The 137,337-nt window shown below is 38.9% G+C and overlaps 2 protein-coding genes and 1 non-coding gene across 4 annotated transcripts; 2 read left to right on the forward strand and 1 right to left on the reverse strand.

Moving 5' to 3' along the window:
• Positions 1–41,197: 41,197 nt before the first annotated feature.
• EIF2S3 (eukaryotic translation initiation factor 2 subunit gamma) lies at positions 41,198–59,007 on the reverse strand. The gene is made up of 12 exons (XM_044234800.1): positions 58,901–59,007; positions 58,286–58,349; positions 57,211–57,338; positions 56,996–57,117; positions 55,237–55,331; positions 53,583–53,741; positions 51,523–51,657; positions 49,046–49,140; positions 48,373–48,517; positions 47,023–47,192; positions 46,576–46,748; positions 41,198–41,619 (listed from the first exon to the last, which is right to left on the reverse strand). Exons 1-12 carry the CDS (start codon positions 58,967–58,969, stop codon positions 41,556–41,558), a joined length of 1,419 nt encoding a protein of 472 aa, XP_044090735.1. The 5' UTR covers positions 58,970–59,007; the 3' UTR covers positions 41,198–41,555.
• A 13,080-nt stretch (positions 59,008–72,087) lies between these two features.
• KLHL15 (kelch like family member 15) lies at positions 72,088–104,335 on the forward strand. 2 transcript variants are annotated; one of them, XM_044235920.1, is made up of 4 exons: positions 72,088–72,396; positions 85,210–85,921; positions 101,629–102,720; positions 103,035–104,335. In XM_044235920.1, the coding sequence occupies exons 2-4, from the start codon at positions 85,217–85,219 to the stop codon at positions 103,044–103,046; spliced, it is 1,809 nt and encodes a 602-aa protein (XP_044091855.1). In that variant the 5' UTR covers positions 72,088–72,396; positions 85,210–85,216; the 3' UTR covers positions 103,047–104,335. The 2 variants fall into 2 exon arrangements, with proteins under 2 accessions (XP_044091855.1, XP_044091854.1); XM_044235919.1 differs by lacking the exon at positions 103,035–104,335 and having other exon boundaries at positions 101,629–102,845.
• Positions 104,336–120,546: 16,211 nt separating this feature from the next.
• On the forward strand, positions 120,547–120,653 carry LOC122897789. Its single transcript, XR_006382631.1, has one exon. It is a non-coding gene; the product is annotated as a U6 spliceosomal RNA (small nuclear RNA).
• Positions 120,654–137,337: the final 16,684 nt, after the last annotated feature.

Raw genomic sequence — 137,337 nt, forward strand, 5'->3', positions numbered from 1 at the left:
TACTCTTCTACGGTGAAACATTCATCCTTGTAGAATTTGAGTTTGATATTTCATCCACTTAGCATCTGGAGGCAACACTCAACAGAAGAAATTACTTCTCAATTTATGGATTCTTGTTCAATCCAACATACAAAAGTCTCTCACCCAGTTACCAAAGACTTGATGCCATTTCTGGCAATGTATACTTGTGAATTTAAATTTTCTGATTTTGTATAAATACAAAGTAAGAAAATAACTGAACATGAAGCTCAAACTTCACATGGAGCCAGATTAAAGTTTATAAATAACCACATTTCATATCACCTGATACTAAACTATAACTTTTTTTACTTTTAACTAATATATTTTAAGTAATACATCCACATTACATAAAAATATTAAATATAAAATATAAACAAAATATATATAAAATAAAATACATAAAAACAAAATATATTTAAAAATATAAACAAAAGTAAAGAATAAAAACATCACATTCTATAGTAGAATAATGGCTCCCCTCAGATATGTCCACAACTTGCTTTCCTGGAACCTGTGAATGTTAACTTACACTGCAAAGGGGACTTTGCAGATGTGACTAAGTGAAGGTTCTTGAAATGGGTAGATTATCCTGGATTATCCAAGTGGGCCCAATATAATCACAGGAGTCCTTAGGAAAGGGAAACAGAAGGGTCAGAAGACAGAGAGAGTGATGTGACAATAAGAACATATATTGGAGTAAACCAACCAGAGTCAAGGAATTAAGGCAGCCTCAGCTTCAAAAAACGGAAGACACAAGCAATGCATTCTCTCTTAGAACTTCCAAAAGGAACCAACCCTGAAGATGCCTTGATTTTAGTCCCATAAGCCTCTTCCTATTTCTGACCTTCAAAACTGTAAGAGAACAAATTGGTGGTGTTTTAGAGCACTACATTTGTCGTAATTTGTTACAACAACAAGAGGAAGCTCATAAACATTCCTACCCCTGCCCCCACTGAGATATCCACCATTGTTAACACCTTGGTACCTGCACGTCGGGATCTTTTCCTATACCATTATATGTGTCTGTGCATGTGTGTGTACTTCTTACAAAAATGAATTACAGTTGGATCACACGCTATTTTATAACCTGCTTTTTTTAAGTCTACAAACTCCTTATGTCCATTTCATCAAATCTCTAGACTACATTAAAAATTTCCCAAATGACACAAAATGCCCTGAACAGTTGTTTGGTCCATAACAGGATCTGTTTGAGGACCACACATAGCATCTGATTTTTAGGTCCCTTTTGTTACGATGTTGACTATTAAAGAGACAGTTCTACAGCTGCTTTGAAGAATGTGCCACCTTTTGGTTCATTTAGTTTCTACCTCTGGTGCTTTTTAGTTTGTCCTTTTATGCCTGTATTTGCTGTAACATTTTTCCTAAACATTTTTGGCTAGAATTCTCTGTAGGTGATGGGCATTCAGGCCAAATAATATCAGAAAACATGTAATATATGGTTAATCCATTAATGATGTTAAGACTGACCAAAGGATTAAGGTGATGATTGCCTATTCATTCCATTTTACAGTTATATTTTTTCCCTGAAACTAGAAGTGACCATTGTTCTTTTTGCATTTTAAAAATATCCAGTTCCAGGGTGCTTGGCTGGTTCAGTTGGTAGAGTATGTGACTTTTGATGTTGGGGATGTAAGTTCAAGTCCTACACTAGGTATAGAGATTACTTAAAAATAAAATCTGTTTTAAAAAAATCCAGTTCCCATTAATCATTTTAATACCTATAGGTATGATGTTATGATCATTATAAGTATCACGGTAATTTCATTCAAGATTGTGATACTTTTCAAAATCTATCATCTCTTCTGCATTTACTAATTAGCATTCACCTGTGAAGTAAATCTTTCCTTCATTTGGGGAGATATTTGGTTACATGAAATACAAATTCTACTGGAAAGGCAGGATAAAATGCTTTTGTTTTTTTACCATTAATTACCAATTTCCTTTTTTAAAAGATTTTATTTATTTATTTTGACAGAGAGAGCAAGAGAGGGAACATAAGCAGGGGGAGTGGAAGAATGAAAAGCAGGCTTCCCGTCGAGCAAGGAGCCCAATGCAGGGCTCGATCCCAGAACCCCAGGATCATGACCTGAGACCAAGGCAGACACTTAACAACTGAGCTACCAAGGTGCCCCATAATTACCAATTTTCATAGTAAGTAGTTGATTCAACAGCTTTCTCAAATGGTGCCTTTTCCAGTCCATCTGTTTGAACTCATTGTCACCATAGTCTTTATAATGCTCTAAATGTCATGACAATGGCCAGTGGAACAAAACCCCAGTAATCTTTAAAAACTTCATTTATTTCCAGCACAACAACATATTCCTGGCTTTCCTTGTATTTTCCCTGTTCCAGCCTTGGAATAAGCTATTTCTCCAAAAGGCCCAGTTGCACTTTAATGGGGAATGGTTTCCAGAGACCACAACCTGAGCACTCAGGGGCATTCATCATAACTGAAATGACACTGCTTTTAGGCCATTTCAATGGATAGAGCTATAAAAATATGCTTCTAGTCAGTAGTGTATAGCAAAGACAACAGGATGCATATGTATGTATGACTGATGCCAGTCTTAGGAGAGTATCTCCCTTGCTAGCTCTAAAGAAGCCAGCTGCCAGGCTGGGAACCACTTATGGAGAGAGCCACTTGAAAAAGAACTAAGGGCAGCCTCTGGCTAATAGCCAGCAAGAAACTGAGATCCTCAGTCCAGTAGCCTGCAAGGAATGAAAAACTGCCAATAACCACAGCGCTTGGGAACAGATGCGAGCACAGCCTTGAATGACACATTGATTGAACCTCTGTGAGTCCCTAAAGCAGAGCATTTAGTTAAGCCATGCCCAGACTCCCGACCCACAGAAAATGTGAAATAATAAATGTGTCCTGTATTAAGCCTCTAACTTTGTGCTAATATTATGTAGCAACAGATAACTAATACACTATTTAATCATGGGCATATATGAATTTTTAAATTCAGTTTTAACATTACAGTGTTTTTCTTAATTTCTCAGAATTTTATATTAATAATCTCATTAAAATAATGGGACTATTGATCCTAGCCCCTGGAGGACTGCACACCAAATGGTGAGCAAAAAACTGAAAATGAGGGATCTCTTCTTTGTTTTTCCATTCTTCCTCTCTTTGAAGGACAGCATTTATTCATTCATATTTTTTCATTTACAGTCTTGCTCATTTAAGTAAACGAAGTCTAGGAAATCACTTTATAATAATTTTAGCCCTAAAATTCCTTAAATTGTTATTGTGAAATATAACATTTCCTATTAATATAGTGTTCCATGGTTTAAAACTAATTTTTTTTCATGTCAAAGTTTCTCTAATAAATTTTGGAATGGAGTTCAATTAACAGAAGTTTAGACACAATTATCATACAAATTACTTGCTTTTCACTAACTATGCTTATTTCCCTGAACAAGGCACATCTATGCTTTTTAAATGTTTTTTTGAAAATAATACATAGTTTCCTTCATATTTTTAAGAAACATATGAAATAGAAATTCAAAGTCCAAGCTCTGGACAACCACTTATGGTGAACAAAGATGTCCCTAATTAAAATAACTACTTCTTTCTTTTAATATTTAGTAACAAACATTTATCTAGTTTTTTATTATTTATTTATTTATTTATTTGACAGACAGAGATTATAAGTAGACAGAGAGGCAGGCAGAGAGAGAGGAGGAAGCAGGCTCCCCGCTGAGCAGAAAGCCAGACATGGGGCTTGATCCCAGGACCCTGAGATCATGACCTGAGCTGAAGGCAGAGGTTTTAACCCACTGAGCCACCCAGGCGCCCCACAGTTTTTTAAATTATATAAATAAATCTATATTTCTATTATTTATGGTAAAAAGTTAAATGTTTTCAAATACCCACAGAGAGTAATGTCATTAATAATGATAAAAGAAAAAAATACTTAGATTCACTTTGAATACTAATCTATTACTTTCAGGTTTAGCACAAGATGTTATAAAACAAATAATTCAGCCAGACAAAAACCATTTCTCAAAAGTACTACTTCCAGTAACAATTTCTCTTTTGAATGGGACTTGACAATAAATATTGTAATGTTTCTTACAATCACCCTGCTCATGAGTCAACAAGTATACTGTAATGTATTTTATAGAAGGCAGCAATGCTGGCCTTACAGAAGCTTGAGGACAATGGGTAGGTTCTCTTGACCAAAATTATCATAACCACTAAAAAAGAAATTAAGTTACTTAATTCAAAGACTTTTCTGGCACAGCTTCACACATTCTTTAAAACTCTGTTCCATGTCATGAAACTCTTTTTTCTAGATTAGTAAAGTATTAAAGAGATTGAAGGAATCTTGAGAAATAGGTCTAGGTTTTATTTCTTTTTCTGTCCTCGGGTCTAGTCTAAAACCTGGCATATTAACTCAATTAATGTTAAATAAGTGAATGAGTAATTGGAGGAAGGAAGGAAAGGGTGTGAAGGATCCAGTGAGATGGCTTTAGTGCCTTTAAGTTACTGTGAAACATATTTAAATGCTTTTAAATGAATAAAGAAATATAAAATTATGAAAAACTGAAAAAAGTTAACCAAAGCCTTAGTGAAAGCTGCAGATTTCCATGAATCAATGAAAGAAATAGGTATTAATAGGAGGATCCCCAAAAGATGGGAGAGTAGGATTCTCAGCTCCCTCTTCCCACAGATACAACAAAGCCATAAATACATATAATGCAACTCACTCTGAAAATCACCTGAAGTTTGGAAGAACAGATCTTCCATAGCTAAAGACAAAAAAAGACCACATCAAGAAGAGTAGGAGGGGCAGAGACACAACTGAGAATCAGATATCCGACATGGTGACCCACAAGAGCAAGAGACATTACAGACACAGAAGTTATCTCTGAGGAGCAAGGGACCAAGCCCCACATTGGGCACCTCCAGCCCTGGGGACCTGCACTGGGAATATGAGCCCCCAGAATGTCTGACTTTGAAAATCAGCAGGGCTTACCTCTGTGAGAGTTAGAAGACTATAGGAAACTGAGCTCCACTCTTAAAAAGTCAGTACACTGTAACACTTGGTCAAGACCCAGCAAGGATGCAATGTGTGACAAGCACATGGGTTATACATAAAGATTTATTTTAGGGGATGTTTTCGAGGAGAAAGGATCTTTAGGAAATTTCTCTGGAAATGGAAGTTTTGGGAGGCACTATTTATCTTACCCTCCTTCAGTAGCTAGCAAGACGCTTTTGGGAGCCAGTTCTGATACTCTCCACCTACCTTGCAAGCACCTATTACCCCATGGTAATAGCACCATGGCATTCACCTGCAGACCTGCCATGACAGGGGCCTCTCCAAGGCAACTTCTGTCCTTCCATATCTGGTGGGCACCCCCAGCTGGGACTGGAATCCTCCCAAAGCAGCTATCAGCCAACTACACCTGGCAGTCAGCCCTGGTGGTACTCCACCCCTCCAAAATGACTCCTGCCATGAGAAATCAGAGAGGGAGTGTCAGTCCTGCCCACTAGCACAATCATAGCAGTTGTAGCCTGGTTCTGGTAACCAGGGGAGACTGGATTAGTGGGCCCTACAGGACAACTTCTAAATAAGGCCACTACCTTCAAGACTAGGAGACGTAGCTGACCTACTTACTTAATCCATAGAAACAAATACAAAGAGTGAGACAAAATGAGGAATCAGAGGAATATTTTCCAAACAAAAGAACAAGACAAAAATCTCAGAAAAAGAGCTAAACAAAATAGAGATAAGCAAGCTACCTTATAAAGTGTTCAAAGTGTTAATGGTCATAAAGATATTCACTGGGCTTGACAGAAGAGTGAGAACTTCAAAAAAGTGATAGGAAATATAAAATAGAACCAATCAAAACTGAAGAATACAGTAACTGAAATGAAAAACACAGTACAGGGAATCAACAGCAGATTATGGTATGCAGAGGAACAGATCAGTGCTCTGGAAGATAAGGCAATGGAAAGCATCCAAGCTGAATAGCAAAAACAAGAGGTAATTTTTAATAATGATGCCACCTGACTGGCTCAGTCAGTTAAGCATCTGACTTTGGCTCAAGTCACGATCTCAGGGTCCTGGGATCGATCCCCCTCCACCTTGAATCAGGGTCTGCTCTCAGCAGGGTGTTTGCTTGTCCTTCTCCTTCTGCCCTTTCCTCAGCTTGTGCTTGCAATCTCTCTGTCTCAAATAAAAAAGTAAAATCTTTTTTAAAAATGATGATAGATTAAGGGATCTCTACAACATGATCAAGTGGGCTAACATTCACATTACAGGGGCCCCAGAAGACGAGAGATACAGAGGTAAAAAAATTATTTGAAGAAATAATAGCTGAAAAATTCCCTAACCCGGGAAAGGAAACAGATCTCCAGGTCCAGGAAGCACAGAAAACCCCAAACAAGATGAACCAGAGGAGGTCCACACCAAGACACATAATTAATATCTCAAAAATTAAAGATAATCTCAAAAGCAGCAAGAAAAAAGCAAATAGTTATGTACAAGAAAAACCCTATAGGGTTATCAGCTGATTTTTTTTCAGCAGAAACTTTGTAGGCCAAAAGGGAGGGGCATGATATATCCAAAGTCCCAAAAGGCAAAAAACATACAACCAGCAAGGTTATCATTCAGAAATGAAGGAGAGATCAAGAGTTTCCTAGATAAATAAAAATTAGAGTTCATCACCATTCAACTGGCTTTACAAGAAACGTTAAAGCAGAAAAGGTCAGGGGTGCCTGAGTGGCTCAGTCGGTTAAGTGTCTATCCGCAGCTCAGGTCATGATCTTGGGGTCCTGGGAACAAGCCCTGCATTGGGCTCCCTGATCAATGGGGAGCCTGTTTCTTCCTCTCCCTCTGTCGCTCTCCTGCTTGTGCTCTCTCACTCACTCTCTCTCAAATAAATAAATATTTTAAAAACTTAAAAAAGAGAAGAAAAGAAAAGGCCATAAAACTAGAAGTGATAGACTAATGAAAGACCAAAATTTCACTGGTAAAAGCAAATATATAGTAAAGGTAGTAGATCAATCAGTTATAAAGGTAATGTAAAGTTTAAAAGACAAAATAAGTACAATCAATTCTATCTACAAAAATTGTTAAGAGATAGACAAAATATAAAGATGTGAAATATGACATTATATGCCTAAAATGTAGATGGGGGAGTAGAAATGCTGTGCTTTTAGAATGTGTTCACATTTAAGCAACCATCCACCTAATAGAGATTGCTATATACATTGGATGTTATATATGAATCTCATAGAGCCACAGATCAAAAACCTATAATACACAAAAAATAAAGAGAAAGAAAGCCAAGCATAATACTAAAGAAAGTTACATAGTCATAAGGGAAGTGAACAAGAGAAGAAGAACAGAGAACTACAAAACAACCAGAAAACAATTAACAAAAGGTCAGTAAGTACATTTCTATCAATAATTACTTTAGGGACGCCTAGGTGGCTCAGTTGGTTAAGCGGCTGCCTTCGGCTCAGGTCATGATCCCAGCGTCCTGGGATCGAGTCCCACATAGGGCTCCTTGCTCAGCAGGGAGTCTGTTTCTCCCTCTGCCTCTAGCCTGCCACTCTGTCTGCCTGTGCTTGCGCTCTGTAACCCTCTCTCTCTAAAAAATAAATAAAACCTTTAAAAAAATAATTACTTTAAATGTAAGTGGACTAAATGATGTCATAAGAAGACAGAGAGTGACTGAGTGGATAAAAATAACAACAACAAGACCCATATATTCCATGCAAATGAAGGCAAAAAAAAAAAGGCTGGGGCAGAAATACTTAAATAGGGCAAAATAGACATTAAAACAGAATGTAACAAGAGACAAAGAAGGTTATTACATACTGATAAAGGGATCAATCCAACAAGAGGCTAACAATTGTAAATATCTATACACTCAACACAGCACAACCTAAGTACATAAAAAAAATTAACAGATACAAAGGAAGAAACTGACAGTAATACGATAATAGTGGGGACTTTAACACTCCACTTACACCAATGGATAGATCATCCAGGGAGAAAATCGTAAGTAAACAGTGGCTTTGAATGACATATCAGACCAGATAGACTTAAGAAATATATTATAGAACATTCCATCCCAAAACAGCAGAATTCACATTCTTTTCAAGTGCACATAGAACATTTTCCAGGATAGATCGCATATTAGGCCACAAAATAAGTTTCAATAAATTTAAGAAAAATGAAATCATATCAAGCATCTTTTCCAACTACAATGCTATGAAACTAGAAATCAATTACAAGAAGAAAATTGGAAAAAATACAAACATATGGAGCCTAAACAACACAGTACTTAACAACCAATGGGTCAATGAAAGAAATATAAGAATACCTGGAGACAAATGAAAACAAAAGCACAATGGTTCAAAATCTTGGGACATAGCAAAAGCAGTTCTAACAGAATTTATAGCCATAAGCGAGAAACAAGAAAAACCTTAACTACACACTCTAACTTTACACCTAAAGGAATTAGAAAAAGAAGAACAAACAAAGCCTAAAGTTGATAGAAGAAAATAATAAAGATCAGAGTGGAAATAAATGAAATAGAAATTTTAAAAAAACAAATCAATGAAATTAAGACCTGGTTCTTTGAAAAGATAAACAAAATTGATAAACCATTAGCCAGACTCAAGAGAAAAGGGAGAGGACTCAAATAAATCAAACCAGAAAAGAAAAAGTTACAACTGATACTACAGAAATACAAAGGATTATAACAGACTAGTATGAAAAATTATATACTAACAAATTGAACAACCTGAATCAGGAAGAAATAGAAAAATCTAAACAGACTGATTATTAGTAATAAAATTGGGTTAATAATCAGAAAACTCCCAACAAACAAAAGTTCAGGACCAGATGGATTCACAGGTGAATTCTATAAAACGTTTAAAGAAGAATTAATATCTATCCTTCTCAAACTATTCTAAAAAACAGAAGAACGAATATTTCAAAATTCATTCTATGAGGCTACTATTATCCTGATAGCCTAACTGGACAAAGACAATACAAAAAGAAGAGAAAAATATTGAAGAATATCCACAATGAACACAGATGCAAAAATCCTCAACAAAATATTAGCAAATCAAATTCAACAATACACTAAAAGAATCATTCACCATGATCCAGTGGGGTTTATTCCAGGATGCAAGGTTGACTCAATATCTACAACTCAATCCACATGATATACCACATTTAAAAAAATTAAGGATAAAAATAATAACCATCTCAATAGATGTAGAAAAATCATTTGACAAAATTTAACATCTATGCCAATAAAAGCTTTCAACAAAGTAGGTATAGAGGGAACACACCTAAACAAAATAAAGGTCACATATGACAAACCCACAGCTAACATCATACTCTATGATGAAAAGCAAAAAGTTTTTCCTCTAAAATCAGGAAAAAGACAAGGTTGTCTACTCTCCCCATTTTTATTTAACATAATACTGGAAATTCTAGCCACAGAAATCAGACAAGAAAAAGAAAAGAGGGGTGCCTGGGTGGCTCAGTGGGTTAAAGCCTCTGCCTTCAGCTCAGGTCATGATCTCAGAGTCCTGGGACCGAGCCCCGCATTGGGTACTCTGCTCCACGGGGAGCCTGTCTCCCCCTCTCTCTGCCTGCCTCTCTGCCTACTTGTGATCTCTGCCTGTCAAATAAATAAATAAAATCTTACAAAAAGAAGAATAAAATGCCTAGGAATTAATTTAACCAAAGAGGCGGGAGACCACCATTACTATTTAACATAGTACTGGAAGTCTTAGCCTCACCAATCAGACAACAAAAAGAAATAAAAGGCATACATATTGGCAAGAAAGAACTCAAACTTTCACTCTTTGCAGACCACCTGTTACTCTATGTAGAAAACCCTAAAGACTCCACCAAAAAAAGCGGCAGAACTAATACATGAATTCAGCAAAGGCATGGGATATAAAATCAACATAGAGAAATCTGTTGCACTTCTAGACACCAATAATGAAGCAACTGAAAAAGAAATGAAGGAATCAGTCCCATTTACAACTGCACCAAAAACCGTAAGATACCTAGGAATAAACTTAACCAAAGAGGTAAATGATCTGTATCTTGTGAACTATAAAACACTTATGAAAGAAACTGAAGAGGACACAACGAAATGAAAAAACATTCCATGTTCATGGGTTGGAAGCACAAACATTGTTAAAACATCTATACTACCCAAAGCAATCTACATGTTTAATGCAATCCCTATCAAAAATATCAATAGCATTGTTCACAGAGCTAGAAAAAAAAATCCTAAAATTTGTATGGAACCACAAAATAGCCAAAACAACCCTAAAAAAGAAAAGCAAAGCTAGAGGCATCACTATTCCAGACTTTGAGCTGCATTACAAAGCTATAGTCATTAAGACAGTATGGTACAGGCACAAAAACAGACATAGAGATCAATGGAACAGAACAGAAAACCCAGAAATGGACCGAACTACATGGTCAACTAATCAACAAACCAGGAAAGAATATCCAATGGAAAAATGACAGTCTCTTCAACAAATGACGTTGGGAAAACTGGGCAGCAACATGCAGGAGAAGGAAATGACCATTTTCTTACACCATACACAAAAATAAATTCAAAATGGATGAAAGACCTAAATGTGAGACAGGAAACCATCAAAATCCTAGAGGAGAGCAGAGCCAGCAGCTTCTTTGACTTCAGCCATGGCAACTTCTTACTCAACATGGCTCTGGAGGCAAGGGAAACAAAAGCAAAAATGAACTATTGGGACTTCATCAAAATAAAAAGTGTCTGCACAGTGAAGGAAATAATCAACACAACTAAAAGGCAGCCTACGGAATGGGAGAAGATATTTGCAAATGACAGAACTGATAAAAGGTTAGTATCCAAAATTTACAAATAACTTATCAAACTCAACACCCAAAAAACAAATAATCCAGTTAAGGAATGGCAGAAGACATGAATCGACATTTTCCCAAAGAAGACTTCCAGATGGCTAACAGACACATGAAAGATAAGATCATTTATCATCAGGGAAATACAAATCAAAACCACAATGAGATACCACCTCACACCTGTCAGAACAGCTAAAAGTAACAACACAAGAAGCAACAGGTGTTTGCAAGTATATGACAAAAAGGGGAATGCAAACTGGTGCAGCCACTCTGAAAAATGATATGGAGGTTTCTCAAAAAGTTAAAAATGGAACTACCCTACAACCCAGCAATTGTACCACTAGGTATTTACCCAAAGGATACAAAAATATAGATTCGAAGTGGTACATGTATTCTGATGTTGATAGCAGCATTATGAACAACAGCCAAACTATGGAAAGAGCCCAAATGTCCACTGACTGATGAATGGATAAAGAAGATTTGGTATGTAGGTATGTATGTGTGTATATATATATATATATATATATTTATTTATTTATATTTATATTTATATAAATAAAATATTACTCAGCCATCAAAAAGAATGAAATCTTGCCATTTGCAATGATGTGGATGGAGCTAGAGCGTATTATGCTAAGTGAAATAAGTCAGTCAGAGAAGACAAATACCATAGGATTTCATTCATATGTGGAATTTAAGAAACAGAACAGATGAACATATGGTTAGTGGGGGGAGAGGGAAACAAACCATAAGAGACTTAAGGACAGATAACAAACTGAGGGTTGATGGAGGGAGAGGAGTGGGGGATGGGTTAGATGGGTGATGGGTAATAAGGAGGGCACTTGTTATGATGAGTACTGTGTGTTGTATGTAAGTGATGAACCACTGAATTCTACTCCTGAAATAAATATTGCACTGTATGTAAACTAACTAGAATTTATAATTTTTAAAAAAGATTTTATTTATTTATTTGACAGAGATCACAAGTAGGCAGAGAAGCAGGCAGAGAGAGAGGGGAAAGCAGCCTCCCCACCAAGCAGAGAGCCTGATGCAGGCTTCAATACCAGGACCCTGAGATCATGATCCAAGCCAAAGGCAAAGGCTTACCCCACTGAGCCACCCAGGTGCCCCTAGAATTTAAATAAAAATTGAAAACAAAAACAAAAACAGAGAGGTAGAAGACCTATACAGTGAAAACTATAAGATACTGATGAAAGGAATTGAAGATGATACAAACAAATGGAAAGATATATCATGCTCATGGGTTAGAAGAATTAATATGTCCATACTACCCAAAGCGATCTATAGATTCAGAGCAATCCCTAGCAAAATAACCACATTTTTCATAAAACTAGAACAAATAATCCTAAAATTAAAATGGAACCACCAAAGACTGTGGATAGCCAACAAAAGCTTGAGAAAGAATACCAAAGCAGGAGGTATCACAATCTCAGGATCAAACTACACTACAAAGCTATAGTAATCAAAATGGTATGGTATTGGCACAAAAAAAGACATATAGATCAATAGAAGAGGATAGAGAGCCCAAAAGTAAACTCACACTTATATAGTTAATTAATTTATGACAAAGGAAGCAAGCATATAAAATGGGGAAAAGACAACCTCTTTAATAAATGGTGTGGAAAACTGTATAGCTACTTGCAAAAGAATGAAAGTAGACCACTCTTTTATACCCTACACAAAATAGACTCAAAATGGATTAAAGACCTAAATTTGAGCTCTGAAACCATAAACTCCTGAAGAAAATATAGACAGTAAACTCTTCGATATTGGCCTTAGCAATAATTATTTTAAATCTATCTCTGCAAGTAAGGGAAACAACAGCAAAAATAAATCACTGGGACTACATCAACCAAAAAAAATTTTTTTTAAATATTTTTAATTGTTTTAAGTAATCTCTACACTCAATATGGAGCTCAAACTTAAAACCTCGAGATCAAGAGTCGAATGCTCTACCAACTGAGCCAGTCAGGCACCCCAAACTAAAAAAACTTTTGCACAGTGAAGGAAACTATCAACAAAATGGAAAGGCAACCTACTGAGTGGGATTAGATATTTATAAATGATATATCTGATAAGGGGTTAATAACCAAAATATATGAAGAACTTGTACAACTCAACATAAAAAAAAACCCCAAAAATCCAATAAAAAATGGACAGAGCAAGTGAATAGACACTTTCCCAAAGAATACATACAGAGGGACGCCTGGGTGGCTCAGTTGGTTAAGCAGCTGCCTTCGGCTTGGGTCATGATCCCAGCGTCCTGGGATTGAGTCCCGCATTGGGCTCCTTGCTCCGCAGGGAGCCTGCTTCTCCCTCTGCCTCTGCCTGTTACTGTGACTGCCTGTGCTCTCTCTCTCATTCTCTCTCTGTGTCAAATAAGTAAATAAATAAAATCTTAAAAAAAAAGAAGACATACAGAGAGCCAAAAGACACAAGAAAACATGTTCCAGATCACTAATCATCAGGGAAATGCAAATCAAAATGAAAATGAGATATCACCTCACACCACTCAGAATGGCTAGAATCAAAAAGAAAAGAATTAAGTGTTGGTGAAAATGTAGAGAAAAGGGGACCCTCATGCACTGTTGGTGGGAATGTAAATTGGTGCAACCACTGTGGCAACAGTATGGAGGTCCCTCAAAAAATTAAAAATAGAAATAACATACAATTCAGTATTTCCACTTGGGGGTATTTATGCAAAGAAAAAGAAAACATTAACCCAAAAAGATGTATGTACCCCTGTGTTTATTGCAGCATTAAAAAAATTTTTTCTTAAAGATTTTTATTTATTTATTTGACAGACAGAGATCACATGTAGGCAGAGAGGCAGGCAGAGAGAGAGGGGGAAGCAGGCCCCCTGCTGAGCAGAGAGCCCGATGCGGGGCTCAATCCCAGGACCCTGGGATCATGACCTGAGCTGAAGGCAGAGGTTTTAACCCACTGAGCCACCCAAGTGCCCTGCAGCATTATTTATAATAGTCAATATATTGACTAAAGCAACTTTAGTGTCCAACAATAGATGAATGGATCAAGAAGACATAGTATACATATGCAATGGATATGTATTATATCCATATTTATTACCCAGCCATGAAAAGGAATGAAAGCTTGCCACTCACCACAACATGAATGGACCTAGAAGGTATTATGCTAAGTGAAATGAGTCATACAGAGAAAGACAAATACTATGATTTCACCTATAACTGAAATCTAAAAAACAAAGCCAGAAAGAGATTCATAAATACAGAGAACAAACTCCTGGTTGCCAAAGGGGAGGGCTGGGAGGATGGATGAATTAGTGCAGGGGATTAAGAGGTATAAACTTACAATTATAAAATAAATAAGTCATGGAGATGAAAAGTACCGCCTGAATCGATAATAGTGTAATAACTTAGTATGGCAACAGACGATAACTATAGTTATTATGGTGAGCATTTTGAAATACTTATGTGTTAAATCAAGATATAGTACACTTGAAACATTAATATATTGTATGTCAACTTTACTTCTATTAAAAATAAAAATTAATAATAGTAATAATAATTTTTAAAAATCCTGTAAATGCATATTAATAGGCTATAAACCCAGAAATGAGGATTATGTGGATAGCAGGTACAATCCCTACTTTAAGTTTTGGAATCCATGTCATTTTGTCTAAAAAGGGGTTTAGGGGCACCTCGGTGGCTCAGTTGGTTAAGCATCTGCCTTCAGTTTAGGTCATGATCTTGGGGTTCTGGAATCGAGGCCCACACCAGGCTCCCTGCTCTGGGGAGTTTGCTTCTCCCTCTCCCTGTGCCCCTCCTCCCACTCATCCATACATGCAGGCTCTCTGTCTCTGTCTCTGTCTCTCTCTCTCAAATAAATAAAATCTTTTTACAAAAAGGGTAGGGGGCAGTGGAATTAGTCTGCCCTTAGAGAGCTATGGCACAGACTTCACAATCTGCTAGGCGTTGGCCAAAGGGCAACCTCAAGCCAAAATAGACAGCAATTGCCTTGAAGTAATAGGGACAAAATTGTCCTCTATGGAGTACTTTGGAAGTTTGTGCACTTTTTTGGACATGCTGGAGTGAAACTGCAAAAAACATCAATGATAAAGGGAGTCTTTAAGGCCACAAGAAAAAAAGGCACTACCACTAAAAAATGAAAATTAGACTGTCATCAGACTTTGCATCAACTGATACCAAAAGACAGTGGAATAATATTTTCCAGTAAAAAAGAGAAATTATTAGCAACATAGAATTTTATACCCAGGTTAAATTACCATTCTAGAGTAAAACAAAATAGGGACATTCACAGAAAGAAAAGTAGTTTCCCACTCACAGACCTTATGAAAAGAAATACTGTGTTTTAAATTTTTTAATTCCAGTATAGTTACTGGAATTATAGTTACATTAGTTTCAGGTGTACATTATAGTGATTCCACACTTCCATGCATTGCCCAGTGCTCATCATGATAAGTTTACTCTTAATCCCCATCACCTATTTCCCCCATTCCCCAACTGCCACTCCTCTGGTAACCATCAGTTTGTTCTTTATACTTAAGAGTCTGCTTTTGGGGTTGTCTTTTTGCTTTGTACCTTTGTATTGTTTCTTAAATTTGACATATGACTGAAATCATATAGTATTTTTCCCTCTCTGACTTACTTAACTTAGTGTTTTATGCTCTAGAAAAGAAATGTAACTATCAAGAAAGATATCACCCCTATTTCCCAGTCTCAGTGAAAGAGTTGAAGCCTAACTTTGATAAGCACCAATTAGCAAGTACAGCCAGCATCACATAGACCAACCTTCCTCTAATGTCCTCCAGTACTTTTTTTAAGATTTTATTTATTTATTTGACAGAGATCACAAATAGGCAGAGAGGCAGGCAGAGAGAGGGGGGAAGCAGGCTCCCTGCTGAGCAGAGACCCCCAATGCGGGGCTCTATCCCAGGACCCTGGGATCATGACCTGAGCCGAAGGCAGAGGCTTTAACCCACTGAGCCACCCAGGCGCCCCAGTTCTCCAGTACTTTTGCACTAGCTCACCTCAATGCTTAAATTTTAGAGGTGAGTTCAATCTCTCCCCCATTGCAATAGTTATTTTTTTAAAAGGATTATTTTAAGAAAAAAAAAGATTATTTATTTGTTTGAGAGAGAGCATGCAACCTAGTGGGGGGAGGGACAGAAGGAGAGGGAGAGAAAGACTCTCAAGCAGACTCCCTACTGAGCACAGAGTCTGATGCAGAGCTTAGTCTCACAGCCTTGAGTTCATGACCTGAGCCAAAATCAAGAGTCAGATATTCAACTGACTGAGCCACCCAGGTGCCCCTGCAGTAGTTTTGAATAGTTTTCCTTGACTTTTCAACTGGTCTGGTGCAATTTTTCTTTTACAAAAATCGTTCAAAATGTTGCTATTAGAATGAGTACATTTTAAAGAAGAGAACTGGAGAAGACGATCCTTTAATTCCGTGTATGAACCAGCACAAATCCCAAGCTCACCTGTGATGAACATGCATGGGACAAACCCAAAGCAATGTAGCAAACAAAGACTTTGAGAACTGAACAGTGATATAAAACACCATTCAAACTAGCCCCTGAGTAGACAGTATGTGGGATAAGCCCAAAGTATCAGAGCAAAGGCTTTGAAAAGGGAACTGATATTGGGACTAATGCATACAGAAGGTGAGCTGGGAATTTATAGTCTGAACCCAACCAGGTTGATGGCCTACCTGCTTTTTAAAAAATCACATCCGCCATTGGACTTTATGACAGGACTCAGATTCTTACAACATAAGATTTTAAATATCCAGTATAGAATCCAAAATTACTTGACATACAAAGAATCAAGAAAATGTGACTAATTCCCAAGGGAAAAGACATTCAACAGATGCCAAACCCAAGATGACTCAGCTACTGAAATTTATAGACAAAGACTTCAAGGCTGCTATAATTACACCCTGTGAGTTAAACATACGCTTTAAATAAGTGAAAAGATACTTCTCAGCAGAGTAAAAAGAAACTATAAAAAAATAACCAAATGGGAGATTTTAGAGGATAAAACTGTAATATATGAAATAAAAAATTCACTAGAGGAGCTCAATAGCAGACGTATACATGTAACATGTATGTATAATGTATCGAAAGCCATCATTTTATATGATATATAACCATATATGGTAGGTAAATATGAGGATTATGAGGACTGCAGTCACAACTCCTACTTCAAAACTTCGGAATCCATGTCATTTTGTCTCTAGAAAGGGGATTAGTCTAGCCTTGAAGATCATGAAAAGTTGGAGATCTACACCCCAGCTCTCACAACACAGCCGGTCTCTGGCCAAACACCAAGCTTACTCAAAAGAGATGGCAATAGTCTCTGAAGTGTTATGGTGTAAAAGAAACAACAGTGCCCTCTAGGGAGCATATTGGAAGTTCGTGTGTATACTTTTTTGGGACACATTGGAATGGAACTGCAAATTACCAATGATAAAGAGAATATACATACAAAGGAAGGCAGGGAGAATGGGAGAGAGCAAGGATTTGTCTAATGTGATTGTAGGGGATGGAAAATTTAAAATCCTCAGGGCAGGGCAGTGGGCTGGAAACCCAGGGAAAAACTGATGTTGCAGTCTTGAGTCTAAAGGCGGTCTGGAAGCAGAAATTTTTCTTCCTCACAGCAGGTCAATCTTTTTTCTTAAGCCCTGTAATGATTAAATAAGGCATACCCACATTATAGAAGATCCTCAAAGTCTACTGATTCACATGCTAATCACATCTAAAAAATACCTTCACAGCAATATATAGGCCACTGTTTGATGAAACACTAGGGATCATAACCTAAGCCAAGTTGACACAGAAAAGTAACCATCACAGATGACAGGGAAAGAAGACTGTAAGCTTGAAGACAGATCAATGGAAATTATCCAATCTAAAGAATAGAAAGAAAAGAGAGTGAATAAATTTAACAGAACCTCAGGTCTATGAAAAAATATGAAAACATCAACCATTTGTGCCATTAGAGTCCCAGGAAATCAGAGAGTAGTGCAGAAAAAAAAAATTTGAAGAAATCATGACTGCAAATTTTCCAAATTTGGAGAAAGTTATGTCTCTATAGTCAAGATCAGCAAACTCAAAACAAGATAAGCTCACCAACAAGAAAAATTTGTTCATTCTTCTCAATTACATATGATGCAATAATAAAAAATGACCAGACATAAGTGAGTTTCAATAAATATTAAAAAATCAGTATTAAACAGATATCAGTCTCTAATAGAAAAGAATAAAAATATTTTTTAAAAAATAAATGTTTAGGGGTGCCTGGGTGGCTCAGTGGGTTAAAGCCTCTGCCTTCAGCTCAGGTCATGATCCCAGGGTCCTGGGATCAAGTCCCGCATCGGGCTCTCTGCTCAGCAGGGAGCCTGCTTCCTCCTCTCTCTCTGCTTGCCTCTCTGCCTACTTGTGATCTCTGTCTGTCCAATAAATAATAAATAAAATCTTTAAAAAAAATAAAATAAATGTTTAGCCAATTATACTTCAGTAAAGCTGAAAAATGTTTAGAACAATAAAATGCAAGGCACCTGGGTGGCTCAGTTGGCTAAGCGTCTGCCTTTGCCTCAGGTCATGATCTTGGGGTCCTGGGATCAAGCTCTGCACTGGGCTCCCTGCTCGGTGGGGAGTCTGCTTCTCCATTTCCCTCTACCTCTGCATCTCCCCCCACCTCCACACACCCACTGCTCATGCGCTCTCTCACTCTCTCAAATAAATAAAATCTTTAATAAAAAAAAAAGAAAAAGAAAAGAACAGGGATGCCTGGGTGGCTCAGTCAGTTAAGCTGCTGCCTTCGGCTCAGGTCATGATCCCAGGGTCCTGGGATCAAGTCCCACATCAGGTTCCTTGTTCAGCAGGGAGCCTGATTCTCTCTGCCTCTGCCTGCCACTCTGCCTGCTTGCGCTCTCTTTCTCCCTCTCTCTCTCTCTCTGACAAATAAATAAATAAATAAATAAAATCTTAAACAATAAAAATGCTACTAAATAACTTATGGATTTAAGAGCAAATCATGATTTTTTTTTGCAAATCATGATTTTGCAAAGCATTCTTAAATATGATACCCAAAGCACCAGCAACAAAAGAAAACAGATATACTGGATTTCATCAAAATGAAAAACTCTTGGGCTTCAAAAGATACCACTGTTTTTCTGAAAATAAATAAATTGGAAAAAAATAAAATAAAATAAATTTAAAAAAAAACTAATGGTGTACTGTATGGTGACTAACATAACATAATAATAATAATAAAGAAAGTGTCATAAAAACAAAACAAAAAAAAAAAGACACCATCGAGAAAGTGCAGAGAAGACCCACAGAGTGGGAGAACACATTTGCCAACCATAAATCCAATAAGAGATTTGTATTTAGAATATACAAAAAATTCTTACACCACAATAATAGAAAGACAAACCAGCTATAAAAATGAGTAAAGGATCTGAATACACATTTCTCCAAGGAAGATGTACAAATAGCCAGTAAGCACATGAAACAATATTCAGCACCATTAGCCATCAGGAAAATGCAAATCAAAAGGATAATGAGACACCACACACACTAGGATGACTAGAATCAAAAAGTCATAATAAGCAACAGGAACTGTCACTCATTACTGATGAAAATGCAAAATGTACAGCCACTTTGGAAAACAGTTTGGTAGTTTCATACAAAACTAAATGTACTCTCTTACCATATGATCTTACAATCACTGTCCTTGGTATTTACTCGAATGAATTGAAAAGTTACGTCCACACAAAAATCTGCACACAGATGTTTATTACAGCTTTATTCTTAACCACCAGAATTAGAAACAATCAAACTAGTTTTTTTTTTTTTCTGAAAAGCAAACGGTGGTACATTCATAAATGGAATATTACTCAGTGGTAAAAATAAATGAGCTATCAAGCCAGAAAGACCCTGAGGGACTTTAAATGCATATCATTGAGTGAAAGAAGCCAACCTGAAAAAGCTACATAAAGTGCGATTCCAACGGCATGACATTTTGGGGAAGGCAAAACTATGGAGAAGTAAAAAAGAATAGTGGTTGTCAGGAGTTTAATGGTAGGAAGAAAGAAGGATATGAGTAGGTAGAGCAAGGGGACTTTTGGGGCATTTAAACTATTTTGTATGATAGCGTAATGGTGAATATATGTAATTATACAACTATGAAAACCTAGAAAAGAGTCAATCCTAATGTAAATCATGAACTCTAGTTTAAGAAAGAACACACACCTGTTGTAAACAATACCAGCTAAAAAAGAACATAGCCAAAGGAGAAAAAAAAAGCCATAGCAACAGGTGTTGGTGAGATGTGAAGAAACAGGACCCTAACATATTGCTGGTGGGAATTAAAATGATACAGCCACTTTGAAACACAGTCTGGCATTTCTTCAAATGATTAAATATAAAGTTAACATAAGATCCAGTGATTCTCCTCTTAGATATATACTGAAGAGAAATGAAACATATGCCCACACAAAAACTTGCACAAAAATGTTTATAACAGCATTATTCACAGTAACCAAAAGGTGGAAACATAAATGTCCATCAATGAACAAATGAATAAACAAAATGTGGTCTATTCATACAATATTTTTCAGCAATAAAGAGGAATGAAGTATTAATAGATGCTACAACATCAATGAACTTTGAAAGCATGCTAAATAAAAGAAGCCAAGTGCAAAAGGCCATATGTTGTATGATTCCATATCTATTAAATATTTAAAATAGGCAAATCCATAGAGACACGAAATCAGGTTAATGCTTGCCAGGGGCTGGGGCTGGAAATGACTGCTTAATGGGTATGGGGGGTTCAGGTTTTGGAATTAGATGGGGTGATGGTTGCACAACTTTATGAATATACTAAAACCCACTGAATCATGTATGTTAAATTGGTGAGCTTAACAATATATGAATTATACCTCAATAAAAAATAAACAACATCCTGAGCTCAAGAAACAGATGGGCCCAGCAGCTGCTTCTGGAAAAAGGGCTTGATTTAAAAAAATGTTGCAAAAACAAAAATAGGAAAGGTTGAAAATGAGTTACATATTCAGTTCAGGACCCTAAGGTGAAAAAGGTAAACCCAAAAGAGGTAGAAATACAGGTGTTAAAATAGAAAAGCACATAAATTAGTGACAGAAAACAAAACAAAACAATAATCAACAAAACCAAAATGGTGTTCCCTGACAAAACTATTAAAACAGAAAAAAACCTCCATCAATTCTGTTAGAAAAATAAAGGAAAAAAGAGAGAGCATGAGGGACGCCTGGGTGGCTCAGTTGGTTAAGCAGCTGCCTTCGGCCCAGGTCATGATCCCAGCGTCCTGGGATCGAGTCCCACATCGGGCTCCTTGCTTGGCGGGGAGCCTGCTTCTGCCTCTGCCTGCCATTCTGTCTGCCTGTGCTCGCTCGCTCTCCCTCTCTCTCTCTGACAAATAAATAAAAAATCTTTAAAAAAAAAAAAAAGAGAGAGCATGAGAGAGAGAGAGAGAGAGGAAGCAAGAGAGACCGAGAAAGAGGACATTAGAAACAGAAAAGGAAATATAATAAACAATAAGAGCAGAAATTTTTAATAACATGTGAGAATACTATGAATAACTTTATTCCAGGACATCTGAAAACTGAGAACACATGGAAAGATTTCAAGTGAAGTACAAATTACCAAAATAGGAACTGATAATCAAATGTTGCTCATGATAAAAAAAAAAGTCCATTGTCTACTAAAGAGTTTGATCAAGAGGCACCTGGGTGGCTCGGTGGATTAAGCCTCTGCCTTTGGCTCAGGTCATGATCTCAGGATCCTGGGATCGAGCCCCACATCAGGCTCTCTGCTCAGTGGGGAGCCTGCTTCCCCCTCTCTCTCTGCCTGCCTCTCTGCCTACTTGTGATTTCTCTCTCTCTGTCAAATAAATAAATAAAATCTTTTTTAAAAAAGAGTTTGATCAAGTCTTGCAAAGAAAGATAATCTTTCTTTATTAAACAATATCTTTCAAAAAACAGAAGAAGTGTAAAAGTTACTCAGCCCATTTTACGGGCTAATATAAACTTCAAAACAAACTCACTAAGTAGTAAAAGAAAGTAACATTTTAGATCAATCTCACTTATTAATATGCATGCAAATCTTCTAAATAAAATAATAACCCTAACTTAAGCAGGGTATGTAAAAAGAATAATGTGATACAACCAAGTAGGACTTTCTGAAGAATGCACCGAGTTCAACATTAGAAAATTTAGCAATCTAACATTTTATAGATTAAAGGAAAAAATATAATCATCACACAAGATACAGGAAAGATGATGATCATTTATTCATTATTTAAAACAAGACAAAAGAGTAAAACCCTTAAGATAATTAGACTTAAAGGGAAACTTCCTTAGCCTTGAAAAAAAGATTCATTAAAAAAAAACCACACTGAGGAGGCAAGACTTTCAGGGAAAATGGAAGACAAATTATGTCCCTAAAAAGTAATTATAAATTTGGATAAAAGTGACAAAAACAACCATATCGGTGTTCTAGAAATCAACTGAGGTGGGGAAAGAGAGAACACAAACTACCACTACCAGGAATGAAACAGGACATATCACTATAGACCCTATAGAAATAGTAAGGATAATAAAGGAATATTACAAACAACTCTACACATGAAAACTTGAAAACTAAGATGAATACACCAATTCTTTAAAAAACACAAACTCCCTTGGGGCGCCTGGGTGGCTCAGTGGGTTAAAGCCTCTGCCTTCGGCCACAAACTCCCACAATGCATCCAATATGAAATACATAATTCGAATAGCCCTCTAACTCTTAAGGAAATTGAATTTTTATTTTTAAAATTCTCCCAAAAAGAAATCTCCAGGTCCACAAGGCTTCCAGTGGAGAATTACAATCTTTTCCAGAAAAGAGAAGAGGGAACACTTCCCAATTCATTTTGAAGCTAGCATTTCCCTGACTAAAACCAAAGGCAATAGAAAAAAAATGAAAATCACAGCCAATATCCCTAGTGAATGTAAAATCTTAGCAAATAAAATTCAGCAGTATGTAAAAAGAATTATTAAAAAGAATTCCAGTAAAATTCAGTAAAAAGAATTCCAGTATTATTTACATATGTGTGTGTGTGTGTATTATAGTCTACAACTCAGTAACAAAAGGCAAACAACCCACTTTAAAAATGAGCAAAGACATGAATAGAACTTTCTGCAAAGAAGATCTATGGATGGCCAACAAGCACATGAAAAGATTCTCAACATCATCAATCATTATGGACTTGCAGATCAAAACCACAATGAGATACCACTTTACACCCATTTGGATGGCCATAACAACATCAACAAAATGTAAAATACAAGTATTGACGAAGATATGAAGAAACTGGTGGGAATGTAAAATAGCATAGCTACTTTGCAGTCAAATGCTCTTACCACTGAGCTATACCCACTGGCTTAGCTACTTTGGAAAAGAGTTTGGCAGTTCCTCACAAAGTTAAAACGCTGCGGGGCGCCTGCATGGCTCAGTAGGTTAAGCATCTGATTCTTAATTTTGGCTCAGGTTATGATCTCAGGGTTGTGAGACTGAGCCCCATGTCAGGCTCTGCACGGGGCATGGAGCCTGCTTATTTTCTTTCTCCCTCTCCCTCTTCCGCTCCCCATTCTCTCTCCACTTCCTCTCTTAAAAAAAATTTTTTTTAACGTTAAAACACTGAATTGCCGTATGACCCACTAATTCCACTTCTAGGTATATACACAAAAGAATTGAAAACAGGTGCTTAAACCAAAACTTGTATGTTCACAATCATGAAAAAAAGAGGAAACAACCCAAATGTCTAGCAACAGATGAATGCATAAACAAAATATGGCATATTATTTAGTCATAGAAAGGAAAGAAGCACTGACACATGCTATGACATGGATGAACCTTGAAAACATTATGCTAAGTGAAAGAAACCAGACACAAAAGGCCACACAGTGTATAATTCCATTTATATGAAATATGCAGAATTGGCAAATCCAAAGAAACAAAAAACAGATTAGTGGTTGACAGGGGCTGAAGGGAATGGGAATGTGGAATGATTGCTTAATGAGTATGAGGTTCCCTTCTGGGGTGATGAAAATGTTCTGGAATTAGTGGTTATGGTTGCACAACACTGTGAATGTACTTAGTGACAACTGTACATTTTCAAAAGGCTAAAGTGGTCAATTTTATGCTATGTGTATTTTACCACAATAAATTTTTCTTAAAAGAATCATACACCAGGGCCAAATGAGGTTTTTTCCTCTGGATAAAAATCTAGTTAAATATTCAAAACTCCCATCGACTAGCTAAAGAAGAAAAAAAATCACATAATCATATCAAACAGATGCAGATAAAGCATTTGATGAAATTCAACACCCATGCCCAATAAAAATTCTCAGAAAACTAGGGATAGAAGGTTACTTTAACTTGATTTTTTAAATCTGTAAGAAAAAGATGCCTGGGTGGTTCCGTCAGTAAAGCATCTGCCTCCTACTCGGGTCATGATCCTGGGGTCCTGAGATTGAACCTCACATCAGGCTCCTTGCTCAGCACGGAGTCTGCTTCTCCCTCTCCTCCCTCATTTGTGCTCTCTCTCACAAATAAATAAAATCTTTTTTTAAAAAAAGATTTTATTTATTTATTTATTTCACAGACAGAGATCACAAGGAGGCTGAGAAGCAGGCAGAGAGAAGGAAGGGGGGAAGCAGGCTCCCTGCGGAGCAGAGAGCCTGATGCGGGGTTCGATCCCAAGACCCCGGGATCATGACCCAAGCCAAAGGCAGAGGCTTTAACCCACTGAGCCACCTAGGCACCCCTAAAATAAAATCTTTAAAAAAAAATAAAAGGAAATAAAATCTACAGAAAAACTTTACAGCCAACATTATACTTATTGGTGAAAGACTACTTTCCTCCTAAAAACAGGAACAAGGCAATGATGTCTACTCTCATCACCTTATTAAATATAGTAGGGGAGAGGCACCTGGGTGGCTCAGTCATCAAGCGTCTGCCTTTGGCTCCGGTCATGATCCCAGAGTCCTGGGATCAAGCCCTGAATCAGGCTCCCTGCTCAGCAGGAAGCCTGTTCTCCCTCTCCCACTCACCCTACTTGTGTTCCCTTTCTTGCTGTGTCTCTGTCAAAAAATAAATAAATAAAATATTCAAAAAATAATAATAAACATGGTAGTGGATGTCATAGCCAGTGAAACAAGGCAAAAAAATAAAAAGGAAATAAAAGGTATCTTGACTGGAAAAAAAGAAATAAAACTGTTCCTATTTTTGGATGAAATGAATGTATATGTGAAAAATCCATAAAAGAACTAGAACTACTATGTTATTTCAGCAAGGCTGCAGGATATAAGATAAACATATGCAATCGACTGTGTGAACACAAGGACATCAAATTTTATCATTCAAATATTAGTATATGTGCTGCTGAAGCGAGCATAAGGACATCAAATTTTAAAATACAATACCATTTACTATCAGTCAAAAAAAGAGAAATACTTAAATGTAAATCTAACAAAACATGTATAGGACTTATTTGCTAGAAATTCCAAAACAATGATGAAAGAAATACAAGAATTTCTAAATAAATGGAGATATATTCTGGGCTCATTAACTAGAAGACTCAACATAAAAAGATATCAATTCTTCTCCAATTCAAATACAGGTTTAATCAAATTCCTATCAAAATCCCAGCAATATTTTTTACAGATATAGATAAGCTTATCCTAAAATTTATATGGAAAGAAAAAGGAACTAGATTTTCTAAAGTAATTTTGAAAAAAAGAATAAAGTGCAAAGAATCACTGCACCTGATTTCATGATTAATTATATAGCTATAGTAAATCAGATTATGTGATATTTGCAGGGAGATCTATATAGATTAATGAAGAGATTAGAAAACCCAGAAACAGTCTCACACAAATATGCCCAACTGACTTCTGACAAAGGTGCAAAAAGTAATTCAATGGAGGAAGGAGAGACTTTCTGTCAAATGGTGCTGGGTCAATTGAATATTCATAGGCCAAAAAATGATTCATTTATATAATATTCTTTTTTTTTTAGATTTAGTGCTATTTTTATTTTTTTTAAGATTTTACTTATTTATTTGACAGACAGAGATCACAAGTAGGCAGAGAAGCAGGCAGAGGGAGAGAAGGGGGAGGAAGCAGGCTCCCTGCTGAGGGGAGAGTCTGTTGCGGGGCTTGATCCCAGGACCCTGAGATCATGACCTGAGTTGAAGGCAGAGGTTTAACCCACTGAGCCACCCAGGTGCCCCATTTATATAATATTCTTGAAATGACACAATTATGGAAATGGAGAACAGATTGGCAGTTGCTAGGGGTTAAAGACTGAGGGGAAGCGAGGGTAAGGGGTGAGCAGGAGGAAAGCAGGTGTAGCTACATGAGGGCAACAAAAGGGATCCTTGGTGATGGGAAAGTCCTGTATCTTTTTTTTTTTCAATTTATTTATTTTCAGAAAAACAGTATTCATTATTTTTTCACCACACCCAGTGCTCCATGCAATCTGTGCCCTCTATAATACCCACCACCTGGTACCCCAACCTCCCACCCCCCCACCACTTCCAACCCCTCAGATTGTTTTTCAGAGTCCATAGTCTCTCGTGGTTCACCTCCCCTTCCAATTTCCCCCAACTCCCTTCTCCTCTCTAACACCCCTTGTCCTCCATGCTATATCTTGACTTAACAATGTCAGTATCTTGGTTGTGACATGCTACTATAGTTTTATAAGATATTACTAGTGGGGGACACTGCATAAAGGACACATGGGATTTCTGTGTGTCATTTCCTAGGAATGACAGCATGTGAATTCACAATTATCTCATAATAAAAGTTTAATTTTGCAGTGCCTGGGTGGTGAAGTTGGTTAAGCATTCGACTCTGGGTTTCAGCTCAGGTCATGATCTCAGGATTGAGATCAAGCCCCACACAGGGCTCTGTGCTCAGCACAGATCTGCTTGGGACTTTCTCTCTCTCTCCTCCTGCCACCCCCCCTTGCTTGTGCTCTCTGTAATAAATAAATAAGTCTTTTAAAAAAATTTTTAGAAGATTTTTATTTATTTATGTGACAGAGAGAGCGAGAGAGCACAAGCAGGCAGAGCAGCAGAGGGAGAGGGAGAAGCAGGCTCCCCACTGAGCAGGGAGACTGATGCGGGGCTCAATCCCAGGACCCTGGGATTATGACCTGAGCCAAAGGCAGTCACCCAACCAACTGAGCCACCCAGGCGCCCTTAAATAAATCTTTCTCAAAAAAGTTTAGTTTGGGGATGCTTTGGTGGGTCAGTTGGTTAAGTGTCTGCCTTTGCCTCAGGTTATGATCCCAGGGTCCTGGGATCAAGTCCTGCATTGGGCTCCTTGCTCAGCTGGGAGCCTGCTTCTCCCTCTGCCTGCTACTTCCCCTGCTTGTGCGCACTCTCTCTCTCTGACAAATAAATAAAATCTTAAAAAAACAATAAAATGAAAATTAAAAAGTTTAATTTTAAAAACAGGGTGGGACGGGCGCCTGGGTGGCTCAGCCAGTTAAGCATCTGACTCTCGCTTTGGCTCAAGCCATGATCCCAGGGTCACGAGAATGAGCCCCATTCAGGCTCAGCACAGAGTCCACTTGAAATTCTCTCTTTCCCTCCCTCTCTGCCCTTCCTTCTGTGCATGGGCGCACACTCTCTCTTTCCCAAATAAATCAGTAAGTAAAATCATTTAAAAATTTAAAAAAAAAACCAGGATGGGATACAGAGAAAATGGTGCATGGAGGGAAATTTGTAGCTTTAAATATTTATATAAGAAAAAAGATTGAAAAAAATCAATAACCTACACTTCTGCTTTAAGAAACTAGAAAAAGAAGAGAAAACTATACCCAAAGCAAGTAAAAGAAATAATAAAAATTAGAACTGAAATCAATGGAACAGAAAACAGAAAAACAATACAGAAAATCAAAGAAAGTAAAAGTTGGTTCTTTGAAAAGATCAATAAAACAGACAAGTCTTTAGCTGGATTGACCATAAAGAAAAAAAGAGAGAGAGATAGAGAGAGGGAGAGAGAGAGGGAGGTTACAAATAACCAAAATCAGAAATGAAAGAGAAGGCATTACTACCCATGCTACAGAAATTAAAAGGATTAGAAGGGATTATATTAACAATTTTATGCCCACACATTAGATAACTTAGACGGAAATGGACAAATTCCTGAAAAAACAGAAATTATAAAAATTAAGCCAATAAGCAACAAAAAATCTGAAGATATCTATAACAAGAAATTGAACTAGTATTTTAAAATCTTCCCCAAAAGAGGGACGCCTGGGTGGCGCAGTTGGTTAAACGACTGCCTCCGGCTCAGGGCGTGATCCTGGAGTCCCGGGATCGAGTCCCACATCAGGCTCCCAGCTCCATGGGGAGTCTGCTTCTCCCTCTGACCTTCTCCTCGCTCATGCTCTCTCTCACTGTCTCTCTCTCTCAAATAAATAAAATAAAATCTTAAAAAAAAAAAATAAAATCTTCCCCAAAAGAATAGCTCAGGTCCAGGTGGCTTCATTGGTAAACCGGTAAAGTCTATCAAACACTTAAAAAAATATTACCAATCCTTCACAAATCTTTCAGAAAATAAAGTAAGATAGAACACTGCCCAAATAATTCTTTGAGACTAGTATTATCTCATACCACTACCAGACAAAGCCAACACAAGAAAACTAAACATAAATATCCTTGGAATCCTTAGCAAAGTATAAACTAACTGAATTAAGTAATATATTAAAAAGGATCATATGCTATGATTTATCCTGGGAATACAGGGTTGATATAACATCCCCAAAATCAATTAATGTAATACACTGTGTTTATAAAGAATAAATAAAAAAAAACCATGTTCATTTCTATAGATGCAGGAAAAAAAAGTTTCACAAAATCCATCACTCACCCATGATAAAAACTCCCAACAAACAAGGAACTGAAGGGGACTTACTCAACCTAAAAATCCCAAAGTTAACATCATACTTCATAGTAATAGACTGAATGCTTTCTTAAAATTAGAAACAAAGCAAAGATGTCTGCTATTGCTACTTCTAGTCTCCACTGTTCTGGAGGTTTTTATCCAGTATAATAAAGAATAGAAAAGCTAGGGGCCCCTGGGTGGCTCAGTGGGTTAAGCCACAGCTTTCGGCTCAGGTTATGATCTCAGAGTCCTGGGATCGAGCCCCACATCGGGCTCTCTGCTTAGCGGGAAGCCTGCTTCCTTCTCTCTCTCTGCCTGCGTCTCTGCCTGCTTGTGATCTCTCTCTGTCAAATAAATAAATAAAATCTTAAAAAAAAAAGAATAGAAAAGTTAAAGGCAACCAAATTAGAAAGCCAAATGTAAAACCGTCTTTATTTGCAGGTGACATGATCTTTTTTTTTTTTTTTGAAAAAAAAGCATTTGATAAAATTCAAATTCCATTCATTATCTACATATAAACTGAGCACACTACAAATAGAAGGGAACTTCCCTAACTTCATAATGGGTAACATGTGTAAACATGCACATGCATATACACCTATGACTTAATACTTAAACATCATACTTAATGGTGAATGTTTAAATGCTTTCCCCCTAATATTGGGAACAAGGTAAGGATGTCTGCTCTCACGCTTCTCTCCAACATTACACTGGATGCCCTGGCCAACTCAAGTAGGCAAGAAAAAAATATATAAATAAAAAATATACTAACTGGAAAAACCGTCCATTCACAGATGATGTCTATGCAGAAAATCCCAGGGAACCTAAAATAAAGCAAAACTCACATAGTACGTGAGTTTAGCAAATTCACAGTATACAGGATCAATATACAAAATAAATCACATTTCTAAATACTAATAATGAACATTTGGAAATAAAAAATTTAAAGAAGAGTAACAAGCATAGTGGATATATCTGCCAAATAGAGGATACTCAATGGATAGTTTTTGAATAAACGTGCAATTTGGATTTCCAATGTGTCTACTTCTGGTTTTCAATAAAATTATATGTCAAAATGTGTTCTTCTGGGTGGTGTTAAGATGATCTGATACCTCAAAAGTATAACAATTTCTCATGGACAGTAACATCCGAGAATAAGCTAGATAGCTAGAAGCAGCCAGACAGGCTTAAAGCATATTAAATAATCCACTCTACGCATGGTAGATTCCTTTTAGCTGTGGTATTTAAGTGGGCATTGTATTCCTGCCAGGTAAGCTTCTAGTAGAATGTTAGCTTCTTTTTTTTTTTCCAATTTATTTATTTTCAGAAAAACAGTATTCATTATTTTTTCACCACACCCAGTGCTCCATGCAAGCCGTGCCCTCTATAATACCCACCACCTGGTACCCCAACCTCCCACCCCCCCGCCACTTCAAACCCTCAGATTGTTTTTCAGAGTCCATAGTCTCTCATGGTTCACCACCCCTTCCAATTTACCCAAAAGCACATACCCTCCCCAATGTCCATAACCCTACCCCCCTTCTCCCAACCCCCCTCTCCCCAGCAACCCACAGTTTGTTTCGTGAGATTAAGAGTCACTTATGGTTTGTCTCCCTCCCTATCCCATCTTGTTTCATGGATTCTTCTCCTACCCACTTAAGCCCCCATGTTGCATCACTACTTCCTCATATCAGGTGACATAATCTTATATATAGAAAATACCAAGGAATTCACACACAGAAAAATGACTAGAAGAAATAATTCAGTTTGTCACGGCCATATTACATAAGACCAATATATGAAAATCAACTACACTTTTACATAGGAGCAACAAACAATCCAAAACTAAAATTAAGAAAACAATTCTATACACAGTAGCATCAAAAATAACTAAATAATTAGAAAAAAATTAACAAAAAAGGGTAAGATTTATACACTGAAAACCAACATTACTGAAAGAAATTAAAGAAAGTCTAAATAAATGCAAAGACATTCCGTATTTATGAACTGGAAGCATCAATATTGTCAAAAAGTTATTTCCTCCACGCTGCATTTACAAATACAATTTCTATCAAAATTTCAGTAGGCTTTTTTGGGGAAATTGACAAGCTGAACCTAAAACTTTTATGGAAATTCAAAGGACTTTAGAATAGTCAAAACAATTTTGAGGAAAAAAAAAGTTGGAGTATTTTGTTTCCCTATTTAAAAGTACTGTAAAGCCACAGTAATCAAGACAGTGTGGCATAAAGATCAATAGAAAAGAATTCAATACATCAATTTTCACACTTGTGACAGCTGATTTTCAAGAAAAGTGCCAAGACAGGGGTGGTGCCTGGGTGGCCCAGTCACTTAGGCATCTGCCTTCAGCTCAGATCACGATCTCAAGGTCCTGGGATCAAGCCCCACGTCTGGATTCCTGCTTCCAGGAATCTTTTGGGGGAAGACTTTAAAATACTAGTTCAATTCTTTGTTATAGATATATTCCAGCCTACTTCTCCCTCTCTCTTTGCCCCCGCAACTCGTGCTCTTTCACTCTCTCTGTCAAATAAATAAAATTTTTTTTAATAAATGAAATTTTTTAAAAAAGTGCCAACACAATTCACTGGAAAAAGGATAGTCTTTTCAACAAATGGTTTGGACAAGTGGATATCGATAAAGGAAAAAAAATTAGGCCTTTACCTACACCATAAAAAATTAACTAAAAAAATACAACCCAAAAAACAAATAATCCAATTCAAAAACAGGCAGAAGACATGAATAGACATTTCTCCAAAGAAGATAAATGGCCAACAGATACATGAAAAGATGCTCAACATCATTCATCATCAGAGAAACGCAAATCAAAGCCACAATGAGCTATCACCTCACACTGGTCAGAAGAGGTAAATCAAAAACACAAGAAATAAGTTTTGGCGATAATGTGGAAAAAAAGGAACCCTCCTGCACCATTGGTGGGAAGGCAAAATTGTGCAGCCACTCTGGAAAACAGTATGGTGATTTCTTAAAAAGCTAAAAGGAGAACTACCCTACAACCCAGTAATCGTACTACTGGATACTTACCCCAAAATACAAAAACACTAATTTAAAGGGATACATGCATCATTATGTTTATTGCAGCATTACTTACAATAGCCAAATTATGGAAGCAGTCTAAGTGTCCACTGATAGATGAGTGGATAAAATGTGGTGTATATACAAAATGGAATATTATTCAGCCATAAAAAAGAATGAAATCTTACCATTTGCAACACCACAGACGGAGCTAGACAGTTTTATGCTACACGAAATAAGGTAAGGAAAGACAAATACCATATGATTTCACTCATATACGGAATAAGAAACAAAACAAATGAGCAAAGGGAAAGAGGGAGAGAGAGGAAAACCAAAAATGGTTTGAGAACAAACTGATGGCTATCAGAGGGGAGATGGGGGGGGGAAATGGGTGAAACAGGTGAAGAGGATTAAGGAGAGCACTTGTGATAAGCACCAGGTGATGTATGGAAGTGTCAAATCACTGTACTATATACCTGAAACTAATATTATACCATATGTTAACTATACTGGAATTAAACTTTAAAAAATAAAAGTTTCTGGAACAAAATTATTAACTCAAAATAGATCATAGGTCTAAATGTAGGAGCTAAAACTAAACAACTTCTAGAACAAAGGAGAAAATCTTTGTGACCCTGGAGTAGGCAGAGTTCTGAGACAGAACACCAAAGCATAATCCATAAACAAGAAAAAAGATAGATTGGACTTTACCATAAAGACTGCATTTCAAAAGATATCACTGAGAAAATAAAAACACAAGCCACATAACAGGAGAAAATATCTGCAAATCATATATCTGATAAGAGGCTTATACTGAAAATATATAAAGAACTCCTACAACTCAGTAATAGAACAAATAACCCAGTTAAAAAATGGGTAAAAAACTTGAATACTATTTCACCAAAGAAATATGGTTAATAAGCATGTGAAAAGATGCTCAACATCATTAGTCATTAGGAAAATGCAAATTAAAACCATATGAGATAGCCCTCTATATACACTAGAATGACTGTTATAAAAAGAGACAGTACCAAGTATTGAGAAGGATGTGGAAAAACTGGAATCCTCCCACATTGTTGATGGGAATATAAAATGGTACAGCCCCTTTGGAAAACAGGTAGAAGTTTCTTAAAAAGTGGAACATAGGCTTATCGTACAACCAAACATTCATTGCACTCCTAGGAATCTACTTGAGAGAAATGAAAATGTGTCTACACAAACCCAAATGCTAATGTTCACAGCACCATTATTCTTAATAGCCAAAAAGTGGAAACAATCCAAATGTCCATCAACTGGTGAATGGATAAACAAAACGTGGTGTACCTTTACAGATTATTATTCAGCAATAAAAACAAACCATTGATACATGTTACAACATGCATGAATCTCAAAACATCTTATGTGAAAGAATTCAGTTGGTGAAAGACTACGTATTATAGGGGCAAGAAGGACTTTTCTGGAGTGATGGGAATGTCCTATATCTTATTTGGGCTGATAGATACACGGTATACAGAATAATTACAACTCATCAAACTGAACACACAAGATTTGTGCATTTTGCTGAATGCAGATTATATCTAAATAAATGAGTAACCCCTTGTTTGATTCTGCTGTTAAAGTCCCAAGTGGGAGCCTTCAGTATTTATATTAGAAATGAGAAAGGCAGAAAGAAAATTAAGCACTTAGTAAAAACAAAACAAAACAAAAAAATAAAGCCAAAGAAAGTAAAGAAAATAATAAATGTACAAAATCAATGAAATAAAAACAAGAGACTCAGAAAGCCAAGAAATGGTCTTTTTTTTTTTTTTAAGGATTTTATTTATTTATTTGACAGACAGAGATCACAAGTAGGTAGAGAAGCAGGCAGAGAGAGAGGAGGAAGCAGGCTCCCCACTGAGCAGAGAGTCCGATGCGGGGCTCTATCCCAGGACCCTGGGATCATGACCTGAGCCGAAGGCAGAGGCTTTAACCCACTGAGCCACCCAGGCGCCCCAAGAAATGGTCTTTTGAAAAAAGAAAGAAAGAAAGGCTATGAATCACAACAGTAGTTGATGAGAAACTTTAAGACAAAAGACTGATAGTGCCAAAGACTATTGAATAAGTTGGAGAATACAAACCACTGGGCTAATGGGTTTTCTTGCAGTTTCACAATCCTTTTGGAGAAAGTTAAAGTTTATTCTCAAGGAATAAAGGTCTTGAGTTCCAGCTATATTCAGTATCTTGCCATCCCTAAAATGTGTTCCTGGTTCCTGGTTCCTGTCCGCTGTGACATTCTTGACATACATATTATCTACACAGGATTTATTGTTGACTCTTTTGGAGTATGATACTTAAACTTATGATTCCTGGTAAATTTTTATACATTTGTTGTGAGAATTACTCACTGTATGATTGAAATAGGAAATCATATTTATTAATATTTATTGTAGGAATATAGATAGTAATAAATATACCAGTACGACAGTGATCAAGTTGAATGTGTAATTTTACTACTGTGTAAGTGGCATGAATTCACTTGCTGGCCTTGGCTTTTTCCCCATAAACTTGTTAGAGAAAAAGACCCTGTGATTCTAAGAGTCAACGCTAACGCTGACATAGAGCTTATTCCTTTGACATTCATTCTTTCTGCTGAAGGGAACAACAACCAATAGTGCATTATGAATTCTTAAAGCACTTTAAGTCAAAGACATTACTTCCTCTCAAGGGTTTTCATGAAACATGTAGGACCAATAGTTTCACCTTTAATTTTAACCAGGGCTGAATCAAGGGTGGCTTATAGTTTTATTATAGTTTTCATAATAGAGTAAATGTACCACCAAATGTATTTAATCACTCCCTTCTAACATTTAGGTGTCTTACAACTGTTACCATAATAAACAGTGCTGGAATAAACATTCTATGTAGATCTTTGTGAACATGAGCAGATACTTGTTTAAGATGCATTCCCAAATAAGGAATTCTGGGTCAAAAGCTGAGATATTTTAAATCTGGATAGATATAGTCAAACTGTCCTCTTCAAAAAACATTCCAGTTTATACTTCCCACCGATAATGTATCCTCACCAACACTGACTGCTATAAATCTTTTCAATTTTTGCCAATTTTTTTGAGTATAGGTGACACAATTTTCGCAAATTTTAATCAGTGAAAATGAATCACATTGTTTACATGTTTCTTATTACTCGATGGGCTCAGCACTTTACAAACATGTATTGGGTATTATATTATTTCTTGTATATAAATTTAGCCCATACACATTTGCAAGATGGACTTCCCCTGTTGCCAAAAGCTTTAGTCAGACACACTGTTCAACAGCAGTGCTCTATCCCCCAGAATGCAGTTATTTCCCTGAAGCCCAGTATTTGTGAACATTCCCTTAAATGAAAGCATTAAGTATTTGTCTAAGTTCTTCCTCAACAGTGACACAATCCCAGAGTATAAAAGTACACTGGCCCAGGGAGCACCTGAGTAGCTCAGCCGGTTAAGCCTCTGACTTTTGGTTTTGGCTCAGGTCATGATCTTAGCGTCATGAGATTGAGGTCCACATCAAGGTCTGCACTGGGCTCCAAGCTCAACACGAAGTCTACTTCAGATTCTTTTTCCCTCTGCCCCTCCCTCCTGTACTCACATGCTTTAAAATAAACAAATCTTAAAAAGAAAAAAAAAAAACAGTACAATGGCTCAGGACAATACTCATTTTCTCTGATTCAGCAAGAACTGACCTTACAAGGAAGTCACTGGCAGCAGTACAGCCCCTCCCTGTTAAGTCTGAGGCATGGAGAAAACTCCATGGAGATGTCACATTCTGCTCCTGCCTGAGGGATCACTTGACTGCCACTAACAGAGGTCTTCGCCCAAGTCCAGTCAGCATGCTTCTGAGTCAACACCACCTCTCTTCCTGTCTTTACTTCACTGAAAGGGATGCAATAAATATTTTGTCCCATTTCTGTTTTTTATCTTATGGATTTGTTTTAGGAATATTAATCTTTCACATGTCATGTAAGTCTTAAGTATTTTCTCTCAATCTATCATCTTTTACATATGTGATATCTTCGGCCCTGTTCTGAACTTTCTAGATATTAGATCTGCCAACCTCTCCTTTATGGTTTTTGGGTTTGTTTTGCATTCCTCACCCAAATTATTAAACTAGTCTCTTTTTCTTTGTTCCAAATTTTGTCTCAATAAAATGAAACCTTAAATAAGACATTTTTTAAAAAAGATTTTATCTATTTACTTGAGACAGAGATCATGAGAGAGAGCAGGGGTGAGGAGGAGAGTGAGAAGCAGACTCCTCACTGAGCAAGGAATCCAACACACGACTAAATCCCAGGACCATGACCTGAGCCAAAGGCAGATGCTTAATCGACTGAGCCACCCAGGAACCCGTTAAATAAGACTTTAAATAAAAGATATTTTACCTCCAAATGGCTAGTCATTTGGACTAAAAAAGTCTTTCCTTTTCTTCACAGACATAAAATGCAGCCTGGGACGCCTGGGTGGCTCAGTGGGTTAAGCAGCTGCCTTCGGCTCGGGTCATGATCCCAGCGTCCTGGGATCGAGTCCCACATCGGGCTCCTTGCTCTGCAGGGAGCCTGCTTCTCCCTCTGCCTCTGCCTGCCTCTCTGTCTGCCTGTGCTCGCTCTCTCTCCCTCTCTCTCTGACAAATAAATAAATAAAATCTTTAAAACAAAACAAACAAATAAAATGCAGCCTATAGCATTTATTATTAAATTTTTATATATGGTTATAATGTTTGTTCCAATGATCTATTTTTGCATCAATACCATACTTCTTACACTGTGGCTCTCCATGATCTAAAACATGGTGAGTCGACTCTCCCATAACTCTTTTCCAAAAGTTTACTATTCTTGTGAATTTACTTTTCCAAATCTTTATCAGCTGGACAAGTTCTTTTAAGTTTTATTGAAACTTACTCAGATTGCACTGAATTTATAGCAAAAAAAAATGGCAAGGGCGCCTGCGTGGCTCAGTGGGTTAAAGCCTCTGCTTTCGGCTCAGGTCATGATCCCAGGATCCTGGGATTGAGCCCCACGTCAGGCTCTCTGCTCCATGGGGAGCCTGCTTCCTCCTCTCTCTCTGCCTGCCTCTCTACCTACTTATGGTCTGTGTCTGTCAAATAAATAAATAAAATCTTTTTTTAAAAAATGGCAGCCACCTATACAATATTGAGTATTCCCATATAAGAATATTGCCTGTTTTTTCATTTCTATCTCATTTTTTGACCTTCAATAAATGTTTTATTCATATAGATCTTGCATATTCCTATTAAATTTATACCTGGACAGTTTACAACTACTGCATTTTCTGATCTATAGGGGGGGCTGTAATCTAATTAATAAGTTATTTAATAAACTAATCATTTTTGCATGTTTACCTTGAATCCCTTCATCTCACTGAACACTCTTAGCAGTTCATGCTTTTCAGCTCCTGGGTGGTATTTTCTAGATAATCTTATATCTTGTAAATAATGTTCTGTTGCTTCCATTTCCAATATCTGTATCTCATTTGCTAAGCCCCAGAGAACTGAAGTGGTAGCTGACATTCTTGACTTGTTGCAGACCTTAATGAGAATACAGAGAAACAATCACATGAATTCCAGTGTTAGGCAACTACTAACTGCTTCCCACCCTGAATTTCACTCTAGTTACTTCATTAACTTCACAACTCCACGTTTTTACCCAACCCAAACTTTTTATCCCACCTACGGAATCTTGGAAGGGTGTTATTGTGCTCCAATATTTTGTCATTCAAAACCATGATTCTGATGGTTCTCTAACAAGCACATGAAACAAGTTAATAGTTTCCTTCTCCCCATTACCTACATTTAAAAAGTTATTGTGGACTATTTTAAATACATCTTCAAGGTATGCTTTTCTTTTTCAACCTAACTTCATGTGTACATAAGAATGCATTATTCTTGGGGAGCCTGGGTGGCTCAGCGGGTTAAAGCCTCTGCCTTCGGCTCAGGTCATGATCCCAGGGTCCTGGGATCGAGCCCCGCATCGGGCTCTCTGCTCAGCAGGGAGCCTGCTTCCTCCTCTCTCTCTGCCTGCCTCTCTGCCTACTTGTGATCTCTGCCTGTCAAATAAATAAATAAAATCTTTAAAAAAATGCATTATTCTTTTAATATAATTTTGCTGGCATTTACTATTTTAGCATGGATATTTCAGTGATTTTGGTTTTTTGCTTTTGGTAGTATTCTCTCCAAGTTTGGCAGCAGGGATAGAACTTTGAACAATGAGTTATGAGGTCTCCTTTTTTGTCTTTTCATTTCCCATATTCTGAAACAGCTTAAACAGAAATTACCTAATCTTTGAAATTTGGCAGAATGTATATTGTTTGTGGAAATTTCTGCAGAGGTAATGTTTTTTTCAAAAATTTGATTTATTAATCTGACAGAGTGTGCAAGAGAGCAAGAGAGTGAGAGAGAATGAGTGGGAGGAGTGGCAGAGGTAGAAAGACTCCCCACTGAGCAAAGAGCTGGATCCAGGACTCGATCCTAAGACCCCCCCGGGATCATGACTCAAGCTGAAGGCAGAAGCTTAACCGACTGAGCCACCCAGGCATCCTTGGAGGGGTAATTTTTTAGTAAGCCAAGTTTCTTGATTATAAGTATATTAAGGGTACTGGCTTCATTTTTTATAATTCCTTAAAAATTAATGTATTTCTAGAAAAGCATCCATTTCAATGAATGCTCCTCCATATTAAATTTTTCTAGAAATAAGATTTCAGAAGTTTTATTAAGAGTGCAGCTATAGGGGGCACCTGGGTGGCTCAGTGGGTTAAAGCCTGATGACCTCATCATGACCTGATCCCAGGGTCCTGGGATCAATCCCCACATCGGGCTCTCTGCTCAGCGGGGAGACTGCTTCCCCTCTCTCTCTGCCTGCCTCTCTTCCTACTTGTGGTCTCTATCAAATAAAAACAAAATCTTAAGAGTGCAGCTATATGTACTCTTATCAAGGAAAATTCTTTTTCCTCTGCAAAACCCAAACACACACACACACATCATTTTTGTAGGTTATGTAACAGAGAGAACTTTCTATGGCAACCTGGAAATCATTTGCATGTCAGAGCTAGATTGCTCTCATAACCCCCATTTCTGTGAGACTTTAAAACTTATCATACAGTGGTACACAAAGCATTCTCTAATAAAAAGAGTAACACTGGCTGTGTTGACAAGAGACTGCAGTGGGGCAAGTGGGGAAGCACAGAAGGGTTATGTGTGCACTGCTGTTGTAGGTGATAGCCCATGGTGGTGTCAACTCTATCATTAACAGTAGAAGGGATGAGAACTGGTCAGAGTCCAAAAATATCTTGACAGGTGAGTCAAGAGAAGTATCCATACAATGTACTTTCATCAGTAACACTGCATTACAGGCAGATTCTCAAGCAGGTACAGCTGTTGCTAAGAATCAATGCACTGACTTCAAGTTTTAAGAAAATCAGGCCCACAGTTTTCATGTTTGTATACACCTATTTGCATTAAACACAGTGCTTCATAAATCTGTTGAAATTCATGTAGATGCTGGAAATAGACAAGAGACAAGACTTTTGCTTTCAATTCTGACATGAGATTACTTAAGATAAATTTAGTCAACTATTGAAACTCTGGGTCTTGTTATCCCTGAACTACTGGTGGAAGGTGCTTACAAAACAAAGGGAACATGCTAAATATAAAATTAATGTCTGGATTAGTACCTCGCTTTATTTAAATGTCCTTCATGTTTCAACACAACCCTTCAAAGTCAATCAAGTATGCAACATCATATGTTTCTTCAGAACTTATAAATTTAAGTAATAATTCATAGCCACACCTTCTAAATTTCTGAAGGACAGTTTCACCTCCTAAAAAGGCTTATTATTAGTCTGTGGCATCAAGTCCCACATTAAATGCAATTTAAGAAAAGCAACTAGAGGGGCACCTGGGTGGCTCAGTGGGTTAAGCCGCCGCTCAGGTCATGATCTCAGGGTCCTGGGATCGAGTCCCGCATCGGGCTCTCTGCTCAGCAGGGAGCTCGCCTCCCTCTCTCTCCTGCCTGCCTCTCCGTCTACTTGTGATTTCTCTGTCAAATAAATACATAAAATCTTTAAAATGCAAACTATTTAAAAAAAAAGAAAAGCAACTAGAGACTTAATATTATCAGACTGTGTTATCAGACTACCAAAACTCAGTAAATTTTGTGTTATTTGATACACCTACTTCTCAGCTCTCTATACTCACTTCTTAACACTGGGGAATTTTTAAAAATATCAATGCCAAGGCTCCATCCCTACTCAATTAAATCAGAATCTCTTCAGGACACATTTTTCTTTTTTTTTCCTTTTTTTAAAGGTTCTCCAGAAAATCTAATGTCAGCTAGAACTGGGACCTACCACTTTAAGAGAAACTTACAAAGTAAAAAATAAATAAAAATAAAGCAGGGGTGCCTGGGTGGCTTAGCCAGTCAAGCATCTGCCTTCCGCTTGGGTCATGACCTCACGGTCCTGGGATCGAGCCCCGCATCAGGCTCCCTGCTCAGTGGAGTCTGCTTCTTCCTCTGCCTCTGCTCCTCCACCCTACTCGTGCTCTCTCTTGAATGATTAAATAAAATCTAAAAAAAAAACAACAACAACAAAACAAAACCCAAAAATAAAAAATAAAGCAGAGGACAAGAAAAATGTAAAATGGAGGGTAAGGTAAAAATCAAAAGGCACACCCTTTGCTTTCTAACATCACTGACCTCTTGAAAGATCCAAAGGTTACTAATATTAGAATCTACATTATAACCTTATCAATAAAGCAGTTAAGAAAAAAACAAAATAAGATCTAGAAAGATCTGTTACTTATCTAGAATCATCAGGTTTATCAGTGTTTTCCAGTGGGGGAAGGCTATCAGGTTTCAGGTATAAACCAATGCAGAAACAATTGCAGGGCATCAAAAGAAAATGAGAACTTCTGGCTCTAGTTTCCTGTGTCCCAGTTCAGGAAAAGAGGAAGGGGACATAAAGGTGTGTCCATGGGAATGAGCTCCTATGCTCTTAAGTTAATTTTTATTAATTTCTTTTTCATTCATAATTTCAAAGATAATGCAACATAAAATACGGGGCAAAGGGAAGCTGGTTTTCAAGAACTTGTGTCTTCAAGTTTTTACTGGTACAACAGTCCTTCGAGCCTGGAACCACTCAAAGATGAATCATGCAAAGTAAGAAGAAAACCTTTATTTGAAACAGGTTTCTTGGTATGTGTGCTACAGAAAAGGCTGGCTGTAGCAGTTTCATTTCAATCCTGCAGTGATGTATAAATTAGACATTATTTAGGAATGATTAATTTCTGCTAAAATGTAGATTCAATCCAACATTATGCCAATTTTTACATTTATTGTAGACCCTATTTTAGCATTAGAGGTTCAATTTTCATCACCAAAAAATGAGAATAACTTTACAGCTACCACTAAGGTAATGAGCTGTGAAATTAATTTCCCAGTATTGCTTTGAAAATATACCCCTAGGTTGTAAAGAGAAATTCTGACTCCATCCAAAGGTATGATTTCACCGGAATTCTTCAGTCATCATCTACTGTTGGCTTGATTGTCACTCCTCTTCTTATTTGACCCCAACCAATTAAACTGCAAAAAGAAAATTTTAAAAACCATGAATTTTATACTCATTTCATTATCATTACTACACAATCATATGACATAACTGGTTTTACTTGCTGATCTACTAAATTTGAATGTTCCCCAAACCTGCTGTTCCACTAAGAAAGCTCACATTTTCTTCTTAGGTCCTCAGACCTACAAATATGCTTGTCTTCACTCTACAGAAATATACTCACTCCTCCAGAACCACCAGAGTCCTCTAGTCCACCTAAGGAATCATGCTGATACACAATCTACCAGTCTGATTTCCTAAAAAATCTCCTTTTCTAACCTTTTCTCCTTGAAAAATGCTTTTTGACCATTCACAGCACTGAACAGATCACAAAGGATTTAACATGACCCTGGCTGGCCAAGAAAAATTAAGCGAAGAACTAAGCAGATTACTCTCAATAGCAGAGGGACTTCTCCCTCTTTTGATGCTTGCTCTAATCAATGACCACGATGGAATGTTTCCTCAACAACAGCTTCCAGAACAAAACTCATCTAAACACAAGGTAAAACCACAATCCTAGGCAATGTAAAGATTGCTCAGATGCCCTCATTTAACAGTTTTAACATACTTGCTAATTTTTAGAAGTCTGACTCTTTTTTACTTCAATTTCTTTATTATTGAGGTATAACTGACATACAATATTATATAGGCTTCAGGTATACAGCATAGTGATTTGACAATTCTACATATTATTCAATGCTTACCATAAGTGTATTCACCATCTGGCACCATACATTACAATATCATTTTTTTTTTAAGATTTTATTTATTTATTTGACAGAGATCACAAGTAGGCAGAGGCAGGCAGAGAGGAAGGAAAGCAGGCTTCCTGCTGAGCAGAAAGCCTGACGTGGGGCTTGATCCCAGGACCCTGGGATCATCACCTGAGCTGAAGGCAGAGGCTTAACCCACTGAGCCATCCAGGTGCCCCAATACATTACGATATTATTATTGACTATGCTCCCTAAAGTGCACTTTTCATTCCCAGGACTTATTTATTGTATAACTGAAAGCCTTAATCCCTTTCATTGACTGTAATTGTCCCCCTACCCACCTCATGCCCCCACCAGAGACTACCAGTTTGTCCTCTCAATTTAGGAGCCTGTTTTTTAGATTCTACCTGTGAGTGAAATCATATAGTTATTTGTCTTTCTCCAACTTATTTCAATTAGCATAAAATCCTCTAGAACCATCCATGTTGTCACAAATGGCAAGACTTTATTATTTTATGGCTGAGTAATATTTCACTGTGTATATATACCCTATCTCCTTCCTCCAATCATATATGGATGGACAGACACTTAGCTATTATAACACTGCAATAAACATAGATATATGCACATATATATCTTTTCAAATTAGCGTTTTCATTTTCTTTGGGGAAATACCCCATAGTAGAATGACTAGATCATATGGTATTTTGAAGTTTCTGAGGCACTTCCATGCTGTTTTCCATAGTAGTTGCACCAATTTATATTCCCACAAACTGTGCATGATGGCTCCCTTTCCTCCACATCCTCAACGACACTTATTTTTTGACCTTTTTTTTTTTTTCTTAAGACTTATTTGAGAGTAAGAGAATCTCAAGCAGACCCCCAGCTGAGACGGAGCCCAATATAGGGCTCAATCTCACGATACTGAGATCACGACCTGAGGTTGAAATCAAGAGTCAGATGTCCAACCAAAGGAGTCACCCAGGCACCCCTTTTTTCTTGTCTTTTGGACACTAGCCATTTGGAGTGGTATGTATCTCACTGTGATTTTGATTTGTATTTCCCTGACAATTAGTGATACTGAGCCTTTTTTCAGGTCTTTGTTGGCCACCTGTACGTCTTTGGAAAAATGTCTATTAAGGTGCACTACCCTTTTTAAAACTGAATTCTTGGGGTGCCTGGGTGGCTCAGTGAGTTAAGCCTCTGCCTTCGGCTCAGGTCATGATCTCAGGGTCCTGGGATAGAGCCCCGCGTCAGGCTCTCTACTCAGCAGGGAGTCTGCTTTCCCCTCTCTATGCCTGCCTCTCTGCCTACTTGTGATCTCTTTCTCTCTCTCTCTCTGTCAAATAAATAAATAAAAACCTTTTAAAAATAAAATAAAATTGAATTGGTTAGCTGACTTGACCTAGAGTTGTGAAGTTCTTTACTTTGGATACTAAGCCTTTATCGGATGTATCATTTAGAAACACCTTCTCCTGTTCAGTAGATTATCTTTTCATTTTGTTGGTTTCTTTTGCTATGCAAAAATTTGGTATTTTGGTGTAGTCCCAATGGTTTATTTTTGCTTCTGTTTGCCATGCTTGAGGAGACATATCCATAAATATGCTGCTAAAGCTGATGTCAAAGATTACTACCCGTTTTAAGAGTTTGTCTCTTTAAGTCTGACATTTAGGTCTTAAATTTGTTTTGGGGTATGGTGTAAAAAAGTGGCACAGTTTTGGGGTGCCTGTGTGGCTCAGTCAGTTAAGCATCTGCCTTCAGCTCAGATCATGGACTCAGGGCCCATGATAGGACCCCAAGTCAGACTTCCTGCTCAGTGGGAGTCTGCTTCTCCTTCTTCCTCTGCTCCCCAACCCACCATGCTTGTGCACATGCTCTGTTTTGAATAAATAAATCAATCCTAAAAAAAAAAAGGTGGCCCAGTTTCACTCTTTTGTGTATAGCTGTCCAGTTTTCCCAGCACCATTTTTTGAAGAGACTCTCTTTCCCCCACTGTATATTCTTGCCTCCTCTGTCACAGATTAACTGACCACATAAGCATGGGTTTATTTCTAGGCTTTCCTGTTCCATGGATCTATATGTCTATATTTGTGCCAGTACAATACTGTTTCGACTACTACAGGTTTGTAAGACAGCTTGAAATCTAGGGCTGTGATATCGCCAGCTTTGTACTTTTTCTCAACTGTTGTGGCAATCTGGGATCCTTTGTGATTCCACACAAATTTTAGGATTATTTATTCTAGTTCTATGAAAAATGGTATTTTGATAGGAATTACACTGATTCTGAAGATTGCTTTGGATAGTAACACCATTTCAACAATATCAATTCTTCTAATCCTTAAGCATAATATGTCTTTCCATTTGTGTTGTCTTCAATTTCTTTCACCAAAGACTTATAGTTTTCAGAGTAGAGGTCTTCCACCTCCTTAGATTTATTCCTAGGTATTTTATTCTTTCCCAAGCAACCATAAATAAAATAGTTTTCTTAATCTCTCTTTCTGCTACTGTTATTAGTATCCAGAAGTATAACAGATTCCTATATATTAATTTTGTATCCTGCAACTTTCTTGAATCCATTTATTATTAGTTCTAACAGTTTTCTGGTAGAGTCTTGCTAATTTTTAAGCAAGATCTAGTTTCATGTGAATAAAATCCTCTTACAGTATTAGTGGGCAGACACACACAAAAAAATCCTTTTATTCTAAAATCTGTTCTGATCTAGGAAATGTACCATTCTAACTAAGTAAGAATAATATATTCCCTGTTGAGAGTTTCTGAAAGTTTATTATTTAAGCCTATTTTAAAATACCCTGGGAATCAGTGTGTCTATAATAGCAAACGGTATAATCATACCAAAGAGTAAAATCAAATGACATAAATACCACAAAGCAGGATTATTTACTTAAAATTCAACCAAAGGGTGCCTGGGTGGCTCAGTGGGTTAAAGCCTCTGCCCTCAGCTCAGGTCATGATCTCATGTCATGATCTCCTGGGGTAGGGCCCTGCATCAGGCTCTCTGATCCCTGCTTCCCTCTGAGCAATTTGAGCATGAAAATAAGTAAGGACAGTAGTGAATCATAACCTATTGAATAAAATAAAACTCCATGAGTCTATATTATAATCAGTTAAGTAAACAATAGGGAATAAAGAACAATAAATGAGAAGTGGCAGGTTGGGGGAGGGTTGTCACCATTTTCTAATCATATAATCAAGTTCAATTCAGACAAGAATCATCAGCGGATGCTAAATCCAGGGTGGTAAGACGTGATGAGGAGTAAGCTATTCACTTCATCTCAATGAGTCTTCCCATAAAATGCTTAGTAGGTGCATATATAAAAACAATATACAGTAGAAAAACTGGACAACACTTCAACCGCATAATCAAAATTAACTTCCACAAGGAGGAGCAATCAGATCTCATGTGCCTCTGGTTGTGATTTCCTGAGGAGGTATCACCATCTATGTAACTATTCCAGCCAAGAATACATAACCTGAACCTAATCTTAGGAAGTATCAGATAAACTCAGATTGAGAAGAGTAAAAATGTGTTCTTCAAAATAGTCAATGTCAAGTAAGACAAAAAAGAAAAAAAAAAAAACCCCAAGTACCTGATTAGAGATCGAAGAGACATATGACAACTAAATGAGCCGAGACCAGAGGGACTACAGGACATTATAGGGACAAGATGTGTAACTGGATTATCAACTGTAGGTTTCAGTAATTATCAATGTTAACTTCTTGAAGTGGTTAATTAAGACAATGTCTTTGCTTTTAGGAAATATAAACTAACATGTTAAGAGATCAAGAGATATGATATATACAACCCACACCTAAACAGTCAAGAAAAAAGTTTATACATATAGAATACACACACACTCAAATAAATTGCATATCTGGGAAAAGAGAAGAGTTGTGTGCAATTCTTGCAATTCTCTTGTTAAGTTTGAAATTATTTCCAAATATAAAGTTTTACAAAGCCAAAGAGAAAGATCGAGCCTAAATTCACTGATTTTTTCATAGGTTGTGTGTATCACAAATCAAGGCTAGAAATACAAATCTAAAGTCATCCAAATAAGTGTGTGTTTATTAAAGCCTCAATAAATAGTTAAGCTAAAAAACTGTTGTGTTCAAGGTCAAGTATGCCTGCCCACCACCAAGAACTTAAGGAAACTGACTGTGTCTTTTTTATTAGATAGTGATGAAGGCTAGTAAACTTACCGCCAGTGTTTCTCAACTCTTCGGCTAAGGGCAATTTTTTCTCCTACTTCTGTGCAGACAGGGTTAGTCAAAACAATTTTGCCCAAATCGGCCTTGACTGCACTAACTCTTCCTCCTGTTGACAGGGATCCTATGTTGACCATGAGCACTTCATTCTTAGACAGCTTTTGCACCTAGGAAAATAAAATTGAGGAAAGATAAACCCCAAAATCAAGAAAATGCTTGCCAAAAATGACAGCTTATTTTCCCATATCCTTGCCAACAATACATAACAGCAATTTTCCATTTCTGCTAACCTAATATGAGACTTTCAAGTTCCTAAAAGTAGAAAGCCAAATTCACTCACCCTTTATGTTAATCCCATGTTAACTATAAAAGAATGAACCTCAAAACTGGTCCTAACATCACTGCCACTTTTCTGAAACAGGAATTACAGAAAGCACTTACCTTTGCTGCTTTCTTGTCTCCTTCAGTGCGTACACCTAGCAGCCGTCTAAGTAGGAAATAGGAGATTTCCAATTCTGTGAAGATCTCTGGTAAAGCTCCAACTGCACCAAGTACCTGTCCCACCATTCTGTCAGCCCGGCACAAAGTAGGGTCAATTTTTGTTCCCACTCCTGATATAAAAACAAGATATATAAAGCCTAACTTCTTATTTCCTATAAAGCGGCTTACCCAAAACTTAGTCAAATAAATACAGCATATACCTATACATTTTAATACACATTTATATTCTCATACTCATGTAATAGCTTCCTGGGCATGAGAAAATACCTGTCTTACCTGAAGAAACAGAATCATGAACCCACGGATTAGTTGGGCATTTGAGAACAGTCTCTTGATTTAAATTCTAAACAAAGGACAGAGATGACAACCTAACTAAAAAATGAGTCTAAATATACTTAATAAAGGTTGAAAAGATACAAAATTCATAATGAGTAATTTGTAGAATATTTGCTTGCCATTTCTCCCCTGAAAGGCTGATTAAAAAAATAACTTCAGGACTTCATATATGATTCAGAGGATCCACTTCAAAATATTGTAGCTGCATATGAGGAGAGGGAAGGGGATAAAAGGATGAACCAAGACTGGTAAAGCACTAACTGGTTCAAGCTGGGTGGTGGCTACATGAGTATTATCATTATATTATATATAGTAAACTCTTAATGACAGAATAAAAAAGTGAATTATATACCCAAAAACCAGAGAACCAAAAGACGAACTCCTTCTTTATCCAACAACAACTTCTTTAATTCAAAGGTACAACATATCTAAGTCTCATTTGAATCTTGTCTTTTTCTGGGTATCTGGTAAGACACTAAGTTGTAACAAACTAGAAAAATCCGTAAAATCATCTCAGTAACTGCTACACAATCAAAGTTATTTTTTATTCCCACCTCAGAGTAAACATGATCTGAAAGGATTCAACTGACATTTGTGGATAATTTTCCATTTGCAAAACACACACAAAAAAACCCACCACTCTACCACCAAAATTGTATAGACAAAGAAGTATACTTAATTATTTTAAATGCTGGATCATAACACTTATTACTGCTAAAAGGAGTTACTTCATATACTAAACCCAAACACATTCTTCTTTATCCTTAGAAATAGTTTTTACAAACACATGAAACTATCTTATGAACTAAAACCAATAACTTAACCACATTACTGTTCCCCACCCCAATCAATTATTTGAAATACCCAATTAAAAATCTACAATATATCTTTTTGGGCAATCCTTTTCCCACGAAAAATACGACAAAAATGTAGGGATGAGAGAAAAATCCTTACCGATAAGACCTCCTGGAGCAGCATATTGAAGATCATTATGTTCTGCAAAAAGGGACACGATTTTGGAAAAGATTGGTTTACACATGAGTTTTCCTTCACTATCTTTGGAAACAATACCAGGTCTGACTTCTATCTCCTGGCCCACCTGTAAACATAAAAGAACATAGAAGTTAGTAATCAGATTTACTGTGGGACAACACCATTACCACTTACATAGCAGAAGTCTTAAGAGGAAGATGTCCAAACTGAAAAGACCATTATTTCTCTATGTTGAGGATTGTTATTAAAAAAAAAAATAATAATGGGGAAGAGAGCTTCAAAACCAGAAATATCCATCCAACTGTTGCTAACTACCTACCACACAAGCCTATCTCCACATAAAATGTGATCCAGGGGTGCCTGGGTGGCTCAGTGGGTTAAGCCTTCAGCTCAGGTCATGATCCCAGCGTCCTGGGATCGAGCCCCACATTGGGCTCTCTGCTCAGCAGGGAGCCTGCTTCCCCCCTTCTCTCTGCCTGCCTCTCTGCCTACTTGTGATCTCTCTGTCAAGTAAATAAGTAAAATATTTAAGAAAAGATTTTTACTTTTAATTTGGAGTATCCTACTATTCACCTTATGATTAAGACAGGGAAAAATAAACAAATAAAAATATAACAATCAAAATCCAGTTCACCTTTAATACTCCTTTTAGAATACTGCCACCAGCTACACCACCCTTAAGGTCATCAACTTCACAGCCAGGTTTGTTGACATCAAAGGACCTAATAACTAAAAGAAAACAAAACAAATTAAAGCCGAATCTGTTCATTTTAATTTTAAAGGAAATATTCTTTACTAAGATAATTTTTCTAAGATAGAGGCCACATAATATTTATACAAACGGGCAACTTTGTGATAAAATCTATTATCATTACTCTTACGTTTACTGCAGGTTTACTTATGATGAAAATAGTGGAAATAAAAGTTAATTGACGGGGGCACATTATGGTACATCCATACTATGGAACATCAGCAGGTATTAAAGAACGTTTCGGCTTGTGTTTTTTTTTTTTAAGACTGATTTATTTATTTGAGATAGAGAGCATACATTCGTGCTGGGGGGATGGGCAGAGGGAGAGGGACAGAGAAACTTAAGCAGACTCCACACTGAGCATGGAACCGGACATGGGGCTCAATCCCATGACCCTGAGATCTTGACTTAAGCTGAAACCAAGAGTTTGATGCCTAACCAAATGTGCCACCCAGGCACCCCTAACAAAGGATGTCTAACCTATAATATAATGACCTAAAAGGATAACCCACACATTCTATTTAAAACACACACACACACACAAAACCAGACACAAGTAACACAGAGAGTATGATCCCATTTCCATAAAGTACAACTGAAATGGGAAACACGTACACGTTTATGCATGGAGAAGGTGCAAGACTAGTACATGCCATTCACTCTGGCTGCTTCTGGGCTAAAGGGCTAGAAGCGGAAGGCAGGGAGACTGTGGACTTTTTTTCCTTTATCTCTCTCTGCGTAACTTCTTAAATTAAAATTTAGTTTTATTTATTTATTTATTTATTTATTTTTTAAGATTTTTATTATTTATTTGACAGAGAGAGATCACAAGTAGGCAGAGAGGCAGGCAGAGAGAGAGGAGGAAGCAGGCTCCCTGCGGAGCAGAAAGCCCGATGCGGGACTCGATCCCAGGATCCTGAGATCATGACCTGAGCCGAAGGCAGTGGCTTAACCCACTGAGCCACCCAGGCGCCCTAAAATTTAGTTTTAAAACTACAAAACAGGGGCACCTGGGTAGCTCAGTCGCTAAGCATCTGCTTTCAGCTCAGGTCATGATCCCAGGGTACCTGCTCGGCAGAGGGCCTACTTCTCCCTCTCCCACTCCCCTTGCTTGTGTTCTGTCTCTGTTAAATAAATCAAATAAAATCTTAAAAAAAAACAAAAACAAAAACAAAAAAAACCCAAAGAACAACTTTCGAACTACATGCACTGAACTTAGGTCAAGAGCAGTGACTTTGGCGGCGCCTGGGTGGCTCAATTGGTTAAGCCACTGCTTTCAGCTCAGGTATTGAACCCGGAGTCTTGGGACTGAGTCCCACATTGGGTTTCCAGCTCCACAGGGAGTCTGCTTCTCCCTCTGACCTCCTCCCCTCTTCTCTCCCTCTCTCAAACAAATAAATAAAATATTGAAGAAAAAGAACAGTAACTTTAAACAAGGATACACATCACAATTACCCAAGAGAACACTTCCCACGATATAAAGTTGTGCAGGCTCAGAGAGGCTCAAATGTCTGTTTTTGTTTTTGTTTTTGTTTTAAAGATTTATTTTATTTATTTATTTGACAGACAGAGATCAGAAGTTGGCAAGAGGTAGACAGAGAGAGAGGAGGAAGCAGGCTTCCCACAGAGCAGAGAGCCCGATGCGGGGCTTGATCCCAGGACCCTGGGATCATGACCCGAGCTGAAGGCAGCGGCTTAATCCACTGAGCCACCCAGGCGCCCTCAAATGTCTGTTTTAAAAAGGCTCCTACATCTGTATAGGAACCACAAGCTTAGTGTAGTACCAATATTGGTTCTATGAACTTCAGTAAAATCTTCATTAATGTACAATAAAAACATCTGTATGAAAGTTCTAATATCCTGTTACTGACCAAAACATTTTAATTCCATAGAGAATACTGCATAATTCCATCTTGATCATGTGAAATACCATATACAGACCACAAAAAGGTTAAAAGTTCCTTCTGTATGGGGACTCTGTCCCTCTTCCAGTAATGCAATCTAGCATTGTCAATACAATCCCAGAATCAAAAAAATTTATGAAGATTGTTTTTATCTCTACAGAAAGAGGAAGTATTAATAAACATCCTTCAAGACGAATCATCAATATGAAAAAGATCAAATTAAGAGTTAAAGAGGAGTGCCTGGGTGGCTCAGTGGGTTGAGCTTCTGCCTTCGGCTCAGGTCGTGAACCCAGGGTCTTGGGATTGAGCTCTGCATTGGGCTCCCGGCCCAGCAGGAAGCCTCCTCTCTCTCCTACTACCTCTGCTTATATTCCCTCTCTCGCTATCTCTCTGTGTGTCAAAAAAATAAAATCTTTAAAAAAAGAAAAAGAGTTAAAGACAAATACTATCACTTACCAATAAGTCGGGGTTCTGAAGTAAAGTCTCTTGGTGGTACTGGAATTTTCTTCACTATGTACTCACAAACAACTTCAATATTGTATTTCAGCTGAGCAGAAATTGGAATAATAGGAGCTCCTTCTGCTACTGTGCCTATACAAAATTCAGAAAGATTAAAATCCTTTACTTTTACAGAACTTGGTCTTTCTATGTTACATGAAAAAGTCAAGATTACAAAAATAGACGCCTTGGGGTGTCTGAGTGGCTCAGTCAGTTGAGCCTCCGTTGAGCCTCCGGCTCTTGGTTTTCAGCTCAGGTCATGATCTTGGAATTGTGTGATTGAGCCCCACATCAGGCCCTGTGCTCAGCAGGGAGTGTGCTTGAAAGACTCTCTCTTCCTCTTCTTCCACCCCTTCTTCTCTAAAACAAATAAATTTTAAAAAACAAAACAAAACAGGGGCACCTGGGTGGCTGAGTTAAGCTTCTGCCTTTGGCTCAGGTCATGATCTCAGGGTCCTGGGATGGAGCCTCACATCGGGCTCTCTGCTCAGTGGGGAGCCTGCTTCCCCCCCCACACACTGCCTGCCTCTCTGCCTACTTGTGATCTCTGTCGAATAAATAAATAAAATCTCTAGAAACAAAAACAAGAAACACTAAAATAGATGCCTAAACATCCTCACACAAATGCCAACAGGTGCAAAGTGATAATTCTGTTTAGAAAGATGGCAGTATTCTGTTGGTTTTACTCCTAAAAATAAATACTACTCCTTTTATGGAAAAAAATTTGTTAAAATATATTTACACATGTATTTTCTATGCTAAAATAATAATACCATCTAAAGGAATAAATATTAACTCTCCTGGGAAAAAGCACGTTACTAGTTTAAAGATTTCTAGTAACATGTAATTAACCTCCAAATAAATGTCAAGGTAAAATTACAGACTCTTTGCTAATCAAAGACTACTGGCTCATAAAATATTTGCTCCTTATTAATTATATGTCAAACAGGTTGGTCAAAGGAATGGACCAAACATAGTTAGATTTTAATCAAAATGACTTATTCTTTTTCATCATGACAGAACTAGATTCATGCGAATCAATCCTTCGAACAACGCTGAGAGAATTGTCAACAATAACATGCATTATGCCTTCCCTGAAATGAAAAACCTTATGCAGCAGAGAAATGAATGGGACAGAGAAATGAACTCTATAAAGATTAAATACATCATTGTCAGTTCCAATGATCAAAGTACTCGGTAAGAATAGTGTAAGACTCAAGTTCAAAACAAAAAAAAGCTTCTGTTCATTATGGAGGACTTTTTTTCCTAAACTGACTCACAGTTTCCAGAATACAACTTCAGTTCTAACTTTCAGCCAGCAAAAATATACTTCAGTTTAGACTTCCACTAATAAAAGAAGTCACTGAGATGAAATTTGTAGCATAGTGAATATAGACAATAGTATTTTAACAACTTTTGTGTGGTAACAGACAGTAACTATATTTATTGTCAGGAACACTGCATTATGTACTGAATTATCAGAACTATTGAATCCCTGTATTATACACTTGAAACTAACATAGTACATCAACTATACCTCAGCAAAATATTTGAAATACACATGGATGAAAAAAAAAATGTATGTACTTTAGTTTATCAAATTCACAAACATAGATTTCACTAATTGTATCAGGTAGCTAACAAGTAGTAGGTAGGTAAATAAGGTTTTAAGAAGCAAAAATCTGGGGCGCCTTGGTGGCTCAGTGGTTTAAGCCTCTGCCTTCGGCTCAGGTCATGATCTCAGGGTCCTGGGATGACACCCCACATCGGGCTCTCTGCTCAGTGGGGAGCCTGTTTCCTCTCTCTCTCTGCCTGCCTCTCTACCTACTTGTAATCTCTCTCTCTCTCTGACAGATAAATAATAAAAAAAAAATTTTTTAAATCTTAAAAAAAAAAGATGGAAAAATTTATCTATTTCAGACTGTCTATTATAGTAAAAGTTAAATTTAACATCTGGTATCTGGATTAAATATCTCTCAAAGTGATTCATAGATTTATTAGTGATTATGTCTTCTTACCTTGTACAAACGCAAGGATCTGTTCATACTGTTCTTTAGCCTGACTTTCTTTTACCAGATCAATTTTATTTTGTAGAATCAAAATATGCTTCAGTTTCATGATTTCTATAGCAGCCAGGTGTTCAGAAGTCTGAGGTTGAGGACAAGACTCATTACCAGCTAGATGATAAAGAATTAAAAAGATGCATGAGAATTGACTGAAAACATCCAGAATAAGCAAATCCAAAGGGACAGAAAGCAGATTAGTGGTTGCTAGGAGCTGGAGGGAAGGTATGGCACAGAGTGACTGCTTAACAGGCATGGGGTATCCTTTTGGGGCAATGGGAATGTCTGGAACTAGAAATTTGTGATGCTTATAGAACACTGTTAATGTACTTAATGTCACTGAGTTGTGCACTTTAAATAACTACAATGGTAAATTTTATTTTATGTGTATTTTACTACCAAAACAAATTTACCTGGCATCTAATGAAGGAAACTTTTGCATATTCTAGTCTCACTCCAGGCAAAAGTCCTGGATATCACTGCCAAGCGTCCACCGTTTGCCCTGTTTCACCCTTTGTGCCTGCATTCACTGAAGCCTCCAGATCATCTGACTTTCATCCCTGGTGCTATGCAAGAAGCTTGGAATCAACAAGTTTGGCATCCCAGGGTCTGCCCTTTGCTCAGGTATAAGGTATAGCCCTCTGGCTCTATCCAGTCTTAGAGATGTTTTGGCCCAGTTCAGCTCCTAAGAGGTAGAGAGTAATGAAGGGAAAACACTTAATGCAGTCTGTGAATTTCAACTACTACCAAAGGGTACTCCCTAATAAAGGGAGACAAGAACACTAAATGCACAGACAACCAACAGCGTATCATAAACATTGGCATGTTTTGTTGGGCATTCCAACAATCAACTTCCCCAAGCAGTGATGTTAAGCAGTCCTGTACTGTACCTACTTGGCACCCTTTAAAAAATTATGTCCCATACATTAAGTGTCTGCCTTTGTCTTAGTTAACGATCCCAGGGTTCTAGGATCGAGCCCAGTATCAGGCTCCCTGCTGAGTGGGGAGCCTGCTTCTCCCTCTCTGCTCTTGCCCTCTCTATCTCAAAATCTTCAAAAAAATAAAAACAATGTCCCATAGCAATGAAATCTCTTGACAGCTCACAGAAGGAAGGTAGCACAACCCTAGCTTTGAAAATCCCAATTACGTCTACACTTTAGCACTTACTATGAATAAGATTTACATCTAAATAAAACCACTATACATCAACGTTGCTGCAGATGACAAATACATGTACACTTATAAAAATATTTAACTAAAATAATAAACCATCTCATGTCATCTAGGTAGGAAAAGTGCACTAGTGACTTTAATTTAAAGATATAGACTAACCTTGAAGCTAATAATACATTATATGTTTATAAAAAAATAAAAATTTAAATTAAAAAAATATATATACTAACCTACGAATTCTCTTATCAGCCCCACATCTATCTTAGTATTTTGTGATACCTGGTAGGCAGGGGTGTCATCCTGGATGACATCTTAGCTCCCATCTGTGTCACTCTTAGGTAATGGATACGGCCCTTAATGTCCTTAGTTCCCCTTTAATATTCTATCTTGGATTTGCTCCACACTGATTTGTCGAAACCAATTCTGATATATTTACCTATCAACAGAAGAGCTGCATCCATCACTGCTGCACCATTTAGCATAGTAGCCATCAAGATATCGTGGCCAGGACAGTCAACAAAGGAAACATGTCTAACAATGAAGAAATAACAATCAGTCCTAAAAACAATCCATATTTTCACAGATAGAAAATTCCCAAATCCAATCAAAACGAATATGGTATAGAGCATGATATAAAATGTATACTGGAAATGTCATCGATTTGAAAGCTAAAACAGTGTTAACAGAATGGGCACTACCACCTAAAAAATAATTTGCCAAAAATTCCTCCAGCACCTTGAAAAGCTGGAACTGCCAATCTGAAATAGAGATGGCAATACTATTTTAGCAAAACTGCTACTCATTGAGAATTACTATTTTTAAAGAGTATATGCTCATATGGTCATGATCTAAAACAGGGGTTAGCAAACTAAGACCCATAGGCCAAATCTGGCCCATACCCACTCAAGCACATATTATTTGCACCTACTTTCGTAACACAAGAGCAAAGATGAGTAGCTTCTTCCCAGAGAACCTATGGCCTGCAGAGATAAAAATATTTATGATCTGGCCCCTTATAAAAAAAGGTTTCCTGTTCTCTGATGAGGACCAGAACCAGGGTGAGGCTGAGTGAGGTATTGGTCTTAGATGCAAAATTTAAGAGAGTGCCATGGGGTGCCTGGGTGGCTCAGTGGGTTAAAGCCTCTGCCTTCGGCTCAGGTCATGATCCCAGGGTCCTGGGATCAAGCCCCACATCAGGCTCTCTGCTCAGTGGGGAGCCTGCGTCCTCTCTCTCTGCCTGCCTCTCTGCCTACTTGTGATCTCTGTCAAATAAATAAAATCTTAAAAAAAAAAAAAATTTAGAGAGGGCCAAAAAACTCACTAATCAAGATAAATAACATTTAAATTTTTAAGATTTTTAAAAACAAAATGCAAACAAATTCACGATGAGTAAAATATCAAAGGTAACTAATAATGCCACACTGAACCAAAAATGATACTGAAGCAAGAGGGAAAAATGTGCTATTTTGAGTTGTCTTTATTTAAACAAATATTCTATTAAGATTTCTTTGCATCAATTTCAAAAAGCACTGCCTTGAAATACTGTTTATCCTGGTCACTGAGGTTTTTTTTTCTTTTTCTTTAGGATTTCCCCCCTTACATCTGGGGTTCAAGGGAAGGGCTTCACTTACCTTTCCCCAGTCCCAGCCCTGACCCAATGTAAAATTTCCTTGTGGGCCATCCCTAACCCCATTAACATCACTAGGGAATAGGAGTCTGTAACATCTGATAAAGAACCAGGATACAAATCATATTCAGAAACTTGATGTGGTAACAAGCCCATGTACTGAAGAGAAGTAATTAAGGATGGCTTTGTTCATCCCCTATCTAAAAAACAGAAACAACACTATTTAAAAGAAATGTAGGAAGCCTGGCAAAAAGCTTCCCCTCAATCCAATGAGTTGTGTTTCCCTCCATTCCATTTGCTCACGTTACCTTTCCTTTGGAGAACTTACATGCAAGTATCTAAATGGAGGATGAGGATGATTTAGACTTTTCAGTATATGTGCTGCCGAAGCGAGCACTGATTTAGACTTTTCAAATTACTGTCATTACAGACAGTAAGAACACCAAAACATAGAAAAAAGATACTCAGCAATTAGTTTCAAAATTTAATATCTCAGTTAAATATTTCCAAAAGCACAATCACAAGACAATAGAACATGAAGTATAAGGTGTTTTCTGAAAGAGGTCACCTGACTAATTTGAAATTCCCTTTGGTCCCTGGGATGTCTGTAGGAAACTCATCTGGTGTACTACTTCCACAGGATCTGTAACATTCTGGCCGAGGACAACTTGGATCGTCAAGTTTATAAATCTAAAAATTCCAAAAAAAAAAAAAAAAAAAAGATTCGAATTTGTTATCTGCACATTCAACAAAGTTTTTTCTAGTTCTACAACACAAACTCACCTTAGCATTAGCATATCCAAGCTTGATTGTAATATTTCTTTCTAGTTCATTTTTGAACCTGACAGTGTGAACTCCAGAAATAGCTTTTACAACTGTGGATTTCCCATGAGCTACATGACCAATGGTACCTATAGACAAAGTATAAGAAATTAATTCATGAGCATTCAGTTACGCAGAACGCTATTTCAGAAAGCACTGGAATAGAAAACCCAAAGCTAAAACTCACTATAAATACCAACATAAAACCAACAGTGACTTCAATTTTTCCTCCTTCATATTCTTTCCTACCAAAACCTTATTCTGATACAGGACTGAATGGAACTTCCCCTGTAATGACAATCTCGTCAAAAGCTACACTCCAGTACAGCAAAAGCTATTCATCTTATGTTTCTAACCACAGAAAAAACTGCCTTCATTTAAAATAAACACTCAGTAAGATAAAATCTTAGAAAAGAACTTCCAGCACAACCACAGTGAAGTAAAAAAGTATGAGTCCTGACACAACCAAAAAGAAACTGCAATAATAGGAAAACAACCCAGGTTTAATTATGGTAATGCTATCAAGGGTAGAATGTATCTTATAACTTAATATAACCTGATGGTTGAGCTTTACTTTTAACTAGATTAAATTGTGCTGCTTCTGTCAAATACCCTAAATTTACACTCAGTCAACAAACCTTCTCCTCTAAAGTTCTAGATGGCAATTAGGGGAGGGAAAAAACCCTTCTACTTAATAATCACTTATATACCAAATAAAACTTTTGAAAATTATGCCCTTGCAACAACCCTGTGTGGCAAGTACCATATTTTCACCTCTTCTCTTGCATATGACTATATCTTGCTTTATGCTACTAAATTTTTCACATGTCTGTACCTTTTCTTCTCACTTAGACATGAGCTAGGAGTGAACAATATATGCTTCCCACAAAACCCGGCAGGATTTTACTCACACAGGCTCAAAGTCTATTTCTTGAATATCTGCGTCCTCATAAAATTCAAGTAATCACACAAAGGGAGAAGATAATAAAATTACTTGTCGAGATAAAGTCATGTCGCCAAGTTATTCTTATCTTACCTATATTAATTGTGGCCTGTCTGCTGATAACTTCGTGTGAAAGTGGTGTCAACTTGGTAACATCCTGCAATGAAACATTTTTATTTTAAATCGCTATAGGTAAGACTTCCTTTGACTTTACATTTGCTACCCATAGCCTGCCACCATGTGAACAGCTCTCCTCTACTTCTAAAGCACTTTTCCTGCAAAATCAATATTGTACTTTGATGACTGGGAAGCCCTAAATGTCCTGCATCGTTACAGAACTACACCTCCACTCACTATGGGAGATGTCAAAGCCTGAGATCGAACCCCCACCCCCACCCCGCCCCGGCAACCTTGTCAGCATAAGCACTGAGGACACGGTAGATACTCCCTTCCCACACCTTCAGAAGCAAAAGCCTTAGTAACACTTAACACCATGACTTTCCAGCCGAATCCTCCGGGTGCCTGAGATCCCACAAACTCAGAACCCCATGTACAGCTCACGGACTTGCCGAGCTGCAGGCGGCGGCACGAGTCTCCCTCCTAACACATGCTCCCGACAGCCCGGCACTGCCTCGTCTCAACGCCTCCCCGGAGGCTCGATCATCCACTTCTGAGTTCACTTCGCATCCTTGCAGTACGAAGCCTTACCAAGGTGGCGAGATCCTGGCGAGAAAGATGCGGCTGCCCCAGAGTCACTCCAGCCTCACCCCCCGCCATCTTGGTCCGAGAAGAAGGAAGTCGCCCAAGCTGCTGCCTGACCGAACGCAGGTCCCCTTTTGTGGGGCGGGGAAGGGGAGGCGGGAAGGCCGACTAGGACCCACGCCTGGGAAAGGAGGCGGGCTAGTGCAGCAGGGTCCTCGCTGCTTGGACTTCTCTACGCTTGGGTTTACACAGTGCCTGACGGAAGACTCACTAAAAAAACAGGAGGCAAAGTTTTGGAATCCATTCGTCGCCTACCTGACGGATTTTTGTGCAGGCAACGCTGAGGGCAGCCCCAAAAGAAGCCCCCTCCCCCCCCCGCCTCCGCTAGGCGGGTGATGCAACCGCCAAGCGCGCCGGCAAGGGAGAAGCCATTTCCGGTTCCCGTGGGTATGGCCGGAAAAGTTTCCCGGAAGCTGGGAATGTTCTCTGGGGGTGTGAGGACAGACGATGGGGGCTGTCCATCTTTGCTGATTTCCATAATTTAATAAGGCGAGATCGCTTGGGGTGCGGCTAGGCTGTGATGGCCACGTTGGCCGCGTTTACGGCGTTCGCGTCACCTGGCGGGTGGCTGGGAGGGCGCCCTCGCGCGGAGGTTTGATGAAGTGCTCAGCGGATCAGGGATCTTCCAGAAGAGCAAAGTCCCTAACTTGTTCTCAGGTTTCTAGGGCCTGGGAGGCGGTACGTGGTGGCTCTAAACTGCACAGCGTGGAGTTAGCATAGGATGGAGCTAGGTGTTTTAAGAGTGCCCAAGGAGGTGTTTTTTGTTCTTGCTCTTGTTGTTTTTAAGCCCATACAGGAAAACTCACTTCTTCAATGGAAAGATTACCACTAAATCGGTGTTTTAAAATTTAAAGACTTCGGGGAATTTCCTTTTTTTTTTTTTTCCCCACGGTGTATCAAAAAGAAGTCGAGTAATTTTTGTTTCTCCCCATGCATTTCTGTACTTTACAAATTTTCTGTCATGAACAGGTGTTCTTTTCTAGCCAGCAAAAAGTGTAAGGAGGGGTGAATAAGAATTTAGATCACAGGCGCCTGGGTGGCTCAGTGGGTTAAGCCGCTGCCTTCGGCTCAGGTCATGATCTCAGGTCCCTGGGATCGAGTCCCGCATTGGGCTCTCTGCTCAGTAGGGAGCCTGCTTCCTTCTCTCTCTCTTTCTGCCTGCTTCTCCATCTACTTGTGATCTCTCTCTGTCAAATAAATAAATAAAATCTAAAAAAAAAAGAATTTAGATCACCTGTGTTCATAGAATACTGAAGTAAGATTAAAAGGAATATGTTTCCTATCACATAAGTTTTAGGTTACAACAGTTAGATCACCTGTGTTCATAGAATACTGAAGTAAGATTAAAAGGAATATGTTTCCTATCACATAAGTTTTAGGTTACAACAGTTTACCTAAAATACGAAGTTCTATTTCAATAAATGCATTCATTGGTTAAGTGATGGTAGAGACTGTACATTGTATTGTATTTGAATGGAGGCATTTAGTTCCTAACTTCAGGAACTTACAGATTTGTAAGCTTATAAATTTAGAATTTAATCTTAGATTCTGAAGAGTTACACCAGCCAACTCAGAAAAACCCGTTGAGGTGATAAAAATCTAGAAATGTCGAATCATTATGTCATACACCTGAAATTAATGTAATATTGTAGGTCAACTATACTTCCATTTAAAAAATTGTCAAACTAGTGATGCTTGCACAACTTTGTGACTATACTAAAAACCAGTGAACTGTATAGTTTAAAAGAGGGAATCTTATGGTATGTGAATTATATCTCAATGAAAAGTAAAATTCATTGATTATAAATAGAACATAATATGCTCCATTGTCAGAAACGTACTAAAAGTAGAAATGTCACAAGAAATAATATTAATTTAAAATTATAGTTAAATATTGGCGCTGACTTAACAAGTATTCACTTTATCTACACTGCACAACAATCTGATGAAGTAGATAGTATAATTCCCATTTTTACAGGTGAGGAAACTGAGTCCCTAAAAGATTACATAACACGCCAACAATCTCACAACTTGTAAGTAGCAGAGCTGGAATTCACAGGCAATTACAAGTATACTCTTTTTAAAAAGTTAGCTTTGAGGTGGGTGCCTGGGTGGCTCAGTTGGTTAAGTGACTGCCTTCCACTCAGGTCATAATCCTGGAGTCCTGTGATCTAGCCCCACAGGAGACTCCCTGCCTAGCATCTCTCTCTGACCCTACCCCCTCTCATTCTCGCTCTCTCTCATTCTCTCTCTCTCAAATAAGTAAATAGGGAAAAAAAACTAATCCCCAAATCTTTTTAAAAAAAAGTTAGCTTTGTGGTAAAATTGCATACCATGAAACTCTCCCACTTCAAGTATACAATTCAGTGATTTTTAGTAAATTTTCAGAGCTGTGTAACCACAATCCAGATTTTGAATATTTCTGTCACCCCAAAGAGATCCCTCATGTCTATCTGCAGTCAGTCCCCCTTTCCATCTCTGGCCCCGAGGCAGCCACTAAAGGCCTTGGTCTCTACGGATGATTTCTGGAACTTTCACGTAATTGGAATCATATAATATGTAGTCTTTTGCATCTGGCTTCTTTCACTAAGCATAGTGGTTTTGAGGTTCATCCATGTCATAGTATCTATCAATAGCAGTTCATTCCTGGGGCGCCTGGGTGGCTCAGTGGGTTGAAGCCTCTGCTTTCGGCTCAGGTCATGATCTCAGGGTCCTGGGATCAAGCCCGATTCAGGCTCTCTGCTCAGCAGGGAGCCTGCTTCTCTGCCTGCTTGTGCTCTCTGTCTGTCAAATAAATAAATGAAATCTTTTAAAAAATAGCAGTTCATCCCTTTTTATTCCTGAGTTAATTCCATGTATGGGCATACCACATTTTGTTAATTCTTTCACCAGTTGATGGGTATTTGGATTGTTGGCTATAGTGAATAATACTGCTATGAACATTGATGTACAAGTTTTTGTTGTGAATAATGCTCCTGTGAACATTGCTGTACACATTTTTATGAAAACATGTTTTCTTTCTCTTGGTAAATATCTAGTTGTGCAATTGCTGAGTCTGATGGCAAATCTATGTTTTACATTTTGTGGAACAAAGTTTTTTTTTGTAAGATTTTTTATATGTAGGGGCACCTGGGTGGCTCAGTCGTTAAGCATCTGCTTTCGGATTAGGTCATGATCCCAGCGTCCTGGGATCAAGCCCCACATCAGGCTCCCTGCTTTGTGGGAAGCCTACTTCTCCATCTCCCAGTCCCCCTCCTTGTGTTCCCTCTCTTGCTGTCTCTCTCGCTCTGTCAAATAAATTTTTTTAAAAAATCTTTTAAAAAAAGATTTATTTATTTGACAGAGACACACAAGAGAGGGAACACAAGCAGGGGGAGTGAGAGAGGGAGAAGCAGGCTTCCTGGTGAGCAGGGAGCCGGATTCAGGGCTTGAACCCAGGATCCTGGAATCATGACCCAAGCCAAAGGCAACGCTTAATGACTGAGCCACCCAGGCGCCCCTGAACAAACTCTAAAGAGGCTGCACATTTTACATGTATGAAGCAATGTATGAAGGCTCCAGTTTCTCCCCATCCTCAACAACGCTTGATACTGTTTTATTTTTATTATAGATATTCAAGTAGATGCAGATTTCATTTGCATTTCTCTAATGACTAATGATGTATTGAGCATCATTTCACGTACTTATTAGCCATTCATATTTCTTCTATTATTCCAGCCCGTTCTTAAATTGGGTTGCTTATTTTTTTTTATTATTGAGTTGTAAGAGTTCTTTATGGATTCTGGATACCAGTCTCTATCAGACACATGATTAGCAAATGTTTTCTTCCAGCCGGTCGCTTGTCTTCCTTTTCTTAGTGGTATCTTTGAAGAGCAAAAGTTTTTAGCTTTGATGAAGTCCAAGTTATTTCTTCATTTATGAATCATGCTTTTGGTATCATACTTAAGAACACTTTATCTAGGGGCGCCTGGGTGGCTCAGTTGTTAAGCGTCTGCCTTAAGCTCAGGTCATGATCCCAGGGTCCTGGTATCAAGCCCCACATCCTGCTCCTTGCTCAGCAGGAAGGCCGCTTCTTCCTCTCCCACTCGTGCTGCTTGTGTTCCCCCGCCCCCGCGTCAAATAAGTAAATAAAATCTTTTAAAAAATTAAAAATTAAAAAATAGAAAAAGAGAACACTTTGCCTAGCCCAAGTTCACAAAAATTTACTCTTAGGTTTTCTTCTCAAAGGTTGATAGTTTCAGCTCTTATATTTAGGTCTATGACCTATTTTGAGTTCATTTTTATGTAAAGTGTGAAGAAAGGGTTTAACTCCATCCAAAAGGGCTTAACTCTTTTTACATGCGGATATCCGATTGTCCCAGCACTAGTTGTTGAAAAGACAATCTCTTCCTATTGCATTGCCTTGGCATCTTTGTAGAAAATAAATTGGCCATAAAAGGGTTTATTAAAAAATAAACGGTTTATTTCTGGACCCTCAATATTGTTCCATTGATCTATATGTCTGTACTTATGCCAGTACAACACTGTCTTGATTTCTGTAGTTTCATAGTGCATTTTTTTTAAAGATTTTATTTATTTATTTGACAGAGAGAGATCACAAGTAGGTAGAGAGGCAGGCAGAGAGAGAGAGAGAGAGAGGGAAGCATGCTCCCTGCTGAGCAGAGAGCCGATGCGGGACTCGATCCCAGGACCCTGAGATCATGACCTGAGCCGAAGGCAATGGCTTAACCCACCGAGCCACCCAGGCGCCCCTCATAGTGCATTTTGAAACTGGAAAGCGTCTCTTTTAACTATGTCCTTTTTCAAAACCGCTTTGGCCCTTTTAGAGCTTTTGCATTTCCATATGAATTTCAGAATCAGTCTGTCCATTTCTGCCAAAAAAAAAAAAAAGAAAAGAAAAGAAAAAAAAAAGCCTGCTGGGTTTTTGATATGGATTGTTTTTAATCTGCAGATCAATTTAGGGAGAATCACCATCGAGGCTTCCATCCCATGGGACTATCCTGCGTCACCTATATTTAGCATTCCAGTGCCCCCCCCCCAAACAGTGCTGCGCCCCTCACATCACTGGAAGGCAAGAAGCTCTTCAGGCCTTCCTGCCAAGCCTGGGCCCAGTTGTTCAAGGAATGCTTCCCCTGCTTCCACTGCAGCTACCACCCCCAAACTGTGGCAGCCAGAATTGACTTACCTGAAGTCCCTCTCTGCCCTGTACTGACAAAGACACTTTGTCCCCAGAGAGCTATGTGATCACTGTTTTTTTAAGAATTTAGTTTTCGGAGCAATAAATAACCTCAGAGCCTGGATTCAATCCCGTCTCTACCCTTAACCACACTCCCCAAACCCCAAAGCTGTGCTTCTGGCAACACTTATTACTGAAGGCTTTATTTTTTTTCACTTCTTTCATTGAGCAAACACCATATAGCATCTCTTCATTGCTCCCACTCACCTCAACTCTGGCACTCACACATAGGGTGTGTGTGTGTGTGTGTGTGTGTGTGTGTGTGTGTGTGTTTGCATGCACATCTACCGAAATGCAGTGCTTATGAATATGTGGCTTGTACTTTGAGGCTTCTAAAGTATAGTGTTGCTTTTCATTGGTTCATAAAGAACATAAAGACGATTAACTTTGGAGGAAATTTGTTCTTTTTAACATTTTCATTTACAAGGGGGCATTGTGTGCATTGTGTTTCAAAGTAAATATATTCCATTAACATGGTGACATTCATTTCATCTTTTATAGATAGTGGATGTTTAACAACTTACAATACTTGCATTTTTAATCTGGCTTGGCATACCACATTCTTTGTTCTTACCAGTATCTCACTGGCTACTCCTCTATCTCCCGGACAGTCCTCTATCTGTCCCCTGGATGACTCCCTAACAGGAGTGCCCCGCGGCCCAGTCCTTGCTCTACTTCACTCGGCCCCCTGGGAATCTCAAAAACACCTCATGAATATGTGGCTTGCACTGTTGAGGCTTCCGAAGCATAGTGTTATTTTTCATTGTTTCAGAAGGAGGACAAAAATGATTAACTTTTCAAACATTTGTTCTTTCTGACATTTTCATTTGCAAGGGGACATTGTCTACACTGCATTTCAAAGTGAATCTACTCAGTTAACATGGCAACATTCATTGCACCTTTTTTTTTTAAAGAATTTATTTATTTATTTGACAGAGAGAGATCACAAGTAGGCAGAGAGGCAGGCAGAGAGAGAGAGGAGGAAGCAGGCTCCCTGCTGAGCAGAGAGCCCGATGCGGGACTTGATCCCAGGACCCTGGGATCATGACCTGAGCCGAAGGCAGTGGCTTAACCCACTGAGCCACCCAGGCGCCCCTTCATTGCACCTTTTATCCATGGTGGACGTTGACCCACTTCTAGTACCTGTCTCTCCTGCTGGTAGCATCCACACTCTGATCTCCTACACTGGCTCCCTGTTCTCCGGGACAGCTACCTCCCCTTGGCATGCCCCCTTGTCCTTTCTCCCACAACTCCTTCAAACCTGTTCCTCTTGGTGTCTTCCCCATCTCAGGAAATGCCAATTACATCCTTTCAGTCACTCAGGCTGGAAGCCTAGGTGACATCCTTGGCTCCTCTCTTTCCTTTACCCCTATATCCAGGAAACCCTGTTGGCTTTACCTTCAGAATATCTACAGTCTGGCCCCTTCCCCAAGTCTCTCCTTTAGCCTCTATTCTATTCCATTGTTAGACAAGTCTCCTTACCCATCTTCCTGCCTCCACATTTGTCCACTTAGATTTTTAAATAGCCTATTTTATTATTCATGTGTGTGTGTGTGTGTGTATGCTTGGTTTTCTTTCAGTAATGACTTGGCATAAATACATTGTGAAATGATGACCATAATAAGTTAACATCCATCATCTCATACAGATAGAAGAGAAAAAAACGTTTTTTTTCTTGCAATGAGAACTTTTAGGATTTACTCGCTTAGCAACTTACAAATACCGCATATAGTAGTGTTGGCTATAGTCATCATGTTGTACATCACATTATGCCTAAACTCTTATTATTTACACAGCAGCCTTAGTGTGAATTACATTGCTGAGCTTCCAATGGTTCCCAGTCTCTCCATGGCCAAAGCCCTTACAATGGTCTACAAGGCTTTACACAGTCTGGTCCTTCACCTCCTTTAAGCGAAATGCAACTCCCTAACTTGGCCATCCCAGGTAAAACTGGAATAGCTCTCATCCTCAACACTCCTAATCTCTTTATCCTGCTCTGTTTTTTCCTGTAATACTCATCACACTCTAATAGGCCCCATAATTTGCTTATTTATTTTATTACCCCATTTATTTAATCTTTGGGATAGCAAGGATTGTTATATGTTTTGGTCACTGACAGATTCCCAGTGCTTAGTACAGGACTTGGCACAGAGTAGGCCCTCATAAATACTGATGGCATGAACAAGTAAATCAGCATAGATTAGATTACTAGTAGATTACTATAGTAACTGAACAATTTATGGAATTATACAGGAGTAAAAACCAAGATCATTTAGTATGTTCATCAGTATAATAGCAATGGTACAGTTGATAGAGCACGGCGTGGGGCACTGGGTGGCTCAGTCCGTTATGAGTCTGCCTTTGGCTCAGGTGATGATCCCGGGGTCCAGGGATTGAGCCCCGCATCCGGCTCCCTGCTCAGTGAGGAGCCTGCTTCTCCCTCTCCCTCTGTGTGCCATGCCGCTCTGCCTACTTGTGCTCTCTCTCCACCAAATAAATAAATAAAATCTTATGGAAAAAAAAAAGAGCATGGTGTGAGAGGCCACAAAAGCGGGGTGAAGCCTTCACTGCCTCAGTCTATACTCAGGAGCCTTCGTGGTTTTTTTTCTTTTTCCTCTCCCCTTCTTGTGTCCTACACTGTAACCCTACTAAATTACCAGCGGCTCTCTAAATAAAGCTGCCTTGCTGCCTCTCCTAGGCCGGAAACAGACTGTGTTGTAGGAGGTCCTTTACTCTCTTCCCTTTCCCCTGTACTTCTTCCCTTTGGATTGAATTTAGAAGTTACTGCCTCGGGACGCCTGGGTGGCTCAGTGGGTTAATCCACTGCCTTCAGCTCAGGTCATGATCCCAGGGTCTTGGGATCGAGTCCCACATCGGGCTCTCTGCTCAGCAGGGAGCCTGTTTCCTCCTCTTTCTCTCTGCCTGCCTCTCTGCCTACATGTAATCTCTCTCTGTCAAATAAATAAATAAAATCTTTAAAAAAAAAAAAAAGAAGTTACTGCCTGTGAGAAGGCTTGCTTGACCGTCTCAAGCCCGGATTACATCCCCCTACCTTTGTGCTTGCTCACAGAGCACCCCATGTTGTCTAAACCTGTCACAATGTGTTGGGGACTCTGAGAACAACCCTGAATGTTTCTAAACCCTTGTTAGCTGCTGGCCTCAAGCACAAAGCAGTTATTCTCACAACTGCCAGCAGAGAATTGCTTGCTAGGGCTTTATGGATGGAAGTGAAACATGAAGAAGCATTTGGTTCCAGAAAGAATCACATTGTTGAGTCCTCTCGGCCATACAGAGATAAGTTATTAGTTCCTTTACGTTGAGGTAACTCCCCACACTGATAAACGAACACAAATATAAATACTTCAAATACACACTATCTCATGGAGGGGGAGTACTCTCTGAAGGCTTTTTGTGCGTGTGCCCATATTCCTTTAGTTTAGGGACCTGGCACTCTCCTAGCTGGGCCCAGCGGATGGGTTTAAAGGCTCATGAGTTTGGGGAAGAGAGATGGGACAAACCCTTTCCTATGCTTAGCAAAGGGTTCCCACCTAATGGCCACAGATCTGACTTAGACATGACCAGAGAAGCCATGTCCTGTTTAAAAAGCTTTGCACAGTGGCAGTATCGTAAACCAATGAGGTTTATCTGAGGCGTGATTATTGCTAACTAGAGAGACTGAAGTTTCCTTGTGATGGCCTTGGGTTTCTGCTTTGCTAGAGGACTGGAGGGAGAGTCAGGTTTGTGAGTTGGGAAGTACACAGGAATACTGGAGAAACGTGGAGAGGTGGTGACAGACCAGAAGCTAGAGATAATAGGAGAGAAGCTACAAGGAGCCATTCCAAGTGACAGGTGACCAGCAACAACCAAGGCATGTAGGCATTAGCCCAATCCTCCAACATTCATGAAGACACCCATTTCCTGTTAGTCATGCAACATAAAGGCTCAAGTTATTTTTTTTAAGCATTTTATTTATTTGACAGAGAGGAAGAGAGAGAGTGCAAGAGCACAAACCCAGGGAGGAGCAGAAAGAGAGGAAGAAGCAGGCTCCCCCATGGAGGACGGAGCCCCGATGCGGAGCTCGATCCAGGACCCTGGAATCATGACCTGAGCCAAAGGCAGATGTTTACCACCCAGGCGCTCCAAGGATCAAATTATTCTATGGGGTTGTAAAAACAACAAACTTTAAAGGCTGGAAAATTTGGGGACTCTCAGATTGCATTATTTTTTATTATTATTAAATACATAATTTTGTAAATTTTTAAAATTTTTAAATTTTAATTTTTAAAAAAGATTTTTATTTATTTATTTATTTGACAGAGAGAGAGAGATCACAAGGAGGCAGAGGCAGGTAGAGATGGGGGGGGAAGAAGGCTCCCTGCTGAGCAGAGAGCCCGACGGGGCTCAATCCAGGGACCCTGGGATCACGACCTGAGCTGAAGGCAGAGGCTTTAACCCACTGAGCCACCCAGGCGCCCCCAAAATTTAAATTTTAAATAAATAATAATAATAATAATTAAATAAATATTGAAATATTATTTAATAGAATAATTAATAAAACTTATTAAGAATTAATAAATAATATTAAAATATTGTTAATATTTTTTAAAGCTTATTTTTTAAAAAGTAATCTCTACACCCAACGTGGGTTTCAAATTTAGGATCCTGAGATTAGGAGTTGCATGATCCTCCAACTGAGCCAGCCAGGAGCCGCTCAGATTGCGTTTTGAAGGTTCTATGTGGTATATGCACCAAAAAATGTTTAGGACAACAGCCACCATTCTTTGGAATGTGTCAGTGTACAGGTCTTAGTGTGCGCTGGCAGGAGTTGGTACTGATTTTGCGGGAGGGGGATGCTGGTGGGCCCTGAGGGACTGAAATGGACTGGACTTCAACAAGATGCCTTAAAGCCCCTGATCGACTATAGGGCGCCTGTCCAAACAGTGTTAAAGAGGAAAGAGATGCCTGTGCAACCTTATCAGAGTTCACTGAAGATGTAATTCCGATTCCCAGAGGTTAAGGTGGGAGCCAGTTACATGCAAAGGGATTACCAAGACAATTACCTTACTGCAGACTCTAGGTTTCTAAAAAGCCTTGACTGCTTAAAAAAAAAAAAAAAGTGGGGGCAAGGTAAGATTGTCCGGTATCCTAAATCCTTCTAACCTCCAGGTTGCAACTTCCTTCCGACTCTACCGCCATTCTTAGACCCAAGCCTCCAGCATGCCTCGGGACATTTCAGACAGCAAGGCAGCGGATTTGAGGAGTATTCTCAAATACTTAAGTTAGAGGGCTAGGAAAAGACAGCTTCCATTTGCCCTGTGGGACTCTACCAATGTGAAAGGATGCCCTCAAGGTATTTGGGAGCTCCCATTACTTTCCAGTAATTGGTGGGAAAAGTAATTGAATACAGGAATTACCTGGAGGGGTTAGTTTATTTAAATGACGTGGTTTTACTTTGCTTGGTCTCAGAGAACCAGAATGCTCTTTACTGTACTAGACCCTTCTATAAAACACTCTAAAAAAATGAGAGTGAAAGAGGTATCATTGATTAAACAGAATCCCAGAACCCCTACGCCCTCACCCTCCCATCCCCCAACTCACGCCCAGGAATGGACTCTACATAGTAAATACACGGACTGATGAAAAGACACAGCCTAGTTTCAGAAATGGTATTTTTTTTAAAAAGAGCCTTGGGGTGCCTGGGTGGCTCAGTGGGTTAAAGCCTCTGCCTTCAGCTCAGGTCATGATCTCAGGGTCCTGGGATCCAGCCCCATTGCTCCGCAGGCAGCCTGCATCCCCTGCTCTCTCTGCCTGCTGCTCTGCTTAATTGTGATCTCTCTCTGTCAAATAAATAAATAAAATCTTTTTTAAAAAGGCCATTAAAAAAAAAGAGTCTTTTGGACAAAATTGAAATGCCACATATGAGGCCTGGTAATGTCATAATAAGGATGTACTAATCACAATGGTTTAGGACATCACTCACTGTAGGTGTACATATCAGCTACATAGAACACAGACACATTTTGGTTCCTGCTTTAGTCAAGAACCTAAGTTTCTCTCTAGACAGGTCACTACTACACTATGTAATATATACTTCAAAATATAAGCTTGTTCGCTAGTACACAAAAATAAAATTCACCACTTTTAAATGTTCAAGAATAATGTATGAAAACTCAAATATTCAAAGTTGAATGTATGCTATATTTTAGGGCTTATAGTTTTTTAAAGCTCGTTTTATAGTTTAAGTCAGAAAAGTTAAGCTTATTTCCCTGTTTCCAAAGGATTCAGGTGATTCTCTATTTTTTTCCCACGAACTAGTCTACTTCAGCAAAACAGTATACCGTGTGCTATCTTGGCCTCTTGGGAAACATGACATGTTCAAGTTTGCTAGAAAGAGATAATGATCGCTTTTAGCCACACACCTCACTGTAAATTCATCAGGATATTGGTCTAGAGAGAAAATGGCGGCGGGGGATGGGGTGGGGGTTGGGGTAGGAGAAATTCCTCAGTTTAGGATTAGAAATGGGCAACGGATGGCTTAATTTAAGGTTAGCTGTAGAACCACTGGCCTCCAGCTGTGTATTTCTGTCATTCACATTTTTCTCACAAAGAGATTTCACAATAACAAATTTACAGAACAGTCCTATAGTGTTGTTTTAATATTCTTAAATCAAGAAAGGCGGCGTTTTAAAAGCATTAGCTAGAATTCTACAGCTGATTTACTTAAAAAGAATAGCCACCCCCCAAATCGCTGCTCTCTGAATGTTCGTTCTTGCCATCTTATTTTGACGCAAATAGAACAGCGTTTTTAGATCCGACATTTCTGTGTGGTGCAGACATGCCGTTTTCTATGAATTTTCCCACCTCTGGGAAATGCATTTCCGAAACGTGTAATCGTTGTGTAATAAGCCAAGTGGAACTATGACGCAATAACCCCCTGCAAATTGCCTTACAAAAATGATGTCATTTGGCGCAGATGTAGTCAATTTTATAACAGGTAGCTATGGCAAGGCTTCCCGCCCGTCGTCGCAGATTCCCCCACCCCAACCCCACCGCGGTGTTTAAGATGCAAAATGACATTTTCCGGGCGTCCCAATCCTCAACTTGTCCACGGTGGGCGCACCGCTATAGCTTTAGCCCACCGCTCGCGTAGACTAAGCAGGACCGCAGCGGGGAGACTAGCACCGCCGAGCGTTCCCAGCCCCGACGGCGACGCCACGAGGGAAAGCGCGTTCGGTCGGGCGCGCAGAGGAGCGCCCGGCCGCATTATTCCCTCGGTGGGGCCCGCCGGCGTGGCCGGCTTGAACGTGGGGCCCCGCGGGCGTGGGACAGCCCTGCCCCCACCCCGCTCCCACACCCGCTCCCGCTCCCCCAGCGCCGGAAGTGACGCGCGCTGGCTGAAACATGGCGGCATTGGCGCTCGACCAGGGGGAAGGTAAACACCCTCCGGGCCGCGGCCCGCACACGGGCCCCCTCGAGGCGCCGATGGGGGCCGAGGGCGCCTCCGAGGCCTGCTTTCCAACTCTCGTCTTCCCGCCCTTCGACCTCCCTACCCGCGTGGCAGGTTTCCGCGTTGCGACGACGGCGCATGGAGCCCCCTGCCGGCGGGCCCCGCCTCCCTGGGCAGGCCCCGGGCGGCTCCCGCGGCCCGCAGGGGGCGCGCGGCCCGGAGCGGCCCCTGGCTCGTGGCCTCGCACGCTCCGCCCCTTGCCCGCCCCTTTCCCGCCTTCCTCCACCCCCGGCGTGGGTGATCCTAAGGCTCGGCGCGCTTCGGGGCAGAAGCCCGGAGACGCCGTCGTCGACGCTGCTGCTGCCGGTTCTTCTGCCGCTGCCCGCGGCCCCCCAGCCCTTTCCCCCGCCCGTGGCCCCGAGTCGGCCCTCCGGCCGAGCCCCGCCGGGCGCCGCGAGGCCCCTGGCGTTGGCAAGGCCGGGCCCGGCCCCGACGCCGCGCCGCCTTACGCCGAGCCCGACTGTCTCGACTCGCGACTCAGCACTGTCTTCTTTCCCAGGACTGGTTCCGAGGGGCCCGCAGGCGCCCAGACTCGCCCCCCGCCGGAGTGCCCCGGCCCGGCCCGGGAGCGGCCCCGTGTAGAGGTTCGAGGAGCCTGCCGAGTGCCATCCCGGCGCCCGACCGCCCACCGCCCGGCCCGCCGGCCCGCTTCTTCCTGATGCAGACTGCCGTCCACTAGAGGTTGGACAGACCCCCGAGGTGCGTAGCCGCCCCTGGCCCTCCGGCCTGCAGGAGCCCGGGCTTCGTCCGCGGCCCCGCGCTGGGCACGGGATCGGTAGCGTTTTCTGCACAGACCCGAGTCAAACATTTGGTAGACGCCGGGACCTAATTTGAGTTTACTTAAATTGTTTGAAATATAATTTTTTTCAAGGGGGGGGGAAAAAAACGGAAGAAGCATAATTCAGCCATTTTTTGCAGCACACAGCTGCAGGTACCATGATTATTTTCTCCCTAACCCGTTCCTCCCCTTTAAAAATTCTGTTTATGCCTGAAATAGAACTATGCGAAATGCGAGGCATAAAACGTGGAATCAGAAGGTCTGGGTTCGACTGGGTGACGCTGAAAAAATCGCTTACCGAACATCGGTTTCTTATCTATGAAATCTAGGCAGTAATAGCCACATCACAGGGTAGAGAGGACTATATGAGGTCATATATGTGAAAATAACCTATAGATGTAAAGTGTTGTAAAAATGCAAAGCGATTTTTTAAGTAACCTTTGCCAGAGTGGTTAATGTTGTAGTGGCTAACTGTTGCTGCCTCTTTTTTTTCCCCTGTATTATAAGTATAAGCAATAAGTACGGAATAGCGAAGCAGTGCTGCGAATCGACTGGATATATAATAGTCACGTTGCTTGGCCTTCTTCCTACGAAATGCTAACTGCTTATTTAAATAACGGTATTCTTTAATTCAAATTTAACGTTACTGTAGTTATTTGCTTTTCATTTTTCTAGGCCGTTTATGCTCTTTTTCTCACTTGGAGTATTTAATGTCTAGTCTTATATATTTTCCGAATTTATATTTATTTTTGTTGATCTGATTTAATGGTAACTTAGAAAATGCTTTTAAGATATATACTCTAATTTAATGCTTTTTTTCATGTCTAGAGAACAGGATGCCTGAATATCTCTACTAATTTGAAAATTGTTTTTGAAGAGCTTATAAATGGATTCAGATTTCTGTAATTCTTACCAGATCTAGAAATGCATAGAAATTTTCAACTTTTAGACAATGTAATAGTGTTTATATAATTCTCTTTTTAAATCCTCACAGCACTTAGTAGGTGCTTAGAGCCAATTTTTCAGTGGGAATTGGTGTTAATTTTCACTCTATTGCTGATGTAACTTAGGAATAATAGAAGAGTAAGTATTTGTGGTTTGAGAAATTGGATTTATTATTTGTCAGAACTAATATATGTGTGTAACAGATCAGTATGGAATCATTCCTGCTGGGTACATCAAAAATGTAGTATGGTTTGGCTTAAAAATGGTCCACAAAAAGTGAAAGAGAAGCATTTTTTTAGTATATTATTATTTTAGCCAGCAAATGGTTTTCTGAGTTTTTTCTGAAATGTTTTATTTATAACCCAATACCAGTTGTTTTTTCGAGTATGCTTTTGTGTTTTATAAAAAGGCAGAGTAATATAAGCGGGCACGATTAAATTAGCAAATGGGAGAGCCTATCTTAATGTGCTAGCTTTTTTTTTTTTTTTAAGATTTTATTTATTTATTTGTCAGAGAGAACTCACAAGTAGGCAGAGAGGCAGGCAGAGAGAGAGAGAGGAGGAAGCAGGCTCCCTGCCGAGCAGAGAGCCCGATGCGGGACTCGATCCCAGGACCCTGAGATCATGACCTGAGCTGAAGGCAGCGGCTTAACCCACTGAGCCACCCAGGCTTCCCTGTGCTAGCTTTTATAAATTGGGCTTATCGTTTGTCCTAAAGATAAAATTTTGGCAAATCACTGCTTTATTGGGAGTTTCAAGGTTTGACCTTCTCTCTGCCTTGATTTGGGTTACCTGGGTCTAAAATCTTGGAACCAGGGCTGGCTTGGCTTCATGGGTGTTCAAAAGGGCCCTGAAGTTGGTGTAATAATCTGCATTTAAAACTGGCATTGTATAATATAAAGGTGAATGGTAAAATTCATGCTAATTTATACTTTTAATTTTTCTTCACTTAGAATTCATTAAACAACAAATTAAAAAACAACATGACAAGTCAAGAGAGACCACAGAAGAAAGGAGAAACCTTTTTATTCTAGTACCTTTAACAACATTTTTTTCCTGTTTTTGGATAAGGAACCCAAACTTTCATTTCGCTTGGGCCCCCAAAATTAGTTGGCCTGTTGTCAGCTTGCCATTCACCTTGTAAATATTTTAAGAGTTAATAACATTAGCTGGGAGAAGAATGAATATTTAGTTTGAGGGGTTGAATTAATTTATTAGCATATGTGTCCTCTGAACTGGAATGCTGTAGTTGGTGTTGGGTTTTTTATTGAAGAGAAATGAAAGAGTCATTGGTGAAGCATTGTAGGATACTGGTTAAACACACATGATCAGAAGTGGAATGGACCCCAACTCTGCCACTTAAGAATCATAGCCTTGGGCAAGTTCCTTAACCTCTGTGAGCTTTTGATTCTTCTCATCTTTAAATCAAGGATCGTTACAGAACATGGAGTGTCATGAAGATTAAATTGATCTCTTCATCCAACAAATATTTATTAAGCACTTATTACGTGCCAAGTGCTGTTATTTCTAGGTTGTGAGGGATACAACAGTCAAAGCAAAACTGAAAAAAAAAATAAAAAGCAGACTAATTAAGGAAAAAAGAGCCTGTTATCTCTATTTCAATATACTGTAGAAAAAAATAAAGCAGAAAGGGAAAGTGAGGATTTCTGGTTGTGGGGGGTGGGTGAGGTTTTTGGTTTTTTTGTTTTTTGTTTTCAAAGATGGGGTTTGGGGAAGGCCTCACTTGAGATGCCACTGGAGTAGACTTGAAGGGAACCGTATATATCTGAGAATGTAGTGATCCAGGCAAAGGGAACAGCAAGTGTAGAAGCCTTAAGTTGGGTGTGTGGCTGGTTTTCAAGAAATAGCCAAAGAGGCCAGTGTATCTGGGGCAGGGTGAATGAGGGGGGAGAGTAATAGGAGATAATTATTATTACCATCTTAAGAATCGTTGGAGGGGCTCTCATGATTCATCTTGGTGTGGATATATGTTGTACTGCTACTGGTCCAAAAGTGGAAGGCATTTTCAGAATTAGAAATTTTACTTTGGAAGAAGCTGGAAAAGGCAGGGTACTCTGTATTTAATATAAGTCTCATCTGGCTGAATCATTGAAACATATAAGAACAGATAGAAAATTTATTCCTTTGTCTCTGATAAAATCATTGAGTTTAGTTAATGATTTTACATCATTTAAAGATTTGCAGTAAATCTGTATCAGAACATCAAGACCTTATGAAAGATTTAGTTTGATTGTATAATTCTTATAGAGAACTAGAATGTTAACATTATAATGTTGATGATTTCTTGTTAGGATATAATTTAGAAGATTTGGGGTTTTATTCCCCAATAGAGGCTTTTCCTAGAATTCTCACTGGATCCAATCTCTAAAGGCTAGGGAAGCTGTTTTCCATGACATCACTCTTGGACTACTACTGTTCGTACTGAGGAATAGGCAGAGGAGCATTAAATGAAAATCTTCTGATGAAAAAATAGCATTGAAGCAGGAGTGATTTTTTTTTCTTGCAAGGTTTCTTGTATTATAGAATGATTAAATGCTAAACATATCTGAAAAGTGAAGTAATTTGGATGATAGGTGCCAACCTGGGGCTGGAGAACCCAGAGCCTTCCTAAAAGCTTTAACAGTCATTTGCAATTTGGTACTGAGTTATAAAAACATTTAGATAGACAAGAAAGAATTTCCAGTATTAAACAAATTAAAGTTGTGCAGCCTTTCCTCCCATATTAAGCTTGAGTTGTTTCTCAATCTGAATAGTAGTGTATCCAAGAGTAAAATGACTGCTAACATAGCTAATACAGTGAGTCTGTTTTTAAATTTTTCTTGCCTTTTAGATTGAGAAGTTAGCCACTTTGAGATTGCCGAACTTAGATTTTTTTCTTTATAAGTTACAGAAATGGTGAGAAACTTCATGACTCAGAAATTAATTCTATTTTTATCCATAGTAAGCCTTGCATTTTCTTTTCAGTGTGTGAGTATGGGATTTTCTGCATTAGGCACCAACATTGGTAAGCTACCAGTTTAAGCATGAAGGTAGTATGAAATAATTTAAACTTTTCATTGAAAATAAGTATTTCAAGCTCTGAGAATCTAGCTTTTGTTTCAAATGAGTTGGGATTTTGTATGAGTTTTTAAGGACCTTTGGGAGGAATGCGAAAGCATTAATGCTTATGGCATAAACATGGACCTTAATTTTGAAACATCTTCTATTTAATTGCCTAGAATTTTGCCTTCAAATCAGAATGGCAGCCTTCTAACTGAAAAGGAAGCATTTAATTTCTTTGCCTTTAATTTCCTGTCCAATATTACCCCCACCAGACTTCTTTCTTTACTGGTCACTAGAGAGTTTGAACTGTTAGAAATTTCTGTGATATAAATAGCAGTAATAGGCTTCCAGGGCAGAGGTAGGAAGAGTATGTTTTGTGTATATGCGTGTGTTGTCATTGATCTTTTGATCATACCATCAGTAGTACTCAAACCTTTTGGTTTCAAGACTTCATTATTCTCTTAAAAATTTTGGAGATCCTAAAGAGCTTTTGTTTGTGTGGGTTGTATCTGTTTATATTTATCATAATATAAATTAAAACTGGAATATTAAACCCATTACACATTAAATAGCATTTTTGACAAAAATGTTTTCCAAACCATACAAAACTTGGTGAGAAGATCTAATTTTTACCTTTTTGCAGATCTAATTAATATCTGACTTAATGGAAGACAATGGGCTTCTTATCAGCTTCTGCATTTAATCTGTTACCATATCACATGTGTAGCTTCTGGAAAACACTGAGAGAATGAAAGTGAAAAAAACAACTTCTAAAATTATTACTGTGAAAATAGTTTTGACTTTGTGGAATCCTTTTAGGGGATAAGGACCCCATTTGTCCCTGGACTACACTTTGGAAAGTGCTATACTAATCATTCTTTTTTAAAAATTATTTTTATTTTTATTTGTTTATTTGACAGATCACAAGTAGGGAGGCGGGCAGAGAGAGAAGGGGAAGCAGGCTTCCCACTCAGCAGAGAGCCTGATGCAGGGCTCGATCCCAGGACCCTGAGATCATGACCTGAGCCGAGGACAGAGGCTTAACCCACTAAGCCACCCAGGCGCCCCTATACTAATCATTCTTATGTGTAGAAAATATGAGGCTTTTTTTTTTTAAGATTTCTTCATTTATTTGACAGAGAACACAAGTAGCAGAGAGGCAGGCAGAGAGAGAGAGAGAAGCAGGCTCTGCACTGAGCAGAGAGCCCGATGCGGGGCTCGATCCCAGGGTCCTGGGATCATGACCTGGGCCGAAGGCAGAGGCTTTAACCTGCTGAGCCACCCAGGCGCCCCGAGGCTTTTTTTAAAAATCAGTGCCAAGTTGATGAAACAAGGCAAACTCTTCAATATTTCTTTCCTAGTAGTGTATGTCTTGTCACTAGTTTAAGTTGGTCCTGCTTTGGAAAAAATCTTCCATTTGACATTCTAAAGCCAATGTAGAATATATGCATATGTGGGTTTATAAACCATGATTTCCTTTAATCAGATGATCTGTTTCTGAAAAGTGAAGATACAGAATTTTTGTACATTGAACATTTTGTATGTTAGTAAATCTCTCTTCTCAAAACCCCTTAATGGGTTTTTTTCACCAGCCCTCATTGATTTATAGTTCTTATTTGAGCTTAGTTTTACAGTGATTTATTTTTTAATTATTATTCCATAGTTTGCTGTAATTCTTACAGAATTCTTATGCATAAGTTTTTATGGTTTTTTTTATTCTTACACTTTCCTTTTTCTAATTAATATTTTAATTTGCTTCTACGTGTATTTTGTGTTTTTATTTTAATTTAAGCCTCACTTTTTTTTTCTTCTTTTTTGGTAGCTTCCAGGGTATGGATTGTGAACAAGGTGGTTTTGTTTCAAGTGTTCATTTGTAAGTTTGGTTGTTTGATGCCTTAAGCATTGATGTTGTCGATTTGTGCTGTCCAATAGAATATAATACAAGATAAATGTAATTTTAAATTTTCTCATAGTCACTGGGTTTTTTTAAGTCAAAAATAGATGAGATTACTTTTAACATATCTTATTTAACCCACTGTATCCAAAATATTACTTCAATATGTGATCAGTACAACATTTTGTACAATGAGATAACTTACCCTTTCTTTTTTATACTAGCTCTTCAAAATCTGGCATCCATTTTATATTTAACAGCACATGTCAGTTTGGACTAGACACATTTCAAGGGCTCCATAGCCCTTGTGTATTGAACAGGACAAATGTAGAGAGTGGATACTCTGGTTAGGGCAGAAAAACTTGAAGAGCCCATAAAAGCTAGAAAATTATACTTGTGTGATGAGAAAAAATGGAAAATAATGCCATTACAAAATGAAGTCCAGGGTTTTGACTACCATTACATCTACTCTCTTCTAAACTTAAATTGTGATAAACCCTAGGGAGGTGTGGGATCTGTAGAGGTGATTTTGAGGGGTATCAAGTTCCTTTGGTTTTGTGAATGATAAATAGGCAAGAGTTGGACAGTGGAAGCCAAGATTGAGTGACCTCTGGTGGAGTGCCTTGCTCTGGGGTAGGCATTTAAGCAAATTCGTTTAATCACCACCACAACTCAGTAATAAGGTGGTGGTGATAATTCCTAATGTGTGGATGGATGGAAACTAAAGTCAGGAAGTTAACTGAAATTCTCCAGGTCATGCAGCGGTAAGTACTAGTGAGCACTCTTAATCTCCAAAGTTTTGCTCTTTGCAACAGAATACAAGTTTCTTTGTATTTTTTGCAAATCAAATTCCAATTTTATCTAACTAGTTGCATGACCTTGAAAAATTTCACCCCTCAGCCCTAGTGTGTTTATCAAGTTAGAGTTGGACTTCACTGATAAAGACAGGTTGGGGTTTGAAGGAAATGCTATGGCTAAGGAGAAGGGTTTTTCCAGAGACAACAGGACTCTTAAAGGGTCAGGTCTGTTAATACTGGTTCCAGTAACACCAACAGAAAGGGCGTAATAAGCCCTAACATTAGGGTGTCCTTAAGGGCCACATACTGGTCTCAAGTCTTTACGTGTAATCATTCATGTAATCCTCACAGCAACCTATAAAGAAGGTTCTGTTGATATTGATGTCGCTTTTTACAGATCAGGACATCAGAGCACAGAGAGAATAAATAGCTTGCCCCAAGGTCACAGCTGGTAAGAGGCAGACCCGGGATTCAAACATGGCACCTTACTCCACACCTGTACTCTTAACTCACTACTTCCATTTAGAGATTAAATGTTGGTCAGTTAATCACTGAGTATTTTACTATTTTCTGCTTATACACATGCTTCCCATTAAAATGCAAAATACTGTTGCTGCTCTAAAGCTGTTAGTCTTATTGATAGATGCACCAAGCTTTTTTATGTAGAAAAAAAGTTACTGATATGTTCCAGCTATCACAAATTAGTTTTAAGAGTCAATTTAGATCAAGTAAATTTGACAAATGTGCATTGCTAAGACTTGAGAAATAACTATAGTTTATTTAGTCTGCATGCCCGCATTAAGTGCATTATACTTCTGGAGGAGAATAAGTGAGAGTTTTATGACTAAAAATTTTGAATTCATCATGTTCAATGTTCTCAGTTTTAGATGTACACATATAAGACCAAGAAGGTTTGAGTAACTTAAAGTATAGAATTTCTGTTCTAAAACATATTAGTCAGGGACCTTGATTATAATACGAAGGAAAAAACCCACCTAAGTTAGTAAAATTGGAATTTATTCTAAGCATGGAAGGATTTCTTTTAGAATCCGGGGACAGGAATAGAGCTGGGCCTAGCAGCGGGAAAAATGAGGGTATTGGGGAGCACTCCCTGTCCTCTTGTCTTAGCTTTATTCTTCTTTCTCAGTTCACTGGCTTTCTCTGATAGCCAAGCCAGCATGGCAGGCAGAAGTTGGTGCCCACAGCTGCTCTTCGACATCTTCTAGTCCTAGTCATACACAGTCGGTGTGCCTCTCTTTTTCCCTTTTCTAAATTCTTGACAAGAGAGAGTTCATCTTGATGCCTGCTTCCCACCCCAATCTGACCTTATGTGACTGGATAGGATCACAGCGGGGAAGCTGGCCTACTTGGAGTCCCCCTTAGTGGGCTGGGTGCCCAGAGGAATACGAATGGGTGCTGTATTTTTAGGGTCTTTTGACTCCCAGTTTCCCAGTCATTCTCCTTTTCTTTTCTTTTTTTTTTTTTTCCCCCTTGCTTCTTTGCCCTGTGGTGATTCTCCCATAGTAAGTATCTGGAACCTAGATTGCTGCTTTTGAGAAAGCATGGTTTCTCCTTTAAAAAAATTTTTTTTTTAATTCAAGTACCATTAACATACGGGTGTATATTGGTTTCAGGTATACAATATAGTGATTGAACAATTTTATACATTTCTCAGTGTTCATCAAGAGAAGTGTACTCTTCATCCTCTTTTTTTCCACCCATTCACCCCACCAGCTTCCCCTCTGGCAACCACCAGTTTGTTCTCTGTATTTAAGAGTCTGTTGTCTCTTTTTCCTTGTTCATTTGTTTTTAAAATTCTGCATATTAGTGAAATCATATGATCTTTGTCTTTCTGACTTACTTTACTTGGCATTATACCCGCTAGGTCCATCCATCTTGTTGCAAGTGGCAAGATTTCTTTTTTTTTTTCTTTTTTATGGCTGAGTATTATTCCGTGTGTGTGTGTGTGATCTATATATGTATAACTCTACGTTCTTTATCCATTCATCAGTTAGTAGACACTTAGGTTGCTTCCATATTTTGGCTGTTGCAGATTGGTACAGCCATTGTGGAAAACAGTATGGGGGTTTTGCAAAAAATTAAAAATAGAATTACCATATGACCCAGTAATTCCACTTCTGGGTATTTACTCAAAGAAAACTGAAAGCATGAATTCAAAAAGATCTATGTACCTCTATGTTTACTGCAGCATAGTATCTCTTTTTAAAAATTTCCTCTAGATGGAACCTTTTTGTTTGAGACCTAATCTGATAGTGACAGCTGTTGAATAGAGAGGGTCACTTTGACAAGGAGTGAAATATATGGTATTTTAGGCACTATCAAAATAACAGATTAATAAAAGACAAAGTAGTCTACTCTCAAGTATATGAATGCTAACGTCCAGTCTTGTACTGCTGACTCTTCATTAAATGTGACCAATATCTTGACTGATGTTAGAGTGCTAATTGGTGATCCTGAGAAAGATAATGAAATAGCAAATATTTTATCGGTTTAACTTACTGTGTTTTTTTTAATTCCAGTTATTCTGAAAATTGATCATTAATGTGATGTGGGTAGTCCTCTATTAACCATAATGTTTGATTATTCAGATACCACACTGTATGATGTTCCTTTTGTTCCCAGTGCTCAGTTATGTACAGATGCCTCATATCACTTGGAAAATTCTAAGCTCTAATTCTAATTTTACCTTTAAAAAATAATTCAGGAAAAAAAATCCTAGTAGCTTACTTTAATCTTGAATGTATTAGTAAAGTTGTTCTGCCAAGCATTGCTTACAGAGTCTAAAATATTTTATATCTCTTTTCCAAATGATAAACAGCCCTCTTGTGTTCTGCCTTTCCAAAATGAAAGTATAGCCTTTAAATTAATGGAGTACTAATAAAAAAAAACTTGATAATAATTTCACCTTATGCATATTTTGCTGCCGTAGGTAAGTAAACATACTATGTCATTTAATCAATAATACTTGAAGGTAAGTTAGGGACAAACTGGGACAAGAGCACCTAGGATGCCTCTTGGTAAGATGGGGAATACGGAAGAAAGAACTGATTGGGAGAGGGTAGAATTATGACTATTTTTAGACATGATGATTTTGAGATCCCAGTGGGGGGGGGCACTAAGTATCTAGCGGACCATTCACCACTGGGACAGAGGTGGTCAAGGTATGGGTAGAGGTGGGTAATAGGAGAAACCCTGGGTTTAAATGAAGTCATTTAAGGAGGCACAGTGTTTAGATGAGAAGAAAAAAGGTCTGAGAACAGAAGTCTGGGGGGACACCAGTGTTCATTCCAGAAACATGAGTCCAGGGAGGAGATTTCAGAAGTAAGCAGCCCAGGAATAGAAAGACAATTGGGGAAATAGTATCCTGAAACAGAGCAAGTGATGAGCCAAGGGAGGAAGTCATACTGCAGAAGGATTCTGAGAAATAGGGGCCAGTATATAATCAATGGATTTGGCAATTAAAGGTTTTTTTTTAAACCTTCAATTTTTAAAAAAAAATTTTATTTTAAACCTTTAATTTTTAAAATGAAATTTCAGTTTTTGTTTTGTTTTGTTTTTATAGATTTATTTATTTATTTATTTGATAGAGATCACAAGTAGGCAGAGAGGCAGGCAGAGAGAGAGAAGGGGGAAGCAGGCTCCCTGCTGAGCAGAGAGCCCGATGCAGGACTCGATCCCAGGACCCTGAGATCATGACCTGAGCTGAAGGCAGAGGCTTAAACCACTGAGCCACCCAGGCGCCCCTGAAATTTCAGTTTTTAAAATGAGATTTTTAGAAATGAAATTTCAAAAACAATAGTACACTTTTGTGGCAGAGAGATTAGAAAACACAATTTAGCAAAAGGGAACAAATTAGAACTGCTTGATATTCTACCATCCCGAGATAATCATGTTTAACATTATGTTCTATTATCCTTTCAGACATTTTTCTTGCTGACTAACAAAGGATTTTTTTAAAGATGACTTTAGACTGGGATAACTGCTGAATCAATGGGTTAATAGGTCAAGAAATTAAACATAGGGTATCATAGATAACATATTGATGAAACAAAGTAGAAAAATACAGTGATAGCTTACTCACTAGGGTGGAGAAGTAGTGCTTTTAGCATGGCCATGGAAGCTGCCTTTTCATTGCCACATCGGAGGCCTCTGCCAAATCCAGGGTGCGGGAGGGATTCCTGAAAGGCATATACAACTCCATGCCTACCACAATGCCTGGCACACACTGAGACGCTCTTACGGTAAGGAAAGGAGGAGGTAATGGTGATAGAGTGGGGGAGACCGGAAAGGAAAGCACTTGGGAGATTGGGTCCGATACTAGAAGGTCTAAGCAAGAGAAGGACAGAAAGTAAAGTTTGGGATTGATAGGCCAAGTGAAAAGAGAGATGAAGGTTAAGCCAGAATGAAAATTTGACAGTTGAGATTTTAGATGGTAACCGGTTTTAGATTGTGCTGCATTCTAGCAGGTAGGGGAACACGGTTTTAAAATGGAGTAAGGCGGGAGGTTGTAGGAGTTGAGGTGGCCAGGGAAGTTAGACTTTGTGGGTTTTGTACGAGTGATCTTATGTGAGCATTGAAAAGCTGGCGAACAGGAGCCTTAGCCGGATGCCAAGGTTGTCCATGAACATGGGGGCAAGAGTCATTGGTGAGGATGTGGGTATGTGATCAGTGACAAGGAGCAGTAGAAGATGGATTTTTATCTGAGCGAAAGGCCATGTTTTAGAAAAAGGACAGTAGAAACCTAAAAGAAGGCTTAGAAGGTAGGCTTAATAAGCTACAGAAGAGTATTTTTTTGTATGTTTAAATCAGACTGTGGAGAAAACTTTGCGACCAGCAGGAGCTGGTAGGGGAGTTTGTTTACTCTGAACCAAGGTTCCACAGGGCACAGACGAAAAGGGTAGGGAGGGAATTGGGGGTGGGAGGAGGCCCCGGAGCTGTGAAGGATGAGAGGAGAAGATAAGTGGCCCTTGGCCTGGCCAGCAGGGTGGAAAGGAGAGTAGTTGTGTGAAAAGGAGAAAATTACTTTGCTTCAGAAACAGTCTAATAAACTCAATTAGTTTATTCTGCCCTAGAAGATCTAATTATCATTCCACTCTCTTGGCTTCATTTCTCTGATATGCAAAAATGTGCTTTCATTCCTTTCAAAAATTTACATATTTATATTTTAAATATATAAATAACATGTGATCATTGTTTTTTTAGAATAAGGTTAATGAGGTAAGTAAAAAAGAGAAGGGGGTAAATCTCAGTTTCTTGAAATCTTCCTACCCGTGGATATCATTTTGGTATCTGTTCCTCCAGACGTTTTCTTATCTCAACATATATGTGTGTATTTAATTTTGGAAAATGCACCAAGTAAACTGCAGTTGTCTGCTTCATTGTTTTTTCATGTAACAATACCTAATAAACATCCTTTGTCAGAATAGGTAGATTTCTGCCATCGTTTTTAGTTGTTACAGTACTCCATTAGAGAACTATACCACATTTACTTCATATACTCTGTTGTTGGGCTTTTGAATATTTTTCCAGTTTTTTATTATAAGTAAGGCTAGAAAGAAAAATCTTGTGTGTACAGTTTGGCATATTTATCTGATTATTTCCTTTGGGTAAGTTCCTAGGTTTTTTCAAGGTCAACAGTGGTACTTTTTGGTTTGATTTCTTTTTTGTTGCTTTTTCTCATAGTTTAGCATTTGGCTGACAAATCCTTTTTGTGTTGATAATTTGGGGACATAGTGAAATATATTCGGTGAACAGTGTAAAATCAGCGGGCTAGGCATATATTATTTGTGAGTAAACAATTTACCATCGTTTGATCGATACGTAATAGACTTTTTCCCCAGGTAGGGAAGCCAAAAACATTAGCCTGTAAACCTTTAGGTTGTCTTCTCCCAAAGGGCTTGTACATTTAAGACTTAGGCAGTGGAATTGAGATAATTATGAAAAATTGTTTAAGCTCTTAAGTTAATAATACATGGAAATGATTAACACAGTTTTCTTTGATTACCTTTTTTCCAGGTGATTCATGGCAGGGGACGTGGAAGGATTCTGTTCCTCCATCCATGACACCAGTGTCTCTGCCGGGTTCAGAGCACTGTATGAGGAGGGATTGCTTCTTGATGTCACTCTGGTTATTGAAGATCATCAGTTCCAGGCCCATAAAGCACTCTTGGCCACCCAGAGTGATTACTTCAGAATTATGTTTACTGCAGACATGAGGGAGCGAGATCAGGACAAAATTCATTTAAAAGGTCTAACTGCTACTGGTTTCAGCCACGTCCTTCAATTTATGTATTATGGAACTATAGAACTGAGTATGAATACTGTTCATGAGATCCTTCAGGCTGCCATGTATGTTCAACTTATAGAAGTGGTGAAGTTCTGCTGCTCTTTTCTATTAGCAAAAATCTGCTTAGAAAATTGTGCAGAAATTATGAGACTCTTAGATGATTTTGGTGTAAACATCGAGGGAGTCAGGGAGAAGTTGGACGCCTTTCTGCTAGACAACTTTGTGCCACTCATGTCCAGACCTGACTTCCTGTCTTATCTGAGCTTTGAGAAGCTCATGTCTTATTTGGATAATGATCATCTGAGCAGGTTCCCAGAGATAGAGCTGTACGAGGCTGTGCAGTCTTGGCTGCGGCATGATAGAAGACGCTGGAGACACACCGATACCATCATTCAGAACATCAGGTTTTGTTTGATGACCCCATCCAGTGTGTTTGAGAAGGTTAGTGCATTTGAAAGCAACAGACAGGACTCACCATTTAGTTGAGGCAGTATGTCTTTATAGGTAAGATTCCCAGGCTTGGTCAGGAGCTAAAAAGAATAGTTTATAAGAATAGTTAGTGGATAAGCAGTCTAATGTGTTGTAGCTTGTACATTTAGGTTTTTAAAAACACATTTTGTGGGGGAAAGAAGAACCAGGTAGGTAAGTAGAGTAGTTTTGTTTTAAAAAGTACGTTTAAAGTTGAAGCATAATTATTTAATCCAAAATACTCCAAGTTTGCTTTAGCTTTTCTTTCTTTTCACAAAGTAATTAAATCTGAATTGGGTCAGGTTAGCTCCGTTTTTAAAAATTAATTTAAGTAATACACGCAGAAATTAGAGTTGAGAGGAGTTTTTGTAGTTTTGAATGATGTACATTAATGCAGTTTTGTATTCCTCTAAAATGTAGTGAGTAAACATAAAATAGTTCTTGAAAAGCAGTAGGCCCTAGTGGTGATGCTTCTCTACCTTACCTCGTTGTTTCTTCCCTATGCTTAAGTAGTTCTGTTTTTCCCGTTTCACTATGAATACTAACTAAATTTAACCATGAAAACATGTTTATGTCTAAAACCATTGTTTTGGCATTTCTAACTAAGTAGATTATAAATCCTCTGTCGACGTTGATCAAAGAGCCCTGTGCACATTTTACCATGTAACAGCTCTGTTGTTTGAAAAATAGTCTTTCTCCAAAACAGCCTTGGCCTTTTTGCACACAAGCATCTTTCATTTTTATATCAGAGTCTCACTTATGATCTTTTCTTGCCAAAAGGAGAGAAAGCAGTTTCAGTAATTGCTTAACTTAATTGGTTTCTAATCATACGGTTACCTCTGGGGCTCTGTTTACCTCTTGCATCTTTTCCTCTTTCTAGAAAACACACTTAAAGCTTTGGTTCAACACCCTTCGTGTTAAATAGTTCTTTAGCTTTAGTTACCACACGTGGTGATAAAAATATAATATTTGCAAAGGAGGGTTGTTTATACCGTTTGAAAAATAAACAGATTTGCCCCTTCAGATAACACTCAGCAGCCTAGCATGTTTATCCCCCCTTTTTTAAATGCTGTGAAATATCATTAACTTACACTTTTAATAGAGAATCCAACTTTATGGGATTTTATCTTTGTTCTCAGAATGCACTGGATCTGGCAGAAATAACTGAAACTAAAGAATACATTGCTTAATTACTTTTTGTTGGGTGATAATCGGCCCCACGTCAACTATGTCAATCATTTGTCTCTGATAACGATTTTTTTCCTTACTAATGTTTTTATTGTACTCTTTCTCTGGGGAATCCTGTTTTGTCTTTATGCACTAAATGCAAATGCTCTCCCACTGCTTAAACAAAACCCTCGAACTTTAGTCTAGATGGAAGTACTGGTGAAATAAGAAATAAAATTTCTCCTTCTGTGGGACAATATGATGGATAATTGTTAGCAGTAAATGATTTTTAATTGCTGAGTGCTGAGCCTTTTTATGTTCTAATTACCAGTTCAAGGTGGTCAGTAGTAACAGTGGCTGAAATGAAAGTTAATACCATCGGGTAGTTTTGTAAATTACATGAAACATCTCTTGTACCTTCTGATGGATTTTGTTTGCTTCTGTAGCATAGGATGTGATTATTCACCACTGGCTCAGGATTGGGTAGATCTCCTCAGAATAAAAATGTTAAGGCTTCCTTCTTGAGTTAATTTCTTAGGAAAACTTCATAAGGCCCTGGCCAAAGAGGGAGCTTTGTTTTTTTTGTAATATAGAAATCTTTTAGTTTTATTTTAGTAATACTGGTAAGATCAATGGAAAGTAGTCAGTGATTCTTGTCTTAGTGATGTATGAGAGTTACTGCTTATCATAGTACTCTGTGGCTTTCTCTTCTATTTTACTTCCAGTAGAGTTTAACATACATTGTTATGTTAGTTTCAGGAGGAATGTATGGCTTTCTGAATGTTGAGAAACATTTTTGAGAGCTTATCTCTAGAAATAAAACTTCATAAACCAAACTTAAATGGAAAATTGGGTTGGGAAATAAGAATTTGAACTATTTTGCACCATACTATTTTGAGCTCCCTTGAAAATAGGGCCCATCCATTTTTCCTTTACTTAGTATGCTGCAGGTCTCAAACAAAGCCATTTTAATATCCATTATATATGCACACTGCCAGAAAGGGCACAGAAATAAAGACATGTTACATCTGTGCTGGTCCTTTTTTAGTATGAGAATCTACATAGGGAAAAGCATAGGCAGTTTTGATTTGTGGTTTTATCCTATTTGCTGAAATTTAGAAAAACAGAATATTGATAGGCACATTTTATTTTTAGCTTTAAATTATTAAAACTTCCTATGACTTTCTAAACATTAAATGTCTGAAAGAATAGTGGAATGATCACCCATAAACATATCCTTTAGGTTAATACTGTTATCATCTTGCCGCCTTGGCTTTAGCTGTGTAAAACCATTTCAGAGAATGTTGTAGACATTATGACACTTCATCCCTAACTGCTCAAGCGAGCAGCTCGTCTCCCAAGAGTGAGGAAATTCGACATAACCATAATACCATTGTTGAAATTAACAATAATTCCTTAATGTCATGTAATAGGCTCTTCATTTTGTGATTTTTCTCACTTGTCCCCTAAATGTCTTTTTTTTTAAGCTGTTTTTTTTAAAAGGATTTAATCAAGGTTCATACAGCATATTGGATTGTTGTGTCTCCCTTTGAATCTGGAACTCTCTCTCCTTTTTCTTGTTTATGATGAGGATGTTCAAACATGAAAAGATGGAAGAATAGTATAACATAACTCTGTACCTGTCACCTAGGTTCCAGAACTGCCCTACCCAAATTCAGTGCCATTCCGCTTAGGTTAATCAACAATAATATCATGTGATAGCTAGTCCATATTCAAATTTTCCCATTTCTCAAAGTGCCCTAGAATCTAGTCATTATTTATGTATTGCTTTTGATTATCACATCTGTCTAATCTTAATCTAAAACAGTCCCGCACTTTTTTTTTTATTTCTGAGAAAGGTCAGATCTCTGTCTTAGTGTGTCCCACATTCTGGATTTGTCAGATTATTTCTTTGTGTTGGTGTTAACTTAGTTCCTCTTTTCCTTATGTGTCCTGTTAACACATCTACTTTTCAGCATTGTGTTTTTTCAGGAACAGTTACAGGGCAATATTGTTGTAATGCCAAAGAAGTCTTGGCACTTAGCAGCTCTAATCAAACTTAGAATTTACCATTTTTTTTTCCCTTAGGAGGCTAAGTAGCCTGATCCTATGACTAAGGTAATCAAGAATCTTATTCATAGTATTATTAGACTTCTTTTAGATTCTTAAAATTTCCCTCCTTTAAAAAAAATGGAGAGCCTTTCCATTCAGTTTGATGGGATTAAAACTAGCTGAAGTCAAGATTTAAAGATTACTCTCTAATAAAAACATTAGTGTATAGCTATGACCCTAGAACTGCGTTGTTCAGTAGAGTTACTGCTTGTGGCTACTGAATACTTGAGATGTGGCAAGTCTGAATTGAGATTTTATTACGATGACAAAAAGGGTGTAAATAACCTCATTACTCATTTTTATATTGATCATAGCTTGAACTGATATTTTGGGTATACTGGGTAAAATGAAACACATTATTAAAATCAACTTCATGTGCCTCGTTAGTGCAGTAAGTAGCGCATCAGTCTCATAAAATCAACTTCACCTTTGTACTTTCTTAAATGTGGCTACCAGAAAGTGTACAATTAGCGGCTCACATTTGTGGCTCTTTATATTTCTTCTGCACAGCGCTGCTCTAGAAGTTTAAGGAGTGAGTTGTTCATCAGAAATTCTCTGAACAAGAATATGGTAAACAGTCTTTCTCACATATTAGACCCTTTTCCTGGTTTCTCAGCCTTGTAAGATGTTCTGCAGCTCTAATGTTGAATGAGCTTACCTACCTCCCTATTCTTTAGCGTGGCTGATGAGGTTAACTTGAATGTAGCATCTCTTTGTCAGGATCCCGACCCTGGCCTTAGGAAAATAAAAAGCAAGTGAACAAAGCTTGGTGGAAGGAACCTGTGTGGACTTTAATTCTTTCTTTGGTGGTAATGAACACATCTGAACAGAAGCTTCGTAGTGAGGGAACGGGGCCTTCCGCCTCTCATCAGGGAATAGCCCTTTTCGTTGCGGGGACCGGAGTCTTGTCCTCCAGCTATGCTGAAATCTTTGAGTTTATGCTTCTGTAGTATCTTTCTCCCTCATCCTCTACTTTTCTCCCCAGCTGAAAACAGAAGGTCTTAACTTTTGTACTGAGTACTCTGTGGGACCATCACCAGAGAGATCGTGGGTTCCAGATTTCCTCACTGAGTTCCTTAGAAGCCACTAGGGTTAAGCGCACGCTTCTGCACCTCACAGTCCTCTCCCTCCCTGCTCTAGCAGCCCTCGTAGGAAGCCCTTGGACCGGGAAGCGAGCAGACCTGGGTTCCACTCTGAGCAGTGCCACTTGTTCTGGAATAAGATTCCTAACTTCTCTGAGTCTGTTTTTTTGTTGTTTTTTTTTTAAAGATTTTATTTATTTATTAGACAGAGATCACAAGTGGGCAGAGAAGCAGGCAGAGAGAGAGAGGAGGAAGCAGGCTCCCCGCTGAGCAGAGAGCCCCATGCGGGGCTCGATCCCAGGACCCTGGGATCATGACCTGAGCCGAAGGCAGAGGCTTTAACCCACTGAGCCACCCAGGCACCTCTCTGAGCCTGTTTTTTAATCTGTTAAAGGGAACTAACCTGTAGACTCAACCTTTGTATAGAGCTTTTGAGGCACAATCTGACATATATAAGGTGTTCTGGCCCAGCTTGGGTCATTTAGAAGTTGTTAGATAGTCATGAAAATTCAGTTTGTTTGCATGAACAAAATACAGCCAGAGAAATTTAATGGCACTGAAGAAAGTACAAGGTGTGGGAAAGCTTCCAGATGTGCAAGCCCAATTCTGGGGATTTCGATGTATTATCAAAGAAATTAAATTTAAAATTTATTTCAAAGGAATTTTAAGAATTTCAAAGAAATTTTAAATGTACAATTTATTTCAAAGAAATAAATTTTAAGGATCTTGTCCTTTTAATATAGTTGTTGAGGAGGTCTTAGATTCCTTTTATCTCTAGTGGATTGTTTTTTTAAGATTTTATTTATTTTACAGAGAGAACGAGTAGAGGTAGTGGGAGTGACAAAGAGAGGGAGAAGCAGGATCTCTGGCTGAGCAGGGAGCCCGATGCTCAGCTCAATCCCAGGACCCTGGGCTCATGACCTGAGCCAAAGGCAGACGCTTAACTGACTGAGCCACCCAGGTCCCCTCTGTAGTGGGTGTTTAAAACAGACTTCATTTTCAGTTTTTACTGACAAACGTCTGTGGTGTTTTTGTTTTTTGTTTTTTACTAGCTCTGAGAGTCTTGCGTCTGTTAACAGAGATAAGGCCTGACATTTGTCATTCTAATTCCAGTGATGGGAAGATTTAAATAGTTTAAACCTTGCTTTCTTTGGTTTTTTGGTTTTTAAAAAAACAATTACTGCTTTATTGAAAACATTTTGTGAAGTAAATATATTTGGCAAAATGCTATTATACTTTTTTTGTATAGAAAAGATCTTTTTAGCAAAATTGTTAAATTATTCATTTACATACCCATATGTTGGTTCTTTAGTACAGTGTGACATTTTAATATTTTTGAACCTAGGGCATCTTCAATATCATAAATATGCATAAGGTAAGAGTGTGCCAATGATTCCCCTTAGAAATTGTATTAATCATAATCATAAAATCTTCCAGTTTTTCAAAAGGAAGGAAAATCTTTCAGTCCTGTAAAGATTAAAAATAACACATTTGTTCAGCTTATAATTAGGCTTTTACAGTTGGTTTTTCACTGGCTGTTCAGTAAGGGAACAGATCATAAAGATGTATTCTGCTTTATTCTTAATGTTTTATAAACTAGCTTGTGATAGTCAGGTTCCCTAGTGTGCTTTTTTCCTCATGTATTAAGTGTAATTCATCATATGGCCCCAAATTGGGGTTTATGTAACTTTTAAAGAGCAAAGCTAATGTTTTAGTGAGAAAAAAGTTCTCTTTTACTGAGAATATATTTGGATTTAAAAACTGTATCCGCATTTTATGAAAGCTTATTATAGAAACTTTTACAACTTTGAGATAATTTTGATAGTCTGCTGAAAAAAACCCAGCTTCATTATTAGTAAAAATTAATCCTAGTATCAGAATAAAACATGCTACAGAAGAACTTTCTAATACCTTTTTTTAAAAAGGCTTTAACTTAAGGTGCAGAATTTGTGGCTTTAAAAGCTACATGTTAAAATGGGGGTAAGGTGTCTAGTGCTCACCTTGAGAGGGAAAGAATTCAAGGATTATAAATTAAGTGTCCCAGTATACCTTGGATACTGAAGAATGTTAGTAGCTCTCAGAACTGGTCTTCACAAAACACTGATAATCTTCCAAATATTTTCTCTGTTAGCATAGTTGATGTAGATAGCATTAACAGTGGACTGTGTGACACATAAGTAAATTGATTGTCCTTAATGTCACACTTGGATGGTGTGATATTCCAGTTAATTGAGGTGCGGACCACTTGTAACGACACTGTATGGGTACGGTTGCATCTTTGTAAAGTGTAGGTGCTATATGCCCTCCAGAATTCCTTTACTTAGATACTGTGACATGTTTTGACTAATCTAACACTTGAGCGATCCACAATTTCTGTCCAGCAGCCAGACCATTATCTGTAGTGTTACCACAGTTCAGCAGAAAACTCAAAGTTTGTTTCTAATAACTTCAGCTACAGCAAGACAAATCTAGAGGAAAAAACAGAAATCTGCTTCTAACCCTCACTGAAGTACATGAGAAACATAAGCAGTGCTTTATTCGACAATACAAATGTTTGTTTGTTTGTTTGTTTGTTTGTTTGTTTTTACAAAGCTAGTAACCTAGATTTCAAATGTGAAATTTGGTTAGGGTTCCTAATAAGTTTGAGTTGTTTTTGAAGAAGTTTAAAATCCCCTTTGTATATTAAATAGTACTTACACAGCTATAAACTTGAAATTGTTTAAACTGACAGCTAGCTCACTTGCCCCTTGGAGTAAAAGCACAGAGATAAGCGGGTTTTCTGGTAGAAGCTAGGTTAATAGGTTAAGCGGACTTTCACCATTCACTTGGTGTCTTTTTCTGTATCCGTCTCCTTGTTACCTACCCCTCTTCCCCAGCCCCGTGGACTTGGATGATTTTAATTAACATGGGCAGAGTTCTTAAAAAATCACCCAAGGTGTTTTTCTCCTCAAGTCTTAAGCCCTTTATGTAGGGGAGTAGAGTGCTCTTGTTTCCTACCTTTGACTTGCATTCATCCCAGGTTCGTAGGTTCCTGGAGGGTGCAGTAATTCACAGTGTGCACTGCTGTTGGATTCCGCTGGGAGAGAGACTTTGGTGGGGGGTGTATGAAGCCAGCAGGAACCTAGTGAAAACAGGAGTTTACAAATTCAGTCTTGCTGATTTTCCTTTTAAATAAAATAAATGGCTAAAGAAAACAAAGTCCTAGAATTGGAAATTAACCACACAGGAAGAGATGGAATACAGACAGCTACATTGACTTGTAGAAGGAGAAAGTTTTTTTAATGAACGGAAGAAAAAGGAGGGAGAGAGACCAAATGATAAGCAGAAATCAGACAAGATCGGAGAAGTTAGAAAATGGAGACGAGATTAGCAGCAGGAAAGGAACAAGGGCAAATACTAAGATTTTAGGCCTTAAAGTTTTAATTCTCAGATTTAATATTTACTCAGAAAATGTTGCATGTGTCACAGGTAAGCCTTGCTCATTTAGAAGTTAGTTTTAGGATTAAACCTTTTTGGCTTTCCTTCTGTTTTACCATATTTTTAAATAAAATTACAGTATTTATGTAGTTGAAAGTATTTCCATAAATAGGAAGAACTTTAGGATTTAGTTGTACTATCTAAATATAACTATAATGAAATAATACAATGGACTTAAGGGGCTTTCTGGAAATCATTTTCTACCTTTTTAGGCTTGTGCACACTTAATTTCTAGTGGTGTTCTATGACTTGGTTGAAATTGGAAGGAAATTAGACTTTCTGAGCATACTTATTTTTGAACTACATATTTTTCACTCTAGAAAAGTTGAAGGGATAGACCACTGACCAAATGGTGCTGAAACTTGTATTAGAGGGAATATTACGTTGAGGAGAGGCCTCTCCCTCACCCCCCACTTACACTGGTTTCTCGACTTGGGAAGTTTTGTTCGGTTGCCTGCTTGAATAAGAGGTAAATCCTGGGGCGCCTGGGTGGCTCAGTTGGTTGGACGACTGCCTTCGGCTCAGGTCATGATCCTGGAGTCCCAGGATCGAGTCCCACATCGGGCTCCCAGCTCCATGGGAAGTCTGCTTCTCCATCTGACCTTCTCCTCGCTCATGTTCTCTCTCACTGTCTCTCTCTCAAATAAATAAATAAAATCTTAAAAAAAAAAAAGAGTTAGGTAAATCCTTACTAAAATTTGTCTTTACCGCTTGGTATTTGACTGCAATTACAGTATTACTGAGAGGATTTGTGCTTAGCAGGAACTGATTTTTTTTTATAGCCTTATCCTTGGTCGTTAACTCAGTTTTTCAGGACAAAGGGATTAATTAAAGGTATTTTGCACCTAGCTTTTTTGGTGATGATTTTAACATATATCAGTATAAGCTTCAGTTCTGAGCATGATTTTATAAAGAGACTTCTCATACTAGGGTAGATGCTTTTGTAATACAGCACATAAAGACTGCTCCACGTTTTGCTGAATATCAAAATAATATTAAATGTAGCTGTGGTTCCCAGAGGTATAATATGTTTTAGTAGATGCTTTGTTTCTGGATATTTCTTTTGAACAGATTGAATTATGGAGAGGGGATTATAAAACTGATAGCCAGGCCTGTCTTCCACATGACACCTTATACTCATCATTCTGAAAATTAGGTTAACATTTTGGGATATAGGAAGGGCCTTAGGTATCTTCATGCAACTGATTCTTTTTATAAGGAGAAAATATCTAAACCAGAGGCTTGTCCATAATCACAGTGACTTGGGGACTGTGTCAAGCCTAAGATCTGGGATCTTTAGTTTGGGGATTATTCCGGTCCCCAGTGGCACTTCCCACCCCCCACTGATGGATAAACTAATAAAAGGCATGAGGTTTTGTTTAAGTATATTGGGCATTTGAAAAAAAACATTTTGAAAGGTGAAATAGCTGATAATATCTTAAATTGGCTGGCTGAAGGCCTAAAATAATTTTAGACTGTAGCCAGCTATTTTTTCTTAAATATTTTATTTTTCAGTAATTTCTCCACTCAGTGTGGGGCAGGAACTTACGACTCTGAGATCAAGAGTCACATGCTTTACTGGCTGAGCCAGTTTTAGTAGATTTTTTAAATTGCAGATTTTTAATCAAACAAAAGTAGTAAGCTCTGTGGAAATGGCTGTTTTAGTTACATCGCCAGTTCTGTTTTAATTCTCAAAATTCTCAAAATATATGAATTACCTTTACAAGATAAAAATTTAATGAATGGATGATGTAACATTTTGACAGTGGAGGGAGAAACATGGAATTTTTGGCCAGTGGTAATGTCTAGCTATTATTTCTTCACCTGAATATATATTTATAGGAACCACATTCCAATTTAATAATTTCTCACATTTTCTCCTTTATATGCACATACACAATTACATTAAAAGATCAGAGGAAGAAATGGCCAATTTAGGATTTTCAGATCACTGTTTTTGAGAGGTAACAAATTTAATTTTGTATTCAGTATAAGAGAAGATGCTTTTTTGTAATGCAGTTTTTAAGTATCAAAGTAAGAAAAGTAATATTGAATATATTCTAAGTATTAAGACAGCTTTTTTTAATCCTATGAAAGGATAAGGAAAGTTCTTTAGAACATGAAAGAAATGTCATTTTCCCCCATATCTTGCTTTTGGAAGCACCTGATCTACAGATAAACTGTTAGGTGGGGAGTGAATGATGGGAGAAATGCTTAATGATAAGCCACATGTTTCTTTTTTGATAGCTCCCTTTGTTAATGCATTCAAATGACTCCATTCATACAGCCCTCCACCTTTTGTTTTAAAGCAGAGTATCTGTAATTACTTTGTCCAGGATTATCAAAGAGGCATTAATTCCCCATTTCTTTGATGAAAGAAGAAACTAATTATAATTATGCTTATTTGTATTATTTGGTTTCAGAGGAAAATTGTAGCCCTGGGAAAGGGGCAAGGTAGATCTAGAACTTTGAGTTGTGACAGAGAGGAGGAGCTAAATTTCTTTGGTTAGAAGATGTTCTTGGGTATAACCTACTATCTCAAAGACACAGCTTCCATTATTGGGGGCCTACAGGTAGAACAGGCTGGATAAAGATATGTAGCTGTGATGTGGATTTTAACAGAGTTGAAGTGACTTTTTAAACTCTTTGGAGCTGGAGTTTCAAAGGAAGACAACAGAATGGATGGAGGGAGAAAAGGACAAAGGGACCCAAAGGTTGGGTAGAAAATGAGACAGGAGAATGACTAGAAGAAGTAGTTAAGCTGACTCAGTTTGATGGAATCTGTAAGAGCCTGGGTTTGGAATTTGGAAGGCTATCTATCACACAGGCCGTGGTGCCTCATCCTCATGTGACACCAGGACCCCTCCATGGCACTCCTGATACGTGGTCCCACCTGGATTACCTCCACTGGCAGGAATGCTGACTCCAGAGGTGGCAGTCCTGACTCGGGGAGAATAGGTACCCATACCCTTCTTACCATAGTCCTTGTTAAAAAAAAAAAAAAAAGCCAAGTACAGACCTATATAGAACCCAAAAAGGGGCAACTGCATGTTGTATGTGTATACATATGTTTTCCTCTGAATATACTGCCAGCTGTGTAAAAGAGTCCATTTTTATTTTTTGAGAATGTTATACTCTTCTGCAGTTTTTATCACTTGACATTTGAACAGCTGTGTTCATGCGTGTGGATTAACCTCCTCCTTTTTAATGACTGCATATGGTAAAGACTGCATACGAGAGTTCAGCCAACCAGTGTCTTATTTGTGAGATATTTGAGTTGCCCTGGTTTCTGTGCTCCTAAAATAATGTAATGAACATCCATTATCTTGACAGTTCTAATTAGAAAGCTTTTCCCTATGCTGGCCCCCAAATCTTCCTTCTAACTTCCACTGACTGGTCCCGAAAACGGTTGCCATCTTTCTCGCGAGTTTTCTCTTGAGTTTAAACATTCCTTGTCAGTTTTACCATTTTTTCATATGGTTTGGATCCCTTTGCTGTCTGGGATGTGGTCCGCTTTGTGATGTCTAAATTGTAGTGATGGAACTCAGCCCTCTTAGCTGTGGTTTCACCAAATGGAGAGGATGGGATTGTCTGTTTTAATTCAGTCCATGATTTTCCTCTCCCCTATCACATTGTTAGTCTGTATTGAGGGTAGTCAGTTATAGCTTTCCAATGGAGTTTATGGATCCCTGGAGTATTTGACAAAAGCTGTGGACTTCCCACCCTCTCACTTTACTGCGCCCCCACCCCCCCGCTCCCGGAATGCATTAACACAAGTATTTCTGAAGTTTTATGTGGTTCATGGGTCCCTGGTGTTTCTCTTTATCATTGGACTTGTTGATTACTTTGCCACATTCATAGGTTCTCTCATTCTCTGCCAGTTCTGTTACATCCTCATTCAACTGGAAGTGGTCAAGGTTTGGCATTGCTGGGTGAGTCCATGCTGCCTCCCAGCGTGTAGCGCTTTCTTATCGCGATGTTTTTTAACAATACAGATCAGCCTCAGGCTAACCAGTCCGTAGTTTGGAAGTCTGGCTTCTAGTACTTTCCCATTCATGATTCCACACAGATTACGAAAAGCAATTAAACAGTCTTATCTGTGAAGCCTCTCAGGATCCCAGGATGTGATTTTTGAGATCAAATGACTTGAATTTAATGAGAATATCTATCTAGTTTTTCTTTTTTTTTTTCTCAGCCATCTTGGATTTAAGTTTCTTCTTAGTCATTGTGTTTGATCTTCAGATTAGAAAGAAGAAAACATCCTTAGCCAAGAATGGAAATAAAATAGGAGAAGGCTATTTGTCTTTGTTACTATTACATTAACCACCCCATCCAGGAGGGGCTTCCCTTTTGCCTCTACTTCTTTTTACTCTAACCTCCAAGACGCCATTTATTCATTATCTGGCGCTTTGTAAAGTCACAGTTCATCCTGAGGCTTTAGCCTCGTTTACAATATGCTTACAGCTCCATTTCACCCTTTGTAATACTTGTTTTTTGTGGGTTGTTTTTTTTTACCATCTGTTGTCAGTGGTTTTTTAACATCTGAATTCCAGAAAGTTCTCTGTGCAGCACATCAGATTTTTTAGATACTTTCCCCTTTTCTTCCCCTCATCAGTGTGTTTTGCAATTATGCAGTCAGCATTATGCTTTTGAGAGCCTCCAAGCCTTCTTGAGCTTCTTTACACAGTTTCCGATCTTGGAATTGATCCTAATTTTCCTTTAAAAAACTTGAAATCTGCCTATCCAATATGTGCAACATTCCCCTTCCCTTCTCGATTTCCAAATGACATGGCTGCTTTCTGTAAAGCTTCCTCCTCCTTACCAATCATGTTTTATTGAGGAGAATTAGGTCCAGAGTAACAGTTTCTCTCCTTTCTCCTCTTACTTTGGAAAGACTGAATTTTTATGCAGACCAAAAGTACATCATTAGACGCACTGACTTAAGCGGACACTTTTACAGATGTCCACTGGTCAGTGATGGTAGCTAAGAATGGCTGTTCGTTGTACATTGCCACATGACAGGTACCATAGTCTCCTTTTCACATAGATGATCTTGCTTGTCTCCTGCCTTAGGGTTATGAGCCATAGGTACTAGTATTGTTTTCCCAGTAATACAGATGAGGAAATGGCTATAAGGATGTTGAGTTACTTGCCCAAGATCCCACAACTCCTGAGTGCCAAGGTTGGATATTTTCTCTACTGGATTCTTAATCGGCTATCCTGGGCAGCTTGACGTGGTGCTTAATTACATTGCTGGAAGGGATTCTGTTACTTCCCAACCTGTGTAGCTCTCAGGCCACTGGCTGTGCACAGTAGGCACTTAAATATTTAATTTGAGGTTTATGTTTCTTGTTGATTTCCAGGGTATTGCCTTTTAGCTCTTGCAATTAAGAAAAAGGTGAGGAAAAATGGGTGAGATACACCATTAGGCAATTCATAGAAGAAATGGAAAGACAAAAAGATGCTCGTTTTTCCTAAGCAAATGTGTATTTGATGGTTTTAAGAGACCCGGTTTTTAAATGGCAAGACTCTCTTTGTTTATAAATATGATACATAAAAAAGAATGCAGAGATGTTTGTGAAGTTTCAGAGATAATCATTATTAACGCAAGTAGGCATACACAAAATCTTATTCAGTTGAGCTACCAGTGTACAATTGCTTTTTTTTAAAAACTGAATCTATTGTGAACATCGTTCCATGTTAATAAACACTCGGTGATGATGGCGATATAGGTTTCCATTGTTTCTCCTAAGTGATTGAAGCTCACTTCATTTCCTTTGTTCTGTACGTTTTTATATGTGAAGCAAAAGTAGAGGATGAGACTTCAGATCTATATTTTTTATTATTAGACTGTTTATTGAAATTACTTCTTCACCATTCATTATTTGATCTCTTCTACATTAGGTGTTTTGCTGGGAAGAGTGGGGTTGGATGTCCAGTCATTGTGATCCACGCAATTAATTCTTTGTTTCAAGAACCATTATACTATCTTTTCTTTGAGAAGGGTCATTAGGAGAACTTGTTGAACATGTATGTTAAGTGTTTTAATAAATGAGTTTGTCATTTAAAGAGTTTTCTAGTGAGTAGTGGAAGCTGTGCAGTAACCTCTTGGAAGTAGCTTTGGAGCAAGACTGCCCTGGTGCAAGTTTCAGATTCCTGCTCTATCAGTTTTAGTCAGGTAAACAATTTGGGCACGTCACTTAAGGGTCTACACCTCAGTTTTTTCATCTTATAATTGATCCTCATTTTTTTTTTCAGAAAAATAGTGATGATTGTTACTCTCTTATGGGAGGAATAATTTAACTTGAGATATTACATGTAAGGCCTCAGTGAAGTATTGATACCCATTTTGTCTCTTTTACGCAGTAAGACAAGGAATTCTCAACCTTTTTTTGTGCTGTTTACTCTTTCGCTACCCTGGTGAAACCCACGGAAGGACCCCTTCTCAGAATAATGATATTAAAGCCATAAAGTTCAGTGATTGGGATTACAAAGGAAGCCAATTATATTGAAAGACAGTTACCAAAATACCTAAAACACATTTGTGGTCCTTTCTGTTTCAGACTTTCTTTGGACCGAGGTGGGGAATGAATGAGAAAGATAGGGAAGAGGGAGGAAAAAGGGCAGAGGTAGGAAAAGAAGCTCCTAAGTAAATGCCTGGTGCTGGCTCCCTCCAAAGCAGTCCCCCTGGATCCCCCACGGGTGCCTGGACCTCGCCATGTCCGTGTCCTCTCAGCAGTTCAGATGGATCACCAGTGAAGTGGAATGCCTCTCCCGTGTCCCTTAGTTGACAGCACTCTCCAGAGCACCTCAAGTCTAAATTCTCCGATCAGTCAGAGTCCTCGCTTTTGTAACCTGTCCCTACTTCACGTCAGTCATGCACTTGTGCCCATTTTCTCTCTCGATATCTGATTTTCCCCTTGACGTGGGAGACTCTCATCTCATCCTTGTCATTATGACACGGGCTTTTTCTTCGTGGTTGTCCAGCTTCCTACCTCTTCCACGAGGCAGCCCGTGTTTTGGGCCGGTTTGGTATGTTCCCTGTCTTCACATCTGCAGCACTCAAAGATGGGCTGTGCGCTCTCATTCCCAACCGTCAACCGCCTCGTTCGCTTGTTGGCAAATCTGTGTCTATTTTCATTTCCCCAAACATATTCGAAGTTCTTTGAGGAAACAGACCCCATCTTATACTTGACATTTTTGTCTCCCTATGGAACTTAGCACAGTACTTTAAAGTGCTTCATAAGATCTTGGTTAAAAAAGAAAATCCTCACAATGAGGTAGTTCCAGCTCCAAAAACAAAAAGGAAAAAAATTGGACCTTGTCACCTGCTTGATGGTTGTAGGAGTTGCTGATATCCAACCAAGTCTTTATAGCAAAAACCTACTGAAAATTTTGTGTCTTCTAAAATTTTTACTAACTCACTAACTTGATTACCCAAGTTATTCAGTCATGGTTGCTCTTACAGTGTTCCTTGTGGTTAAGGAAACCATGGCCGTGACTCCCTCTACTGTGAAACCTCTGTCTGTCCTCATAATCACCACTTATATCCCAGGGCCTGACATAGCATAGATGATTAGTACATTTTGCTAGAGGAATTTAGCTTGTGCCTGGAAAATAGCTTGTTTACTTTGAAAGACTTGGGACTGTGCATAGATTATTATAAAAACAAATATATAATAGCTTTGTTTAAAAAAAGTATGTGATCTTAACAAGAAAAGCAGTTTTAGTACAGCAAGCCTTAGATCATACACTAGTCTCCTTAGTTGGCTTTGATATTTTTTTTTTTTTTTGCCATTGATGTTCTTTCTTTTGGTTAAATTATTTTACTTGTATTCTTAGGTTAAGACATCCGAATTTTATAGATACTCCCGACAGCTGCGCTATGAAGTTGACCAAGCATTGAATTACTTTCAGAACGTTCACCAGCAGCCTTTGTTGGACATGAAATCCAGCCGCATCCGCTCTGCCAAACCCCAAACTACAGTATTCCGAGGAATGATTGGACATAGCATGGTTAACAGTAAAATCCTTCTCTTAAAGAAGCCAAGAGTCTGGTGGGAGCTGGAGGGCCCGCAGGTTCCTCTGCGCCCGGACTGCCTTGCTATCGTCAATAACTTCGTGTTCTTGTTGGGCGGGGAAGAACTGGGCCCAGATGGCGAATTCCATGCTTCTTCCAAAGTGTTCAGGTATGACCCGAGGCAGAACTCTTGGCTCCGGATGGCAGACATGTCAGTGCCACGTTCAGAGTTTGCAGTTGGTGTTATTGGGAAGTTTATTTACGCCGTAGCTGGCAGAACCAGAGATGAGACTTTCTATTCAACCGAGAGATACGACATCACCAATGATAAATGGGAATTCGTGGATCCTTATCCAGTTAACAAATACGGACATGAAGGGACAGTGCTCAACAACAAGTTGTTTATCACCGGTGGAATCACCTCATCTTCCACCTCCAAACAAGTGTGCGTGTTCGACCCCAGTAAAGAAGGGACCATAGAACAGCGGACCAGAAGAACGCAAGTGGTTACCAACTGTTGGGAGAATAAGAGCAAGATGAATTACGCAAGATGCTTTCACAAGATGATTTCTTACAACGGCAAGCTTTACGTCTTCGGTGGTGTCTGTGTGATCTTGAGGGCCTCTTTTGAGTCTCAGGGATGCCCTTCCACAGAAGTGTACAACCCAGAGACTGATCAGTGGACCATCTTGGCATCCATGCCAATTGGCAGAAGTGGCCACGGTGTGACTGTGCTGGACAAACAAATAATGGTTCTCGGAGGCCTTTGCTACAACGGTCATTACAGCGATTCCATCCTTACTTTTGATCCAGAAGAAAACAAGTGGAAGGAAGATGAGTACCCGCGGATGCCCTGCAAGCTGGATGGTTTACAAGTGTGCAACCTGCACTTCCCGGAATATATACTGGACGAGGTCAGGCGTTGCAACTAATGACATCTTTCTCCCTTTAAAAAAAGCCAAACAAAAGATTTGTTTGTGACAAAGTAGTTAATTAAAAAAAGTGAAGAAAAACCTCACCAGTTTTACTATCAAAGCCATTGGTCTAATATCGTAAAAAATTTTTCATTCTGTGCTAGCATCCGTTTTTTTTTTTCTTTTTAGTGGCCTCAAACTCATGCAATAAGTTCATTCTAAGCGCTAGCTCTTGAAACTACTTCCAGAAGCAGTTTAATAGAGTGATCCACTTATCTGGGAAGTTGATTTTATGCTTTAAACATTTCTTTCAGATGTCAGCGTAGGAGTCCTGCATCTTCTAAGAGAAGACCTGATAAGTGTCACTGGATGTAATTTCGGTTCCTATCTCAATCTGAAATCTTTTGGAACGTTTCAGTGTATTACAGTCTGTTAGACCTTTTGGTTTTATAATTTAAGTTTAAAACTCTTGACCTTTTTGCATGGCTATTTGCTGAAAATGCAAAAATATAAATTTTCTACAAAGTTAACTTTTTTATATTCAAAACACTATTTCTAAGCTGCCTTCTCTTATCTGCATTGTGTTAGTGAAAGCATATCCATACTTGCATACATCTTACGAACATATAAGGCACATCTCCTTTTATGCGTGGTTAGGATTCTATATTTTTAAGCTAGTGCACTTGCACACACAGTTTGCCATACTTGTTGAATTTTAGATGTAACGTCTTTTCGTGTATTAACATTTTTAGAAAGTTAAAATAACTGGAGTCCTCATTGGTATCAAAGTAGCCTATCTTCAGTCCATACTGATTCAGTAATATTGGAACTCCGTGTATTCCTGAAACATGTATGGATTTCTGAAAACTAACATTTTATATTTTCTTTTCAAAAGTAAACGTTAGTGTTCCTTATTCAATGTATGTCTTCTTTTTGAAAATGTTTTTCTTTGCAGTCTGTTTAACGTTACCCTGTTTTTAGTGAGAATCGGAGTGGTAGACGCAGCCCGGGCCTTGCGGCGTGCAAGCACTTTTAAAGAGCATTTAGGTCATACCAGACTCCTAAATAGAGGCCCCTTAAAAGTAAGTGCAACTCCCATTCTTTACACTCAGTAAGGCTGCTGCGTCTGTTATTGAATGGAAAGTAGCAACTCGTGGAAAATTTGAGCTCATTTTTGACGTAGAGGTAAGAAACAGAATTATAATCTTACTGGTCATATCTACTTGTTTATTTAGTACAGAATACTTAGTGGCACCGGGGATGTAAGCCCCCAGCCTTTGTTTTATTTACTGAAAGCTACTAGCATGAAGGATAGTAACCTCAAAGTTCAGAACAGATCAAGAATAACTGTTTAAAAGCATTTATAGTAAGTGTTGTAGGATTAGCCGCGCACCTTTCAACTCTTTAAACTCAGAAGGAAGAACAAGATTAAGCAAGAATAACCAGGGAGTGGATCATTCACATGGATGCCATTTTCTCCTGAGTAGAGTCTATATCTGATACAGACTAGTTCTACACTGGCAAAACTTGCCAGGTCTTAGGATATTGGTGCAATATTGCAATGCCTTCTTCTATGGCTGTTGTATAAATTTTCTAGTTTCACTTTTTTTTTTTTTTTTTTTTTTTTTTTTTTTTTTTTTTTTTTTGCTGCTGCCACCACTGAACACAAAATGGAAGGGTGAAGTCACGGAAATGTGAAGACTTTTGGGTTTTTTGGTTGTTTTTTGTTTTTTTTTGGTTTTTTTTTTTTTGCGATTAGATAACTATGAAAAGAACACCTGATTTTAAAACTCCAAAACCGGAGACATTTGAGTTTAAGAAACAGTCAGGTACACAAGTAGTTTTTGAGAAAGAGAAACATTGGCATTGGTTTTAGAAATCAAGTTAATGATATTCTTTTGTATATGAGACTTAAATTTTTATTAAGTGGTTCTGTCATTTACTTTCACTTTCTAAAAACGGAATTCAATATCTTGTTTGCCATAGTAATATGAGTAAAAGTCTTTTTCTACCTTTTAAAAAGCATTTTTAATCATTTTACTTTGAAAGTTAGGCATTAGGTTAGCCATTTAATTCTTTTTCTAATACATTAGTTGGTTTAATGTTTTGTGTGTGTGCTGTCTTGCTTTAAAGAAAAATAACAATAATAACGTCTTCATTATTTTCCTCATCGTTGTCTTTTGCTGGAAAAAACCGAGACAGGGGACCCCATCAGGCTTTTATACTTCACACACCAGTGGTGGTTCTCTTTAATTGCTTAGGTATGACTTCATAGCCCTAGTGAGGGTAAAGTCTGGGCAAACAGTTGCATATTCTTGGTCTCCATTCTCAAGACACAAGACCAAGATCAAAGTTCACATTTTAGAAAATTTCTGAAATCTTAACTTGAACTAACTCTGGGTTCAGCTTCACACATAAGTCATGTCTGACCTGATGTTAGCTGTAATCAGTTTTGAGCTTTAAGAATAGTTGCTATTGCTTGGGTTCTGAATGTATTGAGAAAACTCACCTGTTTATATGTAGTGCTAATATAGGTTATTTTAAATCCATGATTAACTTACATTCCCTTTTAAAATTGTGGTTTAATTGTTGAAAGAGATTTATTTTTGTTATACTAAACTATGGAAAATTTTTCCATAGAATTTTTTTCAAGTTTATTTGTTGTGTGCTTCATTTGGAACCATTTTTGTTAATATACATTGTATGTGCTCAAAATAGTTTTTTTTTTTTTTAAATTCAGTCAGATTGGAAACTATACAGTATAACTGTTGTGATCCTTGTGTGTTTTCACTTTACATTTTAAACGGCAGACTTTACAAAAATAGCCGATTTTCATTAATTACATCTTAATTAGAAATGTTTGTTCTCCATATCTTTGATCCTCTCAGTTTCGATTTTAGTCTGTTTAAAGAAAATCCTTGCACTACAGCCATTTCATAAAATTCAAGATTCTCACATTGAAGGTTTTATATTGGAAGAAATACTACTGGTTTTTAAAAAAGCAAAGCTTAATTAATAGAACTATTAGCTTTTCTTGAGACAGCATTCTGTGTGTCCTCATTCCTCTGCTCTGTGTGCGTGTTACTCTAATTTGTGAAATATTGACTGAGCCCTTCACTTATCTTTTCTAAAGCAGCACCTTTGGACACCTCATTCTGGGAAGCCTGCTCGAGTCATAGTAAAGGACACACACATTTGTGTGAGGAGAAGTGGTAAAAATGGAGAGTTTTGTCTTAATTACATGAAACTAAGCTTTAAAATATTTTATAACAAATTATTTGAGCTGCATAATCTAAACATGTCAAACGTTCAGTGGGACTATTTTTATATATGTATATGTGGTTGTAGGTCATAACATTTCAGTTTATAATATAAATTGATATTTCAGTTTATAAGCTATCTCAGAAAAGACTAGCTCTTTTGAGAATACATAATTTAAAGTTTTAGACTGAAGTAAAACACAACATAGATAATAGTGTAAATTAGATATAACTGAGGGCTATATGGCAGTAAAACTGCTAGTGCCATTTTTCTTTTTTGCCTATTACACATTTTTGATTTTTTTTTTGTACTCTGAACATTTTTAGGGATCATATGTTTGTTCAATCAGATTAGAGTTGGTTTGGGAATAAATATCTTCTAAAAAGAGATTTATCTTAAAAATGAAAGTCCTGAAAAATTAGTTTATTGAGAGTTTATAAAGTCAAATATTCAATAGACATAGACTGGAATCAGTAAGCTCGTGGAAGTCCTAGCCTTTTAGTACATGTACCCGTGTAACTTCGGTGTTACGTGAGCTACACCGAGAGAATGCCATCAGCTTGCTTTGTTCCCCCTCGATATTCTTGGATTTTCTTTTTACATCTTTGGGAACAACTGCATTAAAAACCTTATCTATCAGTGTGTCAGTAAGGATTAGGTGTTCGCTTTCTGAAGGAGAGTTACAGTGAGGTGGTCAGAGAGGTTGTTTTCTACCTAACTTGTATATGCCCTCTACCTCTCGGGCATCCTTTGTCTATAGAAAAATATTTTGACCTTTAGGTACATTTTGGGCCAGTAGTCAAATAATCCTAGGGCCGATTTAAAAATCTTAGAATAATTTAAGGTTTGCCTTTTATACCTGTTTTGAAAGCCTTTACATTTTTGTCAGGTAATTTTTCCCAAGCCGTGAATATAATCTATTCAAACATGTTTATGCTATCCATTCTGTTTTTAAATTGAAAAAAAAATGTTAAAAGTGTTTATGAAGAAAAGTTTAAATAAAATATTTTTAATCTTTAAAGTAGATTTTTCTCTTATTATTTGCTATCTTTATGCAACCCATCACTTTCAGAGTCACTCAGGACTTGATTAACAGTATACATTTTGTTTTCCTTCAGTGTGCCAAGGAAGTGCCACAAAAATGGGATTTCTACCAATGCTTTCAGCCACAGATTCAAATGAGTGCATTAGAGTGAAATTATTTACACTTACATGCAGTGGAAATTTTATAATGAAGCCAAGTAATTAAAGTTCCACTAACGCAGTTTTGCAGAATGGAAATGTAGTGTGGTGGTTTTGTAGGTTTCCTTTAGCATTGTGATTGATCATTCTTAAATGTATTTCTGAAATTAGTGAATAGGCAGAAACGAAGCTAGCTACATCACAGGCCCTTGGATGTACATAGGCCCGTGTGTGCCTTCTTTAAAATGGACTCCTGAGAAATCTCAGCAGGATTCCCTGGATCCTGGCCTCAAGCCACCCTTCCAGCTTCTTTCTCTCTGTCACTTCGCGCACTTCATTCTCTTGTGATCTCTTAGTTTCCAGCCTCAAATTACTTGCCTTCTTTCCCCTTCCCTGCTTGCGAAATCCACTTATTTTCCCACCTCAACTCAGATGCTCTCTTTTCCGGAAACCTGGGTTATATCTTCCATTGGATTAATTGCCTCTTCTACACTCAGCATATTCATAGCTCTTCATTTCATTTTCATAATAGTTGGGTAGAATTCTTTCCCCCCAACGACACCATAGCCTCCTTGGACGAAAGGATCTTTTATTTCTCTTCATACGCTCACATCTAGCGTGACACTTTCTGTGGCCCACAGGCGCAAAGCTAAATAAATGTTGCAGCGCACGACAGATGCCGTCTGCGCTCCAGGCACATGCTGTAGGCGTTTGGAAGAGGGAGATGCAGTTCCCGCCAGTTTTGTCTGTTGCTTAGTCTACGCAGTCCTTGCCCTTGCCCTCCACACCTATGGCTTCAACAACCTTCTGTCCTGAAACCTGTCAAATCTGTGTCTCAACCCAGAGTCCCACCCATCTCCTGAACATCTTGTACACGTTCTGTCAGAATTTCAAACCCAACAAGTGCAAACCTGAATGCATTAACTCCTTCCCAAACACCTGCCCCTTGTCCTGTGTTCCCTCGGTTATGTGGCTGTACCATTGCCTGGTATTCAAGTCAGAAGCCTAGGAATGGTCTACCACTCCCTCTGTCCGCTTTGCCCCAGCATCTTGGCTCATTCAGGCCCTCATTATTCTTGCTGGCCGCCTGGAGCTGGCTTTCTGACCTACCTCCATGATCCCTTTTCTACATTGCTGCCAGAGGGAGCTTCTGAAGCATAGACCATCCTGAGATTCAACAGCCTTTCATAATCTCCCTTCACTCTGAGAATAAGATCCAAACTCTGCAGGGTGCCACACAAAACCCTTCGTGTTGCTACCTTTGTACCTGTCCAGTCTTCTACACCCCACATTCTAGCTATGTAAGCAACTTGGAGTCCCCTGAATACACTGTTCCCTGTGGCCTCTCTGCCTCTGCACATGCTCTTCTCCTTTGCCTGTCCTGGCCACGCCTTCTTTGGCCTGCAAGAACCAGCCTGGACATCACGGCCTTTGTCAGGTCTCCTTGTACACCCTGGTCCAGGTTAACTGTGCCATTGGCCTTACCACAGCACCTTGTGGACACCCCCAGCCCGCCTCTTCTGACACATCCAGCTTGTAACTCTTTTCTGTCTCACCCTTAACTGTACTCCTTGATGGTGTCTTTATTTTCCAAAAGTCTGACTTAAGCCAGGCACATGGGAAGGCCTCCTTAAAAAAATAAACAAAAACAAAGTTGGAAGGTTACCAATGAAATGCTCCTGGTGAGGAGGGGCAGCTGTATTAGCTTGATTGTCTGCTGAAATAGACCTCCCTGAGGGATTTCCTCCATTCATTTCCACTACCACCGGTCCCTTTAGAAGGTTAATGCGTATAGCTTTCATAGTTGTGAACATACTTCTTCCCTTAACATCTCAGTATGTCTGATCCAAGTGGAAATTTTCAAGTAAAACACACCAAAGGGTATCTCAAAGATCACTAATACTTTGAAATTCTCTGTGGAGGAAAAATGTGTTCGTTGGTCACAATTATGTTGAGAAAACACTATATTTTTTCTTTCCTAGAGAGTCTCAACAAACAGCATATTAAAAGCTCTGAGAAGTCCTGATGTTAACTTCTTTTGATTTTGTTTAGCTTAGTGCGAACCAAATGTTGGCCACAGAGCTCTTTTTGGTGGTGGTGTTGTTTTTTTTCATGAAATGTATATGATCATTGAATATTCTTGAAAAAGCCTGCCTAAAAACTAACTGGATGAAAACAAGTTCAGAGGGCCACTAGTTCAGGTGCTCTGGTCTGTGCAATTGGACTTCCTCCTGCAGATCCAGTTAGTTTCCAGGCTGAAGTCAACATTTTGCCAAGGTGACATTACCCTGGGGATTTGACAACCCAAGGAAGGTCCCACTGTCTCCCCCAAGGAGTAAGATGAATTTGTATAATTAATCTGTACAACTTATGTGGTTTACAGAGCAGGACTTCCGGAGTGGCCAGTTAAGGAGCTCAGCAGATCCTATCCCTAAAAAACAATAAAACTAAACAAACCCGTCCCAAAAAATAGAGACTCGGGAAATTGGTCAAAAGCATACAACAAATGGGAGACGCATTTATTCAAGGAGATGGGCAGAACTGCTCTAAGTGGTGTAATGATGGGAGTCTGTGGTATTTCAGCCAGGGCAGTCCCATCTCAGCTCCCCTTCCCCTAGCTACACGGCACAAAGGTTCTCCCAGGGCCCTTAGGGGGGGCCTGCCTTTATCTGGAGCGTGAACAAGCCCATGTCACTGCTGACAACACCGCAGCCAGCCTGAAGTCTCAATAGTGCTTGGTTTTAGCAATAGACTGGCAGACAGACCAGCCAGAAATTGAACAGACCTTGGGAATGAGACAGACCACTTTATCCCTTGGTGGTCCAAAAGGCTGTGTTCATGGACAAGGCTGCGTGCACCGAAGGGGAGACCTTAGAGGACCCTAGCAAGCTTCTTGTCCCTGAATGGATGTGAAGTCTTGCAAACACAGAATAAAAGCTGGAATAGGCTTGGAAACTTCTTAGGCTTTGAATGCATTCCCCGGGCTGCACACATTCTTTAGCAAAGGGTGGAAGCCTTATTGGCTCAAGGTGTTAAAGTGTAACTTCTGATTAATCATTGGCTGATGACAAGCTATGCTGACTTGGGTGATCCCCGGAAATCCAAACTTAAAAAAATTAAAAAAAAAAAAACAACTGAGCAGAGACATCAATGGCTGTATAGTACTAGTTGGGGAGAGGGGAATGGGTGGGAACAGAATCAGCAGAATTCCTCAAGGCAAATCACAAAACACACTACAAACCAGAAAATAGCAAAAACATCACCTGGAATTCAGAGTTGCTACCATATATTATCTAAAATACATCAAGTTTCCAACAAAAAATTAGGAGACCTGCAAAGAAACAAGAGGGTGTGACTCATACCCAGGAAGATAAGGAGTCAATGGAAAACTAGCCCTAGGGGATCGGAGTGTTCGTGGAAATCAGCACAATCACAGTTTTGTAGCCTGTATTTCACATAAAATTTTATTAGGAACAATTTCAAAGCTCATGAAAATTTCTTTGAAAATATTTTTAGTGATTGTTTAGTGTTCCATAATATGGCTATACCATAATTTATCTAACGATGCCTCTATTGTGAGACACAACTACATTTTTAAAGTTCTTTGATTTGATTATACACACGCAGGTATGCACGCTTGCGCACGCATATAGAGTGTCCAAACTTCTGATAATTTCCTTGCTGTAATTTCCTAAGGATGAAACTTAAAAATGAACTATTTAAAGTCCCTGAGAAATAGTACTAGATTAAGCTCCAGGAAAGTTGTACAACATACCCCACTCACATCGGCAGTGAATATGAGTTTATTACACCCTGTACTAAAAGAATTCAATCATAAGCAATTTAGGTGAAAATTGTATTTTCAGTTTCTTTGGTTCTAGAACATTGATTAATTTTTCACATCTGTTTGCTATGTGTGTCCTGTGAATTCCTGTACATGGTGTTTATGTAGCTTTCAATGGTATTTCGGTGTTTCATTATGGATTTGGAAGGATTCCTCATCAGCTATGCTTTGCCACGCTTGAGCATGCTATTCCAAACGATGACCGGTATCTTTAAATACTGGAACAATTAAAAAAAAACTATATAATCAAATTTCAGTGAATGTGAAAAGCAAAACAATTTAGAGAAAAGATGGGAATTGATAGAGCAAAAAGATTAACATTTGAATACATTTAAGAGATAGAGGCAAAAACGATAGTGAGAAAGGCATGGTATACATTACAGATTTAAAAAAAAACCTAGTCAAAAATTAACAGCATTCTTAGATGTGGAGTATGAGAGGTTTCTTGGTAAGGGTTCCATCTTCTGTGATAGAAATATATATTCAAACCTTTTAAAAAAGATTTTGTTTATGTATCTGACAGAGCACTAGCAGGGGGAGCTGCAGAGAAAGAGGGAGAGGCAGACTCCCTGCTAAGCAAGGAGACCCATGCAGGACTCCATCCCAGGACCCTGAGATCATGACTTGGGCCGAAGGCAGACACTTGACTGACTGAGCCACCCAGGCATCCCTACTTTCAAACTTTTATTGAATGTGTGCTAGTGGGAGCGTAGTTAGGTGGAAGTGAAAACAAACAAGCTCCACTCTGCTCTCAGTCTAGTAGGGAAACGATTCAAAATCACTGAAGGCAAGAAAAGGTGCTAAACAGAGGGAAAAGCAGGATGCTGTGGGAGCTCCAAGTTACAATTACTGTTGGTGAGAATCAAGGAAAGGTTCCTGGAGGGATTGGCATTTCTACTTGGTCATGGCAATTAAGATCTCTGTAGGTGGAGAACACACATAAGGGTTTCAAGAAAGGATGTGCAGAAAAAGCACAGGAGGTCACATGAAGCATGCAACTAGATCCAATCTGTCTCCAAGTGGATTCTAGTGCTGGTAGAAATGATCAACATAAAACAGGAGATTTGTCATGAATGAAAAAAAAAAAAAAAGGCCGAAGACTTATTTTAACTCCTTAAAAAAATTTTTAACTCTGAGACTAATAAAGAAAAAAAGACACTGACCATGGAAAAGTCAGACTCCACAAAAAATGACACACAGCAACGGCAAACCTTTATACATTTGTAGCCTTAAGGTGGGAGTGCCTGGATGCTTACTCCTAGAGGAGAATGAGAATACAAATGATTTACTTAAGAGGTCATTCATTCCAGAAAGCATCATCAATTAGGGAAGGGGAAGTAAGACAGGGATGGGGATGAACTAGTAAAGGGTACGACTTCAAGCAGTTTTCCACCTTCGGTAACTGGGTTTGATCCTCCCCCGCACAGCCCAGGGAACTAAGAAAAACCATGTAGAACACATCTGAGAGTCATCCCACCAGACGCTATGGAAGCTGGGGTATTTACCCTCCAACATCATTGGCTTAGAATTGTGGGGAGTTGCAGGTGTTTGCACTCAGGAGCCAACTACCATTCTTGAGTACTGAAGGGTGAGTGCTGGGGGGTATTGGTGGGTCACCACTACTCTCTACTATGTTTATTAGTGATTGAAAACAATTGGAAGAATCACATTTTCTTGACAAAATTTAGGCCCACAGAATCTGCAACACAGGAAACCGGCAGACCTAATTGCCATAAAAGTAAACTCACTTATAAGAGGTTAAAACATAAAAATTTTTATTTGGACAAATTTTAAAACAAATCATTATGACATTTTTATGAATAAGAATTTTCCAGATGAAAATAATTGCATTCAAATACAAATGAAAGTACTAGAAACATTTTATCTGCCTTATATAGAAAATTGATATCAAGGAATTAAAGTGATTTGAGTTTGCTTGGGAAAATATGTTCTTCATAAAATTTCTTCAATGTTGGCATGATTCTGATTAGAATGTTTGTACTAACAAACATGGAGTCACAGTGTCCTCGGGCTCAAAACAAGAAGAGGATCGAAACATCCTGTTCTTGAGCTGCTAGAGGCCAAAAAATGAAGAGGTTTTGTGCCAGGGGAAATTGCATGGGTAAATGCAGAGTGGAAAAGCATATGGAATGCTTTGGGAATGATGAATTCCTTACTGACAGAGCTATGGGAGCAGATGTTAAGCAAAAAAAAAAATCATATTCATGAATATTCTGAGGATCTGCAGATTTCTTTGTTGAAGGGGGATAAGAGAAAAATTGGATCTTACAGTCTGCCAGTAAAACTCCTCACTTTTCATTAAAACGTCCCATGACCTTATAGAAAAATAATAAAAATTCATTAAAATGAGAGATTGACAGACAACATAGTATCAACTTGTGAATAGCCTTGGAAATAATTTTGAGGCAAATAGAGTTAGACTGAGAAAAACAGATGCATACTTCACCTCCTATGGAATACTCAGGCTTCCCTTCACGAAAGAGAACAACCATAGAAAGAACTTTTTTTTTTTTTTAAGGGACATTGTTCTTGCTACACCAACTGTGTTCTGGTGTGGAAATTCAGGCCCTTACTAGCCAGAAGACTGGGCATTCATAGCTCTTGATCCCAAGAAGCTATACTGTGAAGCAGGAAGTTTTATTCCTGAGTTTTGCCCTTGCTTGAAAGCCATCTGTGTCCTCTGCCCCCCTCTAGTCCCCATCCCCTCTGCCCACTCTAGCCTCCCAGCCCCCACCCCCTCTAGGCTACCCACTGCCTTTTTACATATTTACACTGAAAGAGAACAGCCCTGTTAATCAACGAGGCAGGAAGTAAGGGCAGACTGGCCGGCTATCAAATGCATCTTCCCCCATTATTCACTCACTGTAGGCGACCACAGACATAGGGAGAACTGTTTCACTTACTGTCATTGGCTTCCAGTACCAAAGACAAAGATGACAAGAGGAAGGTGATAACCACGAGAGCACAAGGAGGTACAATAAGCGAAAGCCTGTTAGAAGCTGGAACACGGACAGGAAGCCATGCCCATCAACTAACCCACTTTCCTGCTGTGGATTTATCGAGGGGGTGGAAACACTACCCAAATTCATACAAGCTGGGACTAAAGGCAACACACGTTCTGGTGACACACTGAGTCTGGGAGGGTCTTCCCCTGTTCAGATTTGGTTAAAAGAAAAAACAAGTTGGGGTCTACAAACAGAGACTATGGTGTAAAAGAAATAGTTGGAAGACTCAAAGAAATGAAATACTGGGGCGCCTGGGTGGCTCTGTGGGTTAAGGCCTCTGCCTTCGGCACAGGTCATGACCCCCGGGTCCTGGGATCGAGCCTGCATCTGGCTCTCTGCTCAGCGGGGAGCCTGCTTCCCTTCCTCTCTCTGCCTGCCCCTCTGCCTACTTGTGATCTGTCTGTCAAATAAATAAATAAATAAATAAATAAATATTTTTTTAAAAAAGGAAATACTTCTGGAAAATTACTGGCTTTCAGAGCCAGAAGAAAAAGCCCAAACTATTTGGTATCTTCAAATGATTGCAAATAACCATAACCTCTCTGCACAAGGAGCAAAAGGGCATAGGCAGATGAGCAAAAGTTGAAAAGGTAGTTGACGCAAAGAAGACTGTAAGGAATTTCCTAAGGCAACAACAGAATTAAAATCCATATGCAGTCAGTAAAGAATAGAAAGCCTATATAGGAAATTCACCTGCTGACAAGAAGGACGTCCTTGAGATACTTTCCCAGAATGCAGGTGAATATGACAATCAGTTCTTCACCACAGGCTTCATGATCACCTACTACGTGCCCAGCACTTCTAGGTACTGGATCTACAGGCCCTCACATTATCATCAGAGTGAGAAAGGCAGCCAGTAAACACTTAAACACAAATTAACATACAACTGCGAACGATGATGTGTGCTGCAACTAAAAACTGATCCTAAAATCCTTGCCTGGGAGAAGCTAGTTCTGACTGTGTGGTTAGGGAGCATCTCTCTAAAGAAGGAAGCTAGAGCTGGAGATAGGAAGGATCAGTAAGAGAAAACCAACAAACACAGTGTGGGCAGGTGTGTGTAGCCCTGCAACAGGACAGCATGTGGGGCATCAGAAAGACGGAAACAAGAACAGGGTGTCTGGCTGGGGAGACGGAGGCGAGGAACACGACGGACAAATACTAAGGCCAGATCGCACGAGGCCTCCAGAGGCTGGGTGAGAAATCTGTGTTTTATTCTAAGGAAAATTGGAAGTCATCAAAGGGTTCTAAGTAGGCAGCTGATGTGACTTACATTTTCAAAGGTCGTCTGGTCCCTGCAAGGGGGAAGCATGGGATTGGAAAGCTCACCAAAGGGGCCAGGGCAGTGCGAAGGGTGATGACCACTAGGACAAGGGTGATGGCTGACAGTGCAGACAGAGGAGTGAATGGCATGTGGACAAGCTCTGGAGGTAACGGCTGACACAACCTGGCGATGAAATGGTTCTATGAGGTAGCGGAGAAGAGATGGCCACCGGAAGACTCCTGGGTCCATCTTGGACACAGGGTATATGATGGTGTCCTTTGCTCCAATGGGAAAGACAGTGGAAGAGCAATTTGGGGAGGGAATGACAGGAGCGCAGGTCCAGGCCCATTAGCTCTCAGAAGCTTGTGAGGTGTTCAAGGGTGAAGAGATCAAAAATGTCTGCCAGATACGTCAATCTGGATGAAATGCAGAAGAAAGGTCAGAATTAAAGAGATACATCGGCCAGTCACCTGCCATTACTTAATTATTTTAGCACTTAATATTTTTGAGTACTCAATATTTTTGATAGTACTTAATTATTTTGACTTTATGTAGCTTTTCCTTATGGAAATATTCAAAGATACATGAAAGTAGACTAAATATACTGAATCTTTACCCATCACAGTACCCATACTATTTTGCCACGAGAATGGGAATTCCCCTGAGGAGAAGGAGAAAGATCCCAATTTCCTCTGCTTACTCCAGTCTGCTCCCTCATCTGAAAAATGAGAATATTCCAACCCACCTCAGGGAGTTCTGGTGACACTAAAAGAGATTAATCATGTCAACGGTATGTGGTAACCAATGTAAGCCGTTCATATTTTTATTGTTGAGTGGGCGATATTGATCCAAAACACAGCAAGGTTCCTGGGTGGAAACAAGTTTCTAAACTCAGGAAAAGGTAACTGAAACCACTGAGCTCTTATGGAGAGAAAAGCAAAACAGAAGCTGCTGACACAACTATGGCAAGTTTGGGATTCTCTCAAAGGTGAAGGAAGCCAAGGACACAGCAGGAATCTGACCGAGCGAAATTCAGGTTTCAAGTGTGAGTTGTGCGCGTAAGAACTCAGGTGGCCGGCAATGCGGTCCCCACTCGACGGTGAAGACACGACGTCGAGGAAAATTCACATGAAAATGAAGTGAGAGGTCGAGCCGGAGCCTGGCACGAGGTGGTCTGGTGAGGAGTCTGGGACGCTCTTCGCTGTAAAGAACGACGCCGTGAGCAGCCACAACCGACGGATTCGTTATACAAGGGCTACAGGGCGGTGAGCCGGGCTCTGGAGCAGAGCTTCTGGAACTTCGTGCGCACACAACCCCCAACCCCCGACCCCCGGGGGTGCTGTGAACAGGCTCTTCTGCGGCAGCGGCGGGGCCAGGACGGCCCGAGACTCTGCATTTCCAACCAGCTCCCGGGCCAGGCCTCGGCGCCGAGCAGCGGGGGTTCCCGGGGTCCCGGGGCCGCGCGGGGGCTCCTCCCGCGGGCTTGGCTTCCAGCCGGTGGCCCGCAAGCCACGCAGCACACGCACGCAGCCGCCCGCGCTGCCGCTAGAAGGACGGTGGCAGCGGGAAGGGGCGGGAACCCACGGCCTGCGCCGCCGGGCGGGGGGCAGCGGGGGGCTCAGAGTCCTTTATTCCGCCTGAGCCTCACACGCGGCCCAGGAGGGCTGAGGGAAGGGCAGGGGGGCAACCGCGGGGGAGGGGAGGACCGGCCCCCGCGCCCGCGCCCCCCGGGGACCCAACGTGCGCAGTGGGAGGAGAGGGACAGCGGCCGCAGAGATCGGACGGCCGGGGCCGAGGCGGACAGGTACCCGCTGCTCCCAGCCCAGAGAGGCGCTCAGGAAAGAGGTTACTATGATTATAAGTCCTGGCAGAATTAAAAGGTTGGAGTGAGAAAAAATAAACAAATGGAAGAGAGGAGGGGGGGCTTGGCCAGCAGATGTCGTGGGTCCAAGACAGGGAGGTCTATGAGTTGCCCCACTTTACAGATGATGACAGCAAGGATTGGAGAGGTCAACCAAGTTGCCCAAGGTCACACACCTAGAGCTCTCGACCACTATGCTATAAGACAACAGAGTCGGTTTGATTTCAGACTTCTCTGCAACATCAGCTTTCAGAACAAAATGGAGCAACAGCTAGAGTTTTTTAGAGAAAAGGATTGCTAACTGAAGACTTCTAAGCTCTGCCAAATCGTCTTTTACAATAATAGCTAACAAATAGTAAGCACACACTGTGTGACAGGAACAGTTCTAAATGCTTTGTATGGACTGACTCATTCACTCTACCATCCCCCCTCATTTTACAGAGGAGAGAACTGAGAGTTTAGGTAACTTCTCTAAGAGGTAGGATGGGGCCAAGGCAACTGGATTTTCTGAGCCTTGCTATGAACTGTTCTTCCAGACTTTCAGGGCTCAAATCCATATCGTCAACACACACTTCCTGAAAAAAATTCAATATACGCCATAATAACGAGAGATAAAAAGGAGTTCAAAAATGAGAAAACTGTGAAAATCACAGTTTTTAGAAGTTTAAATGATTACTCTCTATCTAAATCTTAGATTTTAGTAGCAAAGAAAAGGGAGGATACTAAAAGTAAATTCAACTTGGCCAGATCAGGAGGTACTAAAAGATTACCATTTCATTTAAAAAATTCTGATCATTTAAAAAATACAGGCCACAGAATGCTTTTTATGGTTGTCCTGCTTCAATATTTTATTTAGCAGTTTTCCAAAAACAGCTGGTGCCATAAACTACTCTAAAGGACAACAAAAAGATTTCTTTTTTTAAAAAGGGTAAATAGTAAGAGTGTTTTTGTAATATGAACTCACAGATTCACACTTACTTGACATGTTTCAAGCCCCTGCAATTATGTTTACGTTCACATCAAATTATCCCAGCTGTGGGCAGGGGGAGCTTTGAGTTGGCCCCTGAGTCCTTTTGTCATGTCCTAATGTGTCTCATAGATATATTGCTATCAAAACAAGACCCACAGAATGCCTGAAGGCCATTCATACATACCAGTCCTAAAAGGAGTAAAAGGAGTACATATGCCCTCCAAAGCAATGAATAAGATAAAAACGAATACTCATAAGAGAGAAATCATAAAACAAAGGAAATGGCAAAGAAGCATTTAAAAATAGCATAGAAGATGAAACATAATATATTAAATGCATTCATTATAATGAGAAATATAAATGGAACATATTCCCTTATTTACAAATAAAATTTCCCAGACTGGGTTTTTAAAAATCAATTCTGTGTTAATTAAAAACAACCCCACAATCGCACAAAAAGATCAATAAAAGAGAATGGCAAGAAATACAAGAAGCAGACACAAATGAAGGAAAACCAAAGATCAAAATGCTTAAGTGAGTAGAATTTGAGACAAGAAAATGAAACAAAATGGCGCTGAAATATGTACAATCAAAATATGAAGGACAGAGATTCACTTAATGATATAATTAATGTCTTACCTAATAGCTTCCTGGAAAGAAACATGTAGATGTATTATAGACAGTCTGGCTTTTTTCCTAGTGCCCACAGAACCCTTACAAATCTTGACTTTGGGCTGCACTAACAGTGCCATGTAATCAGGGCTCCACTGCTGAAGAAGACTCACAGGGCCCTGAATGACAAAGCCTACCAATGTACCGTTTGTCACAGGGAAGTGACACCTACTATAAGAGCCCAAACGTCCGAATATAAATCACAGCCTATGACTTGCGGTAGGTGTCTGCGGAAGCCAGGTGCAGGCTCCTAATGTCCTGTTTCTTTTTTTTTTTTTTTTTTAAAGATTTATTTATTTATTTATTTATCTGGCAGGGAGAGTTCACAAGTAGGCAGAGAGGCAGGCAGAAAGAGAGGAAGGAAAGCAGACTCCCTGCTGAGCAGAGAGCACTCTGCGGGGCTCGATCTCAGGACCCTGAGCCAAAGGCAGAGGCTTAACCTACCGAGCCACCCAGGTGCCCCCTGATGTCCTGTTTCTGTAAGGGCTGGCCCAGATGGCTCCTGGATCCAGAACCACCGGCGTGCGCACAGTGCAGCCTTCCGAAGCAGGGAGACTAAAATGACCTGTTTGCAGAGATTGTACATATTTTGGTGGTCACCTACGCATATCCCGGGTGCAGAACCAACAGAACTGTGGGGGCGAGGCCTGGGGGTTATCACCCCAAGTGATACAGGTGTGAGTCTTTAATCTCATGGTTATTAGTAAACAGTGCTGACGAGCTGGGTCAAACTGCTCTGAGACCCTTTGGACTCGTGACTACAGAGACATTATATAGCAGTGTTTCATGCTTTGACCAGGAGTCTGTGTCAAGCAGGAGTTTTAATTCAAGCAAACAGCTCAGGCTAATTACAGACCTGCTGTGATTAACCTTTATAGCACAATAACAAAACCCTAAGTATATTTCAATAATTTTCAAAATGCTGAAACCACACAAATCCTATTTTTGGACCACAATTCAAAAAATGAATCAATGTGGTGAATACAACGTAATCAAAATGCAAATTAAAGCAAGCTACTTTTTAGAGAATATAAGTCTGATGAAAATTAATAAGAATGTTAATATCCAGTGCCAGCAAGGATCTAGGGGAAGTAGGCCTCTTCATTCACTGCTCCTGTAAACATACATTTAAAGAACTATTCCTGGTATATCATGGTAATCTGTATCAAAACCCTTAAAAAGGTACATTCTCTTGGCCCAGAAATTACATATTTGTCATTTCATCCTGAGCAAAGAATTGAGGATTTGGGCAAACATGGATGTTTATTGCAGCACAGTGGATAATAGCAAAAGGTTGGCAACATTCAAAATTTCCAGCAATACGGGGTCTATTTCAGTAAGTTATATCCATATATTATTCAAAATAATTTTTTAGAGGTCTATTTGTGGCAGGCTGTGTGAGATGCATGTCTAAAATCCTTTCTCCCTTTTTCTCTGCTAACAGGATCCAGATACTGTTCGGGGCATCAGTGTTCACTGCTCCAGGCACAAAATCATGAAAATCTAGTTCTCACTTCCCCAGCTTCTCTTGTACCTAGAAGGGGCCACAGCATCTGGTTCCAGTCCATGAAATATCAGGAAAAGTCTACTGGAGGCTTTGAGAAAGTGGTTTTTGGTTTTTTGTTTTGTTTTTGTTTTGCTGTCCTAATAAAAGGGAAAGATGCTGTTGATGGAAAAAAATCATCTACTGCAGACCTTATATTAACCATTAAACCATGAATTAACCATTCGTTAAGCAAGAGTTGGTTGGGGCTCGCTTCAGCAACACATATTCTAAAATTGGAACAATACAGAGAAGATTAGCATGGCCCCTGTGCATGGATGACATGCAAATTCATGAAGCGTTCCGTATTTAAAAAAAAAAAAAGAGTTAGTTGGACTTCTGTTAGTTGGAGCCCCAAATGTCCCTCACTATGGTGGATACTGTGATGTACTTCCCGCGATCCCCCTTCAGGACTTGCAGATATTGGGAATGCAATAGGCTGACAGTCTTCATCTGCCAGCTAGCTCTAGGAATTGCACTCACTTGAAGTTGGCTGACTTGCCCAATGTCACATCTCCTTCCCAGAGGCAGCCCACATCAAACTCCACAGGTGACTAACAACTGCACTCTGCCAAATGTCCCCCTTCTGCCTAAACCCACTTAACTCCATTCCACAATGGTGTTGATCTTCAAAGCACTCCCTAATGAACTTCCTGCACTCAAATCTTGGTCTTGGTGTCTGTTTCCTACACCCACAGCATCCCTGATACATTTATTCACGTAAAAAGTGGTTCAAAATATGTTGCTAAATGATAACGACAGGTTAGAAAGCACTATGCATGGTGTTTTCCTATTACACAGATTATACATCTGCATAGGAAACATTTCTGCAAAGGAAAAACACTAATATTTTAACAGCAGGACTTGTGTTTCCAAGAATATGCTGGCTAGATGTCTAGAGAAACTCCTTCTAGTTCAGAAAGCAGTAAATGGCCAAGAAAGAGGTTTTAATATTTTGATATGTAGAGAAGTGGTAGGTAATGGGGTGAGGGGCAGAAATGATAGGAAAGCACAAATCTACATGAGCTAGAAATCATATTTTCTGTCGAGGTATCTGCTGGCTCCTGACAGCCTAGAGCCAGGTTCTAATCAGCCCTTGCTGTGCGGGACAGGAGACAAAGCTTAGAGCCCAAGTAGTGTGAGAGGTCAGCTTGGACCCTTTTATAAAGGCAGGAGGGCCCAAGAGCAACAGCCTCAAGAAGTTCAACAAGAAAAGGCCCACCCTGCGGACAGGGCTGGAAGAAGTGAACTCCCTGGGAATGACAAAGTACAAGCAAATTCGCGTGAGTGTGGGCCAGATCTAAACCTGAATATCTGTGACTCAAAATAAACCCTGTGCCAAAAATAGAGTTCAAAGCAGACCTCAGTAGTACCCATAGAAAACTGCTCGAAGAAAACAAAAATTTTTCTTTGGAGGAATACATTTATAGACTTCAAAGAATTACCATAAAGTTACAAATTCAGAATTTTTAAAAAAATCACTAAATCCCCAAGGATCAGCATACACATCAAACTTCAAGATCAGGCATGTGTGTGTGCCTTGCACACACACACCACCCCCCCAAACTACAGATTGTGGGATGTTCAAACACAGAGTATAAAATGATGATGTTAATTGTGTATAAAGAATTAAAGATAGTATTGCTAGGATAAGGGTGCACACAGTGTGAGAACAGACTAGACAGATTTGGAAGAAAATCAAATAGGAGTTTATACAATAAAAAGTAATAATTTAGGGACGCCTGGGTGGCGCAGTTGGTTAAACGACTGCCTCCGGCTCAGGGCGTGATCCTGGAGTCCCGGGATCGAGTCCCACATCAGGCTCCCAGTTCCATGGGGAGTCTGCTTCGCTCTCTGACCTTCTCCTCGCTCATTCTCTCTCTCAAATAAATAAAATAAAATCTTTAAAAAAAAAAAAGTAATAATTTATTAGAAACTCAAAGGATGCTATAAATAGCAGATAGAACTAAGGGCAGAATTAAAGAATTAGAAGGTAGATCTAATAAATAACCAATATAGGACAAAAGGACAGAATGATAGAAAGTATTAACTAGGGGTTAAGGGAAATACAGCATAGAGAAGGTCCAATGTATGCTCCAGAAGGAGTTAAGAACAATAATAGAGGAAAGACAATATACAAAGAGATAAGGTTTCAGAAATTATGAAAGACACCAATCTTCTGATGCAGAAACCCAAGAATTCTAAGCAGAGTAATTAAAATAAATCCACACTTAAGCACATAGTAGTAAAACTGCAGGATAACAAAGACAAGCAGAAGACTTTCCAATAGCAGTAGCCAGAAGGCAGTGGAATAATACCTTTGAAGTGGCAAGAGAAATAACTGTCAACCTAGAATTTTATACCCAGCAAATAAACTTTTATGAATGAGGTTGAAATAAAGGTATTTTCAGACATTAACAGATATCATTAAGGGAACTTTTAAAAAACATATCCCAGAAGGACAAAAATGATTCTAAGAAGAACATCTGGGATGTAAGAAGGAATAGGGAGCAGTATTCAACCTTGTATTGGAAGTCCTAGCCAGTGAAAAAGGCCAGAGAAAGAAAGGCACGCATATCAGAAAAAGAAAAATAAAACAACTTGCCTATGTAGAAAAACCTGAGGAGCCTGCCAAAAACTACTAGAACTAATAAGTGGCTTTACCGAGGTCATAGAACATGAGGTCAATAAACAATATACATATACAACTGTATTTCTGTATACCAGCAATAAACAATTTGAAATTTAAATTTTTATTTTATTTTTTTAATCTTTTAAGAAAGATTTTATTTATTTATTTGACAGAGATCACAAGTAAGCAGAGAGCAGGCAGAGAGAGAGTGGGGTAGGGGGGAAGCAGCCTGCCTACTGAGCAGACAGCCTGATGCAGGGCTCGATCCCAGGACCCTGAGATCATGACCTGAGCCGAAAGCAGAGGCTTTAATCCACTGAGCCACCCAGGCGCCCCTGAAATTTAAAATTTTAAATACTGCTATTTACCAAAGCACCAGAAACATGAGATCCTTAGGTATGATTCTTACAAAATGTGTGCAAGATCTGTATGTTGAGATTTACAAAACCTCAGTGAAAAAAAAAAAGAAGACCTAGATAAATAATATCTTCATAAATTGGAAAACTCATTGATAAGATGCCTGTGGCAGGCAGCCTTCAAGATGGCCCTTAATGGTTCCCGACTTCTGGTATTCACAGCCTTGCATAACTCCCTTTTCTTGAGTGTGGGCAATACCTAGTCATGCACCTTTAATTTAAAAAAAAAATGGCAAAAATGATGTTACTTCCCAGAGGAGATGGTAAAGAGTCTGTGGCTCTGGTCTTGAGTAGTCTCTCACTCTCCTGCTCTGAGGAAAGCTAGCTGCCATGTTGTGAGCCGCTCTATAGAGAGGCCCATAGGTCAAGGAACTGATGTAGGATTCCAGCCAGTAGCCTTGCCAATAACCACGTGAGTTCAGAAGCAGAACTTCCCCTAGTTGAGCCTTCACCTCAACCCGGGCTGATAACTTGATCGCAACCTTGCGAAACGTCTTCAGGCAGAGGTACCCCAGCTAAGCCACATCCTGATTCCTGACCCACAGAATCTGTGAGATGTTAACTATTCGGTGTTGTTGACTGCTTAATGTGGGGTTAATTTGCTATGCAGTAATAGATAACACAATGTTAATCCTCCCTAATTTGACAGGCAGATTCCATGCAATCCCAGCCCAAATCCCAGGAAGATTTTTTTTTTGTAGAAATTGTCAAGTGGACTCTGAAATTTATATGGTAAAGCAGAAGAACTAGAATAGTCAAAACAATTTTGAAAAGGAACAAAGCTGGAAGACTGGAAGACTGATTTTAAGACTTGATGCAAAGCTGGAGTAATCAAGACATTGTGGTATTGGCAAAAAGGTAGACTCATAGGTATGTGGACTAGAACAGAGAGTCCAGAGATAAACCCACATATGAACTGAATTTTGACAAAGGTAAAAAAGCAATTTTTAGAAATATAATATCTTCAACAGATGTTGCTGGAACCACTGTTCATGTGCAAAACAAACAAACAAAAAAACCTCACTGGATACCTCACATCATGTACACAAATGAACTAAGTATAGATCATAGACCTAGATGTAAAACCTAAGACAATAAAACTTTTAGATGAAAACACAGAAGAAAATCTTTGTGACCTGGGTTGGACAAGGGTTTCTTATCTCTGACGCTATAAGGACAATCCATAGAAAATCGATTAATTGGACTTCTTCAAAATTCTGCTCTTGGAAAAACACTGTTAGGAAAAGGAAAAAGAAAAACATAAGAAAAGGTAAGAGACAAATCACAGCCTGAGAAAAATCTTTGCAACACACATCTGATAAAAAATATTATAAGCAGAATACATGATGAACTCTCAAAACAATAATAAGAACACAAACAACCCAACTAAAAAAATAGTAAAAAAATTTTAACAGACACTTCACTGAATAAGAGGTATGGGCAACAACAACAACAAAAACACAAGGAAAGTTGCTCGACATCATTAGTCATTAGGGAAATGCAAATTAAAACCATAATGAAATACCACTCTATTCCCTCTAAAATGGCTAAGATTAGAAAGACTGATAGTATCAAGGGCAAAGCAAGCATGGGACAACTAGAACTTTCATAGTTGCTGGTGGGAATGCAAAACGTTACAGCTACTTTGGAAATCATTTGGGCAGTTTTCGAAAAGTTAAATATACATAGGCTAAATAATAGCGCCCCCAAATGCCCGCATCACAGTCCTTGTCATTGTTAAAGGTCCTTTATATGGCAAAAAGAACAAACTGCAGATATGATTCAATTAAGGATACTGAAATGAGAGCGTTATTTTGAATTATCTGAGTGGGACTGATGTAATCACAATGGTCCTTCTAAGAGGGACGCAAGGATTCAGAGTAAGAGGGGAAGGTAATGTGATGATGGAAGTAGAGATTGGAGTGATACGCTTTGAAGATGGAAAAAGGGGCCTCCATCCATTCTCCGGTATTCCACCTGAAGAAGGAATACAAGGGGCCACTAGAAGCTGAAAAAGGCAAGGAAAAGGGTTCTCTACTCAGAGCTTCCAGAAGGAATCAGCCCTAGTGGCACCTTGATTTTAGCCACTTAAGAGTCATGCTGGACATCTGACCTCCAGAACTATAAGAGAATACATTTGTGTTGTTTTAAGCCACTAAGTTTGTGGAAATTTGTTTTAGCAGCAATAGGAAACTGGTACAACTTGCCATACCACTCAGCGATCCCACTCCTGTTTACCCAAGAGAAATGAAAACATACATTTAGACAAAACTCTGCATGCTAATGTATATGGGAGCTTTATTCAGAATTGTAAAAAATGGGACACAACCCAGATATCCTTCAGCTAGAGAGCGGGTAAGCAAACGGTGGCACATCAATAAGATGGAATATTACCATTAAAAAAGAATGAATTCCAGATGCCTGGGTGGCTCGATTGGTTAAGCATTCAACTCTTGATTTTGGTTCGGGTTATGATCTCAGGGTAGTAAGATCAAGCCCTGAGATGGTGTGGAGTCTGCTTAAGATTCTCTCTCTCCCTCTGCCTCCCCACCCCCACCTGGCTCTTGTCCCTTCTCTCTCTCTTTAAAAAAAAATTCAAAGGAATGAGTTACTGATGCATGCAACAACATGGAAGAATGTCAAATGCATTATGATAAGTGAAAGAAGCAAGTCTCAAAAAACTACGTACTGTGTGATTCCATTTATACGGCAGTCTGGAAAAAGGCAAAATTATAAAGGCAAAATAGAAATCAGTGGTTTCCAGAGGTAGGGAGTAAAGGTTGTATACAAATATTCCTAGCAGCATTATTCTTAAGAGTCAAAAAGTAAAAACTATCCAAACGTCCATCAACTGACGAATGGATAAATAAAATGTGGTCTATCCAAACAATGGAATGCTACTCACATGAACTTGTGATACATGCGACAACATGATGAGTTTCCAAATAATTACGCGGAGTGAAAGAAGCCAGACCAAAAGAGAGCACATGGTATTTGATTCCATTTATTACAGAACTCTAGAAAATGCAAACTCATTTATCCTGACAGAAAGCAGATCAGTGGTTGCTTGGAGATGGGGGCTGGGTAAGGCAGAAGGGAGGGACTAAAGTGGCACAAGGACACTTCTGTGGATGATGAAGATATGTTCACTATTTTGATTGTGGCGATGGTTTTATGGGTATGTATATATGTTAAAACTTATCAAATGGTCCTTTCAATATGTGCAATTCACTATATGTCAATTATACCTCGACAAAGCAGTTGAAATTTTTTAAATTAAGATTTGTGCTTTGTGTATTGTGTGTTGAGAATATTTTTCCCTGGCCCAATTTTCTATGTGAAGATTGTAATCATGGTCATGCTTGACAAGGCACCTACCATATATTAGTTATCAGAAGCAAAAAAACAGGAATTAAGAAGGCTGTTATGTTTCTCTTCTTTGAAAATTATTCATCTTTTTACTTGCAGAGTTAAAATTCTTCAATCAATGCATTTAAACATTTGGCTAAAATGTGAACTATTTTAGTCAAGTCAGGGAGGATGTAAATAAAAGGCAAGAAAACATAAAACTTGAATTTAAAAAATCTGTTCATACTGCTTTGCCTGTTATCATTGTTGATCTCTCATTTCAATCTGACCAAAATGCTATTAAGTATTATTAATTTCACCAGCATGGAACTTCAAGTCTGGAACCAAAGAAGAGAAAAAATGCAGTTCTGTCAGAAAAGGAATGTGAATCTGTAATTCAGCCTCTGTTCCAGCTCTTCATCCTGTGCAAGGGCAAATATTTTCAGATATTTAAGGGAGTCATGGCCTTTTCAGAAAAGATAACTGGAAACACTGTTAATGGCATATGAAAAATCAACCACTGGTCACTAATATAACGTAGTATTAAAAAAAATTAATCAAAATGAGATAAGTTCCAAAGATGAGAAACATTGGTGTGAGGTTAAATCTTCTTCTCCTTGTCCTTCTCTCTTTCCCTCTCCCCTTTCTTCTCCCTCTCCTTCCCCCCCTTCTCCTTCTTCCTTCCTTCTTCTTCTTCTTTTGTTTATGGATGTCCAATTATTTAAGCACCATTTGTTGAAAAAACTATTCTTCCTCTATTGAATTGCTTATGCGTGTTTGTTGAAGATCAATTTGGTGTATTTGTTTTGGTCTATTTCTGGGTTCCATCCTGTTCTGTTGATCTATGTGTCTCTTTCTCCACCAATATCACAGTGCCATTTAGACTGTAGCCACAGAGTGTACTAACATCTGATAGAGTGATAGTTCCCACTTTATTCCTCTTTTTCAGAATTGTTTTAGCAATCTGAATTCCTTTGCCTTTCCATATAACTTTCAGCATAAGCCTGTCTATATCTCTAAAAAAAAAGTCTTGCTGGGATTTTGATAGGAATTGTGTTAAACCTGTATATCAATTTGGAGAGAGCTGACATCTTTACTATATTGTCTGCCAATTCATGAACACAGTATGGTTCTCCATTTATTTAAATCTTTGGTTTCCTTCAGCAACATTAAAAATTTTTCAGCATACAGATCCTTTATGTGTTTTTTTAGATTCCTACCTAGTTTTGGGTTTCTTTGGGGGAGGTAATGATTTTAAATGGTATTGTTTTAAATTTCAGTTTCCACATGTTTATTGCTGTTTATAGGAATTGATGGATTTTTGTGTATTTATCTTGTACTCCGCATCCTTGCAGAACTTACTAGTGCTACAAGTTTTGTGGGGTTTTTTTTGGTAGATTCCTTGGGATGTTTTATGTAGACAATAATGCCATCTGCAAATAGGGTTAGTATACAATCTTTCTTTCTGATCTTATTTCCTTTTTTCCCCTTTTTCTTTTTCTTTTTTTTTTTTCAATAAAGCACTGGCTAAGACTTGCAGTACTATGCTGAATAAAAGTGTTGAAAGTAATCCATTCGTGATAAAAATCCACAACAAAGTAGGTTTAGAGGGACCATACCTCAACATAATAAAGCCCATCTATGAAAAACCCACAGCTAATGTCATCCTTACTGGGGAAAAACTGAGAGACAGGAACAAGACAAGGGTGTCTATTCCCATTACTTCTACTCAACATAGTACTGGAAGTCCCATCCACAACAGTCAGACAAGAAAAAGAAATAAAAGCCATCCAAACTGGTAAGGAAGAAGTAAGATTTTCACTATTTGCAGATGACATGATACCATATGTATAGAAAATGCTAAAGACCACAAAAAAATGCTATAACTGATAAACAAATTTAGTAAAGTCGCAGGATACAAACTCAGTGTACAGAAATCTGTTGCATTTCTATACACCAAAAATGAAGCAGCAGAAAGAGAAATTAAGAAAACAATCCCATTTATAAATGTATCAAAACAATAGGATACCTAGGAATAAACCTAACCAAAGAGGTGAGAGACCTGTACTCTGAGAACTATAAAACTCTGATGAAAGAAACTGAAGAGGACACAGAGACATGGAAAGACATTCCATGCTCATGGATTGGAAGAACAAACATTGTTAAAATGTCTGTAATACCCAGAGCAAGCTACATATTTCATGCAATCCCTATCAAAATACCAACAGCATTTTTCACAGAACTAGGACAAACAATCCTAAAATTTGTATGGAACCACAAAAGACCTCAAATAGCCAAAGAAATCTTGAAAAAGCAAAGCAAAGCTGGAGGCATCACAATTTCGAACTTCGGGTTATATATCAAAGCAGCAGTTATCAAAACAGTATGGCACTAGCACAAAAATAGAAACATAGATCAAAAGTACAGAATAGAAAATCCAGACATAAGCTCCCAACTATATGGTCAATTAATCTTTGACAAAGGAAGAAAGAATATCCAATGGAAAAACAACAGTCTCTTCAATAAATGTTGTTGGGAAAACTGAACAGCAACATGCAAAAGAAAGACACTGGACCACTTTTTCACACCCTTCACAAAAATAAACTCAAAATGGATGAAAGACCTAAAGGTGAGACCTGAAATTATAAAAATTCTAGAAGAGAACATAGGCAGCAACTTCTCTGACATTGGCCATAGCAACATTTATCCAGATATGTCTCCTGAGTCAAGGGAAACAAAAACAAAAATAAACCACTGGGACTACATCAAAATAAAAAGCTTCTGCACAGGAAAGGAAACAATCAACAAAACCAAAGGCAGCCTACAGAATGGAAGAAGGTATTTGCAAATAACACATTGGATAAAGGGCTAGTATCCAAAATACATAAAGAACTTACACAAGTCAACACCCAAAAAACAAATAATCCCATAAAAAATGAGCAGAAAACATGAACAGACATTTCTCCAAACAAGACATTCAGATGGTCATCAGACATATGGAAAGATGTTCAACATCACTTACCACAGGGAAATGCAAATCAAACCCAGAATGAGATATCACCTCACACCTGTCAGCATGGCTAAAATCAACAACACAAGAAACAACAGGTGCTGGAGAGAACAAAGGAACACTTGGACACTGTCAGTGGGAATGCAAACGGGTGCAGCCACTGTGGAAAACAGTATGGAGTTCCTCAAGAAGTTCAAAATAGAACTACCCTATGATCTAGCAATCATACTCCTAGGTATTTACCCAAAGAATACAAAAACACTAATTCAAAGTGATATATGTACTTCTATATTTATAGCATTATTTACAATAGACAAGATATGGAAGCAACCCAAGTGTCCATCGATTGATGAATGAATAAAGATGTGGCATATATATATATATATATATATATATATATATATATATATATTGGAATATTATTCAGTTGTAAAATAAAATGAAATCTTGTCATTTGCAGTGACATGGATGAAACTAGAGGATTACACTAAGTGAAATAAGTCAGTCAGAGAAAGATAAATATGATTCCACTCATATGTGGAATTTAAGAAACAAAATAAACAAAGGGGAAAACAAGAGAGAGAGAGAGAGAGAGAAACCAAAAAACAGACTCTTAATTATAGAGAGCACACTTACGGTTACCAGAGTGGAGGTGGGTGGGGGTGGGGAATGGGTGAGACAGGTGATGGGGATGAAGGAGGGCACGTGTCCTGATAAGCACCAGCTGATGTACGGAAGTGCTGAATCACTAAATTGTACACCTGAAACTAATATGACACGGTTTGTTAACTAAATGGAATTTAAATAAAAACTAAAAAAAAAATAGTAGTGAAAGTGGACATACTTGCCTTCTCCCTAATCTTAGGAGGAAAGCATTTGGTCTTTTACCGTTATGTCTGAGGTTAGCTATAGAATTTTTTTTTAGATGCTCTTTATCAAATTGAGGAAGTTCCCCTAATTCCCAGTTTGCTGAGAGTGTTTATTATGAGTGTTTAACTTTGTTAAATGCTTTTTCTGCATCACTTATATCATCATGTGATTATTGTACTTCAGCATGTTGATATGATGATTATACTAATTGATTTTTTTAAGATTCTATTTATTTATTTGACAGAGAGAGAGAGAGAGCGCACAGTGGGAGCGGCAGAGGGAGAGGGAGAAGCAGGCTCCCTGCTGAGCAGAGCCTGATGTGGGACTCCATCCCATGACACTGGGATCATGACCTGAGCCAAAGCAGACGCTTAACAACTGAGCCATCCAGGCACCCTACACTAGTTGATTTTTAAATATTGAACCTTTACATCCTGGAATAAACTCCACTTGGTCATGGTGGATACTTCTTTTTATATATTACTGGATTTGATTTGCTGAATTTTTCTTGTGGATTTTTTGTGTCTAAGCTCATGAGTGATACTTTTGTGTAGTTTTCTTTTTTGTACTCCTTTTGTCTGGTTTGGGTACTATATTGTACTATATTGGGTACTATATTGTACTGGTTTGGGAAGTATTCCCTCCTTTTCAATTTTCTGGAATAGTTTCCATAGAATTGGTGCCAAAACTCACAGAATTTTAAATGTGGAATACACTCATGAAATCACCAAGTCCTGACTGGGACATTGATTTGACTATAGAGAACAACAGACCCCTTCCCCGCCCCCCCAGGTAGCCAAATTCAATTGTAGAGATCTATACCCTGGAGCAAAGGAATTACATTGACTATCCATGACACCTGTAAAAAGAAGACCGGTTGGTCAGAAGGAGTGGAAGAGTCATTTCCTAACTAAGTTGACATTTGCTCTCTCCACTGCACTATAAAATCAGGACATGACAACAGAGTCCAAATTTGGAGGAAAGAATAAGCCAAAGCGGTAAGGGCTGGTAAGTCTTAGGCTGGTTTTCCCAGAAGCTGACTCGAAGGAGTCCAGCGCAAGTAGTTTATTTGGAAGGTACAAAAACAAACAAATAAAGGAAAATCTCAGTAGGCGAAAGAGGAAGTTACTAGGGAAGTAAGACAAGGAAGATAAGACAGCCAATATAGTGTGTGTTAAGTTTCTTACCACTGAGGGTGATTAGATTTAATTGTGCTGGGGAGGTTCTGAGAATCAGGATAACACACACACACACACACACACACACACACCCCTCAGTTATTCTACCAGAGACAGAAGGAGCTGGGATATTTACACACCAACTTCTTTCAGGCACAGAGTAAGAGCCCCTCCCAAATGGCATTACTTGGCACTCCTGACCTGCAGTGTAAAAACCAGCCTCAGTGGGCTCTGTCAGCTAAACACCCTGAAAAAAGTCAGTCTACTTATCAAAAACAAAAACAAGGAGAGCCTGGGTGGCTCAGTGGGTTGAGCCTCTGCCTACCGCTCAGGTCATGGTCTTGAGAACCTGGGACCGAGCCCCGCCTTGGGCTCTCTGCACAGCGGGGAGCCTGCTTCCCGGTCTCTCTCTCTGCCTGCCTCTCTGCCTACTTGTGATCTCCGTCTGTCAAATAAATAAATAAAAATCTTTAAAAAACAAAAGGTCAGTTTTATCTGTCCCTCCCAATACTTATTCCTTTTCCAGGTTTTGCATTTGTCTTTCAGTCCACTCTGCTCTTCTTTTCACAGCTGTTTCACTATCCTGACAATTCACAAAATCACAACTTCTCAGGTTTAAATTTATTTATGGGGGGAGGAGCAGAGGGAGAGGAAGAAGCAGACTCCCCGCTGAGCAGGGGACGCAGGGCTGGATCCCAGGACCCGGGGGATCACAACCTGAGCCAAGGGCAGATGCTCAACCGAGCCAGCCAGGCACACCACCCCCAGGTTTAAATTCAAAAAGTTGTCTACCGGGACGCCTGGGTGGCTCAGTTGGTTGGACGACTGCCTTCGGCTCAGGGCGTGATCCTGGAGTCCCGGGATCGAGTCCCACATCGGGCTCCCAGCTCCATGGGGAGTCTGCTTCGCTCTCTGACCTTCTCCTCGCTCATGCTCTCTCTCACTGTCTCTCTCTCTCAAATAAATAAATAAAAAATCTTTATAAAAAAAAAAAAGTTGTCTACCATCAGCGCATTGCAATGGTCTTCCTAATGATGCCATTAAACAGGAATACAGAATTTCTGAATAAGAATTAAAAAAGGTGGTCAGGGGCTGCTAAGTTGGCGGTGAGGCCGCGTGCACCAAAGTAGTGAAGGCAAAGGGCTAGGACCACAGCCCCTGCGCAGCAGCTGCCACGCTGGGTAGGGAATCACAGTTCGGAGACAGATAAGTTACCTCCCAGAGAACGGTTTGCATTCTTTAGAAGGAAAATATGAATATCATGATTTAATTTATTCCAAAATTGCTCAAACTGTAGAAATATATTCCTGGGAATGACACTGTAAAATTTTTGTCAAAAATAATATTCCTTTGATGCTGTGTTTTCAGAAATAATCTGGGAAGGCAAAAAGGGACTGGCAAAGTATAGTCTTTGCATAGAGCATTTTTACTTACTTTAAATTGACGTAAACCTGAAGATCACGATCTGATCTTACTTTCCTTAATATGTTGGAAGAATTACATTAACTTGCTTGTGCTAAATGAGAAAGTACTCTGAATGGGAAAAAAAAGTAATGGATTGCATGCTGAGAATAACCTATGGATTAATATTTAAAGTTTCTGAAGAGATGATGTCATAATAAAACTCCCTGGGACAGATAGTATAATGGCATTAGTCATAGATTTCCGGAAATGCTGATCCAACATCTTTTAACACTGGAGGCCTGTTATTTATAGAAACCTGTAATAATTATTGATCCAAAATAAGCTCAGGTTGTGTTTGGTTCTTTCTTAGTATTCCATGATGGAATAGTGTAACTTTTGGTATTTATTTTTTCAGTCTGACCGATAACCATTATATCCTAATATTTTCACTTTTAGAAGTTCTTATATCTCTGCAAATGTTGGAGAATTTTGCAGAATATAATTTGACAGGTTAATTTGAATGCCAAGGATTGTCATAATTTAATATTATGAGGGAGAAATGAATATTCACTTTTCCAAAAATACAGAAGGAAATGGCTTCCTCTTGGAGAACTTTAAAAATGATACACATGAATATTTTAAACTTAATGTCATTTCTATGAATCATAGCTGAATATAATATTGTAAAATTATAGAGTAGAGTTAAAAATTTTGAGGTTTGGGGCAATCCTCACTCTTTCCTATCTTCTTGGTCCACAAATATGAACATCTTACCTTACTTTTAAGCAAAGATTTAATAGTAGAAGTGAATTAAGTTCGTGTTCCTAAAACTAATTTTATAAACATATATATAACATAAAATGTTCACTAGTACACTATGAAAATAAGCCACAAAACTATTTTAAACTAGGGGCGCCTGGTTGGCTCAGTTAAGTGTCTGCCTTCAGCTCAGGTCGTGATCTCGGGTCCTGGGATGGAGCCCCACGTCAGGCTTCTTGCTCAGCAGAGAGCCTGCTTCTCCCTCTCTCTCTGCCTGCCACTCTCCCTGCTTGTGCGCTCTCTTTTTGACAAATAAATAAAATTTTTAAAAAAACGATTTTTTTACCCCAAAGCACATACCCTCCCATGAGAGACTATGGACTCTGAAAAACAATCTGAGGGGTTTGAAGTGGCGGGGGGGTGGGAGGTTGGGGTACCAGGTGGTGGGTATTATAGAGGGCACGGCTTGCATGGAGCACTGGGTGTGGTGAAAAAATAATGAATACTGTTATTCTGAAAATAAATAAATTGGAAAAACAACAACAACAACAAAAAGATTTTTTTAAAAGACTTTATTTATTTATTTGACACACAGAGAGAGATCACAAGTAGGCAGAGAGGCACGCAGAGAGAGAGAGGAGGAAGCAGGGTCCCTGCCGAGCAAAGAGCCTGATGTGGGGCTCGATTCCAGGACCCTGGGATCACGACCCGAGCTGAAGCAGAGGATTAACCCACTGAGTCACCCAGGCACCCCTAAAAATGATTTTAAATTAAACCACACTTAAAACATCTTAGCCAAGTCCTGTTCATGAACAGGAAGCCTTCATGCTGGATTTTCAGCAAATCAGCATTTTTTCAAGTTGTCAGTATTATTCTAAAAGTAATCAGCATTAGTTAGAGTATTAAAATACTGCTTTCTCATAGGAAAAAGCTGAAAGCACCGAGTTATAAAATCTTACTCTTCTGCGTCCTTTTTGTAACTTAGGGTTCTGATTACTTAGTAATATATAATGACATTTCTTCTTCTTTTTAAAAATCCTTTATTGCTGAGTTCCTAGAAACTGTTCCTATGAAATTTACCATCATTGTCAGCAGTGCTTCATAAATGTACCGGTGTTAAAACCAGCTGTGAAAAACAGACCAGAGGTTTCTGTACAAGTGGTTCTACCGTTCATTAGTTCTTCAGGAAGGCACTGCTGCACCACTTCTGAACTATTATCACTAGTCCCTCTGTCAGTTAATGTATGTTTTGCACATAAGGCCTAACACTTTGGGAGATAACTTTTGAGTTGGCAACCAAGCTAACGTTACAGAGAGAACCAGAACAATTTGTCCCTCGAGAAGAGCCTGTCTGTTGCCTGAATGAATGAAAGTCCTTAAAAAAAATTACTTCATATTTTTATAGCATCCCATTCAGGCATGTAGTAAGTGTTCAATACATAGTTGCTGAATTAGTATTTTGGTTGTTGTCATTGTTGTTAATAATAATGAGTCTCTAGATGCACCTACCGATTTCTAGGAAATACAGAGGGCAGAAGAACATGCTAAGTTATCCCATGGGAATTCAGTCGGCAAAATACAGACCATGGCAGATGCTACGGATAAACCACCTGGTTTTGGGGCACCTGGGTGGCTCAGTGGGTTAAAGTCTCTGTCTTCAGTTCAGGTTATGATCCCAGGGTCCTGGGATCAAGCCCTGCATTGGGATCTCTGCTCAGCGGGGAGTCTGCTTCCCCCTCTCTCTCTGCCTGCTTCTCTGCCTGCTTGTGATTTCTGTCAGTCAAATAAATAAATAAAATCTTAAAAAAAACCACACCTGGTTTGTCAAAAACTTGCAAGGGGACAAAGAGAGGGGGTGGGGCCTCCAGATTAAAAAGAGGTAAAAGCCATATGAAGAAGATAGGGGAAAAGAAACCATAGTGTTTGTGTTTGTGGATGCATACTTGGTGATGAAACTATAAAAAAATGACATGGTTACCAGAAGAGTCAAAAGTCCAGTTACTCGTAGGAAGGGAGGAGCAAGTTGAGAGCTTCCACAGTGGTCGGCCATGGTTCTTTTTCTGACATGGATGGTAGTTACAAAAGTGTGTTACCTTACAATAATTCATGAAGCTGTATATATGTTTTATCCAGTTTTCTATAAATGTGTTATACTTAATTAGAATGTTTAAGAAATAAACATTCAAAATGATATCACAACACAGAGGTGAGCAGAGCTGTCCAGTAGCACACTGTTGTTTGGCATTTCTACCAGAGAGATGCAATACACATAAATAACATTGAGACCAGAGGATCATAGTAGAATGTAAAGTAAGTAGGAAGTGATGATTTTTTAAAAAGATTTTATTTATTTGAGAGACAGAGAGCACAAACACAGGGAGGGGCAGAAAGGAGGGGAGAAGCAGACCCCAGGAGCCCAAAGTAAGGCTCCATCCCAGGACTCCAGGATCATGACCTGAGCCGAAGGCAGACGCTTAACTCACTGAGTGACACAGGTGCCCCAGAAGTGATGAGTTTTGAGTAACTAACTGTGCTTTTAATATAATAGTTTACTTAATCATAAGCTTATACAATTTCTTTTTAAATAATCGCTGTATTTAACAAGTGGTTCATGAAATTTCCAGAAATTTCACAACCAGCTTGAGCAAGCTAAGAATTGTCTATTCTGGCACACTCTTGTCTCTCTGTCCCAATAATTCTCCTGCTTTCTTGTGTTTAAATTTTTTTTTTTTAGTTTTTAAAATAAAATGCATACTTGCACAGAGTTTTAAAGGTCAAATAGTTCTACAATGATTATATAAAATCCACTAGGCTCTACCTCTCTTTCCCCGATTTTCTGATCCGTAGACGCAACCCCTTTAATTCCTGTTTTAACTGATTCTGTTGAAGACACCAGTCCAAACGGATTAGGGGCCCACCCTATCTTGTATGACCTCATTTTAACTAATTACATCTGCCACAACTCTATTTCCAAATAAGGTCACATTCCGAGGTAGGACTTCAAAACATCTTTTCCCAGGGAGAGGACAGGACACAATTCAACCCGTAACAGTGGGGAAGGGATTTGGTGTTCTAATTACTTCTTACACAGATTTTCAGCCAAATCCTTTCCCTTCACCCTTCACTTCCAAAGGTAACTTGTTTGCTGTTGCCAATTCTTGAGTCTTGTGGGGGTCCCATGGTGTGAAGTGGTTTTGTAGCTTTCCTTACAGCCAGTACAAGTTCAATTTCTCACACCTGCTATGAATGAAATGAAATGAAATGAAATGAAAACTACCATTTGTAAGTTTTCCAACTGACAAAATTTTGTCTCTGTTCTCTCTGTTCTCTTTTTATCATTGAAGGTTTATGCCTTTAAAAAAGATCTCTCTACTATAATT

The sequence above is a fragment of the Neovison vison genome, chromosome X (assembly GCF_020171115.1).
Source record: "Neovison vison isolate M4711 chromosome X, ASM_NN_V1, whole genome shotgun sequence".
Classification (NCBI taxonomy): domain Eukaryota; kingdom Metazoa; phylum Chordata; class Mammalia; order Carnivora; family Mustelidae; genus Neogale; species Neogale vison.

Bases quoted from the DNA above. Each gene is read 5' to 3' on its own strand.
- EIF2S3 (XM_044234800.1), bottom strand. From the start codon at position 58,969: ATGGCGGGGGGTGAGGCTGGAGTGACTCTGGGGCAGCCGCATCTTTCT. The intron at 58,350-58,900 runs GTAAGGCTTCGT...GTTTCATTGCAG, and splicing joins GCCAGGATCTCGCCACCTTG to GATGTTACCAAGTTGACACC. The intron at 57,339-58,285 runs GTAAGATAAGAA...CTTTGTCTATAG, and splicing joins ACAGGCCACAATTAATATAG to GTACCATTGGTCATGTAGCT.
- KLHL15 (XM_044235919.1), top strand. From the start codon at position 85,217: ATGGCAGGGGACGTGGAAGGATTCTGTTCCTCCATCCATGACACCAGT. The intron at 85,922-101,628 runs GTTAGTGCATTT...TTGTATTCTTAG, and splicing joins CATCCAGTGTGTTTGAGAAG to GTTAAGACATCCGAATTTTA.